The following is a 142,874-nucleotide window of genomic DNA, read 5'->3' as shown; positions in this document are numbered from 1 at the left end:
TGGAAGAAGCCTGGCAGTTTATTACAAAGCTAAACATAGTCTTATATGATCCTGTGATTGCATTCCTAGGTATTTACCCAAATGAGTTAAAAACTTATGTCTACACAAAAACTTGCACACAGATATTTACATCAGCTTTATTTATAACTGCCCAAAACTGGAAGCAACGAAAATGGCCTTCAAATAGTGAGAGTGTATAAATAAGCCATGGTACATCCATATAATGGAATATTAATTGATGATAAAAAGGAATGAGCTATTACAAAATATGGAAGCAACCGAGTCCATCTATAAATGAATAGATAAGATGTGGGGGATATATATAGATAGATAGATGTCTATCTATCTTATCTATCTATCATGAAATATTATTCAGTCATAAAAAAAGAATGAAATCCTGCCATTTGTAAAAACATGGGTAGATCTAGAGGGTATAACGCTAAGTGAAAGAAATCAAAGACAAATATCATATGATTTCACTCGTGTGGAATTTAAGAACAAAGTAAATGATCAAAGATAAAAAGAGACAAACAAAAAATCAGATTTTTTTCAGACTTCTAAATATAGAGAGCAAACTTGTGGTTACCAGAGGGAGGGTGCATGGTAGGTTGGGGGAAATAGGTGAAAGAGATTAAGAGTACACTTATTATGATGAGCACTGAGTAATGTGTAGAATTGTTGAATGACTATATTGTACACCTGAAATTAATATAACACTGTATGTTAACTGTACCAGAATTTTAAAAAAATACAAAAATTAAAAATATGTGATAAAAAAAATGAGCTATCAAGCCATAGAAGACATGGTGGAAACTTTAATGCATATCACTTAGTGAAAGTACCCAATCTGAAAAGGCTACATATTATATGATTTCAACTATAAGGTATTCAGGAAAAGGCAAAATTATAGAGATAATAAAAAGGATCAGTGTTTTCCAGGGGCTTGCGGAGGAATTAGAAAGGGAGGGATGGAAATAGGCTTTTGAGGGCAGTGAAACTGTTCTATATGATACTGTAATGGTGGATATTACATTATGTATTTATCAAAACCCATATTGCTGGGGTGCCTGGGTGGCTCAGTGGTTGAGCATCTGCCTTTGGCTCAGGTCATGATCCCGGGGTCCTGGGATCCAGTCCGGTGTCCGGCTCCCCTCAGGGAGCCTGCTTCTCCCTCTGTCTATGTCTCCGCCTCTCTCTCTGTGTCTCTCATGCATAAATAAATAAAATCTTTTTTAAAAAAAACACCCATATTGCTATATACAACATAATGAACTCTAATGTAAACTATGGACTTTAGTTAATATATCAATACTGGTTCAACTGTAATAAATGTAGTATATTAATGCAAAATATTAATCATAGAGAAATGTTTGGGGAGGGAAGAAAGCGGATAAATAGTCCTCTCTCTACTATCTACCCAGTTTTTTTTTAAGATTTTATTTATTTATTCATGAGAGACAGAGAGAGAGAGAAACAGACACTGGCAGAGGGAGAAGCAGGCTCCATGCAGGGAGCCTGACGTGGGACTCGATTCTGGGTCTCCAGGATCACACCCTGGGCTGAAGGCGGCGCTAAACTGCTGAGCCACCCCAGCTGCCCTATCTACCCAGTTTTATATAAAGTTTAAACTGTTCTAAAAAAGTTAAGTCTGTTAATTAAAATAGAGATAGATGCTTTTTGACATGCTTCTTTTTTTTAAATTGCATTTTGATGCCGACAAAGATGGAGAAGAATGGGCAACCTCACATGCTGCTAAAATGAAACAGAGAGAAAGGGGAGAAGATAGTTGCAACATATATATAAATCAAAAAGAGCTGATGTTTGAAATATATAAAGAATTACTACAAGTCACACACACACAAAGAATTACTACAAATCAATTAGGATAGTTAACCTTTAAAATAAAGGGCAAGATAGGAGTTTCTGACTGGCTCAGTTGGAAGAGCATAAGACTCTTGGTCTTGGGGTCATGAGTTTGAGCCCCACATTGGATGTAGAGATTAGTCAAAAATAAATAAATAAACTCCATAAGATAAAGGGCAAGATAAAAATGGATAAGATGCAAAAAAAAAATAAATAAATAAAATAAAATAAAATAAAAAAAAAACAAAAAAAAATGGGTAAGATGCTTAAGTAGGCACATACAGAAAGAGGAAGTTCATTTGGTTATTAAACATATGAAAAGTTGCTTAACCTCAGTCGTGACGTTACAAATTAAAACTACATGAGAGGGTAGCCCTGGTGGCGCAGCGGTTTAGCGCCGCCTGCAGCCCGGGGTGTGATCCTGGAGACCTGGGATCGAATCCTGCGTTGGGCTTCCTGCGTGGAGCCTGCTTCTCCCTCTGCCTGTGTCTCTGCCTCTCTCTCGCTCTCTCTGAATGAATAAATAAATAAATCTTAAAAAAATATAAAAAAATAAAACTACATGAGATCTTACTACTTACCCACAAAAATGGTTAAAATTCAAGATTGTCATTATCAAGTTTTAGAGGTGTGAAGCAACTGGAACCCTAATTGACTACTACTGTAGGAATGTAAAATGGTACAAGCACTTGGGAAATCCTTTGGACAGTGTCAAGTAAATCTGAACATACATGCATATCTTCCACTACAGGTAGATTGTGAGCATATATGTTCATATGTATAGCAAGATATGCACAAGAATATTCTTTACAGCCAATAAAAACATAACAACCAAAAACTGAAAATAACCCAATGGTATTCAGTAGTAAAATAGATAAGTAAATAGAAAAACTGTGATGTATTCATACAGTGGAATACTATATAGCAAGGAGGAGAAGGAAACTATTGCTACAAGCAACAACCTAGATGAATCTCATAAACATAACACCATAGAAAGAAGCCACGCATGCTGTATTATTCCACTTGAAATTAAGTCAGATTGACCTATCTAGATCTAGCTCATCTAACAGCTATATAACATACCACTGAGTAAAGATGCCATAAAGGTGCAATATAGATATTGTTTAACTATCCATATATGGATAAGCAATTATGATACCTTCAGTGTCTTTTGCTATTTTAAACAATGGTGCAGTGGGATTGATTTCATGTAACTTTCCAAATCAAACATTTTCTTGTGAGACATATAAATCATTTACATATTAGATAAAAATTGATAAATTTATTGTTCTTAGGGACTAGCACATGACATAACGTAATATTTGATTTCAGAATTTTAGCTGATGATCAACAGTACAAGCAACAGCCCGGCAGTAGAAGAGTTTGGCAGTCAGTCTCTAAAGAGGAGACTATTTTGGCTACAGCTAGATTTCCCAGAGGATCAGTTTGGATGGGAAAGTTGAGGTTTTGTTTTTGTTCTTATTTTTCAAGGATTTATTTATTTATTTCAGAGAGAGAGAGAAAGAGAGCATGGGGTGGGGTGGGGCAGAGGGAGAGAGAATCCCAAGCAGACTCCCCACTGAGCATGGAGTGTGACTCAGGGTTTGATCCAAGGACCCTGAGATCATGACCTGAGCTGAAATCAAGAGCTGGATGCTTAAACGCTTGCACCAGCCAGGCGCCTCTATGGAAGTTGAGGTTAAATGGAGAGGATTGGAAACCCTTTGAGAAGTTTAGACTGATATCCCCACAGGCTCCAAGGAGCCATTGAAAATTCTTGATCAGGGGAAATACATCTAGTCATCAGAAATTCACCAAACGCTCATGTTGTGTTAAGCACTGAACTAGGTAGACATTGGACTTACAAAGAAAAAAGACATTGTTCTATTTGCTCATAATATAGTGAGAAAAATAAATGCATCTATGTTCAAAGAAGTATATTTGCTAAGTTTTGTAGAAGTTTATGTAGAGTTTGCCAACAGGAAGAAAAAAATCCTGTTTTGTTGGGGAGAGCCAGGAAGGGGTTCCAGGTGAGTCTGGAGTTTGGCAGGCAGAAGAGTTAACGGATGACATGAAATCAGAAACTCTGAGAGCTCATGCTCAAGAAGTGGCTACTCTGTAGGTGAGGAACAGGGGGCCTCTGGGACAGGGGAGGGAATGAGGTTGACTTTTTGTTCTACACCTTTTAGTACTTTTGATTTTTGCGCATTCATTAGTAAATTGCCCAAAGTCTGACCAAGGTCTGTATAGCTGCCACCTATGTTCTTAGTCATTACACTAGGCTGCCTCCCAATAATGATTCTGAGCCTTGTCCACTTGGAAGAGAGAAGAGAGGTAGAGGAGAGCTGGTGGCATTGACTCTGATGGGTAAAAGAAACAGCTCTTAAACAGAATCCTTAGTTTGAATCCTGGGTCACTAAAGGAGAGTAGTGCCAATGACCAGAATAGGCATCCTGGGAAGGCTTATTGATTTAGGGAGGAAGATGAAGAGTTTGTTTTGGAAAGGGTGAATTGGAAACTTGGCAGAAACATTTAAATAGAGATATCCTATAGATCAATCCCTAAGACCATTTCAGGGAGTCTTCACATTCAAACCAATATCCATAACAGTGCTAAAAAGTTATTTGCTTTTTCCACTGTCATAGTGTACAGAGTACGTAATGTACAGAGACTAAAACATGTGATAATGAGATCAATCTGATGGCTAGTGGTATATATGCTTGTGTAGGCCCATGCTTTAAAATTTTTCTGTTTAATTTCTCATGTGGTAAATATCAATGGCTTAACCCCCACAAAAGCAAAGTTTTTGAGATTCTCAATAATTTTTAAGATGTAAAGTGATCCTGAAACCAAAAAGTTTGAGATCCTCTACCAATCAATGACTTTCAAACTTTTTAACAAGGTCCCACAGAGGGAATCCATTTTATATCATGACCCAAGATCCACCTATATACACAGAAGTATAGTTGCAAGAGTTTCACAAATCAATATTCTGGCTCCCTATTTGGGATATATGTGGTGTTTTCTCTCTCATTTTAAATGTTAAAATGTTGATAACAGCTCACTAAATTGATTTCATGACCTACTAATGAGTAATGACTTACAACTTGAAAAACATTGGTCTGGAGTCTAGATGATTGGCAATCTGGAAGGGAGCTGGAGCATTCAGAGAGGCCATGATCAACAGAACATGGTGTATATTTAATATTTGTTGAGGAAGTGAATGGAGGGAATGACTTATTCTTCAAACTTCCAGTTCTTCAACTATGTAACATTTGCATAAAGCAAATAAATAGGTTGTTGTGAAGATTAAGTAAGAAAAAATGTAGATGAATCTCTTTGTATACTGCAAAATACTACAGAGGTAGGAGGGTTTGCCATTACAAAAAGCTGATGGAAATGTATAAAGATTACTGGCCTTAGAAAGTTTAGGTTTAAATCTCATCTCTATCATGACTAACTCTGTTACTACTACTAATAACTAATATTTATTGAGCCTACTGTGTGACTGATATGGTGCTAAGTTTTAGTAAATGTTTATCTTACTTGATCCTTACCTTGACTTTGTTCTTTAGAAACTGTCTTAGGTTGTACTCATTTACATACAGAGAAAATGAGATTTAGAGAGATTAGATCATTTACAAGTTACTTAGTGTAGAAGACTTTTTCTCTGTGTTTGCTTGTTTGCCTACCTAGTTTCTAAACTCTTTTCTTCTTTGAAGAATACTTCAATTTTCCTTAAGGAACCACCCCATCTACCCACTTAGTCCATGTGGCTCAGGTAAACTGGCTCTATGCCTCTTGGATTCAGGGTCACTTGTATGATGAAGCTGGCCAAGTGACATAATCCTCCAATGTGCCAAAGCAATTGGTTGAGGTATGGTCATTTGACTCAGGTAGGACCAATAAGAGTTAATTCAGGGGCTTTTCCTACAATATCAGCAAGGAGGCATCTCCTTCTTCTGGACTGATGGCTGTGTTCCTCTAACCCTGGAGTTGTAGTAACCAACTCTGAGTGAGAGGTCGGTCTCCTGAGGATGGATCGACACGAAACAGAGTAGAACTGAAATGTGGGGAGAGAAAGGGAGGAAGAGAAAGAGAGAGAGAATTAATGATGCACTTTGAGCTGCTGGATCCAGCTTAAAGACAAACACAGATACCCATGAAGAGTTCAGTTGCAAGAGCCAAAACATTCCTTTTGGTTCTAAAGTCAGTTAATTTAAATTAGTTCCTTAACAGGCACTTATCTCACACTTACTAAGTGCCAGCAACTATTCTGAGCACTTTACAAATATTAACTAGTTTACTCTTCATGACAACCCCATGAAGGGAGGGAATAGAGTCATTTTCATTTTAAAAATGAGAAAACCAAAGCACGGGATAGATAAACAACATGTCTGGTTCTCTCTTGGATGTTTGCCTTTAACACCTGGCCAAGATTTGATCTGAGTCCAGACAGATCCTACACACCTACTCCTTTGCCAGTGTTTTGCAAACTCTCCTCACTTATTTTCCATCTTTGTCACTATTACCATAGTCACAGACCTTCTATACTATTATTCATTGAACAGTTTCCCTTAAGTCCACTTTACATAAAGTCACTTCTTTGATCTGTCCCAACCATAATATCAGTGACATCATAAGCTTGATGCTTTCTAGGAAAAGAAACACGTTAACTATTAACATGTAAAATATTTATCCATGTGTCAACTAAAATCACTGAGTCACCTTATGCCTCCTGCACTGCTCTTCATTTCCCTCACTGATGCATTGTGTCTCTATTTGTAAATAGGGCTCATGCTACGGTATTGTTATTTAAAATAAATGAGGAAATAACGCAGGCATTTCTTTGTTGGTTGTAAATTATGAAACACAGGGCAGGTACCATAGCTCTTAAGAAGACAAACTTCTCAAGGGCAAGGATGAAGATTTGGGGGTTTTTACCTCATTTTATACCAGTCTCTTTCTCTTGCTACATGGCAGTCTTGCTAGGTTGTGTTTATGCCCTCAGATGTGCTCTGCTCAAGCATTCTCTACACGGTTACACTTCTCCCACTGGGGCAGAATGTGTTTTCAACACTGGCCACAGCGACATTTCTTGTCCTGCAGTTATTCTACATCAATAAGGTTTGGGAATTTAATATGCATCCGTAGTAAGACAGATATCTCCTCTGTTTGCCTGGATAATTCTTATTTCTTCTTCAGTTTTCAAATGAAATGCTTCTTCTTCTAAAAGGTCTTCCCTGAGCAAAATTCGAGTAGGTCCCTGGTCATAATCTCCCAGAACATCTTCTACTTCCTCTTTTGTGACACTTACTCCATCTGCCATGATTTTTTTCACTGTCAGCTTTTGCTATACTGTGAGCCCTCTGAATGCTGGGACCATCTGCCTGCAGGATCTCCAGCAGCTAGTCTGATTGATAGCAGCATGCAGGATGCTCTCACTACTTTTTGAGGGAATTAATGGATAAAGAACTGGATGAGACCAATGATAAGTTGCAGCAGCTTCCTGAAAGAGGCTGAGATAAAATTTTCTTTTTTTTAGATTTATGTATTTATTTATTTAGAGAGAGATCATGAGCAGAAGAGGCATTGGGAGACAGAGAATCTCAAACAGACTCTAAAGCCTGATGTGGGGCTTGATCTCAAGACCCTGAGATCATGATCTGAGTCAAAAGCAAGAGGCAGGCATTTAACCTACTGTGCCACCCGGGTACCTCTGAGACAAAGATTTTAAAGGAAAGGCAATGTAGCATGAATGGTACCAGGCTGCGGAAGTATGAGGAATGACAGGCCTTGGAGAGCCTTTCTAACCTAGTTTTGAGAATCAGGAAGAATAGATTACCCTGGGGTGAGATTTGAACCCAGGCTTCCCAGGAAGATCCACAATATAAACACAATATTTTAGATGAATCACACATGTTTATTTTGTCTGGCCACAAAATTCTCCGAATCCTTGCTACTTAAAATGTGCTCTGGGATCAGTAACAATGACATCACCAAGGAGCTTATTAGAAATGCAAGTTCATAGGCTCCACCCCAGACCTATTGAATTAGAAACTGTATTTTAACTAGGTAAATTAGACACCTTATAGTTTAAGAGAGTGTACCTTCGTTGCAGGAGCTGTGGCTTTTGGACTCAGTACCTTGGAAACATTAGAATGTCAGCTCCACGAAGGGAGGATTTTTTCCCTTCTTACTATCTTCTGTATGTCCCAGTGCTTGTGTGTGGTTAAAAACTCAGGGTGGGAGCTGGGAAACTTTATTCATTTAGTCTTACACTCTTCAGTGCTCTCGCAGAAGATGCATCAGATACTGGGAGGACCTCAGCTACCAGCCAATGCTGTCTGTTAGAACTATCCCCAACGATGGAGATGTTGTATATCTGTGCTGTCAAATATGATAGCCCCTATCCACAACTGTCTATTGAGAACTTGAAATGTTGGCTAGTATAACTGAGAATGGAGTTTAAAATTGTAATTCATTTTTTAGGGTAGTTTTTTTCAAAGATTTATTTATTCATGAGAGACATAGAGACAGAGGTAGAGACATAGGCAGAAGGAGAAGCAGGCTCCCTGTGAGAAGCCTGATGTGGGACTTGATCCCAGAAGCCCAGGATCACGACCTGGGCCTAAGGCAGGCACTAAACCGCTGAGCCACCCGGGCTGCCCCCGAGGTCAGTTTTTAAAAAAGATTTATTTTTTTTAGAGAGAGAGAGTGAGTGGCGGAGGGGGAGGGAGAGAAGGAGAGAGAATCTTAAGCAGACTACCTACTGAGCATGGAGCTGGACGTGGGCTCAATTTCACGACCCTGAGATCATGACCTGAGCCAAAATTAGAAGTTGGATGTTCAACAGACTGAGCCACCAGGATGTCCAAAATTGTTGTTAATTTTAATTAATTTAAATTTGAATGGCCACATGGGGCTTGTGGCTACCACATTGACATCACAGGCCTAGACAAATTCTTTATTCAGTGGACAGGAAGACTGAGGCTAAAATAGTTGTCAGTGACTTGAGTAATTTCACACCATGAGTAGATTGGCACCTAGATATGATTTGATGAGCATTGAGGGTGAAGTGTACATAGCTTAAAAAGAGATAGATGTAGGTCTCTGGTAGTGGTTTCAGGCCCAAGAAACTGGGCAACTCAGATAACTTCTCTGGGCCTCACATCCCTTCTATAAAATGAGGCTTTTACTTTATGTTTGCTTGCTCTAAAAATTCCTTCTAATTATCCACATTGAAAGGTTCTAAGGGCACGTGGGTGGTTCAGTCAGTTAAGCATCTGATTTAGACTCAGGTCATAATCTAGGGGTCCTAGGATGGAGCTGCACATTGAGTTCCCCGTTTAGCAGGGAGTCTGCTTCTCTCCCTCTGCCCCTCCTCATGCTCCTGCTCTTTCTCTCACTCTCAAATAATAAAATCTAAAAAAAAAAAGAAAAAGAAAAAAAGAAATAGAAAAGTAGAAAGGTCCTAATTGGATAATTTTTGTGCCTTCCTTGTACAGTGCCACCTAGTGGTGCACTGTAGACCCTGCATCTCCTCCTCTTGGCCAAGGAAGATAGAAACTCCTGCAAGTTGACCACTCCCTTACTGTGCCTAATTTGGCCATGAGATCCCACTCCGGTCTACTCTCCTTGGGCAAGCAGTGCAGTGCTGACACTGCTAGATGTCCCAGGGCATTTCGTGACCACCACGCATTCCCTCCATCCACAGGAACAAACTTTATGACTCTGCTCTTGGTGGAGCAATACTTAACTTACATGTCAAAAGCCTGTCCCTAAATCTGGTCCACGGTGTGGCAACCACCTCCTCTGCCAAGCCCCCAGTTTGATTTTTTTTTCTTTCTCTAGACACAGCCCAATTGATGACCAAGCGAAGAGCCAGTAGGTGGAAATCCATGAGCCTCTTAACATCAATCAGGCAAAGTGCAAGAAAGATTCTCATGGTTCTAACCCACAAGATCATAACAGTTCTGTGAATTTGAAGAAGTTATTTAATTTTTCTGAGTTTCGGTTTGCACAGTGGAGAGAAAAAATATCTATCTCTTGGGTAGTTTTGAGAATTGGAAATAATGCAGAAAGTACTAAGTCATAATAGGTGATCAATAAATAGTAGGTGGTTATAATCACAGTAATAACATACACCTTCTATTTGCTTGGGACTGCTATCTGAACTCTAGGGGATACAGAAGGGTTGTAGAAGATGTGATCCCAGCAGGCTGCCACTGTGGTTGTGAGCAGCAGGCTACCACACAGAAACAAGAACAGATCATTGGAGACAGGGTATAATTAAGTGCAAAATGGTGGGTCATGGCCTGAGAGTGCTGTGGGGGCATAGAGCCAGGGAAGATAATAATCATCCTCATGTCTATGTAACACTTCAGTGTTTACACTGTCCTTTAACATCTATAATTTTACTTATAACAACTGTGAGGTGGATATTAATGTTGTCATCTCCATTTTATAGAGGGAACTGAGGCTCTTGGAGGCAATGGAACATACCCAAGGTCACACTGGGAAGTAGCAAAGGTGGGACTTGAGCTAGGGGCAGCCTGACTCAAATACATCCATTTTTCACTCCCCAGAAAGTTTTCTAGATAATTCTGGACTTAAAATGGGTCTTGAAAGGTGAGAAACATTGGAGAAGCAATGGAGGTTCCTCAAGGAGGGACACCCATTAAAGATGAAGGGGAAGAGGGTATGAAATTGGGTCAGATAACCACTGGGATCACTCTGGGTGGGAAGAAAGCCCCAATTCTATACACTAATGATTCCTAAACCAGCCTGATGGTGCAGAAGAGGTTGGGGAGGGCTTCCTGGAGAAAGTGGCATCTACGCTGAGACCTAAAGATGAGCAGGAGTTGGCCAGAGTTTCCAGGCTAAAGAAATGTGAGTACATTTAGGAAATTGGACGTAGTTCAACCAGGCAAGAGCAGAGAGTGTTAGATGTGAGGTTGTGGCCATATGAGACAGGGCCTCGTAAGCCACATTGAGATCTTAGACTTTATTTGAGGCCACTGAGAAATCAATGAGGTGTTTACCCAGGCGATTTGAGCTTTAGACCAATCACTCTGATTGCAATGTGGAGACTCAATGGCAGGGGCCAAACTGGAGGCAAAGTCTGGTGAGGAGGCTAATGTAGCACTTAGGCAAAAAGGGAGGGCTGCCTGGTGGAGGGAGCATTGCAGGTGATTGGTGATTGATTGGAAACTGGGAGTTGGGGGGAGTCAGGCAGAAAAAAAGGATTTGAGAATGACTTCTGGTTTCTGGTTGGAACAGCTGTGTGGGTGGCTGCGTCTATCTCTGGGTTGGAGAAGAGGGAAAATTTGTCCCTGAAGGGAGACCAGAGGGGAGGGGCTTCCAAGGGCAAGAGGATATAGCAGCTGATGGGGGAATAGAGTCAAGTACTCTTAGTGGAAGGAAGCAGAATTTCCTCTTTTTATTTATCAAATGCATTATGGACCTATTATGTGTCAGACACTAGGAATCCAGCAGTAAACCAAACAGACCAGGTCCTTGTCCTCATGGAGTGGGTAGAGACAGACAAAAAGCAGAGAAATAAGTATGTTAAGGTGCTATGAATGACATAGAGTAAGGGGATGTGGGTGATGGAGGCTGCCATTTGGATGGGGTTGATAAAGGCTTCTCAGACTTTTAGGCAGACATGAATGATGAAGAGAGGGAAAGATATGGGGAGCAGAGGGAAAACCCTTCTGGGAAGAAAGAGCGGCAAGGCTTAGAGGTGAGAGGTTCTTTGTATGCTGCAGCCACTCTAGCCATGGCAGGGGGTGGGGAAGGTCAGAAACTGGTTTTGCTTTCTCCCAGCTCTGCCACTTCCCACCTACATGACCTTGAATGTGTTACTTACCCTCTCTGAGCCTCAGCTTTCTCACCTCTGAAATGGGTATACTAATATAGAGGACTAAATGAAATGATGCACAGTGCCTGGCACAGAACGGATTCCTCACTAACTTTAACCTTTTGTTTTCGTTTTCCATGGCGGGACTAAAATATATGGGAGGGTGAAAACTGGTTTAACCGAGGTGAGAATCTGATAAATTCTAAGACTGAACTTTCATGGCTACGACTGCTGGCGGAAAAGTGTACACCAATATATGTGTCCCTTCATCTCGTTTTTCTCTTCTCTCTATTCCTCCCCCAGCTTCTGACCTGGACTTATTTGTGTTTCTAAGCAAGCCTGTTGAAGACTGATAATGGACCACTCTCCTGATGGCACGGTGTCCTAGGTTCAGTCTTAAAGTCTCTCTTCTGGCTCCGAGTCCCCTGTCCTTACCCACGGACTGGTTTCATTTCACTGTGGGAGGAAGGAGTGAGCAGAGGAGGTGTGGTGGAAAAAATGACTCAACCTTGGGTTTGGTGATTTGTACCATAAAGCTCCACCCTGCTGGGGGGTCCCTGTGCTGGGTGGGAGGCTCCAGCCCTTATCAAGTGTGGCATGTTGAGATTCTAAATGTCGAGCCTCTAAGGACCACTGAACCAGCCCAGGGTGGGCTATGGAGGTGATCGCCTCTGTGCTAATAACTTAGATTCTTGTCAGAACTTGTCCTCTGCAGGCAAACAAGGAAGAGCACATGGAAGGAAGGGGCATCAGGAGGGGAGGGTTGTAGGAGGCCTCAGGAAACTGAACTGCGTGAACTTGGCTGAGTCATTATGTAATTAGCCACACCCTTGCTCAATAGCCTTCAGTGTTTCCCCACTGCCACAGGATAAAGTCCCAAAGAACCCAGCCTACCCCCTCCCATGCTTCCTACTTGATCTCTGCTTGGGATAAGCAAGACCTCCTTTTTTTTTTTCCTGAAGCCTTTCTCCCATTTCATATATACGCATATATGCATATAGACACACATACACAGACATCAAATATAGGATATATAAAAACAAACTTTTCCTTTAGAATAATTTTAAATTTAAAGAAAAGGTAGTCAAGACAGTTTCCATATGCCCCTCACCCAGCTTCCCCTACTATTAACACCTTACATTATTACCCAGGCGCATTTGTCAAAACTAAGAACTCAGCATAGATATATTTCATTAGCTGAACTCCTATATGTATTCAGGATGGGGAGTTAACCTGAAAGATGGTATGCCCCCATCCTTTTGATGTATTCAGATTTCACTAGTTTTCCCACAAATGTCTTTTTTCTGGCCTAAGATCCCATCTAGGACACCACATTGCATTTAGTACTCATGTTCCTTTCGTCTCCTCAGGTCTGGGACAGATCCCTATGACCTGCATAGTCTTCAGGAACACTGATCAGATCTTTTGCAGAATGTCCTTAACTTGGGTTTATCTGATGTTTTCCTCATGGCTAGACAGCATTAGGGGTTTATGGGAAGAATAGCATGGAGGTGAAATGGTCTTCTCTCACACTGTAGCAGGGGCACGTGCTACCTGCGTCACTTATTACTGGTGACGTTAATGTGGATCACTCCGTGATACTCCCCAGGTTTCTTTACTGTGAAGGTACTTCCACCCACTCCCACACCCTACTCTCTCTCCCCCTCTGCTATTTCCATACTCTATTCTTTTTTATTTTTTAAAGATTTTATTTATTTATTCATGAGAGACACAGACAGAGAGGCAGAGACACAGGCAGAGGGAGAAGCAGGCTCCATGCAGGGAGCCCGATGTGGGACTCGATCCCAGGACTCCAGGATCATGCCCTGGGCCAAAGGCAGACGCTCAACCACTGAGCCACCCAGGTGCCCCTCCATACTCTATTCTTAAGCAAGTCACCAAGTCCAGCCCATACTTAAGAGGTAATGAGTGGATTTGTCTCTTCTCCCTTATTCTTTTATTGAATTATTTATTTATATCAATATGGACTCAACTCATATATATTTATTTTATACTTTGGGTTATAATCCAATACTATGTTATTTATTTTGTTACTCCAATTGTCCCAGCTTTGGCCACTGGGCAATCTTTCAGGTTAACTCCTTTGCCATGCCCCCATCCTTTTGAGTATTTTCTTACTTTTTGGCAATATAAGATGCTCTAGGCTCATCTTGCCTATTCTCTGCCCCAGGCTTTCAATGGTCCCCCACTGCCACAGAATCAGCTTCTCCAAATATCCCTGGTTCTTTTTATTGGAGAATTTTTTTAGAACCCAAAATCTGAACATTGGATCCTTGTTTGTTGCTACTGGGGAGTAGACCTTTTTTTTTTTTTTTAATGAAAGTATTACAACAATGTTTTGAAATTGTGAATATACATACACAGAAATGTAATCAAGCAGATAAGTACAGTTTAAAGAATAATTATAAATTGAAGATAATAAAATCTGTTTTTTTTTTTACTATTAATAATGTTCATTCCTTTGTATCTTCCTCCTGAAACCATCTCCTGGCAAGGCCAGGATTGGATGCCCCTCATATGAGCACTCGTAGCACCTGGCATTTATTCCTGTCCTGATTCTGTATTAATGCATTTCCATGGTAAACAAGTTGGAAGATCCAGATCTTTAAGGGTGAGATCACGCCAGCATTTCTACCATCCAGGGGAAAACTTCCTAACTTGCCTGAGTCATCTGAGTATATAATGGGTTCCCTTTAGATCTGTGTTTCATTTGCTAGCCATATGGGGCCAATGAGTACATGAACTGTGGCTGGGTTTGAGATGGGATGATTTAATACAAAAAAAGAATGTAAAGTATCTCATTAACAGCTTTTTATATTGATTACTTGTTAAAAGAATAATACTTTGAATATGTTAAATTAGCTAAAACATTATTAAAATTAATTTCGCCTGTTACTTTTGACTTTTTTTTTTGGTATTTAACAGAAAATTTTAAATTATGTACATGGCCTGCCTTGTATTTCTATCAGACAGGGGTGTCCCCATAACTGGTTGTATTTGAGTACTGATTAAATTTTGGTAGAGTGGTGATGGCATCAGTAGAAGTTTGATTACGTGAAATTTATTTATTGAAGTATAATAACATATAATGTTGTATTAGTTGCAGGTGTAAAATAAAATAATTCAACAATTCTATGAATTATTCATGCCTTTGATCCCCTTTACCTATTTTTCCCTTCTCTCTACACACCTACCTCTGGCAACAATCAATTTGTTCTCTGTAATTAAGAGTCTGGGGTTTTTTGTTTGTTTATATCTTTTTATTCTTTGTTTTGTGTGTTTATTTTGGTTCTTAAATTCCATATATGAGTGAAATTACATAGTATTTGTCTTTCTCTGTTCCCACATCTTCTTTATCCATTCATCTGTGGATGGACACTTGGGTTGTTACCATGTCTTGGCTATTGCAAACACTGCTGCAATGAACATAGACGTGGATCTCTTCTTAAATTTGCGTTTTTGTATTCTTCAGGTAAATATCCACTAGAGGAATTATTGGATTATATGGTGATTCTGTTTTTAATTTTTTTCATTTTATTTATTTATGACAGTCACAGAGAGAGAGAGAGAGAGGCAGAGACACAGGCAGAGGGAGAAGCAGGCTCCATGCACCGGGAGCCCGACGTGGGACTCGATCCCGGGTCTCCAGGATCGCGCCCCGGCCAAAGACAGGCGCCAAACCACCGCGCCACCCAGGGATCCCTCTGTTTTTAATTTTTTGAGGAACTTCTTTTCCGCGGTATTTTCCAGAGTGACTGCACCAATTTACATCCCCACCAACAGCACACAAGAGTTCCTTTTTCTCCACATCCTTGTCAACACTTGTTATTTCTTGTCTTTTTAATTATAGTCATTCCAACAAGTGAAAGGTGTTATGTCATTGTGATTTACATTTCCCTGATGATGAGTGATGTTGAGCATCTTTTCATGTGCCTGTTGACCATCTGTATGTCTTCTTTGGAGAAATGTCTATTCAGTCCTCTGCCCATTTTTAATGGGATTATTTGTGAGGGTTTTTTTTTTTTGGTGTTGGGTTGTATAAGTTCTTTATATATTTTGGATATTAGCCCCTTGTCAGATATATTATTTGCAAATATCTTCTCCCATTCAGTAGGCTGCCTTTTTGTTTTGTTGATGGTTTTCTTCACTCTGCAAAAGCTTTTTATTTTGGTGTAGTCCCAATAGTTTAATTTTGCGTTTATTTCCCTTGCCTAAGGAGACATATGTATCCAGAAAAATGTATCTATAGCTGATGGCAAAGAAATTACTGTCTATGTTTTCTTCTAGGAGTTTCATGGTTTCAGGTCTTACATTTAGGTCCTTAATCCATTTTAAGTTTCTTTTTGTGTATAGCATAAGAAAGTGGTTCAGTTTCATTCTTGTGCATGTAACTGTCCAATTTTCCCAGAACCATTTGTTGAAGAAACTGTCTTTTCCGTATTGTATACTCTTGCCTCCTTTGTCATAGAACTGACCATATAAGTGTAGGTTTATTTCTGGACTCAATACCCTGTGTGTCTATTTTTGTGCCAGTTACAATACTGTTTTGATTACTACAGCTTTATAGTACATGTTGGGATTGTGACACCTCCAGCTTTGTTCTCTCTTGAGGTTGTTTTGGTTATTATTCAGGGTCTTTTGTGGTTCCATACAATTTTTAGTATTATTTGTTCTAGTTCTGTGAAAAATGTTGATATTTTAATAAGGATTGCATTAAATCTGTAGATTACTTTGGGTAGTATGAACATCTTAACAATATTGGTTCTTCCAATTCATGAGCATGGAATACCTTTCCATTTGTTTGTGTCATCTTCAATTTATTTCATCAGGATTACATGATTTTTTTAAAGTTTTACATGTTTATTTTTATGTAATTTCCACACCCAATGTGGAGCTCAGACTCACAATCCCCAGATCAAGAGCCGCATGCTTTTCTGGCTGAGCCAGCCATACTCCCCAGGATCATGTGATTTCTAACATAGATTTTATCCTTGAGAGTTTATGATTCTATACCTTTAGACTTTCTCCTACTATTTGCCTCTACAGTCTTCTATGAAATTGTTCTTACTCCCCAAACATTCCCTTTGGTTGGTTGTTTCTGAGCCTCTCTTTGTCCAGTATGTTCCATCTAGAATGCCTTCTCTCCTATTTCTTTTGTCAGAATCTTACCAAGCCTGGAAAGCAGTTCACGTGCCACCTTATCCATGAAGACTTTCCTGGCCCCTTACAGCCAGAATAAACTTTGAACACTTCCAGAACTACTATTCACCAACCCCACCATACATTCTGTACTTTGGCAGTTTGCTAGCTTCCCTCCCCTACTAGATTGGGAGTGCCTGGAGGGCAGGGGGAAATGGCACAGATACTTCCAATGTCCAGATCCTCAAACTTCGCTTGTGCTCTTTCTGAAGATCCATTTTCTGGAGAACACATGCTTGAGTCCAGGGCTATCTTCTTTCCCATCTTCTCTGCTCAAACTTTACAAAAGCCACTCAACTTAGGGTTTTACCCACAGCACTGTGGAGGTGGGGAGTCTTGCACTTTCAGGGCACCAACCAAAGGTGAAGGATTCTAATGACAGTAATAAGGCAAATCGGGCAGTTGCTAGTTCCTTTCTTTCAATATAGTTGAAGGAGTTTCTAATTTTGTTGTCATTAAAAATAACTCTTCGTGATAGATCACTATGTGATTTTTGGCTTGTAACTCAGAAGGAATTCATTTTTTTAAAATAGATTTCTTTTTTTTTAAAGATTTTATTTATTTACTTGACAGAGAGAGAGCACACAAGCAGGAGGAGCAGCAGAGGGAGGGGGAGGAGGAGGGACAGGTCCCCCACCAAGCAGGGAGCTCAATGTGAGGTTCGATCCATGACCCATGTTGAAGGCAGATGCTCTAATCAACTGAGCCACTCAGGCACCCCGCTCAGAAGGAATTCAAATAATTAGGTGAAATTATTGTAACAAAGCTCCTTCCATTCTCATCTTACTTATGGTAACATGGTTTCTTAGTGATTCTATCTATAGAAATAAAAAAGAGGTATAAAATTGTGGCTGAATCCAGTCTTATTCTAATAATAAGCAATATTTATCCAGAAATATATGAACTCATTGCAAAAAACTTATCTTAATAAGAGATGCATTTCCAATATTATTTTACTCCTGGCTTAATAATTATTTATGTTAAAAAACAAGATTCAACTGAGTAAATTTGACAAACATGAATCAGGTAACATCCCATCTAACAAGTAGAGGTGTGCTTGAGGGAGTTGTACAAAAATGTAAGGTTTTTATGGGAAGGAGGATGAGGCAGGAAAGTTACAAACAAAAGAAAAGAAAGGCAATATCATCTTCCCTTAGGGGGAAAGGCAGGGGTTCTTACAGCAGACTACCTCATCTTCCTTTGGGAGACGGAGAAGGCCTATGCTTGGATTACCTCATTGGTGCTTATCAGAAAATTCTTGATTGACTGATTAGGATTTACATTTCTCAGAGAGGTTGAAGAACGATTGGATTAGGTATTAAACCCTGGTTTAGTAACTTGGCCTGGCCCAACTAATGCCTTTTGGGGCCTGTGGTTTTCTTTTTCTGGTCTTTCTCTTTTTCTTTCTTTCTTTCCTTCTTTCTTTCTTTCTTTCTTTCTTTCTTTCTTTCTTTCTTTCTTTCTCTTCCTTCCTTTCTTCCTCTCTATTTTATTTTTTTTAATTTTATTTTGTGGTTTTCTTTTTAACATTTACCTAAAGATACATGTTATGGGGGCACCTGGCTGGTTCAGTCAGTAGAGCATGCAACTCTTGATCTTGGGTTGTGAGTTCAAGCCCCATGTTGGGTGTAGAGATTACTTAAAAATAAAGTCATAGGGGCACCTGGGTGGCTTAGTCGGTTGAGCTGTCTGCCTTCAGTTCAGGCCATGGTCCCAGAGTCCTGAGATCAAGTCCTGTATCAAGCTGCCTGCTCAGTGGGGAGTCTGCTTTTCCTTCTGCCTCAACCCCAGCTTATGCTCTCTCTCTCTCTCTCAAATGAATAAAATCTTAAAAAAAATAAGAGGGTATCCCCAGTGGCTCAGCGTTTAGCGCCACCTTCAGCCCAGGGCCTGATCCTGGAGACCCGGGATAGAGTCCCAGGTCGGGCTCCCTGTAGGGAGCCTGCTTCTGCCTCTGCCTGTGTCTCTGCCTCTCTTTCTCTGTGTGTCTCTCATGAACAAATAAATAAAATCTTTAAAAATAAATAAATAAATAAATAATAAATAATAAGATCTTTCAAAAAAGATATGTTGCTTTGATCAATTATGTAACAATATATATAATAATAATACTGGTGATATTTAAATTATTTAAATTTCAAAATTTTTTATTTTCAAAATTTTTAAATTGTAAGTTTATATGTAAATTTCTGTTGAAGTATACATTAGGTAATCAATAACAGACTTTCAAGCATAAAATACATCACCCTAGGATAACATTATGTGAAAGGAAGCAAAATGTAACTATACATTCAAGAACAAAAAAAGAAGATGTAGCATTTCTATCTGTGAAAGTAGAGCTTGTTCCAGTATTTTCTTGAAATGAATGATAGTATGTTGATGATGGAACAGTTTTATTTAAAATATTGATATTTAAAATGTGCTAGGGGATCCCTGGGTGGCGCAGCGGTTTGGCGCCTGCCTTTGGCCCAGGGCGCGATCCTGGAGACCCGGGATCGAGTTCCACGTCGGGCTCCCGGTGCATGGAGCCTGCTTCTCCCTCTCCCTGTGTCTCTGCCTCTCTCTCTCTCTCATTCTATGTGACTATCATAAATAAATAAAAATTTAAAAAAAATTAAAAGAAATAAAATAAAATATGCTAGGAAATATATCCTTTGCAACAAATTATACTTATGATGAACATTTTGGTTGTCATTCAAAAAATATGCCACATATTCTGCCTGTGGATCTGCAGATCCATTCTTCACCCTCCTCCTCCCTTCCTTTCCTCTGGTTGGCTCACATGTAATGAAGGATAGTTGGAAGAAAGGCAGGTAGAGACAAGGCCCCCCACCCCCCCCCCATGCTAAGAGGAAACCATCCTTAGAAGGAATTTACACCACCCTGAAAGGAGCCTTCCACCTTTTCCCACGTGATAGATAGATGGCAAAAACCTGATTGGATGACAGGTGCATGGAAGGTTAATCAGATTAGAACAGCTCTCCAACAAGCCCATAAAAACTCCTAGACTTAGAAACTCGGGTAGCTACCCTCTTGGGTCCCTTCCCTCATTGGGGGCTTTGTACTCTATCATTCTATCATTACTATTGCTCAATAAACTTTGCTTTGTTGCCCACCACTCTTCGTCTGGACTACCACTTCATTCTTTGAAGCGGCGTGACCAAGAATAGCAGTTGCTAAAGGGGAAGAAATCCTGCTAACACCTGGAAGGAGGACATCAACCACTCTGTGATTTCTGGCCTTGGCTTTGGTTTGGCCAATGGGGAGTCTTAGCAGGAGACAGAGGGGGATAAAGAAAGTGAGGTCAGGATCTCTATTGCCCTCGTTCCTACCTCTACAGGTCTAGTCAGTCTGGCCTTGTCCCTGGACAGAAAGGTAGTAGTCTTCTCAAACAGAGGAGCTGCCCCTCTAGCTCTCAGATGGTAACTGCCTGGCTGCTGCCCATCTCAGCTTCCTACATGATCCCTTGTGATTTTCTCTACCTTGATCACACCTTCTAAATTACCCCCTTTATATATAGTATAACCATCTTGAATGGTCCTAATTTGAGTGTGCCACTGTTTCCTGTTGGAATCCTCACAAATACAGAAGGGATGCATAGTTTTTCAAAATCCCTTAAGGATTTTATTTTTTTATTATTTTTTAACCTTTATTTATTATTATTATTTTTTATAAATTTTTTATTGGTGTTCAATTTGCCAACATATAGAATAACACCCAGTGGTCATCCCATCAAGTGCCCACCTCAGTGCCAGGCACCCAGTCACCCCCACCCCCCACCCACCTCCCCTTCCACTACCCCTAGTTTGTTTCCCAGAGTTAGGAGTCTTTCATGTTCTGTCTCCCTTTCTGATATTTCCCACTCATTTTTTCTCCTTTCCCCTTTATTCCCTTTCACTACTTTTTATATTCCCGAAATGAATGAGACTATATAATGTTTGTCCTTCTCCGATTGACTTATTTCACTCAGCATAATACCCTCCAGTTCCATCCACGTCGAAGCAAATGGGGGTCCCTTAAGGATTTTAAAAGCAAAAAAAGTCTGAAGACTGCTGATCCAGATGACAGCCTCATCCATTCGTTCCATAAACATGTACTGCATCATGCCTAGTGCTCCACTACAGAGATGAATTACATGAGGTTCCTTTCCTCAAGTAATAATAGAGTGGAACAGAAGATACATAAATAATTAAGCAAAGAGCAACAGAATGGAGTATGATACGTGTTTTAATAAAGATATGGACAATAAGTTGTGGGAGCACTGTGGAGAGAGCAACCAAGTAATTTTACTTGGGATAACTGGGGATAACTTCACAAAGGAGGTTTCATTCATTTTATGGCAGCAAAGGTAAGTAGGAGCTTGCTTGAGAGGGAGAGGGAGAAAGGGCATTTAAGGTAAAGGGGCAACGTGAATAGAGAACCAATGGTTATCAGAGGATCGCTGAGTCATGGCTGAGTTTCCAAAGGTGGTTCAAAAAGCACAAAGAATAAAGGAAATAATATGTAAATATGATTAGGCTAAAATAAAGAAATTAGACACGGCAAAAAGCATTGTAAACAAAGTTAAAATACTAAATGGCTCCCTGGAAGAAGGTAATTGCAATTCATATATAAAGAACACCTAGAAATCAGTAAGAACTAAAGATTAGCAAGCAAGTTGAAACATAGGCAAAGGACAGGAACAGGCAATTCTGCAAGAGGAAGTCTCTAAGGGAGAGAAATGCAGATTAGCACCATTAGATACTGCTTCCAAGTAACAAAGTGGAAAGGGGAAAAATAATAACTCCACAGTGGAGAAACCTGGAAATGCCACATTAACCACGTGCCTAAGGGTAATAACATCACCAGTAATAAGTCACATGGGTAGCACATGCCCAACCCCCCACAAGGACGTGAGAAGAGCACTTCACCTCTGTGCTATTCTTCTCGTAAACCTATTACCTTGTCGAGTCATGAGGAAAACATCAGATAACCAAAATTAAGGACATTCTGCAAAAGATCTGATCAGTGCTCCTGAAGATTATCCAGGTCATAGGGACAGGAAAGATAGAAGCTGTCATGGATCCAAGGAGACTAAGGAGACATGAGGACTAAATGCAACGTAATGTCCTAGATGGGATCTTAGATCAGAAAAAGGACATTAATGAAATCATCTAAATTTAATTAATAATAATAAGCTGGGGCACCTGGCTGGCTCAGTTGATAGAAAATGTGACTCTAGATCTCAGGGTTGTAAGTTTGAGCCCCACATTGGGTTATAAAGATTGCTTTAAAAAAATAAAAAAATAGGGATGCCTGGGTGGCTCAGTGGTTAAGCGCCTGCCTTTGGCTGAGGTCGTGATCCCAGGGTCCTGGGATTGAGTCCCACATCTGGCTTTCTGCAGGGAGCCTGCTTCTCCCTCTGCCTATGTCTCTACCTTTCTCTCTGTGTCTCTCATGAATAAATAAATAAAATCTTTTTTTTAATTAAAAAATAAAAAATAAATACAAAAAAAATAAGCTAATTACTGCTTCTTAATTGGCTTCCTCATTTTGAAAAATCTGTCAAGGTAACATAAAATGTTAATGAAATTGAGTGAGAAGTATATGGGAACTCTCTTGACTATGTTTGCAACTTTTCTGTTGACCTAAGATAGTCCAATAATAAATACTCCAAATAAAATTTTATTTTTAAGAATGTTGAGGGGCTCCTGGGTGGCACATTTGGTTAGGACTCTCACTCTTGGCTTCAGCTCAGGTCCTGATGTCAGGGTTGAGAGATGGAGCCCAGCGTCCGGTTCTATGCTTGGTACAGTCTGCTTGAAATTCCCTCTCCCTCTTCCTCTGCCCCTCCTCTTCATCTGCTCTCTCTCTCTCAAATTAATAAATAAATCTTTAAAAAATGTAGAGACACTATTTTCTACCCATAAAATTAACAAAAACAAGAAGTCTGACTCAAACAAGTATTAAGAAGATATGGGAAAAGTAGCTCTCTCATACTTACAGATAGGAGGGCAAAAGATACCTTAGGAAGGGGCACCTGACTGGCTCAGTTGGTAGAGCATGTGACTCTTGATCTCGGGATCATGAGTTCGAGATTAAAAGAAAAAAAGATACTTTAGGAAAACACTTTAGTCTATTAAAGCAGAGAATGTATAAACTTTAGAATCTGGAAATCATTTTCGAGTATACAGGGAGAAGAATTATTTTTTTTAAGATTTTATTTATTTATTCATTAGAGACACAGAGAGAGGGGGAGAAGGAGAAGCAGGCTCCATGCAGGAAGCCCGATGCAGGACTCGATCCTGGGACTGCGGGATCACGCCCTGAGCCAAAGACAGACGCTCAACCACTGAGCCACTGAGGTGTCCCCAGGGAGAAGAATTCTTAAGTATGTGCATCAAGAGATATGTACAAGGGCAGTTGATATGATAGTCTTCACAATAACACAAAATTAGAGCAACTTGAATGTCCATTAATAGGGAAACACATTTACTTATTTTTAAAAATATTTTATTTATTTATCAGAGAGTGAGATAGAATGAGGGGAGTGGGGAGGTGGGGTCAAGGGGGAGGGAGAAGCAAGCTCACTGGTGAGCAGGTGGCTCAACGTGGGTCTGTTCTTAAGACTCTAGGATCATGACTTGAGCTGAAGGCAGATGCTTAACCAACTGAGCCACCTAAACCCCCCAAGAGAGAAACACATTTAAAAATTGACATATGTTGGCATGCTGGGTGGTGCAGTTGGTTCAGTGTCTGACTCAGGTTGTGATATCGAGCCCCACATTAGGCTCTGCATGCTCTCAGCATGGAGTATGCTTGAGATTCTCACTCCTTCTCTTTCTTCCCCTCTCACTTGTTCTTGTTCTTTCTCTCTCTAAGATAAAGAAATAAATCTTTATAAAAATTGAGGTGCATTAATATGATGAAATATTTACTACAGAGCAGTTCAAAAGAAAGAACAAGATCAATATATATCAACATGGCTAGATGTTAAAAATATAATATCAAGTGGAAAGGTAAAAATGAAGAATGATAAATATGATGCCCTCAATATAAATTTAAAAGACACACAAAAATACCATATATTGTTTATGTTTACATGTATCCTAATTTGTTCACCTAATAGATCTTTCATGAGTGCCTTATTATGTGCCAAGTGCAATTTTCAGTTCTGAGGATACAGCAGTGAAGAATAATAGCTAACAATTATATAGGACTTGCTGTGAGCCAAGGGCTCTGTGATAATAATAATAATAATTAATAATAATAATAGCAAACACTTGTGTAGCATTTACTACATAGCAGGTATAATTCTAAGTACTTTACATACATTAGCTCATTGAATCCTCATAGTAACCTTATGACATAGGTTCTATTATTACTTCCATCTTAGAGTGCAGTACAGTGAGGTGAGCTTGCCTAGGGTCACATGACTAGACTGTGGTAGTGAGGGCATTTGAATCCAGGCAGCTTGGCTCCAAGTCTGTCCAACCAACCATTATGCTCTCTGCCTTGAATCTGTGCTGTCATGGAGCTTGCGTTCTAGGGACGACAAGAAAGGCCATACAAATGTGTAGTATGTGTAGTGTGAAGACAGTGAAAGAGCTGCACGAGAAAAATAACAAGGGGGAAGGAAGAGGGTGAAGGGGATGTGGGAGTCAGGGAAGACCTCATTGAGAGATAACATCTGAGCAAGGAAGTGAAGGAGGAAACCATGCAGATATCTGGGGGTGACTGCATTCCTGGCAGAGGGAATAGCAAAGGTCAAAGACTCTGAGAAGCAGTGAACCTGGAGAATTTGAAAATAAATAGCCAGGAAGCCAGGGTAGTAAAGCAGAGGGAAGAAGGGGAAAAGATGAGGCTAGAGAGATGAGGGTAGAGAGATGAGGCTAGAGATGATGAGGCTAGAGAGATGTGAGGGCTACATTGCATGGGGCCTTAGAAGTCTTAATGAGGATGGTGGAGGGGGTCTAAGCAGTGGGTGGCAGCATCTGACTTAGACTTTCCAGGGCTCCATCTGGCTGCTTTGTTGAGATGAGACTGCTCAGACGCTTTTGTCATACCTGGGCAAGAAATGGCAGTGGAGGTACAAAGAAGTAGTTGGATGCTGGACATATTTTGCAGATCCAATTGGCAGTATTTTCTGAGGATTGGCCTGAAAGAGAGAAAGGAGTCTAGGATGACTCAGGTTTTTGGCATAAATAAGTGGGAAAATGGGGGGAGTGTTTCCTGGATGGTGCAAAAAAGCAGGTCTGAGGATTGGGGGATGGTCTGGAGTTCCCTTTTGGATGTTCTGCATCTGAGGTTTCTGTTGAACAACCGGGTGGACATGTGCAATGTTCAGATGGACGCTGTAGTCTGGGGTTTATAGCAGAGGAGATAAAAAAATCTGTGTAGGGTCTGCAAAGAGATGTTATTTGAAACCATAAGAAAGGGTGAGATCACCAGAGACATGAGTGTAGATAGAAAGTGCTGCAAAGGTGAAAACCAAACCCTGAGGCCTCAACAAGCAGAGGCTGTGCAAGAAGCTGAGGAAAAGGGAGCTGAGACAGGGAGGATTTGGCAACAGGAGACTGAGAAGGAACAGCCAGTGGGGTGGAGGAAGACCAGGGGGAAAAAGGAGAGAGTAGGGTTTCACCAGCTAATTGAAGACATGGGTTCAAGAAGGAGCAAGTGATCAAATGTGTTGAAGGCTCTGATAGGTAAACAAAGATGAGGACTGAGGAATGACTGATTGAGCTACATGGAAGTGTAGGGGGCAGAGGACAACACTCCAAAATATGCTACTTTGGTGTAAGGATTATTTTGAGCTGAAGGCAACTGAGGAGGAGCAGATACAAGGAAGATTCTCTGTCCTCCCCCTCTTTGGATGAAGGGAGGACACAAATTTACAAGGGTGTCCCTGCTCCTTCTCCACCCGAGGAGTCCATATAACAAATTTCACTAATGAGCCTCTCTTTATCATTAGTTTCCTATATATTTGCCTTCCCAACAATTTGCTGCCCCTGGAGACAGGTTCTTTTTCTTTGTCTTGTCACTTCCCTAAAAATGTATTGTTCCTTGGCTAAGATGATATATAAGCCCAAGTTCTCACTCAACTTTTGGGTCACTCATCATGAACTTCTGCTTGCTCTTCCCTTGTTAATCCATCTTTGGCCAATCTCATTTATGGGGCCCCAGCTGGAGAACCTAAGATGGTAGAGGAAGAGACTTTTCCTCTCCAACAGAGGACATTAGTGACATTGACAAGAGGGTTTAGTTATGGGGGTAAAAACCTAACTGGATCAGATTTCAGACGATGGGAGGAGAGATGATGCAGACAGTATAGACAGTTCTCTCAGTTTTTGGCAGTAGCTGGAAGGAGTGCTGAGTGAAGAGATGTGTGTTAAAATGTCAAAATAATACATTACACTCATGATAGAAGCTGCCTGTCGTTGATAGAAGTTGATGTACATTACATCCATGACAGAGGTTGATGTCAATGATGGTTCAAAGAGACTCTTTAAGATTTGATAGAACAGTACATGTATCTGCTAAAAAAAACCCATCAAAGACAAATAATTATATGTTGAAAGCAAATATAAGGAACTGTAATTGTTGACAATTTAGAAGTGAAAATTCTGGTGTTTCTTATGTTATCTTTGTACTTTCAAATTGTCTTATAAATAATTAGGGGGGAAAATAAATAAATAAATAAATAAATAAATAAATAAATAAATAGGAAAGTTGTGGGCCTAAATGCATGAAGTACCTTGTGTGCTATGTGGAGAATGGGGTGTACAGCTGTCTAACCAGAGGATGATCACGACTTAGAAGGTTCTCTCTGAAAGCTTTGTGTGTGCCCCACTTGTGCACAGCCAAGTAGACGTGAGAGTAATAAAAAGTTTCTTTCTTTCTTTCTTTCTTTCTTTCTTTCTTTCTTTCTTTCTTTCTTCTTCTCTTCTTTCTTTCTTTCTTTCTTTCTTTCTTTCTTTCATGAGAGGGCCAGGGGAGGAGTTTAGGGAGAGGAAATGAGGGAATCCCAAGCAGGCTCTACGCCCAGTGAGGAGCCTGACCCAGGACTTGATCTCAGATCCCTGAGATCATGCTCTGAGCCAAAATCAAGAGCCAGATGCCTAATCCACTGAGCCATCCAGTAACCCCAAAGTTTACTTTAATAAATCAGGCCAGTTTCCCTTTTTTTTTTTTTTAAAGATTTATTTATTTATTTATTTATTTATTTATTTATTTATTTATTCATGATAGACATAGAGAGAGAGAGGCAGAGACACAGGAGGAGGGAGAAGCAGGTTCCATGCCGGGAGCCCGATGCAGGACTCGATCCAGGCACTCCAGGATCGTCGTGCTTTGGGCCAAGGGCAGGTGCTAAACCGCTGAGCCACCCAGGGATCCCCAGGCCAGAGTTTTCCTAAGTGAGAACAGGGCCATCTGCTTCAAAACCTCCCAAAGACACTTAATAAAAATCCCAGCCCTGGGCCCTTCCTTTCCAGCCTGGTAAATTTTAACTTCTCCAGCAGAGCCAAGCAATCTGTATCTGGAACATGGAGTGGCAGCAAGTTCAGGGGAAGATGGGAGGCCGTGTTTTTTTTTTTTTTTTAAGATTTTATTTATTTATTCATTCAGAGAGAGAGAGAGAGAGAGAGAGAGGCAGAGACACAGGCAGAGGGAGAAGCAGGCTCCCTGCAGGGAGCCCGATGGGGGACTCCATCCGGAGACTCCAGGGCCACGCCCTGGGCCAAAGGCAGGCACTAAACCGCTGAGCCATCTCAGGGATCCCCCAGAGGCCGTGCTTTATACCTGTAGATAGAAGTACCTATGGGATGTCCAGGCAGTGAGTAGATGTATCAAGTTCAATGATGGGTGTTCATCAAATTCTTCACTGAACTCCAACTGCAGGAAGCACAGGAATTTGCACATAGTAGGTACTAAATATTTATTGAGTGAATTATGATCTTAGCTTAAAATCTTCTTCTTGCTTAATTCCAAATTCTTTTTTTTTAATATTTATTTATTTATTCATTCAGAGAGAGCGAGAGAGAGGCAGAGACACAGGCAGAGGGAGAAGCAGGCTCCATGCAGGAAGCCCGATGTGGGACTCTATCATAGGTCTCCAGGATCACACCCCGGGGCTGCAGGCAGCGCTAAACCACTGCGCCACCGGGGCTGCCCTGAATTCCAAATTCTAACTCCAGACCATCCTCCCAACTCTCTTCTAGTTGCCTAGGGTGTGTGTGTATGTTTCCATGCTGGCTATCAGCCTAGAAAAGTAGGAAAAACTTAGGCATCAGAGTCAGACAGATTTGGATCCACACCTGACCCCCCCTTATTCTCAGGAAACAAGCATTTATCCTCTTGGAGCCTTGCTTTTCTTGTGTGCAAATAATGTCCTGTCATCCATTAATTAATTAATTAATTAATTAATTAATTAGATCTGCCCTCGTGGAGCTTACATCCTATGTGGGAAATGGCAGTAAACAATAAATATAGTAGATAGGTAAATTATACCATATGTGAGGTGAAAAATGCTATGGAAAAAAAAAGGAGAGAATAGGGGCTGGGACTGGGTGGTAGTGGTGGTGGTTGGACAGGGGAAGCATCACTACTAAATAGGGTTATCAGGCAGTAGGCCTTGTGCAGGAGGGAGATTTGTGGGAAGGTTTGAGGGATGTGAGGGCGTGAGCTGAGTGGATATGTAGGGAAGAGTGTTCCAGGAAGAAGGAACAGTAAATGCTTAAGGCCTTGAGGCAGAAGCGTCTAAGAAATAGCAAAGAGTATAGGTGTGGTTGAAATGGAGCAAGTGAAGGGGAGATTGGGAAAGGGGGCAGTGATATTACATAACATAGGAAAGAAAGAAATGAACAGTTGCTGAGTGCTAACTATGTGCCAGGAACTGAGATTGACATACAGTAGCCATTTCCACCTTCAAATAACCTTACAGGTTGCAAGGGCAAGCAGATCTCATTTTGTTGTGCTTCATAGATACTGCATTTGTTACAAATTGAAGGTTTGTGGCAATCTGGCATTGAGCAAGTTTATCCCTCTGTTTTTCTAACAGCTTTTGCTCACTTTGTGTCTCTGTGCCACGTTTTTTTTTTGTATATTTTTTTAATTGGAGTTCAATTTGCCAACATAGAGCATAACACTCAGTGCTCATCTCGTCAAGTGCCCATCACCCAGTCACCCCAACCCCCTGCCCACCTCCCTTTCTACTACCTCTTGTTCGTTTCCCAGAGTTAGGAGTCTCTCATGTTCTATTACCCTCACTGATATTTCCCACTCATTTCCCCTTTATTCCCTTTCACTATTTTTTATATTCCCCAAATGAATGAGACCGTATAATGTTTGTCCTCCGATTGACTTACTTTGCTCAGCATAATACCCTCCAACTCTAGCCACATTGAAGCAAATGGTGGGTATTTGTCATTTCTAATGGCTGAGGAATATTCCATTTTATACATAGACCACAGCTTCTCTATCCATTCATCTTTCGATGGACACTGAGGCTCCAGGCGCAAGCACGGTGTGGGGGAGTAGGGACAGAGGGAGGGGGAAAAGCAGACTCCCTGCTGAGCTGAAACCTAACCAACTGAGCCACCCAGGCACTCCTCTGTGCCACATTTTGATAAATCTCACAATATTTCAAACTTCTTCATTGTTATTTTATTTGTTACAGTGATCTGTGATCTTTGATGTCACTCTTGTGTTTTGTGGTGACATGAACCATACCCATATAGGACAACAAAGATTAAGACCCGAACTCTTTTCAATTCTACAAAGTCTGAGAGAGGAGAGGAAGCTGCAGAAAAAGTCTGAAGCTATGAGAAGTTGGTTCATGAGTTTTAAGGGAATAAGTCATCTCCTTAAAATAAGTGTAAGATGGAGCAGCAAGTTCTGATGTAGAAACTGTAGCAAGCTTTCCAGATCTAACTAAGATAATTGATGAAGGTGGCTCCACTAAACAACAGATTTTCAATGTAGACAAAACAGCCTGTGTTGGAAGAAGATGCCATCTAGGACTTTTTTTTTAGTCTTTTTTTTTTTTTAAAGATTTTATTTACTTATTCATGAGAGACACAGAGAGAGAGAGGCAGAGACACAGGCAGAGGGAGAAGCAGGCTCCACACAGGGAGCCCGACGTGGGACTCGATCCCAGGTCCCCAGGATCAGGCCCTGGGCTGAAGGCGGTGCTAAACGGTTGAGCCACCCGGGCTGCCCCATCTAGGACTTTTACAGCTAGAGAGAAGTCAATGCCTGGCTTTGAAGCTTCAGAAGACAGGCTGACTCTCTTGTTAGAGGGTAATGCAGCTCATGACTTTAAGTTGAAGCCAATGTTCATTTACGATTCTGAAAATCCTAGGGTCCTTAAGAATTACACTCAGTCTACTCTGCCTGTGGTCTACCAGGGGAAGAGCAAAGCCTGGATGTCAGCATATCTGTTTACAACCTAGTTTACTGGATATTTTAAGCCCACTATTGAGACCTATTGCTCAGAAACAAAGATTCCTTTCAAAACATTGCTGTTCATTGACAATGTACCTGGTCAACCATGAGCTCTGATGGAGATGTACATCAAGATTTATGTTGTTTTGTGCCTGCTGATACAATGTTCATTCTATAGCCCATGAGTCTGGGAGCCATTTTGATTTTCAATCTTATTATTTAAGAAATACATTAAAAATTATATTTCATATGGCTATAGCTGCTTTAGATAGTAATTCCTCTGATAGATCTATGAAAAGTACGTTGAAAAGCTTCTGGAAATGATTCATCATTCTAGATGCCATTAAGAACATTCATGATTCATGGGAAGGGGTCCAAATATCAACATTAACAGGAATTTAGAAGAAGTTGATTTCCACCCTTAGGGATGAATATGAGGGGTTCAAGACTTCAGTGAAGGAAGTAGCTGCAGATGTGGTATGAATAGCAAGAGAACTAGAATGAGAAAGGGAGCCTGAATATGGGATTGCCTTGCTTGCTGCAACCTCATGATAAAACTTTAATGGATAAGGAAGTGCTTCTCATAGACGAGTGAAAAAGTGGTTTCTTGAGATGGAACCTACTCCTGGTGGAGATGCTGTAAAGACTGTTGAAATGACAACAAAGGATTTAGAATAGTACATAAACTGAGTTTATAAAGCAATGGCAGAGTCTGAGAGGATTGACTCCAATTTTGAAAGAAGTTCTACCGTGGGTAACATGTTATCAAATAACTTTGTATGTTCCCAAGAAATCGTTCATGAAAGGAAGAGTCATCAATGCAGCAAACTTCATTGTTGTCTTATTTTAAGAAATTGCCCCAGCCATCCAGGCCTTCAGCACCCGCCACCCTCATCAGTCAGCAGCCTTAACATTGAGGTGAGATCTTCTCAGCAAAAAGATTATGACTTGCTGAAAACTCAGATGGTGGTTAACCTTTTTTAGCCATAAAGTTTTTTTTTTGGGGTGGGGTCTTGTCAAATGAGTCTCTTTTTATTTACTTTTTTTAAAAAAGATTTTATTTATTTATTTATTCATGAGAGACACACACAGAGAGAGGCAGAGACACAGGCAGAGGGAGAAGCAGGCTCCATGCAGGGAGCCTGACATGGGACTCAATCCCGGGTCTCCAGGATCAAGTCCTGGGCGGAAGGAAGGCAGGTGCTAAACCGCTGAGCCACCCAGGCTACCCTGTCTCTTTTTTAAAAAATATGTTATTTAACTTACTATTTTTAAAAGTTATCTCTACACCCAAACTGGGGCTCAAACTCATGACCCTGAGATCAAGTGTTGCATGTTCTACTAAGCCAGCCAGGCACCCCAAATGATCCTTTATTGGAATATTTTCCTTTGTAGTTCTTAACTAGCTGAGCATTCCATTGTACCACTATTAATGTTATCTATGATGTCATGAGGGTGGTGGCCATCAACATTGCAACCCACAGATTGGGCCATCCCAGGATCTCTTTAGTGGTTCCAGAGAGTTCTCTGGCTAAAGATCTGTGCTGCATCTGTTAGGTAATGTCAACAATCTCATCAAATGTGATATTTCCACTGTGCTTAATGTTTTTCTTCTTTCTGTCTCTTGACAGTTCTTTGAGGGCTCTAATAATTAGGGCCAAGGCTGAAGATATCTCTTCCATCTGGGACTATCTATTCTGAATGGTCAGTTTCACTGTAATCCTCAGACTCTTCTAATCACTGCTTGCCTTGGTGATGTCATCACCAACATTTTCTGGAGATAGACCCAGAGGGTGGATTGGGCCCAGGGTAGACATGACATTGATCTCCCTAACGGTGCACCACAGGCACATGACTTTGATCTTGTTGGGGTCAAACTTAGGTGGCACGGTGGAGGTGGCTGGTGTCAGATGAACCTGGATTCCAGACCACCAAAGACAGTTGCACCTTCACCTCCTCTGAACTGAAAGCCAAACAAGCCATAAAGTATTTTTTTAAGTTAAGATTTATTTATTTGAGAGCGAGCGAGCACGTGCATAAGCAGGAGGAGGGGCAGAGGGAGAGAAACAGGCTCCCTGCTGAGCTTGGAGCCTAACATGGGGCTCAATCTCATAACCTGAGATCATGACCTAAGTAAAATCAAGAGTCAGATGCTTAACCGACTGAGCCACCCAGGCACCCTGGGTAAAAAAATAAAGTATTTTTAAATAAAGGTGTATGCACAGGGGTACCTGACTGGCTTAGTCAGTAGAGCATGTGACTGTTGGTCTCAGGGTTGTGGGTTCAAGACCTACTTTGGGTATATGAAGAAACTAAGTGAGAAAACAAAATGTAAAATGTGACTTGGTCATGACATACAGCTAGTAAGTGGCCCAGCATATTCTTTCCACACATTATTTGCTACATATATTGATGTCATAGCTATAGCAATTCCATAAAATTCCCATTACTTTTGTTGAAAAGATTCAGTGAGGGGACAGGGAAGCAGACATGGCTGGGGGTGAGGGGGGAGGAGATGCCACCCAAGGTCCAAGCATCTGAGACTGCACTAGATCTGCAGGGGGAAAGATCTGCACAAACATGTCTTCTCTGAGTTGAGAAGGATGGGGCTGGAATGGTTAAAAAATGAGGACTTGCTAAAACAGGGTTAGAAATATCACAGTATATTTAACTGTTTTTAATAAGATCACACTTTTACCCTGAATAATATAATAGTGATATAATTTATCTGAAATTATTAAATTCATAGCACACTCTAGGTGGTGGTGGTATAGTCTCATGATGGAACCAATTTTCAGATATCCCTTCCTTCTAGTCTGTCAATGCGTCTAAGTGACTGAATGTATAACTTCATGCAGTCCTAACACCAAAAGTCTACATTTGAGGCCCTCAGTACATGTAAATAAAGATAATGATATGCATATATATGTGTGGTGTTTGCTGGGTACTGCTCTAAGCTTTCCAGTGATTCCTGTCTACAGCTATGACCTCTTAAATTTTACCAATTCCAATGAACACGTTCAAATCTCAGTTCCACCACTGCTGTGGATTGAATTGTACCCTCCCAAAAGAGGTTGAAGTTCTAATTTCCAGGACCTGTGAACATGGCCTTATTTGGAAATAGATGATTGAAGATGATCAAGTTAAGATAAGATCATTAAGGTGGGCCCCCATCCATCTGACTGGTGATCCTGTAAAAAGGGGAAATTTGGACTGAGAGACAGAGACCCAAGGAGATGACCACATGAAGACTGGTTATGTTGGCATAATCATCCAACCTCAAAGATTGTCAGCCAACCACTGGAAGCTAGGAGAGGCAAAGAATAGATTCTCCCTCAGAGCTCTCAAAAGGACCCAACTCTGCTGACCCCTTCAATTAAGACCTCTAGTCTGCAGAGTATAAGACAAAAATTTCTGTTCTTTTGTTTTTTTAAAGATTTATTTATTTATTCATTCATTCATTCATTCATTCATGAGAAACATAGAGAGAAGTAGAGACAGAGGCAGAGACAGAAGCCGGCTCCGTGCAGGGAGCCAGATGTGGGACTCGATCCCGAGACTCCAGGATCATGCCCTGGGGAGGCGCTCAACTGCTCACCTGCCACCCAGGTGTCCCCAAAATTTCTATTCTTTAAACCACCCAGTTTGTGGTACTTTGTTACAGCAGCTCTAGCAAACTAATATAACTATATACTAGCTAAGGAATTCTCTTGTTTTCTCACCTGCAAAACTGGAATGGTTCTATAGGCTAGCATCTATTCTAAACAGTTTGTGTAGATTATCTCATCTGGTCATCATAGCATCCCTCCGAAATAGGTAGTGTTACCATATGCACTTGACAGATAAGAAAGCTAGGGAACAGAGAAGTTAAGTAACTTGCTCAAGGTCATATAGTAACCAAACACATAAGATAAAATATATCCTTTCCAAGATAGCTGGGAACTCACGATCCCGCAGGTGTCTACGTGAAAGTGCTTGTAAATAGTACAGCATTCTATCCTGTTAGTTAGAATCTCTGGGGATTCAATCCCCAGCCCCCCCCCCCCCCTTTTTTTTTTTTTTTGCCTCTTCTGCTCTTCCTCTTCCTACGCGTACTTCCCTCCCTTGGCGGCAGTGGTCGCTGCGGTGCGCGGGCGCTGACAGGTCCCTCTAGCCCGCGGCGCTGGCTGCTCGTTGGTGCGTATAAATACCAGCGCCGGGCTCAGCGAAGCATCAGTCCGCCGCTGCCGGGGCCGGGCCGGGGCTGGGGCTGTCACTGGAGCTGGACGCGGCGGAACTGAAGCTGGGCCGGGGCGGAGCGCAGCGCCGCGCCAGGGCCGCAAGGAGGGGCGTGTTGCTGCCGGCCCACCGCGAGCCGCCCCCAGCCCGCCCCGAGGCGCCCTCCCGCCAGGCCGCCTGCCTCCGCCTTCCGCCTCCCTCCATTTCCCCGGAATTTCAGCCCAGCGCGCCTGCCTGCACCCCGGCCCTTCTCTGGGTGGGGAAGCTCCCGGCAGCAGCTTTCCGGCTTCACTCCTTCCTCGCAGGCTGGGCTCCCAGCCCCCTCTCTCCTTTCCTGGACTGGCTCCCACTCCCGCCCTCCGGCCCCCCCACCTTCGGTCCCCTTCCTTTACTCAGGCTCCCTGCCCCTTCCCTTAGCTGAGTCCTAGCTCCTCAGTCACTTTGCTCAGCCAAGAATTCCATCTTTCCCTCTTCCTTCCCTGGGGTCCATTCTATCCTGTCTCTTCCTCTGTTCCTAGGGTGCAGTCTCTTTCCCCCCACCTCCTTTCCCGGGCCTGGACCTTTTTGGTCTCCTGTGGTCCTTTCTGGGTCCTTGTCCCCTTTGTCCACTTTGGAGTTCTCCATTGCAAACCCAGCCTCCCTCCACCCCGCAGAGATCTGCTTCCACACAAATACCTCTCTGAAACATGAACTTTTTCTAGAGATTGCCCCCAGTCCGTCTTCCACCTGCTGACCCCTTGCCACCTATGTCCCGGGTCTTACTCTCACTTTGCTAACGGTCAAGGCCTGCTGAGCCAAGGGATCAGCATGCTGCTTCTGTGGTCTGGCATCTGCGGCCGCGCTCCTCCGCGAATCTTCCCTTCGTTGCTGGTGGCGGTAGCCTTGGTGGGGCTGCTACCTGTTCTCAGGAGCCATGGCCTGCAGCCCAGCCCTACTGCCAGCACCATCCGAGGCTCAGAGCCACCACGGGAACGCTCGATTGGGGATGTCACCACTGCCCCACCGGAGCTGGCCCCCGAGAGCCGTCCTGTTAACCATTCTGTCACTGAGCACAGCATGAAGACTCGAAAGGCCTTCCCAGTCCTGGGCATTGACTACACACATGTGCGCACACCCTTTGAGATCTCGCTTTGGATCCTGCTGGCCTGCCTCATGAAGATAGGTAAGTCCAGTTTGCTCCGACACCTCTGCTGCTACCAAACTGGTGGGCTTCTTGCCCCACCCTTACCGCTTGAGACTGCCCAGGAGTGAGGGTCTGGGCCATTCCAGTAATGTAGGCAGCCTCCATCCTGCCATCTTAGTCCTTCTCAAACTTGAGCTCTGTGGTCCGAGTGCTCCCAAGATTGGAGCCAGCTCTGTGCGTGAGAGAAAGCAGGATTAGAACTTGGGATGCTTCTTATACTAGGTACTTTCAGCAAGGGTTCCAGGCCCTGCCGGTCTCTGGCTGGGCCAGACCCTGAGGGGAGCCAGGTACCCAGCTGTGTGTGAGACAGGAGTGTCTTACAGCAAGTGGCACAGCCTGCTCTGTCAACAGCAGCCAGGGCAATTACATGCTTCATGGGAGGGCATTCCAGGATGGAGTTTATATCTACTTGGTCTGTCTGAGGAGTTTAAGTATAGCAGGGGACCTGTGTGCTGGAGACCTAGAAGTGTGGAGGAACGTGAGGGATCCTCATAGTGTCACCTTCCTTTATTCCCAGAATGTTATCTGTCAGCTTTGCCTGCCCAGGCTGGTTGGGAGCCCCTGAGTCAGTTTCCGGCCCAGGAATGCTATCCTTTATACAGCTTATGGGACTGGGGCCCTGGAAGTTTCTAAAGTCTGTTTTGGAGGCAAAGGGGGGAGTGGAGGAGGTTGAAGCTTGGTCTGCCCCCCCCCCCACCTCCACATTGGCACCTGGCTGTGTCTCAAGGTGCTACATGGGCTGGCCAGTCACTCAACCAAGTGGGGAGAGGGACGGGTGGGTGGGCTCAGGATGTTCTGGTCTGAAGAGACTTTGAAGTGTTCTTTTTGGGAGAAGGAACCAAAAAAGTAGTTCCCTCCCCTCCCTGGTCTCCCTCACTGCTAGGCCTGAACACTCTGTTCTGCTGGGTGATTGATGGAGTTCACTGGAGCCTGCATAGCCCAGAAGTCCCTGGAAGTGTGTCCAAGGGGGCTTTGAAAGCTGCCTTTGCTTTTTTAGCTTCAGCTCTCTGCGGAAGGCATGAAGATCTGGGATTCTGCTGGTTTGGGTTTGGAGAGTTTGTGACTCCTGGTAGGAAGCCTCGCAGCTTTTCCAAGGACATGCTAGAGCCAAGAGGAGATGCCAGGCTGGTGTGAGGCAGGTTCTGGGACGTGCTGCAGGAGGACACTCTGTTTTGACAGATCTGGTTGCTGGTGTGGAGCTCTGGTGCTGTGGCAATAGCAGGGTCAGTGTATGGAGCTGGTGGCCCAGCTCCATGCACCTATACCCCAGTGGCAGCCAGCTTCCTGGTAAAAATCAAGGACTGGGCAAGGGGAGCCATGTGTACCGATTCCGACAACAACATGACCTTGAACAAGCTGGGGCCTTTTCCTGCAGGTCTTGCCCAGCTGTGAAACTGGCAAGAATCTCTAAATTTGACCATATCAATTGAGTCATGAAACCTGTGTCTTAATTTTTTTTTAAAGGAAACTAGTGACCATGACGTGTCATTTGCCTGTATGAGACCATAATCACTGTCTATAAATTACCCTTTTCTCTGCAACTCCCTCATCTTCCAGTGATACCTGGCATTGTGTTAGGGCACTGAGCGCTGGGGGCTACACTATACAAGTCTCAGTGCCTTCTCTTGGGACAACAGCATGACCACAGAGATCCTACTCTGGGCAGTAAGGAGTTTGTCCCTGAAGGCCTGGTATCTATTTCTAATGGGGTCAGGCTTGGCCTGCTTTGTTCCCACCAGTACCTGTGCCAAGAGACCCTGAGGAGCTGGAGAACAGAGATGATGCCATGGCAAGGGCATCAATCTAGAAGTTAGGAAACTTGGCTTCTCATCCCACCTTTCTCTGTGACCTTGGGCCTGTCACACCTCCCCACCTGTCAGTTGATCTTTGGCCACTTCCAGGTCTGTCATTTCTGCCATTCCACTGACTCGGGTAACCTGGCAAGTCACTCAGCCTTGGGCCTCAATTCTCTTCATTGTAAAACGAGGAGGCTGGATATGATCTCAGGGCATTTGCAGTTCTAAAAGTCTGTGTCTCTGGCTTGGAAGGGCATTCAGAAAACAGAGGAGCCCTAGCATCTGGCTCTTCTGGGAGAGAGAATTAGGACCAAAAGATCTCAAGGGTCCCCTTTCAGGTGGCCAAGGTGGTTGCTCATTTTGTCCCTTTCTCTTTGCAGAGTAGAACTGAGGTTAGATAAAGGCTTCTCCACTCTGCCACTTAGCCTTTCTGAGCCTCTGCTTCCCCAGATAGAAAATGGGGAAAATAATAGTACCTGTAGTGCTGCCAATGTGACAGTGACCCAAGTTAATACATACAAAGCTGCCTTTGTACCTACAGGAAGCGCTCAGTGAGTGACAGCTGCCCCTTTTGGGATTTTCACCACCAAAGGTAGATGCATCCCTACCTCAGCCTCCTGTATACATACAGTCTTCTCTGAAGCTGAAGGATCACAAATCTCTCAACCCTAGGCTGTCACACGGTGTCCTTCCTTAAGGTTTTAGGGTGTTGGGTGTGTCCTGATTTTGTTCTTCCTCTCACTTCAGCTGCCTCCAGGGCTGGTCCTGGGCGGGGAGGGGAAACAGCACCAACTGACTTAGGGGCCCAGGGTGGGGGTTGAGGCCACGTTCCCTCTGCACTTACAGATACCCAGGAGCCTAGGAGTTCACTTTGGGGTCTTGCCTACTCTCTCAGCACCGCAGTGTGGGTAGGAGTCGTGTGCAAGCCCTCATTCTGTCATGGCTGGCAGCTGCTTCCCTTGCAAGGTACCCCTCCTTAAAGAGCAGAAAGCGCTGTATGCAGTTCACCTTCCTGTCCTAATCAGCGAGCAGGGCCTCGGGTTGCCCCCATCAAGAGAGCTGTGGGAGGGCGGAGTGGGCTACAGTTGAAGTTCTAGAGTAACAAAAGCTTCTGGGTTCTCTTCTGACTGGCTCAGTGGGTGACAGGAGGCCCTTCTCTGGGCCTTTTTGCTCTCTCTGACAGAGATTCTTGCCTTTTCCTTGACGGGGAGGGGCTGGTGGTAAGAGGGGAGTTTAGATCATTGGGAGACCTGTGAACGTGACCCCAAGCCTTAGGTTAGGTACGCTTCCCGCTTCTCCCCCCCTTGTGATGTGTGGGCTCTGTGTGAATTACACTTTGTCCCCAGTTCACCCGACTCCCAGTCTAGTGCTTGTTCCAAGGGAGAGCCTCCCTGTAACCCAGCTCACCATGGCACCCCCTGAGTTTGTTTGCCCATATCCCTGACCTGGAACTCCTGGCAGAGGCCCGAGAACCCATAAAGCAGGTATTCATCTTGTCTCCTGACCAGAGACAAGAAGCCTTCCTTTGTCTTTTCACATCTTATAGCTTTTTTGTTTTGTTTTGTTTTGGTCTTTGCAAGGCATATCCTGCCATTTCCTCCTTAAACAAGTCTGTGAGGGGGGAGGTAGGGTCACTATTGCCCACTTCACATGCATGGATGTCAGCCCCAGCAAGTGGTTTCCTGTAAAACTAAGACTAGAATTCACCTCTCCCACTTCACAAAAGGAGAGAGGAACAACTCTAAAGGTCATGTTGAAATTGTCTCAAGAAGCCCAGACAGCACTCTCTAAAAAGAAAGGGGTGACCTTTTTCTCTTTGGGAAAACAGCTGATGGACTGCAGGACAGTGGGATGGGTGGGAGGGGGAGGGTCAGCTGGGGTCTGGGAGGAAGCCTTCAGGTAGGACATGTGTCTCCAGAAGTGTTAGGGTGCTTGGAGGGCTTCAATTGGTTAAGCTGCTGGACTTCGTTTAGCTGAGCTCCCACGAGGCATGCCTTTCCTCCTCTCATTCCCACTGCGCTCCTCTAGCTCTGGGAAAGCAGACATGGTCAGAAAGTCTGGGCTCTGCTCCTGCCCCTCAGGACCAGTGACCATGGCCAGGTGCCTCATTTCGCTGGACCTGACTTGCCTCAATGGTAAGGTGAAGATGCTAAGATAGCCTTCTAAGACCGGTGTAGAGGGCACACTTGGGAATGCCCAGCACTGTGCCTGGCTGCTGAGACAGCTTCTATGGCCTGTTCAGACTCCACCCTTTTGGGCGGTCTTCCCAGCCCACTCCATCCCACAGCGGTTGCTCTGACTTCTCCCCCTGAACCCGTTTCCCTTATTGTTTATCCACAACTTTGGCATGAGGCCTAGCCTGCCCTGTGACATCTCTTCTGTTGGGTGTGTTTGTGTTTTAATCAGAATTACCATTTACTGAGTATCTACAGAGTAGTGTCAGGCACTTTATAAAAGTGGTCTCATTTAATTCCTACTATAATCATACGAAATAAAGGCTATCTCTGTTTTACAGATGAGGAAACAGCTCATAGAGGTTATCTTCCGTGATGTTGAATTGCTGTTTCTTTTCTGTGTGAGTCTTGGCATAGCCTCCCAGAGGAGTGCAACTATATCTCCTGCCCCTCACAGTCCCATGGGCAGATGCACACGTGACCTTCTGTGGAGTCGATGCCCAGCGTGCTGCACTCGGACTCCCTCTAGGGGTGGGGTAGATGACAGTGGTGGCAGCCCTCTCTCTGTCCTGAGAAAGCGGTTGGGGTTCTGTGCCCAGCTTTGGGCCTATCCCCTGTCCCCATGAGTTGCATATAGGTACAGCTGAATCCTGCAGGGCTTTCCTGGGCTTTCCCTGGTCCTCTGGTAGTGACCCTGCCTGCCATCTCTTTGGTCTGACTAGGCTTCCTTCTTCCTTGGTTAGGCAGGGGAGTGCCAGTGAAAGGGGGGTTAGCCAGCAGGGGGTGGCTAACCTTGTGATTGTGACCTTCTGCCTCTGGGAAGAAAGGGTGTGGGGCTGCTTTTGGTTACCCTCAGGGCCCAGCAAGATCTCCTGAGAGGCAGCCTCTGTGTTGGGAGCAGGTGGCACAAATTTCTTTAGCCCTATAGGCAGGTAGAATTTGGTAGTAATTCTCATTACTACTGTAACTTGTTTCCAAAGCACTTGCATATGTAGTATTTAATCCTGATTGTCTCAGTGGGTTAGCAGGTGGTATTGATGTGCCCATTATACAGCTAAGGGACCTGAGGCCACTTAGCAAGTAAGTGCCAAGGACACAGTCTCTGGACTTGGACTTTTTCTTTTGTTTTAATCTCTGGGCTTCTAACCTAAGACTCCATCCTCTTTCCTGCCTGGCTGACATGCTGGGTCATTATAAAGAGAACGGAGACCAGAGATCCAAAGGGGATTTGATGAGAGTAAGTGACAAGGCACATCCACGTTGGTAACCTCAGTGGTTGTCAGAAAGGACACCAGTTCCCCTAGTAGGAGGGGAGAACTGAAGGAGTAAGGCATCTGGGGTCATCTGGAGCCCAGGCCAGATCAACTCCTAGTTCCTATGAAGAGTATGAGGGCTGAACTCAGCCTCGGGGCCTGTCATTCTCAGAGCCCTGGTCAATGGAACAGCAAACCTTTGAAATAGAGGGCTTTTTCTTAAAGTGTTGTAGGGCCTCCGGGAGGAGATAGGAGAGGCAGAGAAGTGAATTACAACCAAAAACCTGCTGAATGGGCAGGAACAAGGGAGTCAAGAAACCTGAGATCTGGTCTTAATTCTTTGCTGGGCTGTGTGACCTTAGGCAAGGTACAACCTCTCTGAGCTCCTGTTAAGGAATATTTGTAATAATTTTGCATATATTTCTTAATTACATTAGTGGCTGCCTATTAAGCTCCTATTTCAGAAACTATGCCAGGTACTTGCACAGCTAGAAAATATTGGAGTTCGTGCCCAGATCTTTCTGACTCCAGAGCCCATGTTCTTCATTATGCCCCAACTCCCTTTCATTTCAGAAGTCTGATTTTTCCCATAATCATTTTGAAAAGGAAGAGTTTTAAGGTGTTACTATTTCAAGTCTTGCCTGCTCTCTGTGGGTCGTTTCTTGGGTTTAGGGAAAAACCTGTGACACCCCTACCCCCCACCTCTCCATGTCCCACCGTGAATTAAATAGCCCTTTTCTGAGGTTTGGCATTCAGAAACACAGGAGAGGCAGGGAATAGGAGTGGAGGGGCCCTCAGACTCCCTTTGGGAATGTCAGCCTGGCCTGAGCTGGCTGGCCTGCCTCCTTCCATCATCCCCTCACCTGCCCCCTTTCCCTCCGTGGTGAGGAGAGAAGGCTCACTCAGCAAACCCAGGACCTGGGTTATTCCTGAGTCATCCATCGCCTGTGTGGGCCTCATTTTGCAGCACTCACACCCCCTGCAAATGTCTGAGTCAGACATGTCTCCCCAAGGTTGTCTGCACACACCGCCCTGGGCCAAACAATCTCTTTAGATGCCGATAAACAGCAACTGATACTTTTAGGCAGCCCGTGATTATATGTGGGTATTTTTAATCTTATGGGCTAATCTAGTTTTAACTGAAGTAAGTTTTGAGTTGGGTCTGATCAGTGGGCTCTCCCCCCTTCCTTGGGATCATGCTGACTTCACTTTCTTCCCCCTAAAGCTCATCCTATGTGTGGGACCAATTTCAGGGTCTTCTTCGGCCAGACCTGACCCCTGAGTTCTAATACTGACTTGCTGAGAATTTGGAGTTCCCCAAATCACCTCCACAAGTTCTTTTCTGAAAAGATATATTCGTAAGCGGCTTGCAGTGAGGTTCAGGATGAGAAGTCCTGTTCCTCCCCAGTGCCCCCTTCCCAGTCCCTTGTGGGGACACTTACCCCTAAGCCCAGTCTCACCCTTCCACAGAACTCAGCCTGTTGGAGACCAGGCTCTGAAGGCAAGAGGGGTGACATCACAGCTGTGTTTCAGGCAGAGCCCACGAGCTCACCAAAATAATAAACAGCTAACACTTGCATAGCACTTGCCGTGTGCCAGGCAAAGCTCACAAAGGCTATGTCTTTGTCCTGGTCAGCCTGAGAGCAGCTAATTAACTTGTCTCTTCAAGCTGAGATTGGAGAGGCAGGTCGGCGAAGTCAGCCACCAGGCATTTAGCATTGTGGGCCATCAGGCAACCAAGAAAAGTGAAACCCCAGGCCCTGCTCATTAGGAGCCTCCAGTGTGCTTAGGAGAAAATGGTCTGTTTGTGCTGAGGGGATGGCACAAACATCCTGGCAGGCAAAGTTCAGGGAATAAACAATCCCTGAGGGCAGGGGTGAGTAGTGGAGGCCTCTCAGGGGAAGTGGAATTTGAGCTAGTCTTGAAGGATGGAGAGGAATAAGATAGCCATGCAGGACCCAGAGAGTTATTCTCAGCACACGATCCCCACGGGTGTAAGCCCCCTGAGGACAGGGCCTTTGTTTGCTTTCTTCTCTGTGCCTGGCACAGAGGAAGGACTCCTGTATCTCTGGGGAATGAAGGAGTGCATGACTGACTTCCATGTGGAGATGGGGTCCGTGTGAAGCATGGGTCAGGCAGGAAACAAGTTTGACGGCTCAGAGAAGGAGAGGAGGGGTTGGAGAGGCTCCTCACAAGACCGAATGCCAGGCCGGGAGTTTCACTGAACTCAGAAAGTGACACTTAACAGTGCTTTGAGGCGTCAGCCCGCATGTGAGTGGTGCTGCCAAGGCCACCTCCCTCCCTTGCCACTTCCCTGGGCTTGGCTCTAATTGAGAGTCTTTAAGGGCATCCTCTCTGGGCTGGGTGGGGTCTCTCTGGAAAAGTCTGGTTCTGTTTGGTCTGCCCTCCATTTGTGTAAGTAAAAGCAAGATACCAGAGCTTCCTCAGGGAGCTGCCAAGAGGCCTAATTGAATTGAACTTTTCCCGGGAAGATTCTTCAAGCCATCAACTGCACCGTGACTGTGAATGAATGAGACCAGTGTCCATAAACCATGCAAGAAGGCAATCTCACTAATTTATGGTTGTGCCTAGACAGATTGACTTATGGCTTCTCTTTGTTTTTATGTGTGTTGGGAGTGGGCTGGGGCCAGAATCTCCTTTCTGTGGCAGATTTATTTTTAAAATATGAATAAATAAAACATGTTTGTGGTCAAAACAAACAGAAATAAAACTAACAGTCTGGAAGGGTATTAAGGTAAAAAGTAAAAGGTTCCCTCCTTATTTCTCTGATAATCCGACTGTCTTACTCCCCAGAGTTAACTTTCTTGTGCTTCTTTTCATAAATTCTCTATGCATATATGAGTGTGGGAGTATGAGGATAGATTTAGTTTCATAAAACCATTTGTATAAAGGAAAAAGAGTTCTAGGCTGAGACCTGGATCTTAGTCCTAGCTCTGCCTCTTTCTTGCAGATTGACCTATGGTAAGTCATTTTGCCTCCCTGGGCCTTAGTTTTCCTATCTGTCGATTCCAGTTGTTGAAAGAAAGGCCTCTCTGGGAGTTTTCAGTAGGAAAGGCAGTCATCCCAGAGGAGCTCCTGCTCTGGTGAGGCCTGGGCAGAAAGGCCTTTTGGGAGATGGGCCACTGCTGTCATCAGCCCTGGCTTCAGAGTACGGAATTCCCAAGTATAGGATCGTAGTCCTCTCCAACTCCAGCGCAGGGTTATGAGATCAAATGAACAGGTTTGCAGAGAGCCAGCTTGGTTGCTGGAGAAGTAAGACAACATACAAGGTTTGGAGAGTGTGTAGCTCAGGCTGGGATGATGGGGCATTGGATTAGAGGAGGAGACATGATGGAAGGTTTCCTGAAGGAGTGGTCCTGAGGAGTGGGCCAGGTGGAGAAATGAACATCGTTTGGTAAGACTTGCTTTTGGAAGGGATTCTGGCGTAGGTGGGAGAATGGACTGGATGACCTGCTTTTCTTCTAGGATTTAGGTTTCTAAGATACTTCTTTTTATGTATTTATGTATGTGGGCTCTACACCCAGTGTGGGGCTCGAACTCACAAGAGTTGCATGCTCCACTGACTGAACCATCTAGGTGTTCCTAAGAGTCTTTCTGAGTCCATGGTGGAGTTCAGGGGACTTATGGGCCCCCCAAGATAGTCTGCAGACATTGTATGTGTGTGTTTTTATCAGAGAGAGAGTACTAGCCACAGATTTTCCGAGGGATCTCTGTGGCCCCACAAAGTTGAGGAGCTTTGAACTTTTGTGCTGTGAAAATTTGAAGAAAGGTAAAGGACTTTCCTTGGGCAAAGTACTGTACTGAACCCCAGGGCAAGTGGTATTTGCCTGGGAGACTGTAGAACTCATTCTAGGCAAGGGAACTGAACCCAGTCAGAATGAGTAAGCTGTGTCCTGGGAGAAGAGAAAGGAAAGTGACCCTGTAAAGTAGAGAAAAGCTTTTCTGGATTGGGGATCAAAGCAGGTGCAGCAGGCTCCTCCTGCCCTGCCCTACTGTGCTGGCAGGGAAGGTGCTGGGCTCCTTCTACCCCCAGGGTCTGCTAGGTCTCCATGGTGAGTCCAGTTCACACCCTGAAAGGTAATTCAGGCCTCTCCCCATTTTTCCTAAAGTCGGTAGGACCCAGACACACCTCTGAGTTTCTGTTAGGGGAAGCAGCTACCTTTGAGGCAGCAGAGACAAAGGATTGCCTCTGAAGGGGACAAGCTTTGAGGGCACAGTGCTAGGCAGCCGTGATTGGCCTTTGCTATTTCTGGACTGGGACACTTTATCTCCTGCTCTTACCAATTCTGGGAGTGAAAGTAGAGAATATTTTTCTACCTGCAGAATGCTAGAAATAGAAAGAACCTTATGGTAACCTGTGGCCCAGGGGCCCAGAGGGGAGATGAAAATGTTTTGATCCCATCCTCTCATTTTCCAGTTGAGGCCCAGAGCACACAGAAGTTCAATGGCAGAGGGAGGCTTTTCCTGCTCTCTTAACTAATAAGCCAGGGGTCTCTGGACAGTAAGACATGGACCAGTAGGAAGGGCTGTGGTCTTTGGCCTGGATGTTGGTTTCTAAGCATTGGTAACTCTGATGGGTCCTTTAAGCCTAAGAAGGGCAACTTCCTGCTGGAGTATCAATCCAAGAGCTGTTCCTGGCAAGGAAGCCATTTGGCCTTGGCCACACAGCCCCTCCTTGCAGGAAAACCAAGTGCAAGGCTTTGGACTCCATCACAAGCCAGTGTTGAGCCTGGGTTGCTGTGCTTTTTATAGCATCTTTGCCATCAAACCAGGCATCAAGATCTTATCTTTTGGGTCTTGGGCCAGGAATCTGGATGCTGTACCAGGTAGGCAGGATGCCTGCTTGAGGCAGAGCCAGCTCACCTCACTCAGCACAGCCCAAGACTCATGTTACAAGTTGGTGGAGGAGGGGAACAGGAGTCCACCCCACCCTCCCCTGGCCAGCCTGGCTGGCAGACCAAGCAAAGATGCATGAGAACCATGTCTTTTGAGGAATTCAGGGACTGGTCTGAGAAATGCCATATAGATGCAGGACAGTTAGGCAGTAGAAAGTGGGAGTGATTTGAGGTACAGATGGAATTCTCTGAAGGTTTAGAAGAGGCAGAAAGACCTTACCACCTGGGAGGTTAGGAAGGGGGTTTTGTGGAAGTGATAGTTGAACTAACCCTTGAAGAATAAGTAGGATTTAGATGAGATGCTTGAGTGAAATGGGTCTCACTGGGCACAGCCAGAAGCTTCGAGTTGGGGAAGGCCTTGGAATTACAGAAGAGTGTCCTAGACCAATTCCCTTTGGGAACATAGTGGTTAGGAACACAGACTTTGCCCCACCACGGACTTAGGTTCAGATTTCAGCTCTACCACTTTGTGGCACCGTGACTTTGGGCAAGTCCCTTCCCCTCTTTGAGTCTTAGTTTGATCACCTGCAACGCAATGTGGCACCTGGAAGCAACGTTGGAAGGGTTCAGGGGGAGAGCCCTGGGAAGATGGGTGTCACAGAGTTTGGCACATTCCAAACACATGATAAATGGTGGCACTCAGGAATCCCTCTAGGGTCAGGAGGAAGGGAAATACTGGCTTGTTTCCTCTGACTCTCGAATCTCCCAGCAACTGAATAATCACTCAGCAAGGCTTACTGATGCCCCGCTGTGTGTCCAGTGCTGTGCGAAGTGCAGATGTGAGGTGGCTGTGGATCAGTCATATGTATCCTTTTAATGAATACACTCCTAAGGTGGCTAAAGCGCATTACAACTTGCATCAGGAAACTTTCTGGGGAGATGCTGTTCTCCTTTTACGAATGCGGAAACTGAGGTCCCAAGAGGTTAGATGACTTGCCTAGGAGCATATAAGCCTCACTGGCACGGCTGAAGCCAGAGTGAGGGCTTTTCATTCCAAGTTCTCTATTTCTCCTATGTAATAGTCATTTCACCATCCAGCCGTAGTAGCAAGACTTATCACTTGAAACATTTAATGAGCAAAGCACAACTTTGTATGACAACTTGATGCGTAGCTATAAAAGCACTAAATTTTGCAGAACAGATGATGGTTTTTAAAATAGGCCCGGCTATGATGAGGTGCCAGGTGAACTGTGCCAGTATGAAGGACAGAAGGTTCTGCTGCTTTGCAACTCCACCACCCTCGCTGAGCCTCAGTTTCTCCAGTGAAACAGGTAATGTGTGCAAAGTTCCAGGCACATCAAAAACACTCAGAAGTGGAGTGACTACTATGTCTGCAGCACTCAAGGAAGAGGAAACGTGAATGATTGGAAGATGGTTTTTAGGTGTGAGAGCCAGAGGGCACTGAGTAATGCTGACTGTTACCAGGACTGGGGTAGGCATGCAGATGCAGGCTTGAGCTGAGGGGTCTGAGTTTGGTCTCAGCTGGGAGGGGGAGGCACACATTCAACAAACACTGATTCGTGCCTCAGAAATGCTGTGCTGGAGATGGAGAGATGAATAAACATAATCCCAGCCTCACAGGAGAGACTGACACATAAATAGGCACCCGTGACAGGCTGTGAAATGCTGCAGTGGGGCCCCACAGGGCTGTGGGTGCACAGGAAGAGATGGGTGGGAGGTGGAGCAGAGAAGGCTTCCCAGAGTTTTTTTTTTTTTTTTCTTCCCAGAGTTTTGAACTGAGCCTTGAAGGTTAAGCAGGTGTTTGCTCACCTGCAGGGTGGAGCTGGAGAAAGGCACAGAGATGTGAATAATACAGAGCCATAGATAATGCAGAGCCATTGACCTTTTCTGGTAAAACCTTTTGGGGTGTCTTTCAGCCATTTAACCTCAGCCTGAAACATATTCACCCACTTGCTTGGCTGGACTGAGAAGCTGAGCCTCCCCGTGGGCTGTGAGCCCTGGTGCTGGATGTTGCTGTGTGCAGGGGGCAAGGAGGGAGCTGTTGTTTTCTGGGACCCACCAAGTGCCTCGCCTTGTGCTAAGGGCTCTTCACCGTACATTGTTGTCTGAGTGTCACAGCAACCCTGAAGGGTACAAGTCCTGGTGCGCGTGTCTTTACAGCCACCTCAGGGAGTGAAATGGAATAAAAGCATCCAATGATTGCTGTGCCACACCTCCGCCTGGGAGGACTTCAGGGAGAGGGGAGATGTGGCTTGAATGAGGGGAGATCAGAGACCTTTGTGCAGGTGCCTTCACAAGACCTCGCGAAGGGGTGGGGGGCGGATGAGGCAAGGGTTGTAGCATCAGCTGAGGCTTTGAGCTGTGGGTGTGAGTGAGGCACCCTGGCTGGGTGTGGGGGATAGTCTGGCTGGGGGTCAGTGAGAAATAAGATTGGGTAGGTGGGCTAGCCTGGATTCCCAGGCATTGGGAACTCCAGCCAGAGGGCTCCTCAGGCAGTTAGAAAGCATGGCTGCACAGATCCAAGACTTGCCCTTCACTCTATTTCCACTTCTGCTCCCCCTGTCCAAGCCCTGTGCGAGCGTCTGTAATTGGGTGACTCCAGGGGCCTCCTGAACAGGCTCCTGGCTGCACTCCCCTCTGCCTATAATCAGTTCTCCATGGAGCAGCCAGATGAATTGTTCAGAAATGCAAACCAGAACTCAGGATTCCCCTGCTTTAAACCTTCCAAGTGCTTCCTGATGAACCTGGGATAAGAGGAAAATCCAGGAGAGGTGTGCTATACCTCTCACCCTCACTGCCTGTTGTCCTTCCTGTGCCTCGCTCACACCAGCCTGCCTCAGTTTCTCAGGTGCACCTTCCTCTGTAGGGCCTCTGCCTTTGCTCTCCGCCGCTTGGAAGACCGCCCGCCGCAGGCCAGCTCCCTGTCCAGGCCCTGCATCGGAGGTCATCTCAGAGAGGCCACCCTGGCCGCCGAGTCTGGTGTGTAGCAACTCCCTCCTCCCACATCAGACACTATTCTGGGTGCTGAGGACACAGCCAGGAGAAAGACAAGGAGGCTCCTGGTGTCAGGGGGCTCGCATGCCAGTGTGGGGTGTTGGGCAGTGGACACAATGGTGTCAAGCAGTGATAAGTATTCTGAAGAAAATAAATATGAGAGAGATGTGCTCCTTTGGATCCTCAGCGAAGGCCTCTCTAAGGAGGTGGCTTTTGAGCTGAGTAAATGACAAGAAGGAGCTTGCCTTCCAAAGACCAGAGGCCATGGGGAAGGCATGTTTGAGGAACTCGGAGTAGAATGAGAAGGAGGGGGAGGGAAGGAGATGTGGTTTGAGAATGGAGGGGAAGACAGTGTTAAGAGTGGGTTGGGTTGGCCTTGGGTTGGGTTCTAGGTGCTATGTGGTGCCATTGAACGCTTTTGATCAGGGTGATGTGGTCTGATTTGGGAAGGGATGTGCAGAGCAGCCCAGGAGCTGGAGATGGAGAGTTGGCTCTGGCTTTGTGTTGGCCTCAGTGAGCTGAGCAAAGCAGGTCCTGGCCCACGGCCACTCTGCCCAGGTCTAGGAGAGCAACAGGTACGAAGCTTCCATGCAGGCACCTGTGTCCAGACCAGCAGTGGGACAGAAGCTCCAGCCTGGGAGAGCCCTTCCCAGGGAAGGGTGAACAGGGAGCGGGAGCAGAGCAGGAGGGGCATGAGGGCACATGAGGAAGGGAGGGACTGAGAGGATGCCAGGCTCTGCTGGACTCCTGCCTCCTCCTCCCCTGCCCCACCCTAGCGCCCGCAGGCAAGCAGTCACCAGACCTGTCCTGTGCGAGCCTTGGTGTAGCCAAGTGCCAGGCTTCTGACATGTCTGTTCCCTGCTGAATCTGTGGTTCCACATGACCTGGGGGGCTGCCAGACCTAGAAAGACCAAGCTTAGAATCAGAGAATCCAATTTTATTGTTACGAAGGATGCGAGGGACAGAGTGAGGGATCCAGGCTGGAGAAAGAAAAGATAAAGGGGTTGGGGACCAAGAGGCTTAGACTTGCCAGCTCTTGCAGCAGTGGGGGCCCTGGCAGGCAGACCTGGGGGGGGGGCGGTCCTTGACAGTGCTGTGGAGAGCACCCAGCAGTAAGGCTGGCAAATGCTTGGTGAGCAGTCATAGAGCCTAGCCCAACCCCCTCATCTCACAGAGGAGGAAGCAAAAGGCCAGAGAGGAAATGACTTGCCCACAGGCTCCAGTGGACAGTGACAGAGCCAGGGTTAGTCCAGGTCTCCCAAGCCCCTAGTGCAGAGGCCCTCTGTGATGGTGTAAGGGTGTCTTCGTTCCTCCCCACAATTCCCCCTGAAACAGCCCCCTGTTCCCTCTGCAGGTGAGGTGGCTGGCCCTGGGTGTCCGACGTTCTCTTCAGCTGGCCTCCAGGCACCTGCCGTGTGTCAGCACAACTGTGAGGGCAGGGGCTCCCACCCTGGTGGTACTGACAGTTGTGTGTGGGAGACAGACATGTAAACAGCCCCGATACAGGCTGAAGTGACACCAGGAGGTGGCACAGAGCAGCGTGGGCCCTGGTGGCAGACATGGCTTGGTTCTGGCACTGCCACTTAAAATGCAATGGTGACAGAGCCTGAACCTAAATTGGGAAAAATCAGGAAGGCCTCTGGTTCAATGTTGAGGAGTATGGACTCTTTCTTGTAGTGACGGGAAGTGGTGAGGTTTTGGGGTGAGGCATGATCGCAGCTGGCCTGTGTTGAGGATGAAGGTCCTCTTGGCAGGTGGAGAATGGATTAGATGAAGTTTCTCACAGTGTTCTTGGCTCTGGGACTTTTCCGCCTCCTCCCTCCGTAGATAATTATCCTTCCCAAGAAACTGATCAGATGGAAAACTGCGGGAAATGGTTTGGGACAAGGATTGTGTAGGAGTTGGAGGGGGAATGAAAAGGATGTAGCAGGAGGGGGGGATCCATGCCTAGCAGCAGGAGGTGGCTCCCTTGGAAGGAGGAGAGAGGGAGCCTGGGCTAGGAATTTAAAGCAGAGTGGGTGGCTCTGGAGGAGCCAAGTTCCTGAAAGTTCCTCTGCTCCCCTGTTGGGAAGAGGAGGTACGATTGACTGGCAGGGCCAGCTTTTCGGAGGCAATGTAAGGCTTGTGCCCCAGCAGCCTCAGCACCTGGCCAGGTGTCAGAGCCAAGCCCAGGCCCAGCTCTGCTGCTCAGCTGTCCTTCCCCATCTGAAGTTCCATTACTGTGGGCCAGAGCCCATTAAGGCGAGAAGCCGTGTCCAGGGTACCTCTCCTGGCACAGAGCACACCTCCAGTCCTGGCTCCCAGCAGGTCTAAGGCTTTATTATTATTATTTTTTAAAGATTTATTTATTTATTTATTTATGATAGACATAGAGCTAGAGAGGCAGAGACACAGGAGGAGGGAGAAGCAGGCTCCATGCCTGGAGCCTGATGTGGGACTTGACTCGATTCCGGGACTCCAGGATCAGGCCCTGGGCCAAAGGCAGGCCCTAAACCGCTGGGCCACCCAGGGGTCCCCAGGCCCAAAGCTTTAGCTGTGGGGCTGGCCTCTGCTCCCCGTGGCATGTAGTGGGTGAAACAGCAGCTCTGAGTGTGCTGAGCTGGGCTCCTCTCACCATGAGCAGGTGACTGAACCACAGCCACCAGTGATTAGCAGTGAGGAGCAAGCAGAGGCAGGGATGCCTGTGCCGGGGCCCAGATGGTGGAGATTCAAGGCATCCTGTGGTACAGTCAGTACAGTACAGTTAGCAGAGCCTGGTGGCTTAAGATTGTGAGAGTCCAGCAGACCTGGCTTCGAATCCCGGCTGCGCTACTGCCAGCTATGTGACATTAGGCCGAGTACCTGACCTGCGAACATCATTCGTCTGTATGTGATTCTCCCTTGCATGTTTTTTTTCAGCTTGTCTCCCCCTCCCTCTATTTAATTGAGGGATAACATGCAGAAACGCATACAGTAGAGTGCACTAATCTTTTTTTTTTAAGATTTTATTGATTTATTCATGAGAAACACAGGAGAGAGGGAGAGACAGAGACATAGGCAGAGGGAGAAGCAGGCTCCATGCAGGGAGCCCGACGTGGGACTCCATCCTGGGTCACCAGGGTCACGCCCTGGGCCGAAGGCGGTGCTGAACTGCTGAGCCACCCGGGCTGCCCGGAGTGTGCTAATCTTAAAGTGAACAGCTCAGTGATGATTTACAAATGTTTGCAACGAAGTTAACAAAACAAGCAAGAGAGAGGATATCTCTGTGTCCCCCTAAAGTCCCCTCCTGCCCTTTGCAGTCCATACCCCCACATTCCTCTGGGGTAACTGCTGTTCTGACCTCTGTCATCATCAGTTTCTTGTACCTGTTCTTGACCTTAATATAACCGGAGTCAGACAGTGGGTACTGCTTGTATCTGGCTGCTTCTGCACAGCCTACTCAGGAGGTTCCTTTTTGTTGTCACATGCACGAGTGTGTTTTTATTGCTTTGCAGCATTGCCTTGTGTGAAGAAGCCACAGTGGTTCACTTTCCTGCCAATGGTCATCTGAGTTGATTCCCATTTTTTTTAAGATTGTATTTATTTATTTATTCATGAGAGACACAGAGAGAGAAGCAGAGACATAGGCAGAGGGAGAAGCAGGCTCCCTGAGGGGAGTCCAATGTGGGACTTGATCCTAGGACCCTGGGATCATGACCTGAGCCAAAGGCAGATGCTCAACCACTGAGCCACCCAGGCGCCCCTGGTTCCCTTTGACAATTGTGAATAATGCTGCTGTGAACATTCTTATGCTCCATAGGGTTTTGGGAAATTAAATGAAATAATCTATTATAGGAAAGTGTTTCATACTGAGTTTGGACTTAGAGCGGGTGTCCAAAACATTTTTTCCTCCCAGATTGTGGTTGTTATTCATAAAAAGGAACCAAACATTCAAACACTACTGAAGTGTGTAAAGAAAAAATGCAAATCCTGTCCCTTTCACTTACCTGCCCTTTAGAGCTGATCGCTTTGCAATCACTGTTTGCCTGGATTTGACTGTCGTGTGAAGTTTTTTATTTTTTTTAAATTTTTATTTATTTATGATAGTCAGAGAGAGAGAGAGAGGCGCAGAGACATAGGCAGAGGGAGAAGCAGGCTCCATGCACTGGGAGCCCGATGTGGGATTCGATCCCGGGTCTCCAGGATCGCGCCCTGGGCCAAAGGCAGGCGCCAAACCGCTGCGCCACCCAGGGATCCCTTTTTTTTTTTTAATTTTTATTTATTTATCGTGTGAAGTTTTTTTAAAAAATTAAATTAAATTAATTTATTTTTAGGGAGAGGGTGCACATGGTGGGCGGCAGGGCACAGAGGGAGAGAGGAACTTAGTTAAGCAGATTGCGCTGAGTGCGGATCTCAACCACCCTGAGATCATGACCTGAGCCAAAACCAAGAGTTGAACACTTAACCAACTGCACTACCCCAGAGACCCTGGAGTTCTTTTTAATAAAAATAGTTACATAGTAATCATGCTGTTTATACTCTTTTGCAACTTACTCTTTTTTATTACCTCTGACTTTTTAAGAGTTCCCTTATCCGCGGTGAAGGAGCAGCTTTAAGATGAACAGACTGGAATGAGCTCCTGAACCAGTTACCCGGGGCTTTCCACTCTGGCCTGGCAGGGCTGCTTTCAGGCTTCCTCCTGGCTTCTGGAACCTTGGGTGCAAGCCTTGTTCTCTTGTGCCCTGTTTGGGTGTGTTCTTGGGCTTAAATGCCCCGAGCATTGGTTTTCTTCTCTTTAATGCAGGAGAACCCACACCTGCCTCATATGGATGCCACAAGGTCTAAATCTAAATGTGATAACATACAGGAAAGATCAATGTTAGGGTAGGAGATAACATACAGCAAAGTACAAAGTGGAAAGTACGAGGTGGAGAGTGACGCACGTGTGCTGCTTATTATGTAAAATCACAGACTGTCAGAGCTACGGGCCTCTGAGAAGTGAGCCCAGCCTGCCTTCTTGCCTGTGAGGAAACCACGGCCCAGGGAAGGCTGCAGAGCCAGCAAGTGATGGAGCCAGAATCAAATCAAGGGAGACATTGGCCCCGCAGCTTCTAAGCTCCCACCACTCCCCCAGCAGAGGGGGTGCTAACCACCCTCTGGTCCAGGAGGGTGGTGAAGTGGGCAGGTGGGGCAGAGGTGTGGGGGGCTTGGGTAGGGAAGAGATGCTGCCCCAGTCAAGGCTACAGCACTTTCTCCGTCCTAACTGTGCCCCCAAGCTTGAACCTCTGTCCATTCCCTGGCCCCGCAGAGCTCCCTGCCTCTCCCTAAGGAGCCAGCCAGCACCCCTGCTCCCTTCCCCTCCTGCAGGTAACAGCCCGGAGTTGCGTAGTCTCTGAGGCATCTTATAGCATAGTGTTCAGATCACCTGAGCCTTTGCCATCCCAGCTTTATAAGAGGATAGAGAGGGCTCCCCCAAGCCTATGAGCTGACCAATGTAGACTTGAGGTCAGGAATCTGGAAGCAGAACCCTGACCAGCCTGGGCGGGGGCCTGTGCCTCATTTACCCTGCTCCTCCCCAGGAAGAATTGGCATGATAAGATTGGCACAGAACCGGCCCAGGTGGGCTCCACTCCCCCTGTATCTGGCCGCCGCACTGAGTACCAGGCACGCAAAGGCAGAAGTGGCTCCTTGTACTCTGGCTCCCACCTCTTTTGCAGCCACAGCTCTTTATGAAAGCACCCATGGCAGTGATATCAGGTGGCTGGGTAGGGCTGCTGGGAGTGCCCTGTTGGTCCAGGGTGGGGTGTGAGCCCTCGTATTCACTTTCAGGGCAAGGCTGTGCAGTGACACATGTCCTCGTGGCAGTGAATGGTGATGTCACAGAAGTCCTGCACAGAAGGCCACCTCTGCTGGACCTCTTGCTTTGTGTGGCACTCTCTGCCTCGTCATCTTTGGTGGGCCTCACCTGACCTGTGAGGCAAGAGGAGGCATCCTTGTTTTATAAATGAGGACCGCGAGGCTCAGAAAAGTTAATAGCTCACCCAGGGTCACATGCACAAGAAAGTGGTGGAACCCAGTGACCTTAAATCTAGGAAGCCAGAGTGAACGGTCTGTTTAATAGGTTACCTGGCCCTATCACTGCGTGGCTGGGCAAACCCAAGGCCCAGAGTCCAGGCACATGGGGATTGGCACTCAGGGCCAGTATTCTATCCATTTATGGATAATAAGCATAGTTAGTACCATAGCAGGGACCACACTCTGCTCCTTTTGAACATTCTGAGACAGTTTAGTTAGGGTCATCCTTTGGAGAGTTGAGAAAATACTCATCCAGCTTTTTTCTGTGACTCAGATGAGGAACATGATGGAGAAATACCCCGGAGGATGAGTACCCGGCCTCTCTGGAGTCAGCTTCCTGCGCTCGAATCCTGTTTGGCCTTGCCCCCTACCAACTAGGCAGTCTTGGGCAAGTGGCCTAGCCCCTCTGAGCTGCGGGTTCCTTGACTGTGATGTGAGTGTGATAGTGCCTCCCTCACTGGATGGTTTGAGGTTTTGGGACAGTGACTTCTATGGGGCACACCGGTGGTGGGCAAGGCGGCAGGCCGGCAGCCTCTCAGCCTGCCTGGGACCTTGCCCCTGTGTGCTCACCTTGTCACTGATGGGCTCCTAGCCTCCAGCCAGGCCCTCACTGCATAACCACTTGTGGGCTGGACTCCAGAACCTGTCCCCTTGGTGGAGAGCACCCCCAGGAAGCAGTTACAGGTCATGTCCTATTGAGCAGCCGGGTGCTAGCACAGACCTCAGCCTCTGGGGTCAGACAGCCCTGGAATCAGGTTATCAGTTTTGTTGCTGCCTGGCTGGGTGCCACTGGGGCAAATTCTTTAAACTCCATGCCTCAGTTTCTCCTCTGGAAAATGGAAATAATGCCTACCTCATGGGATTGCTGAGGCCAAATGAGTAAACACCTGACTTGGTGACAGTTCTCCCTTCCCATGCTGGCACGTGGCTAGTCCCCCAGAGCAGTGCACACAGGTGTTAAGAAGAGGCCCTTCAGGCCTCACCCAGGCCTGGCAGGTGCCTCCAGGTTTCTGTTCTCTTCACTGGGATACCAGACAGCTCCTGGTCTCTGCTGGCAGAACACACACAGAACCAGGGCATATTGGTGTTACTGGGGATCTCCCCCCCTTTCTCCCGTTCCCCCCCCCTTTTAAAGATTTTTATTTCTTCATGAGAGACACAAGGAAAGAGAGAGGCAGAGACACAGGCAGAGGGAGAAGCAGGCTCCATGCAGGGAGCCCCACGTGGGACTCAATCCTGGGTCTCCAGGATCACACCCTGGGCTGAAGGTGGCGCTAAACCGCTGAGCCACCCAGGCTGCCCGCTGCTGGGGATCTTAGAGGGGACCAGGAGTTTAGAGAGGGTGGGTATCTCACTCCCAAAGTCCCCTGGCAAGCAGATGACAGCCCAAAGCGAACAGGGCCTCCTGTTCCCAGCACAGCAGAACAGAAAGCCAGGGCCCAGAGCTGGAGGAAGCTGGTCTGAAGCTCTGGAGTGGGAAAGACCTAACTGTAGGACCTTGGTTAATGAAGTCTCTTCACCGTTCCCTGCCTCAGTTTCCTCAGCTGCAGAATGATACGTAGGTCAGAGAACTTTTAAGGAATGCACACAGTTAAGGCGTACAACAGGTCACAGTGAGGTGCTTGGTAAAAGGTAGTTGTAAGTAAAGTTAGGAGTAATGAGAGGTGGCACTGCATTCCACGTGAGGACTGGCTTTGGAGTGTGAGTCCTCAGTCTGAATCCTGACTCTGCCAACACCTTGCTCTGTGACCTTGGCCAAGGTCCTTGCCCTCTCTGGGCTTTATTCTTTGCATCTGTGGAATGGAGGGGTTGGGCTGGAATGGTCTCAGAAGGCTGTCTCTTCTAACCGCCTATAGCTTCTTACTGAGCTTCTTCTTGAACCCCAGGAGAGACCTGACCTCCCTTTGCTGTTTCTGTAGCTCTGGGCCCTCCTGGCACCAGGACCAAGGCCTGCAGCCAGCCATGTCCTCATCCTTTCTCTGCAGTGTCCTCTAAAGGGCAGCCTCCACTGAGCATGCTCAGCTCTCCCATCCACTCAGAACATCTCATGGCTCTTGGAGGCCTGAGGTGACAAACTGTTCCAGTGGATAGGGAGAGGAGGCAGGGAGAGGCCCTCCAAGTGTGCCCTCTATGTCTCCCTCCTCAGGATGCTCAGCCAGCTGGGCTGCTCTCAGAAGTGTGTGGGAGCCTTACAGTGCATCTCCTGGAGACGGATGCTTTGGGCACCTGCTTCGGGGAAACTGGCCTCCCACTCTGCCAGCCTGCCTCTGGGGCTTGTTGCTGAGGTTTCAGGGAACCTGCATGTGCATGGCCCAGCTACGTCCACAGTTCCTGTGACCTGTACTCAGGTACCCTAAAAAGCAGTTCTACAGATTTTAAAGGGGACAAGAAATAGGTTCAGTGGGGATCCAGAGATCCAGAGGGCTTGTGCCTCCCCTTAGCCTCCTCTGCCTCTCCCAGCCTCCCCCTGACCTCTCTTTCTGTCTCCCCTTGCCTCAATCTACCTTCCCCCTCTGCCTCCCCTGTGCCTCCTCTCCCCTTCCCTTCAGCACCTCCATAGGCTTCTGCCGCCGGGCTCAACCTGGAACCAACAATGACAGGGACAAGGTAACAAGCCCTGTTTCAGAGGAGCTGCCTCAGAGTGTGGCCCCATCTCCCAACTGTGGCTGCTTCCCTGGCATCTGTGCCCTGATGCCAGCAGGCCCTCTGTGGGCCTGGGGACTAGGGGTACAGAGATGGGACTGTGCCCTTTGCTGAGAGTTTTCTTTGGCAGTTCTTGGCTCCAGATATATAATTTCACTGGATCCTCAGAACAGCCCTTGAAATACAAATGATTATGAGCCCGCTTCTCAGATGGAGAAACTGAGATTCACCTGAGACTCAGAGTATCTGCTGAGGAGACATGGCTTGTAGGTTGCAGAGCCAGGGAACCAGGCCCCTGGTTCTCAAGACCATACTCTCAACCACGGGGCTCCCAGCTGAGTGAGTTTGGGTTGAAACCTCGGACAGATCCCTGAGGCAACTGTATCCTTGCTTGTTTTTCCAGATGTCACCTTTCCCAGCTGTGTCACTGAGGATCTTCCACCCTGCATGTGGGACCACCTCCCCTGGCCCAGGCCCAGTTGCTCTGCCTCAGTCCTCCGGAGCACTTGACTGCTGGGACCTCCTCTCACTAGGCCCTGGCTCCAGAGCGAGCCAGTGAGTGACCTCTGTTCCAGCGGGAGGCCTAGCCCCCCTGGTGGCATGATATTCCTGCTGTGTCCCTGTGGAACCCAAGTCAGGCGGCTGCAGAGTAGGCCGAGCCCCGGGAAAGCAGACATGCTCTGCTGCCTGGGAACACAGAGGCCCCTTGCCATCCCACCCCTCCATCCAAGACCTGTCTTTCTCTTCCTCACAGCCACCTAGTGCCCTGAGCATTGCTTATCGCCATGCTAGAGAGGAAGGAAGTGAGGCTCGGGGCAGGACTGTGATTTGCCGGAGATCACAGAGAAGTTCAGGTTTAGAACTGGGACAGAAGCCAGCTCCTGTGTTGGCAGACCAGGGCTCTTTACACCAGCCCATGCTTCGTGCTGTCTTACACCGCGAAGCTGTCCTGGGCTCAGGGTACTGTGCTCGTTGGCATGCACAGAGATGGTGAGCATGAAGTGCTTTGTCTAATAGCAGAGCTCACTGGTCAGATATCAGAGCTGAAAAGGCCCTCAACATCCTCTGAGGATGGGGAAGGCCCGAGAAAGGCATGGGCTTGTTCAAAGCACCTAGTAAGTTGGTGGCAGGGCCTAGATCGGAACCCAGGTCTCTGCATCAGTCCCCAGCCTGGGTTTGGCTTGGGCTCTTCCTCTCCCCGAATATAGCTTTCTGGTCTCCTGAGGCATTTGGAGGTGGACTGGGGGAGGGGTGGGCAGTCTCCTTGATCCTGCTGGAATCTGCAAGAGGTGGTACAAGTGCCCCTGGAGCTTAGCCTTAACAGCTCTGCAACTGGACTGCTCTTCCCACTCCAGGGTGCCAAGCTGGGGGGGTGGGGTTGTCCAGTACCATCTCCCATTACTTCTTCCCCGAGGTGTTTACTGGCAGGACTTTCACATCATCTAAGACTAGAGCCTTTTGATGACTCTGCGTGAGCACTGGATTGGGAGTCAACAGTCCCAGATTTGTGACCTGGCTCTGCTGCTACCCATGTTATCTTGGGAGAGTGCTTCGAACTTCTGCTTCTTCATCTGTTGTCTACTTCCCAGAGAAATGGCTGCTTTGTGCCCACCTAGGTCATCACTTCCTTTCCAGCCTTCACTGTCACCTGTGCCTGATAAAAACTCAGTATAGCATGCTTGTTCCACACACCTTCTACCACACCTCTCACCTTTCCACATGCCACTGCTGTGCCCCAAAGGCCCCCAGTGCCTCCCTATCTTTAGGTCAGGCCAGTTCAGTTAGTATTCAGTGCACACAAGCTTGCTGCCACATTCTGGACATAAATCAGGCTGGAATCCTGCCCTTGGATAGTCATGCAGGCTCAACAGACAAGTCTCGATCTTTGCCACGTGCCAGGCTCTGTGCTAAGTGCCGGAGGGTGAAAGATGACTAGGACAGAGTCCCTGCCCTTGAGAGCTGTCTGCAGGGGGAGACAACCCATCAACTGCACAGTGTGAGCGGATTCAAGTGTGACACATTTCTGCCCTGGGGAGTATTGAGGGAAAGCTGCTAGAGGAACCGGAGTGGTTCTCCAGTTAATCCACCAAACAAAGCCTCTGGTTTGCTCAGTGCTCTCCTATCTGTGGTCCTACGTGCTCCTCACAACAACCTTGTTAGGTCATTGAGGCAGAAGTTGGTCAGATGAGCGAATACTGATAGTGAGCCTATGTGTGATGGGTACAACTCTAGGTGCTAGGGGTTCAGCAGCAGTCGTGACAGCCTGCCCTCAGGGAGGCAAACTGGGGACCCGTTCATGGGCACGTACAGACTCCAAGTAGTGGTGAGTACAGTAAAGATAAAGCAGGATGAGTGGATAGAGAGGCCCGGGAGGATCTCCTTGAGGAGGTGGCATTTGAGCAGGGACCTGGAAGAAGGAGGGAATCTGTTGGTTCAACTATGTGGTACAGAGTGTTTCAGGCGGAAAGAAGAGTAAATGCAAAGGCCTTGGGATGGAACTGTTCTCCTGTTCAAGGAAAAACAAGGAGGCTGTAGAGCCAGAGGGAGTTTGGAGATGGGGTATAAGAGAGAGGAGTCAGGATGATTCCGGGGTTTGGGACCTGAGCAACTGAATGATGCTGGGACAGTGGGGACCACTGTAGGAGGATCATGTTTGGTGGTAGGGAAATGAGAGTTCAGCTCCTGCGCCCTTGCCACTAAGAGTCCACCCCATGCACACCAGGCTCAGGGTCACCTGTGCCCCACCCTCCCAGAAACGTCCTCATCCTCTCAGGCCCTACTGCAAGCTCAGTCCTCTGAGAGTCATGTTTTCTCATTGCTGTTTCTCCCTTCTGAGAGTTCACCGAAAAGCCCAAGTCGAGGGGCACCTGGTACCTCTTCTTTATCACTGCCCCCAGATGCTGGGAAGCACTGATTGAGCTGGGAGCAGTGGAAGGGACCCCGGAGGCTTCCCTGGGTGCTCTTCTCCCTCTGTCACCCAGCCAGCACCTCTAGAGTCTTGTCTGGTTCTCCCTCCACAGCTTCCACCCTCCCTCCCCCGGAGCAGCTGAAAATGGGACGCTGGGCCTTGCTTTCCGCAGGGCTGTTGTCCTGGAAATGATAGAATTTCTCTTTGTGTTGCTTTGATGATATTGTGAAAAAGTTCAAGTTATATATAATGGATTTAACTCATTGTTAAGCTTCTAAGCTAAGTGACTTTCAACTGAAAGGGACACTAAAGGACAACAGGTATTCAGTAGTCTTGATTTCAGTTTTCTCCTAAATTTGCATTTTACAAACTTGACCATACCCCTAATAAAGGAAAAGAAAAAGAGAAATCCAGCTTTCCCAAGGTCTAAAGTTTTCTGGAAATGGAACCTCTCTCATGGAGTTTCTTGTTTCTCCCCCTGCCTCTGGCGTGGGCAGCCGGCTCGAGCTCCTGCTGTGGCCTGCAGGTCCTGAGGATAGTCTGGTAGGAGAAGGGCTGTGGATGGGGTGGGTGGAGGAGGGCAAATCCTCACCCCTGGGGAGCTGCCCACCTGGGAACCAGGAGAGGAAGGTGGGGGTGGGGGTGGAGTGGGGGGCTTGAATCCTGACTAAGCCCAGGTTCATTTCCAGCTCAAGTATTCCATGCTTCCACTTCCTCTACACTACATGTTGAAATTCGGGGAGCCGAGAAGGGCCTCTCTTGCAAGGGGCATGTTTCAACTTTACTGATGCCAGTGGCCCCATGGGGTCGGGTGAAGGTACGGAAGTGGAAGCAGAGGCCCTATGATTTCCCCGTCAGCCACAGGGGCAGGACTGTCTGGGGCTCTTAAGCGAGGATTTCAGTATGAGAAACCAGCCTTCATCCTAATGCCGTCATGGAGGGGACTGTTCAGTATACTGTGGCCCAGGCAGGGCCATGGCCATGGTGAAGTTGCTCCACAGAGGAGGGGCCTGGGAGACAGTGGGAGCTGAGGTCATCTTGGGTCTGAGACACTGCTCTGGAGCCCTGGCTCTGTGACCTTGGGGCGTGGAAGCAGTCATCCCGCTGATATTCTCTTTACTTACCTTAAAATGGGGGTTAATAATAGTACGTACTGCATTAAGGTTGTTGAGAAATTTAAATGAGATGCCTCAGCAAAGTGTTGGGCGCAGTCTCTGCCCCATAAAAGCAGTTCTAGCTCAGTATGTAGAATATGCCATTTATACCAAATTTTAAAACTATAGATACAGAATAGTTTAGAATTTTGTATACCGAACTGTTCACAGTGTAAGAGGGTAAGAGGGTGTCTTGTATAGCAGGTAAAGGGAAAGGAGGAGAGCCACTGGGAGATTATCCTCCTTCTGCTTACTGTACTTAGATCCTGTTGCAAAAAAGTTTTAAATGAGCTTGGGTTCTGTTTAAAAATCATCAAAGCAATGTATTTCCATTAAAGAAAAAAATCAAAAGAAACCAGTATGTAGAACATGTACCTGCCAGGGATCCAGACTGGCCACAAGTCTTGGGAGCCTGAGGTTCTACCCACCCCCCTGAGCTGTCATCCTTACTGGCTGCTTGGGAACCCCTGGCTGGCCAGGTGCTGTTGTTGCCTCCTGGAGCTCTGTATCTTGTCAACACACACGGATTGTTTACTGCCAGTCCCTAGTCCCTGTCCCTCCACCCCCCCTGCTTCGAGTGACTCATCCTCCACCTCACTACATAGGGACTCTCAATCCAGAGCCTTTCCTGTGGGGGGTGGGGAGAATCTGCTGGAGGGAAGTTTATCCGACAAATGTTTATTGGGTGCTTAGGTGACTGGGGAGGCTGGGCTGGGTACCAAGAAGTGCCACCCCAGTGGGGTGAGGTGGGGTAGGGGTTGTTGATGTGTGTCCTTGAAACCCAGGGAAAAGACTAGTGGGAACAGGAGTAGAACCTGGCTCAAGGCTGAGTCAGGGGTATTGGGGGCCAGACATGAAGGTCTGCGGCCTACGGCACCAGCTGGGGCCCCTGATTCAGTTCCTTGCATGGCCTGTCTCATCCTGCTGTGCACTGGTGTCTCCCTCCTTGTACAGCCTCGTTCCTATGTGGGCTAGAATTTCAGGGCCCTCAGTAAACCACTGAGATCCCCTCTCCACTCATTTGCTCACACTCTTCCCCCTACAAGCTGTAGCTCACGAGGCCCAGGTTCAGCCTCACATCCTTTAGGAAGCTTCCACCATTCCCTGAACATCACCCTGTGGGCCCCAGGGCCGTGTGCTGGGATGCCAAGCTGACTAGAACACTAGCTACGGAGCTCCTGGCTCCACAATTAGGAGGAGCACCTGACTAAGCCGGGGCAGCTCAGGAAAGCCTTCTCAGAGGAGGTGACACCACCATGGTCCAGGAAATTAGGTTTTGAGAGGTGAATAGAGGTGAAAAATAATTTCCCTCTGTGTGTACAGAGTTGGGATGTGAGGATTTCTGGCAAGTGGAGTTCAGGTGTTGGGGATGGTAGGTTAAGTGCTGGGGGTTAACCCTAAGCTTGGCTAGCTCCCCGACCCTGGAAACCTGACCACAGCACCTGCTTCTGGAGCACCTCTCCTGTGAGGTCTCTGAGAGGGCCTGCCTATTGCTGTGTCACTCTACCTATTGCTTTCAAGTCTTCTTGGCCACCAGGTCCCCTCCAGTTCATGTGGCATTTCTGTCCTTCCTTCTTCATCAATCATCTCTGATGTTAATCTGCTACTTGACAAAATGCATGTTGTTTCTGTGTCCAACCCCTTGATTCTCACTTGTCTACGTGAGGAAACTGAGGCTTGTCTGTGGGGGTAATGATTTGCCCAGAGCATCATGGTTACTGGCGGGCAGAGCTGGGCCTCGAATCTGGGTGTCGGCCTCCTGGCCCAGTCTTCTTTCCTCCACGCCTCAGGCAGCCTAATACATGCTGTTTGTGTTCTCAGAGAGTTTTTTTAGCTAATTTCCTACCCACACTCGATGTTCCCGGAGGGTGGAACCCTGTCTCCCTGAGATGTGGAGCGAAGCAAGCAAGAAATAGAGGTGCCATGTGGAAGACAAGAGGGGGAGGCAAGGAGAGATTGACTCCCCCGCTATGGGGAATGATTCCTGCCCGAGTACTTGGAACAGACTTATTTATGGCTCCATCCACAGCGGAGGCATACTGCAAACTTGAATGCTCTTCCCATTGATCCCGACGGGCTTTGTTTTCATTGGCACAACACAACACAGAGCCAGCAATCCAGAGACCTGGGTTCTACTTTTGCCTCTGCCACTTGCCAGCTAGGTAGCCTTGGGCAAGTCACTTCACTTCTCTGCACCTCCATCTCTTCATCTATCAAATGAGAGTCTGGGTTAAAAATAGGAAATGAGAGGAGATCCGTGCAAGCTCCAGCGCAGCCCCTAGTGTCAGAACCTCGGAGGGTCTAGCATGTATGTTTTTCCTCTCTGTGCTGGAGAGTGTACCTTCAAGTGAGTCATGATCAAATACAGTATCCCTGAGTGGGCACTGTTGGGTTATGCGTTTAAAAATTGTCATTCATTGGGTGACTCCTGTAGGCCAGAAGCTAATCAATGATTATCTCAGTGATACTTATACAGCTACCCTGGGGGTGGCATTATCACCCCAGTTACAGAATAGGGACTAAGATTGAAAGACACAGGCAACATGTATCATGTAACATCTCACTTGCTCTTCACAATAACACTCATATGTGAATATTAGCAAAGACTTGGTGAAGTCAGCCTGCCTTCCTATTTCTCTTTTGTTTTCCTTGTCTTTCATTTATTCATTACCCTTACATCTGTTTGCTCTGTGCAGGATACTTGTCCTGGGCTCTTTTTTTTTTTTTAATTTTATTTATTTACTCATGAGAGACACAGAGAGGCAGAGACACAGGCAGAGGGAGAAGCAGGCTCCATGAAGGGAGCCCGATGCAGGACTCAATCCCGGGTCTCCAGAATCACACCTGAAGGCAGGCGCTAAACCGCTGAGCCACCCAGGCTACCCTGTCCTGGGCTCTTAAGAGGATTCAGACCCTAGAATGGCTCTCCTCCTGCTTTTCTCCCTTGCTCTCTGGCAAACTTCTACTGATCCCTCAAAGCCCAATCCAAATGGTCCCTGCCCTGGGAGTATCACCTACTCTTGAAACTTTAGCCATATCCACCTCCTTCCCCTAAAAGTCAGTTTTATCTTAATTCACAAATGGTTAATGCCTACTATATTACTGGAAGCTGGAGACCTGGATGGCTCTAGACAATTTCCACCTTTAGGTAGCTTAATGCCCAGTGATGGACAGATTTACACCAGTAGATCTTGATAATGCAGAGTGATTCATGTTATACTTTGGTTTTGAAGAAATTAAAATAATACTAGCAGTCACCACTTTTTGTTAACATTGAGTGCCAGCGTTGTTTGGCATGCTTTGCCCTGATTACTTCCTCTTGTACCCCAGACACACTCTGAAATAGGCTTTTACACAGATAGGGAAACTGAGAATAGAAGATGAAACATAAATGTCCAGGGCTGCCCAGCTAGGAACCCTGATTGGAATCCAGGGAGGGGGGCTGGTGCCACATATCTTTGTCTCTGCTGGTCTGGCTGTCAGCCTGCTGGGATACTGGCTCAGGGTGTGTCCTTTTACCTTGACCCTCATAGCTAACGTTGATGGTGGAAAGAACCAGACTAAAGAAGAATCAGAGCTCTTCCTACCCTCACGGAGCCTCCAGTCCCAGTCCCAGCGGAGATCAGAGCTGAATACAGACCAGGCCGACAGAGGCTGAGCCTTCTGATAACTCCCACCTCCTGCCTTAGAAATTTAGCAGATAAGACTGAGCACTTCTGACTGATTTAACTTGGGAGAGCTTCCTGGAGGGGGCAGACCTAAAAGATAGGAAGGATTTCCCAAGGTGTTTACTAAGCCACTAGAGTGGAAGGGGAGCAGTAGTGAGATTTCCCTGGAGGAGAGCTCATGGAAAGAATACATCTCTGGCTTTCTCAGGGCCACTTTGGGCCTCATTGGTCCTGGGCATTGACACTCCCCTTAGAAACAAAATAAGAATAAAACCAGAGATGATGTGATGAGTGGCTAAGAACACAAGCTCTCTCAGAGCACACTGCGGTAAACTGTAGAGTGCCAGGTTTTCCTAGGGACGTATTACCTTTCAGGACTGTAGTTGAGACTGGTTGCTGGGGCAGTTGAAGAGGGAGTTAGAGAAATGGAATCATGTGCAACCAGGAATCGCTTGGGACCTGGCCGAGTTGCAGCCCCAGAGCAGTCCTCTGGCCTGGAACTAGGGCGGCAGAGCCCCTTGCACACTCCTGGGTCTCTGGTGACTGGCACAGATGGGCCAAGGAGGCCCCTCTTCCTGGCACTCCCCTCTGACCACCGGGGACAGATGGTGGGAAGCAGGATCAGGGGTGTCCCATCACCCTGGCAACCAAGGGTGACGTAGACCAGCTTTGCCTGTTGCTCCACTGCACCAGTCTCAGCAGCTGGGGACTGTCCCAGGAGAGGTAAATAAAACACGCTCGTGGTGGAGGGCAGAGAAGCTGTGGGGTGCCAGGAGCCCCTCACGAATTTGAAGTTTGGTCAAATGTCTCAGTGTGCCTCTGTATGTGTATAAGCGTGTGTGTGTGTGTGTGTGTGTGTGTGTGTGTGTGTGTGTGTTATCCAAGAGAGGTAGAGTGTGGATGAGTGTAAGAGGAAGTGAGTGTGTGTAAGAGTGGGTGAGTGTGAGCAGTGTGTATTAGAGAGTAATACAATGTGTAAAAGGTAGTGTGGAAGAGTATGAGAGCACACGTGAGAATGGTGTGTGAAAATGTGTATGGGTGAGTGTGTAAGAGAGTTTATGAGAGTGTAAGAGAGCCGGAGTGTGGGGGAGTGTGTCCCTCAGTCCTGGGACCTATACTGGACGCGGAAATGCTCACCTCCCATGGCGGGAACCACGTGAGTGGGTTCGCCCTGTGACTGGGAGCTGTGGAATTCCACACCTTCCCCGGCCCTTGCTCTGGGAGGACTGGACGCCCTCACGGGAGGCCGTGTGGTTTGAGAGATCGCTGGTCGTGGAGCTTCCTGTGTTCTCACTGTGGAATGGTCATGTGACAGTGACAGGTCACTGGTGGTCTTTGAGTCTCCGTTTCCCTGACCAAGGAGCAGAGGGTTTAGATGATGTCCAGGGTCTGGTCCAGCTCTCCCAGCGCTGGATCTGACTCTAACTGCCTCTGCCCCACCCTAGATTCCATCCTGGTGACATCACTACTGCCACAAATTTGGGCCCTGGAAGTTTTGCCTTATTTCTTGGCATCTTGGGGTCTCACTTTCATGCTGGGATTTTGTCAGGGGACTGGATGCTCCAACTGTGCCCCCTTTCACCACACCTGGTGTCAGCAAACTTCCTGCGTTTTAAGGAGACTCTCAGGGCTGCAGGGTGGGGACAGCTGGTGGAGTTAGGGCCTTGAAAGAGGCCAGAACAGGCTCTCAGCGGCCCCCCCTTCCCTACACCGCTGCACCCTCCCCCCCCCCGGAAGCTACTTTTCACTAATGTCCTGCCTACCTGAAGTATGAAGCCAAGAGTGGATTGCAGACCTTCCCCTTAAGCCTGGGCCCATCCCTTCCCTGCCCTTGCCCGTCAGAGCCTGCTCACCAAAAGGCAGGGCCAACACAGGAAGACCCGGGGGGACGTGCTCTGGGAACATGGCTCCAGCTGGGAACTACTCTGGGAGCCAACTTCTGTAGAAGAAAGTACACCGCACCCAAGTCAGGAGGCCCAGGACCTAGAGGTCCTCAGTGGCCTGGGCCTGTCCTGCCTCCTCTGAGCTCCAGGCTTTTCTCTGTCGAATAGGAATGCCAGCTGTCTCTTAACTTAGTGAGGGAGGCCTGATGGCCCGAAGGTCCTGAGACTGGGAAAAGCGTGGCCATTCCCATGAGCTGGTCATGAGGTTCTGACTCTGAGTCACCTCAGCGTCCCCAGTGCACGGCACCAGCCTGGCTCAGAGAAAATAGCCATGTTTGAGTAAAAGATTGAGTAGCTTTCTGTGCTACAGATATTCTAAGCTAGAGTAGAACTCCTGCCTTAGACTTTGGGAAGCCACTGAATCTTGCCAAGCCCCAGCTTTCTTTTCTGCAAAATGGGGACAGCACATACCCCACAGGGCTATTTTGAGGACTAGAGAGATGCTGTGTGCCAGGCTCCCAGCACGGTGCCTGGCTCACCATGCACCCTGAGGAATAATGAGTGTTCTTTGTGTTACTACTCCTGGCTTCTTTCACAGGCCACCTTACCCTGTCCCTCTGGTACTTGTCTCTGGGTCTGCAATGCATGGCATGGCACTTCCGGAGGCCAGTCAAGTATTATAGATTGAACTGATGGCAAAGTGCCGCCCCAACTGATGGTGGGGAGGCATTTTTAAAGCTTAATATGCTAGATGGAGGTGGAGACTGTCATCTACCTGCCCTGGGCTTCTCTTCAGACTGTGCCTTCTCCTAAGGCACTTGTTGGTGCTCACTTCTAGGGCAGGTGCTTAATTCCAGGCTTGGGTGTCAAGGTCAGCTGGCTAGACCTGGAGCTTGACTCCTGGTCTTGAGAAGCTGCTTCCCGCTGGCTGCAGGAGCTCTGCTCCTCTCAACCCCGATGCCATCCTATCTCCCCTCCAGGGCAATGCATGTCTCCAGGTGTGGTACCATCGTCCTGTCTTCACTGCTCCTTCCTGGGTTGTCTGACCTCGAGGGGTGCCAGGCAGAGAGAGGAATCTGGGTAGCGACTGTGGTTTGAAGGTCTAAGGAGAGGCACCAGAGGAGGACTCCTGCCCTAACATGAGCAGACAGGGGTGCTCCAGGAAGCACACAGAAACATGCAGTGTCAGTCACACACAGTAGGGATAGAGGTACAAGAATAGTGTTCTGGAGAGATAGCTAGGCAAAGATCTGCCATCAAAAGAGGATGTGGCTCATTTGGGGGAAATGCCCCTTCCAGTGCACCAGCCACTGAACACTGGGGGTTACTGGTAGACACTGTAAAGACTGGGGGATTTTTCAGCAAGAGGTGAGTTTGGTCAAGTCTGTTTTAAAGCCAGGAGAAAGTGCATGGTGGCTTTGGGATTCTCTCCTGGCCTAGGATGGAGACATGTTTTTTTCCCAACATGTTGTGAGTGTCTCTTGGGAGCTCGGCACTGTGCCAATGTTCTGGGCCTTGCCAGTGTTTCGAGTGTTGAGTCTTGACTTGTAGCTATACTGGCACTACCCAGATCAGTAGAGAGTGGGAGGGACTTTGGGCATGGGGAGGGATGTTTCTGCTTCTTCCCAAGGCTCTCAGGGGTAATGAGAGCCAAAGCCTGGCCAGATGGGTTATCAGAAATTATGTGAGTAATGGCCTAACCCTGTGCATTTTCAGATCAGTAGGTACTTGCTGAATACCTACTATGCCCCTAGCCCTGGGGATCTCATTCTAGACAGACAGGGTACCTGCCTGCACAGAGCTTATAGGCTAGGGAGGTTGAGGAGGAGAGCAAGAGCTTTCACCCTGAGCAAAGTATCATACTTTCTTAACCAAGCTGACCCTGGGGTTTTAGTACCCAACACGCAGTTGGGTGGCTGGGTCTTCTCCACCTACCTCCCCACCCAAAACCAAATCAAAACCTGGGAGCTTGGGGCCAAACCTGGCACTGACCTCTCATCGGGGAGATTTGTGCTATTTCCTAGTTCTAGATTGGGAGCCCCAGGGGCCACTGCTGCTGGTTCGGGGAGAGGGACATGTTCATGCCTTGATGAGGAGGAGAGCAGGGTTTGACCTAAAGAGTTGAGGAATTTGACAGGAGCTGGCAGGGTGGGAGGCCAGACCTGGCTTCTGTCCTAGTTCTGCGACTGATTTGCTGTGTGCCCTTGAGCAAGTCCCTTCCTCTATCTGAGCCTCAGCTGCTCCATCTTTAAAGTAGATAGGGTTAGGCTAGAAACAGGATGGCAGATAGGTTTTATCTCACATGGAAAATTGATTGATCTCTGTTTGGCTTCTTGAGCAGCTCTCTGGACTCAGCAGGAGAGCACATGAGTCTAGGATTGGAGGTGTAGGTAATGCCCTTAGATACCTGGGGCCTCAGTAAGCAATGTATCATTCTGCATTCTGGAGGCATACAGAGCCACTTCTTTCTACTATTTTATGACAGAGACAAAGATAACATCTGCATATCCTAGAAAAAAACATTTTAAGAGCATCATCACTTAGGTATTACCACTGGTATTACCACTTCCATATCATGGGTGAGGAGGCCAATGTTAAAAAACATTTTAAGAGCATCATCACTTAGGTATTACCAGCTGGTATTACCACTTCCATATCATGGGTGAGGAGGCCAAGGCTCAGGGAGTTAACAGAGCAGCCCTCTGAGGCCAAGCCTGCACTGCTGTCACCAGCCCCATCCCCAGCCTCATGTCCTGGCTCGCCGCAAGCCCATGGCCTCCCGTTCTCTCGCCCTCCGCAGGTTTCCACGTGATCCCCACTATCTCAAGCATCGTCCCGGAAAGCTGCCTGCTAATCGTAGTGGGGCTGCTAGTGGGGGGCCTGATCAAGGGCGTGGGCGAGACGCCCCCCTTCCTGCAATCAGACGTCTTCTTCCTTTTCCTGCTGCCGCCCATCATCCTGGACGCTGGCTACTTCCTGCCACTGCGGCAGTTCACTGAGAACCTGGGCACCATCCTGATCTTCGCCGTGGTGGGCACGCTGTGGAATGCCTTCTTCCTGGGTGGCCTCATGTACGCCGTGTGCCTGGTGGGTGGTGAGCAGATCAACAACATCGGCCTCCTGGACAACCTGCTCTTTGGCAGCATCATCTCCGCCGTGGATCCAGTGGCCGTGCTGGCCGTCTTCGAGGAGATCCACATCAATGAGCTGCTGCACATCCTTGTCTTTGGGGAGTCCCTGCTCAATGACGCCGTCACTGTGGTGAGGAGCAGTGGCCACACCCACGTGCACCCAGGGCTCAGACCCGAATCCAGGTCCAGAGCGAATCCCATATCCACCTGCTAATCATAGTAGCGAAACAGCAAATGTCCATTCCTGCTTGCTGTGTGCCAGGCATCGTGCTGAGCACTCAACGTGGATTATCTCATTTAATCCTCATGATGACCTTAGGAGGTGCTTCTTATTCCCACTTTATGGAGGAGGCAGCAGGCCCCGAAGTCAGATACCTTGCTAACATGTGATAGGACCAAGGTTAGAAGCCAGGGACTTCAGGGCCTGAGCTCCTGGCCTTCCCAGGCCATGTGTTCTGTCCCTGACTTAGACTGTGATGTGAACTTGGTTAAATTATGTATCATCTTTAGACTTCAGTTTACCCTTTATAGGCCATTTAGTCTATGAGGGCCAGTTCAGCCATCATGTTGGCTGCGCCCTACGTTACAGTTCAGTTTGTGTAGAGTTCAGGGGCAGCCGTGGTGGAAAGGGACCCTGCCCTCAGAATGTCCAGAAACGGTGCCTATCTGGCTCAATCTGTTAGAGCCTATGACTCTCCATCTCTGGGTCATGAGTTCTAGCCCCATGTTGGGCATAGAGCCTACTTTAAAAAGCTAAAATAAAATTTATTATAAAAACAAAAACACAAACCTTCAGAAAGTGATAAATAAATGGATTGGCCTGAGCTTGGCCACTTGCTTATTTGACCTTACGCAAGTGACTGTACCTCTCTGGGCCTCACCTTTGTTAGCAGCAAAGTAGCCGAGTAGGTAGTACTTTCCTCTTATGGTCTAGCAAGGACAGGAACTCCTAACGCGGTCCACACATGGCCATACTGTACATACTTACACATGCCCTTCCTCCCAGCTAGCTTCCTCAGGAAACAGATATGTGTATGTGCACACTCACATCATGTTGTGAAAATACCACCATTCTCCTCCTAGCTGGACTGCTCAGAGAGCAGCTGTACACACAGGAAAACACAAGGACACGTATGCATGCCAGTGCATACTCACACATGCATTCCCTCTTTACCTGCCCCCAGTCCCTCAGGAAGCCACACTTCAGAGAAGAGACAGTGGTGGTCGGCTTGTCCTCTTCCTCCCCTGTTGCCTTCAGTAGGTCCTTGTGGGGCAACACAGCAGTCTGGTCTAAGCAGGCAGGCCTCGGTGCTGGTCCTTCTAGCACCAGCTCCTGCCTTACTTTCTCTATCTGTAACAAGGATTGCAGTACCCAGCCTGTCATTCTCCCTGGGTTCTTACAGGAGTCACACCAGTGGGTACCAAAGACCAAACCCTCTCCAGTTGGATCTGAGTGTTGGGTTCAGGTTGGCACTCCTGGGAAACAGTGGTGTGCGGTTATATCAAGTGGATACCTCAGTCTGACCAATTTGGGCTGCTGGCCACACCTCCCCAGGTGGTGGGAGTGCTGGTGTTAATTGCTCCTGCTCACTTCCTGTCTGAGCACTTCCTGTCTGAATATGTATTGCCTCATCTAACCCAAACAGAAACACCATGAAGTTGGCACTGTAATTATCCCCAGTTTTTCCAAGTGAGGAAACAGCTACTAACAGGGAACTCATCCAGGGGTATGTTAGCTGGGCCTCAGACCTACACAGTGGGAGTCCAGAATGCACACACTTGCCACTATGCTGCGCTGCCTCTGTAGTCCCATTGATAGTGCAACCTGGTGGAAAAGGAGGAGCTTGCCCTCTCTACCTGCCCTGTTGACCCAGATGGTAGACCCTCAGAACCCATGAATCTCCTCAGGCCAGGAGTGAGTTTAGGTGGCCTAGAGCTGAGAACACACCTGTTGTCCACTGCTGGAGCCCTGCCCCAGCTCCCAGGCAGCACTGGGGTCAGGCCAGTGCTTGGCATCTCCCCTTCTTGCTTGGCCCAAGTCAGGCCCTTTCTAGAGTTCTGGGCATGAGTACGAGCAAGTGCCCTATTTCCCAACATTAAAGCAGAAGGAGCCCCTGGGCTGCATGGTCTTGGGTCTTTGCTCCGGAGCAGGTCACCCCTGCCCATGTCTCCTTGCCTGTAAGTAGCAGGGGCTTTGGAGAGTTCCTTCTCAGCAATTCTCAGGCCCTCTTCCCTCTCTCAGCGGCCCCAGGCCTGGAAACTGCCCAACTGTTTTCTTGGCAGAGCTGGCTAGGGGTAGGTCCAGTAGCCAAGGAGCCAGCCCCTAAGTAGAGGCAGAGCCTCAAAGTTGCCCCTCTCCAGGAGAGCCTACCCACTGCTGTCAGGGAACAAGTTCTGAGCCTGGTTTTGCCGCTGGGGGCTCCACCACTCTGAGCTTCCGTGTAGGAAAGGAACCAGGCATCCTTGGGTCGCCTGCCTCATGAGGCTGTTGTGTGTTTAGCAGGATAGCCATTGTCCAAGGGCTTTCTAGTATGTGACCTGCCACGTAAATGTCTGACGATAGCATTACAGTGACTGTTTACTTCCTGGTCTAGGAGATGGAGAAACATTAGAAAACCTATAGTTGCATAGCATCTGAACTTGGCTATGCAGGGTGACCACCTGGAGAGCTTATTGAATAGAGACTTCTGGACCCCACCTCCAGAGAATCCAAGTGGGGTATGGCCTGGCTGTGTATATTTTCAGAAATTTTCAGAAGTTAAGAAGTCCTGTTCTAGTTCATTGTCTGAACTTTCACTGCTTTGTGCTGAAGGAAAGACTGAATGAAATCCAGACAGGGACACAATCTGCCCAAGGTCAAACAGTGTGAGAGGCCACTTAGTAGCACCAATAGTAGCTACCACTGTGTTGGCATAGCTCTCAGCACTATGCCTTTATGAACTAGTTTCATCCTCCCCATAGTCCTATAAGTTTGGTATTATTAACCCATTGTATGGCTAGGAAAACTGAGGCACAGGGAGATTGAGTCATTTGCCCCTTGTATACAGCTAGGGAGCAGCAGAGCCACAATTCCAACCCAGATAGTTTGGCTTCAGAGTTAGTGCTCTTAATCAGCATGGCATGCTGAGGGCCTGAAGCAAGGCCCTTTAGCCCCTAGGCTGGTGGTTTTGACCACCTGCTTGGCACTAGGGTTTCTCTGCTATCATGTGACCTCCTCTTGTAGCCATGGTTGGTGGAGGACATGCACTCACCCTAGGTGGACCTCAGGGAGCTGGACAGCCAGGGTCCTGCCCTCCTGCCAACCAGCCTACACACCCTCCCCAGGTCCTGTATCACCTCTTTGAGGAGTTTGCCAACTATGACCGAGTGGGCATCGTGGACATCGTCCTTGGCTTCCTGAGCTTCTTCGTAGTGTCCCTGGGTGGGGTGTTTGTAGGCGTGGTCTACGGAGTCATCGCAGCCTTCACCTCCCGATTCACCGCCCACATCCGCGTCATCGAGCCACTCTTCGTCTTCCTCTACAGCTACATGGCCTACCTGTCAGCTGAGCTCTTCCACCTGTCGGGCATCATGGCGTGAGTCTGGGTGCAGCACTGGGAAGGCTGCCAACTTGGATTCCCCAGGCTTGCAGGGTCACAAGGGAGTTCTCCAGGGCCCAGCCTCTGGCTCTGGGATGAGACTCATGGACCAGGCTCCAGGTCCCGGGACTGCCCCTGGAAGCACTGAGTTTAAAGTTCTGGAAGGCCTCAGCCCTGATAATTCTTCCCTTCATTTGCCTCAAAGGGAGTTCCTTGGTTGCAGCTGGGCACAGGCTCTCACATTCACTGTGCCCTTCCTTCTGTAGCCGCAGCAAGGAGGCTTGGGGCTTCCATTGCAGCGAGGAATCCTAAAGGTCCAGAGGCCTCAGCTGGGTCTTAAAGTTCAGGGAATGTGGAGAGGCAGTGAGGTGCAAAGATTTGCCCAGTAGGGGAATACATTGGAAATGCAGAGGCCAGGCTGGATTGGGGGATTTGGGGTGACCGTGAGGAGGCCGGGCCAGCAGAAGCAGAGCCCAGGTATGGACGCCAGGCGAGGACGTGGGCAGCTGCTTGGAACAGAACTCCTTATGGGGACGCCTGTGCATTAGAGACACCATGCTCCAGGGGAATAAACCAAGGCCATGGACATGTGTAACTGACTCCTGTTAGGCAGAGAGGCAGCATGGCTCTGAGGGGGAAGAGGCACAGGCTTTAGAGTTGGGCAGACCTTAGTCCGCATCTTAGCTCTGCCACTCGCTGGCAGGGTGACAGTGGACAGGCAGTGATCTCTGTCTCAGATCCCTCATCTAAAAAAATGCAAGGGCAGCCCGGGTGGCTCAGCAGTTTAGCGCCGCCTTCAGCCCGGGCGTGATCCTGGAGACTTGGGATCGAGTCCCACGTTGGGCTCCCTGCATGGAGCGTGCTTCTCCCTCTGCCTGTGTCTCTGCCTCTCTCTCTGTCTCTCATGAATAAATAAATACAATCTTAAAAAAAAAAAATGTGCCCATGTCTGGAGGGTTGAGTGAGAAGACTGAGGCCAAATAGACCAGTAAGGCCCGTGGCGGGTTCTGACCCATCAGGGGGCTTGGCACGCGGGCACCTGTCCGCCTCCCTGCAGTGGAGGGGCTCTGGGAAGGTGCAGCCCCACTGAACCCCAAACTCTGCTCTCTCCTGACCCCAGACTAATCGCCTCAGGAGTGGTGATGCGCCCCTACGTGGAAGCCAACATCTCCCACAAGTCTCATACGACCATCAAGTACTTCCTGAAGATGTGGAGCAGCGTCAGTGAGACCCTCATTTTCATCTTCCTCGGCGTCTCCACCGTGGCCGGCTCCCACCACTGGAACTGGACCTTTGTCATCAGCACCCTGCTCTTCTGCCTCATCGCCCGAGTGCTGGGTGAGGTCCCGGGCTGGAGCCGGGTAGAGGTGTGTGCGTGCGTGTGCGTGCGCGCACGTGTGGGGTGGAGGGCAGGCCAGGCCGGGGGAGGGCCGGCGGCTGGTCTGAGGGGCCCCAGGTGGCTGCCGGCTGCTCGGGCTTCCCTGCCCCCTCAGCAGTGCTGAGACTGCCAGGCGTTGCTGAGTCCGTGATCTCTGGGAAGACGGCCACAGTGGGTGAGAAAGGAGGGGCCTCGGGGACCCTGTGCCACAGAGCCCGGGAAGTTCTCAATGTTCTCTGCATTGCCTCATGGCATGGATGACTTGAGCACTTGCAAACCTGTCAGTGCTACCGGCCCTGGGGCACACACAGGGATCAGGCCTTGGGAGCTTGGATTCTGCTTATAATTTCTAGACACCCCTCACCTCATGACTCTGTCGCTTCCCCCTCTGGATCTCACTCATCTCCTCCAAGAGTAAATCTATGTCCCTGAGCCAGACTGGCTATCGCATCTACTTGGTATGCTGTTTTTTAAACCCCTTTAGTCCTAGGTATCATCCTCTAGAGATTCTGGTTCTGTGGGTTGAGGTCAAATCCAGGTCTCTGCATTAAAAAACTTTTTATTATGGAAAATTTGAAGCACACAGAAAAGTAGATCCCACAAACCCATCATGATTAATAGATACCAACTTGTGGCCAGTCTTGTTTCAACTCTCCTGCCATCTCCCTTCTGACTTCCAGCCACTGGAGGCCTCTGTGATGCCTCTAAAGCACATCCAGGTTGGGAGACCCCCTTAAGGATCCACCCAGCTCGTGGCTGAGGGACCCAGGAAATGAGTGCACTGGATGGGTATACTAGCCAAGGCTTCCTCCAGGCAGAGCAGGTGCAGAAGCCAGGAGGGGCTGGGGACAGCATGACACTCTTCTTGCCCTTCCCTGGCAGGTGTGCTGGGCCTGACCTGGTTCATCAACAAGTTCCGAATCGTGAAGCTGACCCCCAAGGACCAGTTCATCATCGCTTACGGGGGTCTTCGAGGGGCCATAGCCTTCTCCCTGGGCTACCTCCTGGACAAGAAGCACTTCCCCATGTGTGACCTGTTCCTCACTGCCATCATCACTGTCATCTTCTTCACCGTCTTTGTGCAGGTGCTGGCCAGGGCGGAGCGGCCCTGCCTGGGGACCCTGACTCTGCAGGTGGAAAGAGGAGGCGCACAACCTGAGACAGAGCCATGGGCTCTGGTCCACCGATAACTTTCTACACAATCTTGGGCAAGCCGCTCCTCCTTTCTGGGCCTCAGTTTCCTTAATTGTGAAGGGAGAATTGTGATAATGAGCGACCAGTCAGAATGCTGCCTAACTTAGGAATCCAGACAGTGTTGAGAGAAGGTGCAGTCAGCAGGCTTGTGGTGCTCATTATAGGGCTTTAGGGAAATGACCTAATGTCTTAGGATCTCCATTTCTGTGCCTATAAAATGGGAATAATAGCACAACACGGGGAGCTATAAAGATTGCTGAACTGGGAGGTAGGAGATCTGGAGTCAGCCCAAGCTCTGCTGCTCTCCTGTGACCCTGGGAAAGACCCTCCTCCTGTTTCTGGGTCTTGGTTCCCCATCTATGAAGTGAGGGCAGATGATCCCAGAGTCCCTCCAGCCTGCTGGCCAGTGATTTCTGTGCATTTAATGACCCTGGCTTAGCTGAGAGTTCCCCCACCCCCTTCAGAATCCCCAGAAAAACCCAGCCTGGATGGTGTAAATTGCTCCACCGTACCTGACCTCTGACTTTGGGCAAGTGAGAAACAGTCTGTCCAGGCCTCCATTTCTCTGTCCCTTCTGTCTTTCCTAGACATAAATCTTGGCAAAGCTTTCGTGGGAAACAGCATTGCCTTCTCAGGAGAAAACCATGTGGAGACATCTTCCTGGGGCTAGACTCACCTTCTGTCCCTTACAAGGATAGGGCTCTTTTGCCCTCTTGCCCTGTTTCCATCGTCAAAAACATTTTATCACCTTGACTTTGCAGTTGTGTATGCTAATGGCTAGCCAGGTCCATTTTCGATGAAGTCAGCATTGAGGGAGGGGTGCCCCTGCCTGGGTTTGAATCCAGCTTTACCACTACTTCTGTAAGACCTCAGGAAATTATTTAACCTCTCACTTGTAAGATGGGGACAATGGAAGAACCTACCTCTCAGGGTCAGTGTGGGTATTCAAGAGCTAGTACCTAGTAAATCACAACTAATTCTGGCACGTGGTATTCGTGCAATTAAATTAGCTTGCTGTGGCTGTTACCAGCTGGTCAACTGCAGTCCTGTGAGGGAGGTAGAACAGAAGTGGTTTTCCCTATCAGCCAGATCTAACTTCTCTGGGTTACAAAGCGCATTTGAGGTAGAGCCCACATTTGAACCCAGGCCTTCTGACCCCCTCACCCGGACTGGATGGCTGATGTGTAAGTCATTCAGCTGGGTGGGCTATGTCTTCAGGAAGAAGTGGGCCTTAAGGACCTGCCTTTGTACAAGGGCTGACATGAAGGTTGGGGGAGTGGGGACCTCAGAGCAGAAAGCATCCCAGCTTCAGGGGCTCTGGGAGGTGGTGGGGGAGGCACCTGGAGTGCCTGACGCCCACCTGTCCTCCAGGGCATGACCATTCGGCCCCTGGTAGACCTGTTGGCTGTGAAGAAAAAGCAAGAAACGAAGCGCTCTATCAACGAGGAGATCCACACACAGGTACTGGAGACTGGGCCTTGGCTGCTGGTTGCAGGAGAAGGCTCAGGGAGCTGGGCAGCAGCTAGGCCTCATGTCCGTTGCTTCACTTGGCCCCTCCGCCCTTATCCCAGTGCTGGGTGATCCTTCAGCCCCTTGAGGTCACCAGATCGTGCCATAGGCACATGTAGTGTGGGCAACCAGGAGCCCACTCTAGGAGGGGGTGTCATGCCATTTCTACCTCTAGTAGGAACCTAACCCAGGCATTGGGCACAAGTGGATTCAGGGAAGGGGGCTCAGCCAGGCCCCCTGTCGGGGTTTGAGGTGCTACAGTTTCAGAATGAGTGAGATGTTGGTGCCACCTGCTGGCTGCTCCTGGAACTACAAGGCTGGGCTGAGCAGAGCTGCACCAGGGTGGAAGGTGTTGGGGGGGCCTGTCAGAAATCTTGGTAGGGAAGGAACCTTCCCAGTAGTGAGGCTTGACCTGGCCCTGGGCCCATTTCAGTTCCTGGACCACCTTCTGACAGGCATCGAGGACATCTGTGGCCATTACGGCCACCACCACTGGAAGGACAAGTAGGTGGCAGGCCTGGTGGGCTGGTGGGTGGGGAGGGGCAGATGCGGGTCTCCCTGGGCCTGGGTGTCTCCCCACCCTGAGGAGCTGCCTACACGCATCTTCTCCCTCCTCCCACCAGGCTCAACCGGTTTAACAAGAAATATGTGAAGAAGTGTCTGATAGCAGGGGAGCGCTCCAAGGAACCCCAGCTCATCGCCTTCTACCACAAGATGGAGATGAAGCAGGCAATTGAGCTGGTGGAGAGCGGTGGCATGGGCAAGATCCCTTCTGCTGTCTCCACTGTCTCCATGCAGTGAGTGCTGATGGCCAACGCTGGCAGCTTCCATACCCCCACACCGACCCAGTCCACACCAACCTGGCAGGCCACCAGCGGACCGGGGGGAGGGGCAGTGGCAGGCCTCTCTGTTGTCCCAGCAAGGTGGCTGAGAGAGCTGCAGGGCCACAGATGACCACCCACACATGCCATCCCTGGGATGACTTCCTGACCCAGGACAGCAGGCTCCAGGATCACAGGAGTTTTCTGGGGGACCTAACCTGTGGCCTGTTTTGCAGGAACATCCACCCCAAGTCTCTGCCTGCTGAGCGCATCCTGCCGGCACTGTCCAAGGACAAGGAGGAGGAGATCCGCAAAATCCTGAGGAACAACTTACAGAAGACGAGGCAGCGGGTGAGGGGCAGCTCCCTGCCTGGTGCCCTAGAGGAAAGGAGCCCCTCTGCTCCAGCCCTGCCCCACACAGGTGCAGAGCCTCCCTGGCCCCGTCAGGCCCAGCTTCCGGGGCCTGACAGCTGTTCCTCCCACAGCTGCGATCCTACAACAGACACACACTGGTGGCAGATCCCTACGAGGAGGCCTGGAACCAGATGCTGCTCCGCAGACAGAAGGCCCGGCAGCTAGAGCAGAAGGTGTGTCTGGGACTGGAGCTGGCTCCTGCCTTTCCCTGGGAGTCTGGGTTCTTCTTTTTCCTATAGCCCTACCATCAAGTCCCTTTGCAGAGAGAGCCACTGCAGTTTCTTTGGACTTCTCTACTTGTTTTGAAGACTGAGCTCCGGGGCAGGTTCCAGAAGCTGCCTCCTCCTCCACCTCCTCCCCACTCAGGGCAAAGAGGCCAGTGCCCATTTGCTGCATCCTTAGGCATCTGAGTCTATCCGTGTGCTTAACCTCTTATTTTCTGGTAAAAACAAAACAAAACACTAAGGCCAAGAAAGAAGGGAGCTTCCCCAAATAACAATGCAAGGAAGGCTTACATGCATTCATGTTCGTTTACTCAGGAACATTTTTTTGAGTGGTACCTAAATGCTGAGCAGCAGAGTAGCCTCTGTGGATCCAGCAGTGAATCAACCCAGTCCCTCCCTTGCAGAGCTTCTCATGCAGCAGCCCAGGCAGGACAGGAAGTGCAAGGGCCCTGAGCACTCTGAACAGGGCAGTAGTCGGGTAAGCTTAGGAACAGAGCCAGGCTGAAGGGAGTATGGGCAGAGGGAGGCCCAGGCTGTGTGCATAAGGTCCCAGTCACAGAACAAGGCCCGTTGTAGAAACTGAGTTAACGGTGTCAGGCTTTGGGCTTTATTCCAAGGACATGAAGAGTCACGAAGGGATTTGAGACTGGGATGACATGGGAAGGGGTAGAGGGTGGCCTGGATTAGTTGGGAGGGGGTGGGGAGGGAAGTGGGAGGTGGGATGGAAAGGAGTGGATACATTCAAGGGACATTTAGGAGGTGGAGCTAGCCAGATTTGGTCACCAGTTTGAGGTGGGGCTGCGGTAAGAGGAAAGAGGGGTCATTCTCTCACCTTCTGATTGGGATGTAGGGAGTGGTGATTGCAATAGGGAGTGCCGAGGATGGAACACGGTCTTAAGAGGTGATCAGAATCTGAGCTGTTTCAACATACTGCGCTGAGATACCTGGGGGCCAGTTGGGGGCCAGATGTCTATTCCTGAGCTGCTTTACGGGTCTGGACCTCTGGGGTGACTGTGGGCTGGAGAAGAGACTGGGGCAGTGTCACTGTGGGAGATGACAGGACAGTTGAAGGCTGCTCCGGAGACTGCATAGCTTGACAGAGGCTGGGCTGAGCCTTCAGGAACCCCTGAAGCTCCAGCATGGCCTCATCACCGGCACCAGGGAGACAGACCAAGAACCTAATGAGGAACTGCCAAGGAGGGAGCAGGCACCCGAACATGCCAACAGAGGGTATGGCCACCAGCTTCAGGTGCCATCCCCAGGGCTGCCCATGCTCACCCCCCGCTGCCCTTTTCTCTTGCCAGATCAACAACTACCTGACGGTGCCAGCCCACAAGCTGGACTCACCCACCATGTCAAGGGCCCGCATTGGCTCAGGTAAGACAGGCCACAGGGTGCCAGGAGAGGGGCCTCAAGGCTGGGCAGTCCGTGCCACTGTCTCCTGAGGATGAGACTCCCAACAGGATTGGGCCTCAGAGAGTCGTTGGGGGGAGGACAGGCTTCTCCCTCTGACCTCCTCCCAAGCCCTGAGCTCCTTCTATATCGGTTGGAGTTGGGAGTCCCCTCAAGAGGGCAGAGGAATGGCCTGCTGTCCTCCCCAGGGACAGAGGTGCTCCCTCGGGCTTACAGAGAGGACTGTGAGGGGGTTTGGTGCCAGGCAGGGAGGCCTGCAGGGTCTTGGCATATCCAATATGTGGGGCCTGGCCCTAGGCAGCTGGTACCTTAGGAAGAGCTCTAATTCTTGGTCTGGGGAGGGTCCTCTGTGGAGGCCCTGTTCTGAAGAGAGGAACACAGCCTGACCTTTGGAACTTCAGTGTGAGGGGAAAAACTGTCTGGTAAGGGCTCATACAGCCCATGTGGAGTAATCTGAAACATGGCAGCATTGCCACACTCACTAGAAGGTTCTGTGGGAGCTGCTGGCACATGCCACAGTGGGGCAAGTGCTGGGCAGGGGCAGAAGCCAGCTTGTGCCTCACTCTTCGTCCCCAGACCCGCTGGCCTATGAGCCGAAGGCCGACTTGCCTGTTATCACCATCGACCCAGCCTCCCCGCAGTCGCCTGAGTCCGTGGACCTGGTGAATGAGGAGCTGAAGGGCAAAGTCTTGGGGCTGAACCGAGATCCCGCCAGGGTGGTGGAAGAGGACGAGGAGGATGATGGGGGCATTGTGATGCGGACCAAGGAGCCCTCTTCCCCAGGCACCGATGATGTCTTCACCCCTGGGCCAAATGACAGCCCCAGCTCCCAGAGGATACAGCGCTGCCTCAGTGACCCAGGTCCCCACCCTGAGCCTGGGGAGGGAGAGCCTTTCATCCCCAAGGGGCAGTAGCACTGGGGTCAGTGGGCAGTGCCCATCCCACCACAGACTCTCCCACCAGAGCAGGGGCTGCTGGGGGAACTGGGGGCTCCCTTCATCCTTCCTGACCTGGATTGGCCCTGCCCCTCCCCGGACCGCATGGCAGCTGGGCCCACAGCCCCCACCACAGCACGGCTTCCCCCTGCCTCCTGGGAAGCACCCTCCCTCCCACCAGAACTGCCTTCCCAATCCATTTGGCAGAACTGTTGGGCTGTGAGGCAGACCTGCCCCTTCCCGATTCAGGCTCTCTCCCAAACCCCGGCCGAGAGCCTCTGAGATTCCCAGCCCTCGGAGGCCTGCCGCCTACTCCATCATCCTCCTCATTCAAACCAATCTTAGTTCCTAACCAAAGAGCCTCTGGCTCAGCCTTGGTCCTGCCTGGAAAGGGAAGGAATCAAGACCTCTCTTGGCCTCGGCCAGACCCTACATTAACAGCAGAAAGACTGGGGACCGGGTGTCTGTCTGGGGTAGGGATTGGTGACACATGGCAGGCCCACCCTCCCTCCTGCCATCTCTGTCCCCCTGGCCAGCCCCCCTGACCTGTCTTTACTCAGAGCTGCAGGCTGAGGGCATCTCTGAGCTTCTCTGACTGGAGCTGGGGCACTTTGGACAGTGATATGACTTAGTTTTCCAAACTGTCCCAAGTAAGGACCCCTGGACCCACCAGGGGCTACTGTCAGAGGCTCCAGAAAGTGCTGCCTTTTTATCTGTTTTGTTTGTTCACACTCCATGTATGATTCAATTTGCACAGAGGGCATTCCTGTTTTTAAAACATTTTAAAAACCCCTGGTTTAACAGAGCTCTGGCCCTCCTACTCCAGAGAATTACTCCTCCTCATCTGTGCCTGTCTGCCCAACACTCCCCCAAATTGGTCCTCTCCCTCCTGGGCTCTTAACCGTGGCCCCAAAGCTATGATTTTAGAAGTGACCTCTCCCACTCCAATTCATGATTCTCTCTAACTCATTGTTGCTGGGCCTCCTGGCCCCTTCTGTGCTCTTGGGCCTGACCCTCGGTTCCTGCTGGCCTGTTCTTTCTCTCACCCCCCTCCACCCCCTTGGTCCCTGGACCTCTTATGTGCACCGCACCCAGCTTGCTGTGAAGCCCAGTCCTTAGGGGAGAAGGCTTCCCTGAGGATCACCCACCCCACCAGGGCTGGTGGGTGGGCAGAGTCCTGGGCCCCCAGAGGCCTTTGCTCACAGGCACACACTCCCACCCCACTGCCACCATGGCCAGGCCCAGCCCTATTGGTGTCTGTCCTTCCCCAGGATTGTGCAATAGTCAGAGTGTCCCTCTTCCCAGCGGACTGGGCAGTGGGTGCTCATCTTTCCCCCTTCTCTCCATGCAAGTGCTGTTTTGGGCAGGAGTCACCGTGCAAGGGTGACATTGACAACCATGTTCAAAGCCACCACAGCTGCTGCTGCTCTGCTGCCTGTACAGAAGAAACGGAATCTTTTTCATATTCTAATAAATCTGTGTGAGTTTTTATAGAGTTGAGGGCTGCTTCCTAGGGACCAGGACTTTGGGAAGGAGGGTGGTCTGGAGGCCTGAAGGACTTAGTTCAATGGCTGGCACAGAGAAATATTTAATCCATGTCAGTTGCTGGCCTGGTTATGACTGTGTCAGGCACTGGAGGTAGAGCAGTGAGCAAAGCAGGACGCCCGGGGCCCTTGAGTACCTTCAGCCTCCTGGGGAGGGAGCAGCAGCAATCAAACGTGGACACACCAGGAAAAACCCAATGTTTGTGAATGAAGGGGTGGGGGGCAGGGAGGACTGTCCTAGGTCATCTTAGGAAAGGACTAGAGAATGAGCTGAGGTTAACCAGCTGAAGAATGTTTCAGAGTTCCTGAATATTCTCATTGGGAGCTGCACTTGGAAAGACCTGAGATCTGAGGAAAGGCCCGTTTGGCTGGGTCAGAGTGGCAAGAACGGAGGTAAAGCCAGGACCTTGCAGTCCTCGGTTAGATTTTGGTTTATCCTAAGGGCAATGGGAAGGTTCTGTCACCTGTGAAGTGAGGATAGTGACTGTGGATCAAAGTGCCCAGGTGTGTCGGGGTCAGCACAATGCGGGTGTCCAGTGGGCTCTGTTCAGTGGAGGTCGGATCCTGAGGTGCATTTCCAGGAACTGACCACCAGAGGGCAGTGGGGCCTTGGCACACACCCCAGGCACCCCTGGAACCCTGGGCTCCTGGAAAAGGCATTTTGTTTGCTCAGCCTGGGAGTCTGGAGTGGTCAGTACCAAAAGGACTGTAGGGAAGAACCATAGCATCCATTCCTGTATCAGTCTCGATGTCCTAACAAGAAACCAATGGTAGACTCAAAGGGATGTTGAAGAGCCTTCAACTACAGGATTCTTTACAGAGGTGTGGGCAGGGTTAAGGGAACCTACCAGGAATGAGGCCGGCCTAAGGGGCTCACACTACAGTGAAGCTGTTTTAACCCCTAGCCCTGAACAAGGGGAGGGAGCCATTACTATGGGACGGGGGGTGCCCTGCTGGAGCCATAGCCATAGGAAGTAGAGTATCGTCCCTGCCAGGCAGGGAGGCGGTATAAATACTCTGTCTTTGATCCTGCTGGTGCCTCCCCTTGGCCAAACTCATCCAAAAGCCAGAAGGGAAGGCTCCTGAGTGACTTTACTGAGTTCCATCCCCAAAGGTCAGCCTTGCAGTAAATGGAGCAAGAGGAGAGTGGATTTAGGGGACATAGATCTGAACAGAGCCCTTCCTTTTGCCCCTCCATCACCCACCCATCCTGCAGATGAAAAACTCATGTCCCTATTGCTTAATGATTACAGAATTTCTGCTTGGGGTGATGAGAAGTTTTGGAAGTCGTTTGTGGTGCTGGTTGCTCAACATTGTGAAGGTACAAAGTGCCACTGATCATTCACTTTAAAATGGCTCATTTTATGTTATGTGAGTTTCACCTCAATCTTTTAAAAATGGAAGGAAAGCTCATCCCCAACAGGAAAAATGGTCTCATCAGCCACCACCTCCTTGTCATACTTACCATATTCTTGTCTTCCTTCAGTCATACCCTTTAACTTAAAATGTTAGTCATCCCCAGGGCTCTTTCAGTAAGATGGAGCATAGGGTGCAAAATTACAACACCAGAACCCACCATAGCATCCCTTTCTGCAGCTGGTCACAAGGCTTCATTTAGCACTCAATGGCACCCTCCTTCCACCACCCCCTTCAATGTCCCTCCTAACCAGCTGCCAGTTCTCTGGCTGGTTGAGTTCTTTACCTGGTGGGATGTCCTAAGCCTTTACTCCTGTGCAATTCAGGTTCTTCTTGGCCTAAGATTTGTTGGGTTGCCGAATTTCCCATTGATGGCCATTACTGGATGTGGGAGATCCAAGAGGCACCCAGTAAATCCTCTGGATTCCAGATATAGCCTTCCTGCCCATCCCCCATGTTCCTTCTGGTTATCTAGATTGATCACACTTTCTGGTGCAGTTGACCCCCCTCTCTGCCTTTGGTTGAGTAACAGACAGGACTCAAAATGACCCAAGGGAAGACTCCTTCCAATCTAAAGGAACCGCATAAATGTTCCCTGGAAGAAGTATTCCTCCTTTGGGCACCAAAGACCTACTGAACACAAAGTTGAGGGGATGGGGAGCCAAACTTCCTCCAGTAAGTTATTTGGGATAATACTGAGAGGAGCCACTCCCATCACTACCCCTTGGTCCCTGCTCTGCATTCTGGCTACGAGAGGTGGACCCAGTTATTGGCCACTGATTTAAAGGACATACTGCATACTACCTGTCAACCTCACCTTACACAGTGGTATCTCCCAGCTGTAACACTATCCTATCCATTCAACTGTTTCTTAGTGACAGGGCACATTGTAAGTCCAGTGCATTAAGACCATTGCTTTATGCCTCTCACCATAAAATGAAGTTAGGCAACATGTGAGGTAGCAGAGTGATGAATAAGGCCTTCTAGAGAGTCCAGAGATGATGGTCCTGGCTGAAGCCTTGCAGGCAGGGAAGGGAAGTTCATTTCAGAAATAAATATTTATTACCATGAGCTAATAAGTAACTGTTCCCTTCATAAAAGAAGGAGTTAGTGTAATCAACCTGCCAATGGATAGCTAGATGGTCCCCTTAGAACAGAGGTTCTCAAAAAAAAAAAAAAAAAACAAAACAGAGGTTCTCAAAGTTTTGGTCTCAGAAATCCTTTACATTCTTAAAAATTACTGAAATATTATACTCTAAAATTATAAAGGTTTTTGTGGGGCTTATATTTATTTTGCTGGACTAGAAATTAAGCTTTAAAATATTCATTTAAAATAAATCTAAATAAAATAAAATAAATCTATTACATGTTAATACAAATATAAAGTTTTGCATGAAAATTAACTTTCACAACAAAAACTGTGAGAGCAGCATTACTTAACATTTTTGCAAACTTCTTAAAGAGATTTGGCTTAATACAAGACAGATTGTCAAATCTGCTTCAGCATTTAGTCTGTTGTACCTATGTGAGCCCTCGGGAAAATTCCACTATAAACTCGTGAAAGAATGACAATGAAATAGGCAAAGAATGCTTTAGTATTAATAGGAAAGAAGTCCTGAAAGAATTTTGGAGAACCCTCACGAGTTCCTAATTTATACTTTGAGAACCATTGCCCTGGGGAATGGTGCCACATAGGAAACTCAGCTTGGTGGTTGCTGCTGGAAGCCAGGGTGCTCAGCAGCGGTACTGCCCATCAGATTAGGTGAGGGAAAGGTGTTGAGCCTGTGTGTATTAGTTTTCTATGGCTGCTATAATAAATTACCACAAATTTAGCAGCTTCAGGCACAAATTTATTATCTTATGTTCTGGAGGTCAGAAGCTTGACATAAGTCTTACTGGGCTAAAACCACGATGTCAGCAAGATTGCATTCCTTTCTGAAGTACCTAGAGGAGAATCTATTTTTCTTACTTCTGGAGGCTGCCTGCATTCCTTAGCACATGTCCTTCCATCTTCAAGCCTGTCCATGGCCAGTCCTTTCCCACACCACCGTGACTTTCACATTCAAAGACCCTTGTGATTATATTGGCCCCTCCAGATAATGCAGGATACTCTTCCCTAGTTTAACAGTTAACTGATTAGCAACCTTAATTCTACTACCTAAATTCACCTTTGCCATATAAAATACATTCACCGATCCCAAGAATTAGGACATCTTTGGGAGGTTATTATGCTTAACTATAGCCCCCATCCCTGCCACCATGGCCACTTTGTATGTGGGCCCATTGAGTAAGAACCCAGGTAGCTGGGAAAAGAAGTTGGCATCTACAGAATGGGTCTCATCCACTTGATTATTGGCAGCCGTCTTCGTAATGGATGCTCTCTCAGGGCATTTGTGTGGGTTAGAAATAGCTTCCCCACCTGTGCCCATTTCAAGAAGTCCATCCATATATTTCTCCCTTAGACCTCACCACCAATCTCCCAACCTTGTCATTTTCAGGTTTCTGACCAGTCAGCAAACTTCTTCGCCACTGCTCATGAATCAGTGTAGGTCTGCACCTCAGGCCATCTTCTGTGCAGAATGGACAGTCGATAGAACCAGAAGTTCTACCCTGATACTCTGAGAGGTTATCCCTTCATCGCTGTCTTTTAGAGACACCCTGAGTGTTGCTTTAATGCAGCAGTTGTCCACTTGTGGCTGGTGCTTACATACCAAGCAGACTCATTTGGAAATCATGTCTCTGTTTTTTCCTCCATGCAAACTGGTCATAGCAGCTTCCCCAACCTGAGGGAGAAGCAGTGAAGCCATAAGAGGAGTTATCATGGGAATTTGAGCCACTTGCTCATGCAATTTCCCTGTGCCTTCTGGACTTGCTCAGACCTGATCTCATATATACCATCTAATAATAGAATGCTACCATGCATGTCCAGTGTTTTGATTAGCTAGATCAGATAATATCCATTTCTGGTGGCATGAGTCACTTGGTGTCCACAGTCAGGCATTTCAGCCTCCACCATGTCCAGTTGTGAGCCAGGAGCTGTTTTTAAGCGGAGACTGGTTATTGGCAGAAGTGAACACAAATTAATCCAAAACCCTAAAGGTCTGTAACAGTCTTCCAACTTTCCTGTTGGAGCTTATCTATACAGCATCTATATAGCATCTATACAGCACCTAAACAAGCCTTACTCGAAAGTTGGTAGTCTTACAGTTTCTCAGTAAATGGGTAGAACAGCACAGCCAGATGGAATATATGTTGCCTCGAAAATCCAGAGTCCTGGGATCCCTGGGTGGCGCAGCGGTTTGGCGCCTGCCTTTGGCCCAGGGTGCGATCCTGGAGACCCGGGATCGAATCCCACGTCGGGCTCCCGGTGCATGGAGCCTGCTTCTCCCTCTGCCTGTGTGTCTCTGCCTCTCTCTCTCTCTCTGTATGACTATCGTAAATAAATAAGAAAAAAAAAAAAGAAAATCCAGAGTCCCATGAAACATTTTGCCTCTTTCTTTGCAGTGGGCAGTATAAGATCCAGTGACTTGTCTTGTTTTACAGTAGATATCCTGACATGCCCCAGATCACCTGATACCCTAGAAAATTCACTGACATGACGTGCCTCTGAATTTTTGTGAGATTTATCTCCCTTCCCTTGGCATATATATGTTCTACCAAGAATCTAAAGTGCTCCCAATTTCCTGCTCACTAGGCCCAGTTACCAAAATCTAATTAATATAATGAGCCAGCATAGTGTTGTGAACAATATCAAGATGATTCTTGTCACTTCAGACTATATTATCTGCAAAATAAACAAAGCTCTGCGGGGGTGGAGGGAAAAATGTGCTGCTGTCTCTGCTATACAAAGGCAGATGACTTCTGACTACCTTTATTTAGTGGAATAGAAAAGAAAGCATTTGGGGTCAAAGGTGTACACCAGACCAGGAGATGTGTTGATTTGTTCCAGTAAAGATCTCATGTGTAGAACCACAGCAATTGGCATCATACCTAATCTGTAGTCATTCCCCAGACCCAGCTGGTTTTTGCACCAGCGAGATGAGGTAAACAGTCTTGATAGGAATGACAGTCTCTGCATATTTTAGATCTTTAATGGTGTTACTAATTTCTGAAATTCCCTTAGGAAAACAGCATTGCTGGCTACTTTAATGGTGGTGACGTCGCTCTTCAGGGGCTTCCATTTGGCTTTTCCACACCTCCATTTGGCACCTCCGCACTTCCCAGTCAGGAAATTAGTGGGAGGACTCTTCCAATTAATTTTCAGACACAGGGTCTATGGGCCCTTGGATCCTATGGGGCTAAGAACAGATTGAAAGCCTTGAAGTCATGACTTAATGCAAGAGAGGAAATTCAGAAAGCCTCCAGGGTGATTCTGAAGGAATCTCTGCTTTCTGGTAGTGACAGCACAGATGTAGCAGAGAACCAAGCCCAGGCCCTGTCAAAACCCCAGGGTTGCAGAGCCAGTGAGATGGGCAACCCCACCAAGTATCTTATGCTGAGGGAAGAGCACTGGTTCAGAAGGAATAGGACTCTCGGGCATGGGATGGGATATTTGGGTAGAATTTTGAACCCCCAACATACCCTGAATCTTCCCTGTTGGTGAGGGCGGAATGCCCTGCCTTCGTTCTGAGGAAACCAGCCTTTCCTGGCATAAAAGTAATTCAGTGACTTCACTTGGAAAGTTGCCTCACAAGGGATGCTGATTTTCCTCAGAATGCACCCCATAGCCTCTCATTGCCTCCAGGCAAATACTGAGAAATTTTTTCCCTAGTGTAGCCCAGTTTAAGGCTTTCAATCTGTTTTTTTCTTTGTGTATGTTTCCTAGGGCAATCAGATGTAGAGTCAGAAGGCCACTCCAGTCTGTAATCACTACTGTCACCATGGTGACTAAGTGCCAGAGATACTTGATCTCCCAACATCTTCCCCGTCCATCTCTTGCCACCACTGGCCCTGAAGTCAGTGGCTATGATGCCGCCACATGCCTCAATTACCATTGTCCATTACCCCCTGTCAAGGAGGCTGTTCGAGCACTAATCAAGATGTGTGGGCAGCCCAATTTCAGATGTCAGCATCGCATCCAAGGATCTATTTCCCAGGGCTATTCTGATATCAATTCTCGTAGCCATCGGGGCCCTGGATCGAAACAGATGGCATATTTAAAGGGTAATTGAAAAGGGTTTGAGGAAGGGACTTTTACAAAGTGGTGGGCAGAGTTAAAGGAACCAAGAAAGGCTGGTGCAGCAGTCTAGCAGCAGCAAGAAGCTTTTACCACTCGGAACTAGGGAAGGTTCCAGAACCTGGTGAAAGCTGCAGCCTTGGAGAAGGTCGGCCTCCACTGATCAGTGCAGAATGAAGAAAGGTGAAGAGTGAGCCTGTACTGACAGATGGAGAACATGATGCCCCATTTTACAAAGATACCAAGTCTTAGCTGCCACCATGCAATTCAGCAGGTAGGCCCAGAGTGTGGAGGCATACGTGCGTGTGTTTGTGGGGTGATAAGAGGGAAGCACCAGCACCCCTGTCCTGGAAGCACCAGCAGGCTGGTGGGACAGACACCCACCCTCAGCTTCATTTCCTCATCTGTGACAGAGTCTTCCTAATTTCTACCCACATCATAAGCTCAATGAAAGGATCGGGTGAGAGCCAGGCAAGCAATTTTCCATCAAGGAATATTTTTTGAGGACCTACTACATGCTGCACCGTGTGCTCAGGAGAAGGATGGAGATTAGAGGGGGGCACTTGTGGAGAGTTGAAACCTCCCCCTCACCCCATCTTAGTTCCCAGGGTGTCCCAGAGAGAGACTTCAGGAAGGATGACCACAAGAACTGAACCCAGGAGCAGGAATCCCTGGACTCCAGGAAGGTGGAAAGCCTGGGGGCTTCTGAGAGAAACGGGCAGACTTGGCCATGCATTTTTGGGGCTGTTTCTCCTTTCATGTCTCAGAGAAGCCCCTGATATGACCCTCATTGGGAAAGGGGGCAGCGGGGGTCAGAGGCGGCTCTCAAATGAGGTGTCAGGTGGTCAGAGAAGACTGTTCGAATGTGGTCTATGTCTGCTGGATTGGGCCTTGCAGCCCACAGGACATCAACCAGACTCTATCCCTTTTGCCCAGCCTGTTCCCCTGGTTCTACTCTGCTGTAGCATCTGAATTTGAGCACCAACGGTGTGATGTTAGCTAGGTGTTAGTTCAGCTCTAGGAGTGGACAGCTACTCTGATGGAATCCACCCTGGGAGAGGTGAGGGTGGAGGTTATCGGCCCCATTTAGCCAGCAGGGCATTTCTCTCATCCTGGCCACCACAGGGCTTCAGCTTCTTTTATTTCCCATCAACCCCAGAGGCTGGGCCAGCAAGCACACTGATATTAGAAATGGATCTCACTGGTGAAAACAGTGTTGTCAAGATATGGGGACTGGCTGGAATATTTTAGAACACTCTGCTGACCTTGCCTGGACAGCATGTGAAAATCCAGCTACCAGGGTGGCCTGGCTGGCTCAGACGGTGAAGTGTGTGACCCTTGATCTCAGGGTTGTGAGTTCAAGCTCCACATTGGGGGTCGAGATTACTAAAAATATTCTCTTTAATCTTAAAAAAGAAAATCCAGCTACCAACAGTGGTTGCTGTGAGTCTGGGGGTTGACTGAAAGGGAGCAAGGGGGCATTTCTGGGGTGAGAGAAATATTCCTTATCTTGATCAGAGTGTTGTCACTTAGAATGTATGCATATTACTATGGATGAATTTTATGCCCATGTTTTAAAAGTGATATTTAAAAATCTAGCCACGGGCCCTGCAGTTCACATCCTGCATAATTAATCCTCACAGCACCCAGTGTTCTGCTGCTGCTTGGGAGGGCTCTGGGAGCCTGGCTGGTTAGCTGTCAGCCCAGTCGTGCAGCTGGAATAGGGGACCGTTCTCCACAAGCTCACCATTCATGCAAAGGTGAAACAGACTGTGGTTCAGTGGAGCAGACAGCTAATAAACATGGACACATGTCAGTATATTTATGCTCAGTGCACTGAAGGAGACCAAGAGAATAATAGGAGGGAGCCCTTTCAGATTCGGGGGACCCTGAAGGCCTCTCCGAGGAGGTACTGTGTTGACTGCAGCTAAAGGGAAAGAAGGCACCAGCTATGATGCGTAGTAAGGAGAATATTCAGTCAGAGAGATGGGCAGGACTATGACCCAAGAGGCTTTTTGTGGCTGGAGAAGCACAGAAGCACAGGAGTGCAGGCAGGAATTCCATGTCAAGTGCACTGGAGACATATTCCCGTGGTTCAGTCAGTAGAACTACATTATCTGATGTATGTTTCGAAAGCATGACTTTGGGCCATGTGAAGAACTGATTGAAGAAGCTCTGGAATGGATGGAGAAAGTAAGGAGACCAGATCAGTGTCCCAGATCAAGGTGACAATGGCTGGGACTGGGTTGCAGACAAGGCTGGAGTAGGCGAGTGTAATTGAGAGGTAGAATGACAGACCCTGATGGGCTGCATAGAAGAAGCGAGAGAGAGGCAGGAATCAAGGAAGACTCCAGCATCCAGGCTCCAGTGGCTGGGTGGGGGTGCAGCTGTTCACTCAGAGGGAGAACCTGTCTGGGAAGCCAGAAATCCAGAGTTCCTTTAGCACGGGTTGAGTTGGAGATACTGGTGGGAGAGCTGAGCAGACCTATCAAGCAAGTCTTCACAGAAGTGATCTGGAGCTCGGGAGAGGACTGGGCCAGAGAGAAAATGGTGTGAGTCTTACAGTGTCTTCATGGCACTAAAAGCCACAGAACTAGGGAGAGCAGGTAAACAGAAAAGCCAAGGGTCCAGCCAGGGGCCTGAGGAACCACTAGTGTTTCAAGTGTGGGTGGAAGAGGAGCAAACTGTGCAACACCAAAGAGGATTGTCCAGAGACTTGGAAGAAGGGTCAGGAACTGTGTTAGCAAAAGGAGAGTATCTCAAGGAGGAGAAAATGGCCAGTAGCGTTGAATGCAGCTAGGAGGATGGGTCTGATGATAATAGAAAAGTGCTCATCGGGCAGGGGAACCTGTGATACATCACCACTGGGATTCAAGCAGCCAGATCCAGAGAGGGGAGATTTCTGGAACAGTGACCACGTTGCTTTGAAAAGTAAGCGGCAAGACCAAAACCTAAAAAAGTAAGAGGATTACTGTAGCTTAAATGAAATGTAAGGACTTTATCAACCAAATACAATGAATGGCTCTCGTTTTGATCTTGGCTCAAACTAACCCACTACAAAAGAGATTTATGGAGCAATCAGGGAAATGTGAGGACTGGTATTAGGTAACATTAAGGAATTGTTATTTTCTTCTTGACAATGCTATGTGCTCATATTTTAAAAGTCATTGTTGAGGCGCCTGGGTGGCTCAGTTGGTTACGCCTCTGACTCTTGATTTTGGCTCAGGTCGTGATTCTCAGGGTTGTGATCCAAGGATCATGAGATTGAGCCCCATGTGGGGCTCCACACGGGGCTTGGAACCTGGGTGGGATTCTCTCCCTCTGCCCCTCCCCACTTTCTATAAATAAATAAATAAATAAATAAATAAATAAATAAATAAATAAATAAAATTAAAGTCATTGTCTTAGGGGCACCCAGCTAGGTCAGTACATGGAGCATGCAAGCCTTGATCTCGAGGTTGTGAGTCCATGCCCCACATCAGGTGTAGAGATAACTTAAAAACGAAATCTTTTTTAAAAAGTCATTATCTCAGAAATCCATCCTGAGGTACTGATTTATTTATTAATGATATAAATAATTTGGATTTGCTTTAAAATAATCATAAGAATAGTGAAGAGAGAAGTGGTAGGGCAGAGATGGAACATTAGCCACCCACTGGTATCTCTTGGAGTGAGCGCTTGAGTTCATGGACATCCACTGTATTGTGCTATTTTTCTTATGTTTGAAATTTTCCATAATAAAAAAAGTAAAAGAAAAAATTCAAAAGAAAAGTGCCTATTGGATTTGGCAAGATGGACACCAGTAACTTGACAAGGATATCTCAATAAATGGATTAGAGTGGGTTGGGGAGTAGATGGGACACATCAAGTCTAGACTGCACTTTTAAGTTTGCTGTGTTAGGGAGAGGGGATTGAGGCAATAACTGCAGGAGGTAGAGTCAAGGGATGCTGTGATAGGAAGAAGTCTAAGAAGGTCTCCAAGATTCCTGCCTCCTGGTGTTCATGCCTTGTATAATTCCCTCCCCTTGAGTGTGGGAAGAAACTATCATAGGCCATCACACCTGTGATTAGGTTACATTATATGGCAAGGGTGAAGGATTCTGCAGTTATAATTAAAGTCTCCAATCGGTTGACTTGGGAGTTAATCATTAGGTAGATTACCTGGGTGGGCCTGACCTAATCAGGTGAGCCCTTAAAAGAAGAAGATTCCACTCCTGGCCTTGAAGAAGCCAACTGCCATGTCGTGAAGAAGGCCCCATGGCAGAGAATAGCCGGTGGCCTCTAGGAGCTGAGAATGGCTTTCAGTTGACAGAAGAAAGTGGCCATCTCAGCCCTACGACTCTAAGGAGCTGAATTTTACCACCAACCAGTGAGCCTGGAAGAGGAGCCCGAGCCGCAGGAGAAGTCACGGCCTTGCCCAACACTTTGTTTTCAGCCTGGTGAGACCCTGGGCAGAAAGCCCAGCGAAAACATGCTGGACTTCTGACCCACAGAAACTGTGGCACAATCTGCTCTTCTAAGTCGCTGAGTTCGTGGATGTGTGTTAGGTGGAACAGAAGACCAATACCGAGGTTTGTTTTGTTTCATTGGGGAAGATGGGAGTATATTAGAGATGGTCGTAAGATGTTGGGAAATGACCCAGTAGGGAAGGAAACACTTTGAGAAAGTAAAAAGGGGTAAAGATTCAAACACCCCGGTGCAGCTTGTCCAGAGCGTGCACAAGTAGTTGGGGTTGCAGACTTAGGGGAGGATGAAACCGTGTCAGGGTGAGAGAGGGCTTTAATTGTCTGAGTAAGGAGTGAGGCAAGGTCGCCAAATGAGACTATATCAGGGAGAGGACGTAGGGAATCTGAGGAATGAGGAAAAGGAATGCAATAATCATCTTGAGAGAGTGGAGAAGAAGGAAATCATTCTTATTAGGAAAACAGTAGAATTTTCCATGTTGAGTCCATTGGATGTTTGAGAACAGGAAACCGGTCAGCCTACTTGTGTGATTTTTTCAGTGATCTTCAGATACTTGAGTACAGGTACCAGGATGGCTTTTGCCAAGTAAGCAAGGTGAAGCGAAAGAGAGGTTAAGGAGTTTATATTTGCAGGGACATGATTGTAACAAAAAAACAAACAAACAAACAAACATAGAATCTAGAAGAGATCCAAAGAGAAGTAAATCTTGAAGTTGGTGGAAACGGATGTTCATGGCCTGGACACCTCCATGTGGCACAAGCAGATGAAGTGGGTGTATGTTAAGGGCTAACCTGCTATAAGAAAGCCCCCAGTACGCAGACTTAATGGGATTTTTTTTCACGCAACAATCCTGAGATAAGTGGTCCAGATTGTGGGGGTTGTTCAGTGACCAGGTCCCTTCCATCTTGTTGCTCTGACATCCCCCATGGTGTTGTCTTTATCTTCATCGTCAAAGCAGCGTCTGTGTTCAGCCCCGCGGGAGGAAAACAGACACGAATGAGAATACAGCTGAAATTTTAAGGTGTGTTCAGAGACTCCACACATCATTTCTGTTCACATCCATTGACAGTAGCCCATGATAAAGCCTTCTACCCAGCCACAAGGGAGCTGGGGAAATGCAGCTGCTACCTGGGCAGCTAGGTAACTGAACTAAATGCCAAGGAAAGAGAGAATGGGTTTCCAGGACATCCAGCAGTCTGCCACAGCGGGTATTTTAGAAAACAAGCATAGTAATTGTCATATGTAAAATTATAATTTAATGATTCCCCCATTTGAACATTACCTATTATACCTAATTTGTATGTACTATAATTAGCTTACCAACTTAACATTTTAGTACTTAAGTCTTTGTAAGTGAAATTTCTGGCAAGCATCTTCCTAAAAACATCTTCCTGAAAAGAGCTGACAAGCTTATAATGAATAACCAGGCAAAATCTAAGTGAAGTGAGAGATGTGAGCCAAGCTCTGGAGGTCATTTGCCAGCCAGATACATAGGGACTTTGGGCTTATTTGGTCTCACAAAAACCAGGACCTAACCAAAAATGAGAATCTTAGACCCCAAAGGGTCACAGTCTCCGTGCCAGAGAGAACCAGAAGAAACTACTCCTATACCCCCAGGGGACTGCAAGGAAATTGCCACCATGTCACAAAGAGCAAGAGAGAAAAAGCCCATCCAGAGAAGTTGCATCCTAAAGCTGTCCATGTCCATGCATGCCAAATTCACATCACCTACTGTGGTCTACAAATATTCTGACTGTAAATTTAGTTTAAAGTGATCCTGGGCTTCCAATGCCCCTGGCACCTGCTAGGAGCAGATACAAATGCCCTCTGAAGGAATGCGCCATCATCCAAAGCCTCAAGAATTTTAACAAATTATGTTTTTATTTTTTATTTTATTTTTTATTTTTTTATTTTTGGCTCAAATTATGTTTTTAAAAATGTGAACTGCTGGGGTGCCTGGGTGGCTCAGTCAGTTAAGTATCTGACTTCTGCTCAGGTCATGATCTCGGGGTCCTGGGATTGAACACCCCCTACCCCACCACTGCCCCATCAGGCTTCCTGCTCAGCAGGGAATCTGCTTCTCCCTCTCCCTATCCCCTCCCGTCTCCTGCTCACTCTCTGTCTCCCCCTCCCTCTCTCTCAAATAAATAAATAAATAAATAAATAAATAAATAAATAAAATCTTTTTTTAAAATGTGAACGGTTAACCACACAAGGGAACAAGCTACTGCGAGTGACCATAAAGGAAGAGACAGATACCTTTAATTATATAAAAATTGAGAAACTCTATAAAGAGACTAAAAAGCCAGGAGGGAGCACCTGGGTGGCTCAGTAGTTGAGCATATGCCTTTGGTCAGGTTGTGATCCTGGGGTCCTGGGATGAGTCCCATATCAATCTCCTCACAGGAGCCTGCTTCTCCCTCTGCCAATGTCTCTGCCTCTCTCTGCATCTCTCATTGAATAAACAAATAAAATTTTTTTATTTTTTTAAAGATTTTATTTATTTATTTATTTATTTATTTATTTATTTATTTATTTATTTATTATGATAGACAGAGAGAGAGAGAGAGAGAGAGAGAGAGAGAGAGGCAGAGACACAGGCAGCGGGAGAAGCAGGCTCCATGCAGGAAGCCCGATGAGGGACTCGATCCCCGGGACCCCAGGATCATGCCCTGGGCTGAAGGCAGGCGCTAAGCCACTGAGCCACCCAGGGATCCCCAAATAAAATCTTTTTAAAAAGAATAAAAAGACAAGCCATGGAGTGGAGTAATACTTGAACATATATAACAGCTAATGGAGTCCTATCTGGAATATATAGAGAACTCCAGAAATCAACCAGAAAAACACTCAATAGAAAAATGGGCAATGAAATTCAATACACACTTCACACAAAAAAAGGAAAATCCAAATGGCCAATAAATATGTGGAAAAGTCCTTAAATCCATGCAAAAATCATGGAAGTGCAAAAACTGTAATGAAATATCATTATATACAAGTCTGTTGGGTAAAATTCAAAAGCCTGGCAAGACCAAGAGTGACAAGGATGTGGTACAAAAGGAACTCTTGGACAGTTGGTGAGTATTAGCCTCACTACTTTGGGGAATGTTTGGCATTTTCCAGTACAGTGGTATAAATATTCATACCCTGTGACCCCAACACTGCTACTGGAAAAATGCCCTAAGAAGTGCATGTGCTATGTCCCAGGACACAAGCACAAAAATGTTCAGAGAAAAATTATTTATGTAGCCCCAAAATTGAAAACAATCAGAATGCCTATCAATAGTAAAGTGGATAAATAAATTTTATGATCCCACCATGGAATACTAAATAGCAATGAAAATAAACTACAATCTCACAACAACATAGATTAATGTTATAAATCCAATGCCCAACAAAAGAAGCAAAACACAAAAGAAATGCAGGGAATTATTCCATCTATACAAAGATCAAAAAAAGAAAAAAAATCCAAACAGCATCATATATGGATGGGTAAACTATAAAGAACATTAAAACTATAACCCTAGGGGAGGAGGGCGGGGGGTGGGGGTGAATGGGTGACGGGCACTGAGGGGGGGCACTTGACGGGATGAGCACTGGGTGTTATTCTGTATGTTGGTAAATTGAACACCAATAAAAATTAATTTATTAAAAAAAAACTATAACCCTAGACGGAGATTACCATAAAAATGCAAGAACGATTACCCCTAAGGGGAATGTAGGGGGGTGTGATTAAAAAGAAGTGCATGTGGATGCTAGTGGTGCTGGCAATATTCAATTTCTTGACTTGGGTGGTGTTTACATGGATGTTTGCTTTATAACTATATGTTATACCATGCATTTCGATTTTGTGCACCTTTCTGTACATGAGTTTTACAATCAAATTTTTAAACAGAAAGAAGATATTATGACCAACTTTAAGCCAATATATTTGAAAATTTAGGGAATATGAACTAACTTCTAGAAATTTCCAGAAAACTTTCCAAAACTGAATCCAAAAAACAATATCTGAATAGTTCCATAGCTAGTAATCTATTGCTTTGTAACAATTATGACAGGCTTAGCAACTTAAGTTTATATACAAATCACACCAGACCCAAAGTTGGACATACCACTATGAACCACTTCTAAAAAATGTTGTGCTGAGGGAGAAACCCAGACGAAACTTTCTCTAGGGCCAGGGATCCCTGTCCTTCCCTCCAGGAAGAGAGCTGGCACCAGGGACCGAAGAGAGAGGGAGTAGAGGCTGGAAGGACTTCAGGTCACAGGTTACGCTAGGAGGGGCTGGGCCGGTCTGGCAAGGCTGCCTCTGATGGTCCCAATCCAGCCCTTACCACCCTCCACAGGACCCACCAACAGGCTTCTGAGTCCTGTTGGTCCTCTGAGGGCAGTGTTCCTTCCTGGCTCTACCTAATTCATGTTCCTTTTGCCCATAGCCAGCACGGCAGCCAGAAGATCCATTCATGACTCACCCAAGTAGGATGAAAATCCTCCACTTACTTTACCACTGGGTCTGAAGGAAAGTAGGACCCCAGATGGTCCCACTCCACCTTAGGTTCTCTCCAGATCCCTCCCTACCTCTGTTTAATAGTGAGCTCATCCCCTTTTCATAGTCAAGGTCAACCCCCTAGCCAACACCAAAACCCACTTTATGATCCTTTTCTCAGTGGCCGGTGATGGTCTCAGCTTCCACTTCAGAGGAATCACGTTTGCATCTCTCTCTTTCTCTCTTTTTAAAGATTTATTTATTGGAGAGTGTGTGCACGAGCAGGGAGAGGAGAGGGAGAGGGAGAGAGAAATCCCCAAGCCGACTCCCGCTGAGCTCAGAGCCCGAGGCACTACCCACCACTGATCCCAGGACCCTGAGATCATGACCTGAGCTGTAACCGAGAGCCTGTCGCTTAACTGACTGAACCACCCAGGTGCCCCTACTTTGCATCTCTTGATAGACCCAGTTCTCCTCCTGTGCACTAAGTATGGACCACTCCAATGTCCCCCATCTGGGTCCCAGCCCCACATATTTGACTCCCAGGAGAGCTAGCATGCGTTGTGACTAGCTCAGCACACACTCCACAACCTGCAGACCGGCAGGCCCCATGAGGTGCCGTCTCTCAGCTCATATCATAACGTAGCATGCCGTAGGGCCTTCCACCATGCTTCAGGGCCACCTAGTCCCGGGCAATGGGCTCAAGGAAAGCCCACTGACTCCCTTGGGCACTGGCCTATTGGTGCATGTCTTCGGTGTTCACAGAAACATGAACTTCTTAGTGGGAGACAAGTGGTATTAGATGATGCCTACCAGGGGCATTCAGTAAGTTTACGAACGGAAGTACAGAGAGAGCAGAGAGAGGGTAGGATAGCAAACCTGATCCCAAAATAAGGATCTGTTGCCAAGTGGACAAATTGCTGTCCCTCCATTGCCTGGGTTCTTGACCAACTGTGGCTTGTGGGAGACTCAGAACTCAGGACGTTGCTCTGTAGCAGTTTGTCCCCCTCTTGGGAAGCAGATGGAATTAACAAACTGTGACTTTAAGCAAGTTATAGCAGAAGATAAATTATACATATTGCATCAAGGGGAAAGAGAACATGTGATGTTTGCAAAATTCTTACGGGAATTTGTCCTTGTCCTGGAAAAAAAAAATGCTGGCTTGCTGTTTAACATTTCTATTAGAAAGTTGAAGCTCTTCGTGCCTCAAATAAGGCAAGAAAGTCATGCTGGGATGTCACCTCTGAAACTGCCTCAAATGAGTAGGAGTTACGACCCAGCTCAGCCCAGTTCTGTCCCCAGGGGATAATAGAATGTTGCTTAGCGTTATCTCGGATCAGAATAATGGGGCAGGAAAGAGCCTGCGAAGGGTCTGTATCTCTAGTCCTAAAATGTGAGTCTCGTTGCAATTAGAAGTATCAAAGCTTGGGCCCAGCTGAGGTTGAGAGATCTTGAATTCTGTCCAAGTCCTAAAAACAGAGATGGGAAGATGGGATTAAGAGCTTCCTTTCGAGGGGAGTTCTGTGGAGGAGTCACTTGGGACAACCACTCCCGCCATCTGGGCCCGTTCTGACAGTCTAACCACATCGTGCCTCGTTGGCACCGATCCTCCAACGTCTCTCCTTCTGGGGTCCTGTCCCCCCCGGGCAACACCGCCTGCCGCCACCGGAGCTGACCTGGAGCCTGACCTCAGGCCGCTTCCCCTTCCACCCCCCGGACAACACATGCAGTACTGGGAGTTCTGGAAGGGCTTCCTGTCACTGGCGCCGCCGGAAACGGGCAGCAGTGCCACAGCGATCGATTCCTGGCTGGGGCTGGTTGCTTGCAGAACCATCTGTTAACAGGCTGTGGAGAGAGCTCAGAATTGTCTGAGAAATGACCTCGAAGGCTCATCCTGGGTTGCCTGGCAACGAGCAAGCCGGGACTGATGGCTCCCTGTCCCCGAAGGAGGGGCTGTGCCCGAACTCTACCTCCCACGGGGAGAGGGTGAGGTGGGCACAGGCGCCCCCGGGCCCCCCAGCCCTTCATTCCCCCCACTCCAGCACCTCCAAGGTCATTCTCACACTGGCCTTTGGAGAGGGAGGACGTGGCCGCGGTCCAGGGTCCCTCTGCCCCGGGGCGCCTCCAGCCCCCGACAGGGCCCCGCCTGCTGGCGCTGGGCACCGCTCACCTCCTTGCTGCAGGTGGCCCCGGGGCGCTTGGCGTGGCCAGGGCTCAGCGGGCAATCCTTGGGCAAGTGGTCGCGGGGCCTGTGGCTGCGGGGCAAGGGAAGGGAGGGTGGCCTCGAGCCTGAGAAGGGACTGTGGGGACCTATGCACCTGCTCCGCGGCTCGCCCCCCTCCAGGACACGCCCCGGCCCAGCTCCCCACATGCGCCTCCTCCCCTTGACGACAGATGCTGCTGGGCGCACCTGACTTTGTGGCAAGGTCGGCAGCTCTCAGCGCTCTCATCACACGGTCCCTCTCATCACACGGTCCCCAGGTGCCTGTGTCAGGCTTTCAGTCTCCCCCGGGGCCCGACAGCTTATGAAAGGCCTGAGCTGTTTCTCAAAAGGAGAATTGTGGCTTGCAGAAGAGGGCACAGCTTTGTGCTGAAACCCCAGCTCCTGAGCTGAGATTTGCCTCCCGGGGCTTGTCCCTGGCTCCATGAGAGCAGCTCAATATGCCATTGACACTCGGGGCTTCAGAGATCTCTCCGGCTTGGGAGCAACCGCCCCAGGTAAGAGCAGGGCCGAGGAGGCAGCAGGGCCCCCACACCATCCGAGACCTGAGGGGACACAGCTGCCTCCCTGGAGAGGCCTACCCAGCATCTGCTTCTGGGGGATGGATGCGGATTACCTGAAGGCCCAAGGCTGGACCCTTGACTCCTCCCCTCCCACCCCCTCCTCCCCTTCTATAAATCCATTGTGTTGGGTCCCTGGGTTCCACCTGCCTGTAGTTCCACCCAAAGGATCAGAACGGCCCCCTGATTTTCTTAAGGCTTGGGAGAAGAGGGAGAATGACAGGCTGTGTTCCCACGTGAGGGTACACCGGAACCCTCTGGGTGAGAGGCTTGCTTAAAATAGAATTGCCCAGGCCCCAACTCGAGAGAGTCTTTTTTTTTTTTAAGATTTTATTTATTTATGAGAGATGCAAAGAGAGAGGCAGAGACACAAGCAGGCTCCCTGCAGGGAACCCAATCCCAGGACTCCAGGATCACACCCTGAGCCAAAGGCAAACACTCAACCCCTGAGCCACCCAGGTATCCCAAGAGAGTCTAAATCAGCAGAGCTAAAGTGGGACTCTGAAATACTCTTCTAACCAAGCTCCTCACCCTATGACCCTGATTCAGGTAGTTTTCCGTCTATTCCAGTGGAGTGCCTCAGGCAAGCTTGGCTCCAAATCCAAGTTCTATTCCTGTATGAGTTTGGAATCATTTCAGTTTTGAGCGATGGATATCCAAAATAACAGAGGTCTTGGGGAACCTGGCTGCTGTGACTTTTGACCTTGGGGTTTCAAGTTCGAGCCCCACGTTGGGTGTAGACTTTACTTTAAAAAAATTTTAATAAAATCTTAAAAAAAAACAAAAAAAGAAATAACAGGGGTCTAAACAAGACAGAAGTTTACTTCTGTCCTGTGAATGTCTGGAAATGTAGTCCAGGCTGGTATGGTGGTGCCACAATCATTCAGGACCTAGACTTTTGCTCCAAAATCTTCCACATTCAGCTATTGTCTCATGGTCCAAAATGGCTGCTCTAGCTCCAGCCCTCATGCCTATGTTTTGTCTAGCAGGAGAGAGGGAAGGAAGGAGGAAGGCACAATCCCTCCACTTAAAGGGTGATTCGTGAAAGTTGCCAGTACCACTTCTACTTACATTCCACTGGTATAAGGCTAAGTGTGCTAGAAGGGAGGAGAGAAAATGTAGATATTTGAGTGTTGGTAAGTGGTGATTTAAGGCACAGAAAGAGCATCCAAAGGAGCCGAAGCAGGAGAAGGTGGTAGAAGAGAAAGATAAAATCAACTAACATCAATTGTTTATGCCCAATGCCTGTCACTATTCTAAGCATTTTACGTAAAACCATGAATTTAATTCTTCCAATAATCCTGTGAGGGAGACCCGGCTCTTCCTTGTGTGTCACACAGCCACCGCCAAACCACACGGATTGAGAGATTAGCCTCGCCTGCTGACTCCCTGAGGGACTCTGAGCAATTTCTGTGCAGGCAAAAGGGTGTAGGAGAACCATATGTACTTAGTCAAGACCAGACACAATTTACAACACCCCCCTCCCAAGACCTGGGTACATTGCCTCCCAAACCTTGAGAAGTCAGACCTCTGCCCCCCGGAAAGAAAGTGTACGTGCCATCCTGATGCCTATAAGCCCGGTGTCAGCCGGGGTGCCCCATAAGACTAAAGTTCCACTCAACCCCCATCTTGTGCTCTGTGGACATGCTAGGGGTTTCTAGTTCTGGCTTCTTCTTTCTGCTGAAGCATTTTGTCTGTGGGCATTTGTCCCACAGAGACCAGGGAAAGAGTCTGGGGAGCCTGTGCCCAACTGCCTCCAGCTCCTCCCCAGCCACCTGGAGAATTTTATGAGCAAAGTGTTTCTGTGACTTTTTTTTTTTTTTAAGGCAAATCAGAGCTGTCACCCTGCTAGACAATTGCTAAGCCCAATTGCTGGGCTCCAACACCTCCAGAGAAATTTGCTGTGGGCACAGTGCTGGACACACAAAGAGATGCCCAGTAGAAGTTTGTTAAAAAATCATCATCATCATCATCATCATCATCTGAATAAGCATTCACCATGTCCCAGGCACTATGCTAAGAGCTTTACTAATATTATGCCTTTTGTGGCAGACAACCGCCAAGATGTTAATTTTACCAAAGAAAGAACTGAGACTCACAGATGTATTTGCCAAAGGTCTCACACCTGGTATGTGGCAGAGCTGGGATTCGAAGCCACAAATTTTTCATCATAATGCTCAGATGTCTACAGCTTCAAATAGCCACCCCTCCCTACCCACACGTACCATGAAAGTCCCAGGAGCCTGGGGTCGAGGCTGCTGGTTCTGTGGACAGACCCCTGCCAGAAGAGTGAGTTCTGTGTGGGCTCTCAAGGATTCGACCAACTGTGGGATATTCCTGGCCATCACCTCGCCCAGCTCTGCAACCCCCACCAGAGTGATCCTGCCCGGCACAGAGTGCAGGCCATGTTCACTGTGGAGGGAGGGAGGGAGGGAGGGAAGGCCAGGCCTTTCATCCACAGGACACTTGGAAACAATTTCTAGAAAACCAGCATAATACAGAGTTGAGCGGCTGGACTCCAGCCTGACACTCCTCTGCTTCGTGACCTTGGCCAAGCTAGTGAGGATTAAATGAGTTAATACATGTCACATAAAGCCCTGAGAAAGGGGCCAGCACACTCTCAATAGTCTCCCAGGGTCCAGCCATCATTATGACTATTACGGCTAAAACTGTACCAGTGGAAGCCAAACCAGCCGGGAAGGCCTGAGTTCTGGCCCCTCATCCCATCTTTTTTATACATAATAAAATTGGCTTTTTTAAAAAAAGATTTTATTTGTTTATTCATGAGAGACAGAGAGAGAGAGAGGCAGAGACACAGGCAGAGGGAGAAGCAGGCTCCATGCAGGGAGCCCAATGTAGGACTCGATCCTGGGTCTCCAGGATCACACCCTGGGCTGAAGGCAGCGCTAAACCACTGGGCCACCCAGGGATCCCCTAAAATTGGCTTTTAAATAAGAAGTGATACATTATCAGGGCCACCTGGGTGGCTCAGCGGTTTAGTGCCTGCCTTCAGCCCAGGGTGTGATCCTGGAGACCCAGGATCGAGTCCTACATTGGGCTCCCTGCATGGAGCCTGCTTCTCCCTCTGCCTGTGTCTCTGCCTCTCTCTCTGTCTCTCATGAATAAACAAACAAAAATCTTAAAAGAAAAAAAAAAAGAAGCGATACATTGTCAACTGGTAAAAAGTATAAAAATTCAGATGAAAAAAAAATCACCTATAATTCCACTCTCTGAAGACCATCTTTCCATTCTTCTATTTAATGAGTATCATGGCGATGTGGTGCTGTTTGTTTTCTTCCCCAGAGGGTGACTGGGATCTGTGGTCCTCCCAGCCCAGCAGCATCTGAGTCACCCTGGTCCCAGTCACCTGAGCCTCTGGCTCTCCTCACGGTGGGGGGGGGGGGGTGATGTCTCAGAGGCAAGGGAAAGAGTCTGGAGCCTGTGCCCAAGTGCCTCTGGCTCCTCCCAGCCACCTGGAGAATTTTATGAGCAAAGTGTTTTTGTGACTTTTTTTTTAAGGCAAATCAGAGCTGCCACCCTGCTTATGATCTTTCAACAGCTTCCTGTTGCGCTTAGCAAAAGGCCAAGATCTCCAATGCCCGGACCTGATGCCTTAGTCTGAATCTTGAATCCAAGTGATTTAAGCCTCTCTGTGCCTCTGTTTCCTCATCTATAAAATGGGCACAACGGAGTCTATGTCCTTGATCCATTATGAAGTGAAATGTGCTATGTGCTTAGAACAGCACCTGGCGTACAGAAAGCCCTTGCTAAATGGTGGCACCTGTTACTATTATAATTTTCTCCTTTCTTCTCTTTGCCCTCTACCCAAGGACTCCACACGCCGACAGCCTGACTGTGGAGACCCCACTTTTAAGCCCTCTGCTACATGGTCTCTGACAGCAACCAAAAGTGAAAGGACAGAGCAAGCCTTTCTCCTCAGATGCCTTTCTTGTTTTATGAGGGATAGGGGTTTTTCCAGAACCCCCTTCGGTCTCATCAAGCAGAACTGGGTCCCACACCTGCCCATTAAAGACTAACAGGCAGAGAGGAATGGGAACCCCGGCTTACAGAACACCTGAACCAATCGGGCTTCTGTCAGCTTTGACAGGTGCTTCTCAGATTCCAGGTGCCTCAGAATCAGCCACAGGGTTTGTTAAAACTGATTTCTGGGCCCCATCCCCCAGGCTTGATTAGGTAGGCCTGAGGGGGGGTCAGGGGTTTGCATTCTCCCCAGCGTCCAGGTGCTGCTGGCCCGGGACCACACTTGGAGAATCGTGGCACAGAGAAGGATCAGTGTCTGGGCCCCAGGGTGTAACCCGAATCCGGCTGCGGTCTTGGCCCCTGGAGACTGAGGCAGGTGCGTGCAAACCCTGTGGCCGTGGCTATGGAGATTTCTGCGGGTCCTCAGGGCTGATGCTCTCATGGCCACTGTCCTGCTCCTGCTGATTTCTTGCAGCTGTTGCCTTTATTTCTACTGTGGAATTGACCCAAATGAGGGACAAGGGATGAGAATATTTTCCCCTGTTCCCAGAGCAATCGTGACTACAGGCTATAGTGTGACTTTTACTAAAGACACGGTGCACAGTGGAAAGTAGCCCAAGAAACATTCTGTTCTTAAAAGCCCTGCGGCCACCTGACCCTGGGACTCACAAGTTCTCACCGGTCCTTCATTCCACTCGTGACCCAGCCAGCTCCTCTTCTGTTCTCCCTCCTTAGGCTCCCCTCCCTCCCTCGTAGCTGATCCCCCTCCTGGGGCAATCAGCACCCTGCAGCTCCCTCCACCCCCCTTCCCCTCTGTCAGGCCTGTGGCCACACCCACAACCCCCACATCCGCACAGAGGGCCCAGGGCAGGAGAGTCCCTGGGTCTGGGTCCATCCCTGGGAGTTTGGGTAAGGGTGCATGGGGGCTAGGGTGAGACTCTGCCTCCTTGTGAGCCGGAGTGGGCACTGGGCTTCCCTTCTGAGCTATCCTAGCTCTGAGATGATTCTAGAAACATCAGTGGGGATGCTGGGACTTCTGCAAAAGTATGGCAGGGGATCCCCCACTCTTTAGCTCTCAAAACCACTCACAACAGCTCCCAAAAGGAATCTTTGAAGTTTTTGAACCTCAGAGGCAGAGAACCTGCTAGTAGGGGAGAGGAACCCATGAAGACATCCAGAGGCACCAGTTTGAAGGACGTTTTAGAAGACTCTAGAAGGACAGTCAGTGTTCTTCTAATGTATCTTGGTCTTACCTCCCCAGGTTCTGCAAAAGTGGCTGTGTCTTTCACTGTGAACTTTAAGGGTGTTCAGGCAGGACCTGACATGGGGAGGACTCTCTTGGCTGTCATCTTATTCTGAAATTGGAATTTCCGATGCACCTGGAAGAGTCCAGAAGGGGACCATTGTTATTTATAACCACAGCTTCCTTCTCAAGAGAGTAAATCCTGCTTCATTAAATAAAGGGCCCCTTTGTTCTGAAGCCTCTTACTGGTCTGGTCAGGCAGAGAGTGCTGGTAGCCAGTTGGGGGGAGAAGGCAGGGTGGGAGGCCCAACTGACCACACTGATCAGAGGCCCCTGGAGCACCATGGTGGCCAGAGCCATGAAGGAGGCCAGGTGGAGGACGAGGGGCTGGCAGTGGAAGGGTGGGGGTTGGGTTGAGGGGTGAGGGGTGAGGGAGGAATGCCCGGTGGCCACAGCTTTTTAAGAACAGGAATGTCCCAGTGCCACTTCCAGTCTGGGCTGAGCAACGCTACCATTTCCTCAAACTGACACATCGTCAGTGAAATTCTGCTCACAGAGCAGCCTGGTATTCACGGTTTCTTGAGAGAAGAAATGGGCTGCATCCTATGTTTGAGTCAATTCCAGGGCAGAAATAAAGGGAACAGCTGCTAGAATTCAGCAGAAGCAGGAAGCCAGAGCCACACAATTGAAGCCTGAGACTTTGCAGAAGTGGAGGGTGAGGGATGGCGTCTGAGCCAACTTTATTTCAAGCTGGGAGCCTCCAGCTAAGCCTCGCTTCTTCCCGGGGGGAGGGGGGGCAGTCATCTGCCCCCTGCTTCCTCCCTAAAAGAAGCCCGTTTTGTTCAGGTGTGAGGGCGGTGTGCCCACCTCCAGGGGATGGGGACTGTGTGTGTGTCCCCACTCCTCTCTGCTGTGTGACTGGGTCTGGTAAGTAGGTGACCCTGTTCTGGCCAATGAGACAGAAGGGGAAGTGGTTTGGGGGCTTCTGGGAAGGGTTTCCCTCTCTGATTAAAGCAGAGGGTGCCCTTTTAAGGCAAACACTGCCCCAGCTTTCCTTTCCTGGGCTGCTGTCTGTGACAGAGCAGCCCCCCGTTGATAAAAGTGGGGGCTCAGAGTCAGGGTAAAAGCATGGCTCTGCCTCTAATTAGCTGTGTGGTCCTAAATGAGTTACTCTATCTTCTCCTTAATGTTCCTCATCTGCAAAATGACAATCATGGTGGCACCTTCCTCATAGGGATGTTGTGAAGATCAGGTGAGCAAGTACACCTAAAATGTCTATATAGTTCAGACACATGGTGAGCACTCGGTGCATGAGAGCTATTACTACTATTTTTGTTATCTGTGGATATGATGCTTAGAGCTGCTGCACCATCTTTCAGCCATGGAAGAGGGACCTTGACACGGAAGATGGGAGGACAGAAAGAAGAAAGGAGTATTCATTCAAAATGGCTGACTTCAAGCCTTTTTTTCTTTTTAATTTTATTTATTTATTCATGAGAGACACACAGAGAGAAAGAGAGAGAGAGAGAGTCAGAGACACAGGCAGAGGGAGAAGCAGGCTCCATGCAGGGAGCCTGATGTGGAACTCGATCCCGGGATTCCAGGATCACACCCTGGGCCGAAGGCAGAGGCCCAACCGCCGAGCCACCCAGGCGTCCCAACTTTCTTTTTTTTTTTTTTAAGATTTATTTATTCATGAGAGACACAGAGAAAGAGGTAGAGACATAGGCAAAGGGAGAAGCAGACTCCCTGTGAGGAGCCCGATGCAAGACTCCATCCCGGGACCCCAGGATCATGACCTGAGCCTAAGGCAGATGCTCAGTCACTGAGCCACCCAAGTGCCCCAAGATTTCTTAAGATAAAACATTCCAAACTCTTTGGGCAACTATTAGTTGAGTGTTGCTTGCAGCCTAAAGTATCCTAGCCAATCCATACATAAAAGCTTGATGCCCATTATTGATTTAGAATGAGAAATAAAACCACTTGGCCTGAGAGACTCTCATATTTATTAATGAGAATATTCACCCCCGAGGCAGACCACGGCATGGACTGCTAGTTATTCTCAAATATTTCTCCTTTCTTTAATAAGAACTGCCATGTTTTAACTTAGTACATGCTACTTGGCTAGAAACTACATTTCCCAGGCTCCTTTGCAACTAGGGGAGGCCATATGCCTAAGTTCTAACCAAAAAAATATGAATAAAAGTGATGTGTGCCACTTTGAGGTTTTGCCTTTTAAAGGATCGTGCATGCCCTCTCTCATTCTTATCTCTTCTTGCTGGTGGGAAGATAGCAAGAGCTGGAGCAGTCACCTTGGATCCAGAAATGCAAGAGGCATCCTGAAGGTGGACAGAGTTGCCCCTTGCCCTCTCACCCCCAGGCTGGAATCACCTACTTCTGACCTCTTACATGCAAGAAAAAGAAACAATCTTGTTTAAGCCACTGTATTTTTGGATTGCTTCACTAGAGCAGATCTATATGAGGCTCCAGAATAGCAACTAGAAACAGTAGCACAGAAACACTGTTCTGAGACTATTACTGTGATTCTCTGTATCAGTTCGCTGTTGCTGCATAACAAACCACTCAATATTTAGGACTTAAAACAATGATTTATTATTTCTCATTATTCTCTAGGCTGGTGCATTCTTCTGCTTTTTCCAGGCTTGCTTGTGCAGCTGCATTCAGTTGGAGCAATGGACGAGGGCTGGATTCAGCTGGGACACTGGGGATGGCTAGACTCCCTCTCTATGGGGTCTTTCATCATCAAGGAAGATATAGTCCAGGCTGGGTTTCCTCATGTGGTGGTTCCATGAGCATTCTGAGAAAAAGCCCCAAAGCACAAGCACTCATTAGGCCCCTGTTTGTGTCTTGCTTGCTGATCCTTCACTGGCCAAAGCAAGTCACATGCCAAACCCAGCATCCGTGTGGGAGGGGCCTACACAAGGGTGTAGCTACCAGGAGGCTTGATTCATTGGGCCATTTGGGTAACAATCAACCTCACCCTATTATGCCCCATGAATTTTGGAAGCTCATTACGGGTAATTAGAAATCCTAGTACGGTGCTCATTAGGCCCATCTGCACAGAGACTAATAACCCCCTAGGAACTGGGACAATTAAAATTCATTCCTTTATTTGGTTATTCATTACCTACCTCCAAAAAAGATTTTCAGGTTGTTTATGTAAATGCGAAAGATTTTTAAATGCTAAAATAAAATTTAAAATGAATATTGAGGAGAATCAGCACAAAAGGAGAATGAAGGTAGGAAAAACAGAAAAGATGGCATCAGAAGTAGGGTCAGAATAAGAAGCATGTGTCCCGGGGGCCCATGCTGCTGCTAAGAGAGGGACAGGAGGGTCACTGGAGAGTGTCTGACAAGATCCAGGAGATGGCCAGGGAATGGGGATCAGGGGACCTGCGATGAAGTTACCTCCCAAGCGATCCAAGGTGGTGCTTCTTACCCTTTGCCGTGCATTAGGATCGCCTGTGGAGTGGGCTTAAATACAGATTCTGAGGCCCAGTCCCTAGAACCTGGATTTTTAACAAGTTTCCCTGGTGATTCTGAAGTAAGTGGTCTTTGAACCACATTTTGAAGTGACTTTAAAGCCTATAAGCTGGTGCCAGCTTCTAGGCAGGATATTCAGAGGGGAAGAATAAGCAAGAGGAAAGCCTCTTGAATAAGTGAATGGCTATCAGAGTCACAGGAAGATTCTTGAAAGGGCAGTGGGATACTATGTGATATTGGAGCTTTCTAATATCTCAGATACTTTATTTGTGCACAGAACAAACCTCTGCCTTGAGCAGGTATCTCCTAGTGGGTCTTGGCCTTCCGCAATTTTGCCCGCCTCAGGACCTGTCCCTGTGAAAACCCCCATGGCAGGGATTCCATCCTTTCCCCGCCACTGCTGATTGGACAGGGATGGGCACCTGACTCAAACTAAATTAGTTTCTCTGCCAGGAAACTGGACACAGGTAAGGGTCTTTGATACTGCGTCCATTGATGGCTGTGTTCTGCCACGACAGCCCACAGAACCGTGCTGTTAAGGGGCAGGATTGCCTGGCCCCTACCTTTCCTGGATCCTGGCTCTTTGGCTTCCCTCCATTTTGTGACACAGTCTAGCATCCTTCTACTAAATTCCACCTCTGGCTGAGTCAGCTTCTATCCCTGGCTTCCAAAAGGACCTTACCTACTAAAGGCTCACAGGGTGAGATGGGATCAGAGCTAGTGTATCTGAGGTGGTCCCTATGATTCCAAACTGGGCTGTCCCTAAGAAACAGGCCTGTCTGGTCAGTTTCCTGAAGAAACCACAAGGCACCAAAGGCATGTGTTGAAAGAGCTGTGGAGGCCTGGGAAAGATGAGAACTCGCTTCTGAGATGCGGACAGTAGATCAGCGAGGGACATGGAGGAAGCCAATAGAAGGTTGGCGGGGCCCACACTGGGCATCACCCTCATCCCTCTTTAGACAGAGCCCACCATGGGATGAAAGAGATGCTTAAGATCACTTAAATAGATCTGGGAGAAAGGGAAACTTCGGTGAATATGGTTCTGATTTCCGAAAATGTGTCAAAGGCTGGTATGGTAGCCACAATAGCCCCTAGCATCCCCGCCCCTGGTGGTCAGGTCCTGGGTAATCTCCTCCCACGTTAAGTAGGGCTGACCTGGGTGACCAGTAGGATATGGCAGGAGAGACAGCATGTGATTCTTGAAGCTGTCATAACAGACACCACAGCTTCACCCTTCTCTCCTGGGTCACTTACTCTGGGGAAGCCAGCCACCATGTTGTGAGGACACACAAGCAGCTCCACAGAGAGGACCGTGAGGAACTGAGGTCACCTGCCAACCATGCGAGAGAGCCACCTTCTAGCCAAGCCTCAAGTGACTGCAGTCCCAACAGACATCTTGACCCCAACCTCATGAGAGATTCTGAGTCAGAACCTCCAGCTGAGCTGCTCTGGGATTTCTGGTCCACGGGAGCTGTGAGAGAAGAAATGTTTATTTATTGTTTTCAGCTGCTAAGTTTGGCGGTCCTCTGAGATCTACCAATAGATAACTAATAACTGAGAATGAGAATGTGTGGGCACAGAAGCTTTCCAGAAAGCAGTCACAAAGGGCACTACAGGGCAACTGTGTGTGTGACCCAAACTGGCTTCACTGGGACCTCAGGCACTAACTTCTAGGTCAGGGAGAAGAGGAAGGGACGCTCCTTTGGCAATCCAGGAAAGGAGCCCAAACTATTGGAAACGGCTGCTAATGCCCATGTCCTTTTAGGGTATGTCCTGTTTCATCATCATTATGGACAAAATAAGTTTACAATTCCTCTGACCTAGAACATACCAGGATTGCTGAGCATCCCTCCTAAGGCTAGTGAGAGGTCCACCTTTTCTTCTCCTGAGGTGAGTCCAAAGGACCCCAAAATGTCTACCAGCCCAACAGAGGCCATCCCAGTTAATTTTGCTTGGTGGCGGAAGAAACCAGAAAATCTGGTTTGGACCACTGAGGGGGCCCATTTTCACCTGCACAGCCTTCCCCAAACCAGAAGTTCCAAGAGTTTCTCAGAACACGTCTGAGGAGATGAACTATTGCCTTCACAAAACTCCCAGGGATCTGTCTGAAGCAACGACTCAGGGATGTCCTGATTTGTTAGAGCAAAGAAGTCCAGACCATTGATCCAAGCTGCCCTCTGGAATGCTGAGTCAGGCTGCATGCTGCCCTGGAAGGGAAGGGAGACTCAAGGTTGTGCTAACAGCGTGGGGACTTCTCGGGGCCTGTCTGGGCTTGCCACTTCCCTCAGGGAGAGGTAGGCCCCTGAGGGTTTCATGAGTCTTCCTCCCTTTCCTGCCTTCTCAGTCTCCTCCTGCTTCCCCTGCTCATCTCTACTTCATGCCCACTGTTTCTCACTGTCTGCAGGCCCAGGGTGCTCAGGCACACACACAGGATCCACTCCCAAGTAGTCTCACTCTTTCCCTCAAGAATTTTCTTTCAGGAAACTCCTGAAGGACCTGTCAACAGCATTTGGTGACCACTGTCCTGCTGATGTCATGGTCATGGGGTGGGGGCCAGTACCCTGACTCACTCCCCACCCATGGTGGGGGAAGGTTTTTTCCACAATCCTGGACCCAGAATCCAGGGAAGAGCCAAGGAGCTAGGGTAGGACCATTCTGGAAACTGCTGCCCCGTCCCCAGTGGAACAGATGCGCCTTCTGGTGGTCTACATGGCAGCCCCACCCCCGCTCTTATGCCCCAGCACGTACCTCATTCACCCCCCATGGCCATCAGGACCCTGCCTGCCTATCTCCACCCGGGACTGGCTGCCTCTCTACCAAAGCAAGGGCCTCAGCTGAAGGGGCAAGTGAGGTCGCTCCAGAGTTCTTGTCTGCTGAGTTGAGTTCCTTGTCTCAACTGAGTTTATAGTTATTCCCAGTCCATTCTGCAGAAGTTTTAAGAGCCACCAGAAGGGCTGGGGAGGTTCCTTTCATGCCGCAGGCCTCTGTGAGTGTAAGTATAGGAAGGCCAGGGAAATGGTGAGGTCTGGGGTGGCATCTCAGCCATCCTCGAGCCCTGAGGGATGCAGGCCTGGCCGGCCCACACAGCCGGAACGGCTCCAGAGGAGGAGGAGTCCACTCTCTCAGTGGAAAATGGGAATAATAAGATCTTAAAAGGAGATTATAGAAGTAAAGCCTTGCATTCAACCTCTAATGAGGTCAATTTTCCGGGGGGCGGGGGGATGAACACCCTGGTAGGCAGGGCAGGAGTGGGGTGGAGTGAGATTTCAGAATTTCAGGTGGCTCCAAATCCTGGCAGCAAAGCCAGACAAGCAAAGACAAGGACTGATTCTTTGATACTTGTGAGTTTCTGTCTGGAGAAGGAGAACCTCGGGAACCTGACTTGTGGGCCTGGGCACGTTTGTCAAATGAAAAAAAAAAAAAAAACTGAATCAGTGAATGACTAAACCAACAACTCTAGGTGGGAAGGGCCCTCTGAAATTCTGAAATCGTGAAACCTGACTGCTGGAGACCAGGAATGGCGGAACATTGGGAGCTGCCCCCCTGTTCCCAGCCCCAGAACCCACTATGTTCCTGGCGAATTTGCCTCGACGCCACCTGCTGGTGGGCACTGAGCAGGGCCAGCTCCCCCCGGACTGGGAAGTCCGTCTCCTGGGAGCCAAAAGGGAACCCCAGAAGGCTGAGACCAGACGACCCAGATGACCTGCCTCCTCTGGAACACCTGCTACCTAATTTATCCCGATCCTTCTGGGGTCAGTCAAGAAAACATATCAAAGCCTTGGAAAAAGGCCTGAGCGATTCCTGGGTGTCCTTTCAGAGGAGGTCTGGGTGTCAGCTACGTGTCCTCTGGATGATCATCTGATTCTTTAGGGTTGTGTGCTATTGATTATTTGATTGACTTTATAACTCTGTAGGGATAGAGGCGATTTGTAGAAAACAGATAATCGTGGAAATGATTCCTGCCCAAGAGCAAGCAAATGAGTCCTGTTCATAACACAAAGAAGTTTTGTCCAGTAGAGAATGTAAATGCCTGAAGTGGAATCCTCATCTGAGCTGTGTTAACATTTTGCTGGTTCCTTGTCAATTAATGAGCTAAAGGAAATCTTGGACATGCATTCACTTGTTTTTATTTTATGAGGGTCATGATTTTACCTTTTTGAAAATGATATTTCCCAGACCCTCGGTCCCCAAGGAATCTACAAAGTCTCTCACACCTTCCATCCCTCCTGCCCATCCCCCATCTGTTCAGGTGGCACCAGCAACAGCAGCCTCTGGGTCACTGCTGTGCCCAGCACAGACTTGGGGGACAAGCTGCCCTTGTGTGCTTCTCTGCCAGCATCTCCCTCCAGACTCCCAGCTCCCAAGGGTAGGGGCCAGGTCTGATTCTCGCTGGATCTGCAGAGCTCAGTAGATGCTGTGGAATGAATTTAGGAATATACTCACTTTGGGCCACACCTCGCTGGTGGCAAAGGAGCCTGGTGCTTGGGAAGGGCAACGCATTCGTGTGGCCTAGCGCTTCTGAGCCTCGGTTCCTGCGTGTGTGAAACGAGGCTGTTTCCTACGTGCTGATGAGAAGGAGGTCTTTGGTAACTGTTGCATGTTTTCCTTTTCCCTCTTTCAGTTTCTACTGCCCCCTCCCCCCACTCCCACCCCCCCCCCCCCAGGATACGATGAACAGAAACAGGGTCATTTCCTCTGGCTCTCCATCCTACAAGGCCCCCAAGGAAGTGTTCAGTTAAGTACCCCTGCCTGGTTCGTGAATGAGAAGGGGAAGAAGTGATGGCTTGAGGACCCAGGGTACCCTCATTGGGTAGACAAGAACCAGGACTTACTCAACAGAAGCCTTGGACTCCAGTGCTGGGGGCCTGAGGGGCAACGGAGGGCTGGACCCCCGAACACGGACAGGAACCCCAAGAAGAAAACTGAAGGAAGAGAATGGTGGGAAGGGGCTGGATTTCAAGTAGCTGAAATTCCAACCCCAGCCCATCTTACAACACAGAATGCACCTGCTTCTCTGGCCCCTACTTCCCTAAACAGCTTCATCTGCTGAGAAATCAAGATTCCTGAATAACTGGTGTTTGGGCACCATCTCGTGGCCATTCCTGAAACTGCCCATCCAGGCGGAGCAGAGCCCCGACGTCCAAGAGCAAGGGGAGCCAGGCCAACACTCCTCCCATTTTCCTGGCTTCCATCCTCTTCACCCTCATCTTCACCCTTTCATTTATTGAGCACTGAAGATATTCCAGGCTGAGTGTTCAGCCCCTTTCAAGCCTGTAGCACATTTAGTTCTTGGAACAATCTTAAAAGGCAGGGAACACTTAGTACCATTATATAGATGAAGAAACTGAGGCACAGAGAAGTGAAGGAGTTTTCCTAAGGCTGTGCAGCTAAGGAGGTGGACCAGAAGAGCTCCTCTCTACACAGGAGAGGGGTGGTGAGGCCCTTGATCCTGCCGCTTAACAAGTTGATTTGAGGCCCTTTAGTTCAAATTCAAATGTTTTTGGTGCCAACTCTCTGCCAGACCCTACACTGGGCGCCAGGATCTCCAGTAATCCTCTCAGTCCCCGTTAATCCCTTCCAGGGCATTCTTCACTGCTTGTAGGGCCTGATTTCCTTCTTGAGCATCCAGCTCCCACCTAGACTGTGGGCTTCCTGCGAGCAGGGACCTATAGTCTGTTCTCTTAGCTGCTGCGTCTCCAGAGCTCAGAATTGATCTCAGAACACAGAATAGCTGCTCCATAAACCTTTGTGAACAACCTAACAAATCAGTGAATGAGGGGATCCCTGGGTGGCTCAGCGGTTTGGCGCCTGCCTTTGGCCCGGGCGCGATCCTGAAGTCCCGGGATCGAGTCCCGCATCGGGCTCCTGGCATGGAGCCTGCTTCTCCCTCCTCCTGTGTCTCTGCCTCTCTCTCTCTGTCTGTCTATCATGAATAAATAAATAAATAAATAAATAAATAAATAAATAAATAAATAAATAAATAAATAAATCTTTAAAAAAAACAAATCAGTGAATGAATACAAGATTTATTTAAAAAAAATAAAACAGGGACACCTAGGTGATTCAGGCATTGAGCGTCTGGTTGGGTGTCTGCCTTTGGCTCAGGTTGCGATCCCTGGTCCTGGGATCGAGTCTCACATCAGGCTCCCCGGAGGGAGCCTGCTTCTCCCTCTGCTTATGACTTGGCCTCTGAGTCTCCCATGAATAAATAAATAATCTTAAAAAAAACCCTAAATTAAAACAAAAGAAAACCCACAAACTAGCCCCCTACTCTCAAGGCACCGACAGTCTAGTGAGGAAGGCAGATTGATAAAGGGCAGATGTGGTTCCTAAACCGCTCCCCTCACACACATCTGCCTTCCCTCAAGGCTTTCCCAAAGGGAAGCACAGAGTTTCCAGATTGCAGAGGAGGCTCCTCACCTTGCCCTGCCCTGAGGCCCTAAAGCAACCACGCAGAGATGAGACCTATAAGGGCAGGAAGGGGAAAATGTGGAGGCTGCCTCAGGAGCAAGGTCCGGGATGGGAGAAGCTGCATGGCCTTCACCGCAGACTCAGCCTCCAGCAGGAATGCCAAGGGAAGAAGAGAGGTCTGCCGGGAATTCATCCAGGGAACCACTGCAAACAAATCCCTCCTTTGATTCCACCACAAAATGGGAATGAGATGGGCCACCTGGGTGGCTCAGTGGTTGAGTGTCTTTGGCTCAGGGTGTAATCCCGAGGTCCTGGGATCAAGTCCTGTATCGGGCTCCCCATGGGGAGCCTGCTTCTCCCTCTGCCTCTGTCTCTGCCTCTCTCTGTGTCTCATGAATAAATAAATAAAATCTTTTTTAAAAATGGGAATGAGATGAGGGTAAACTGAGACACAGGGTCTGGCACATGGAAATTAACCTTGGGCATCCCCAGATGGTTGCCCCATCACCCCAGATGCACTTCTGGGGCATGGCCTCAGGGGGCTAGTCGCTGGCCACACCCCCTGTCCTGGAGGCCACCAAGGAAGTAGCCTGAGACTCCCAACTGGAGAGGGCCCGGCACCACCTGGTTTAAATCAGCACCTCAGAGGGACATCTGGGTGGCTCAGCGGTTAGGCGTCTGTCTTTGGCTCAGGTTGTGATTCTAGGGTCCTGGGATCGAGTCCTGAATCAGGCTCCCCCTGCTTTTCCCTCTGCCTATGTCTCTGCCTCTCTGTGTGTGTCTCTCATGAATAAGTAAACAAAAATCTTAAAAAAAAATAAATCAGTGCCTCAGAGATAGCAGCACCAGGAGATCTCTGGGTCCAAGCAGCCAACCCCACAAGACAGTAGATCCACCCTATAATGAGTGCATGGGCACCAGATTAGGGACCAGGGTGGACACCAGTTGAGGGACTGCCCTCGCAGAGAAGGCACTAGAGAGATATCCTTGGTGGAACCAATAATTCATTCTTATTTACTAAGTACCTTCTATGTGCCAGCTGGTGGAAGCCGTGGTGGTGCAGCGAACAGTAAGCCAATGTGTGCGTGTGGCATGGAAAATTTCTTCGAGGGAGAAAAACAAAGACAGGAACAGCGACTGTGGGAATGGCTTGCAATTTTAAATAGGGTGGTGCAGGAGAGCCTCCAGGGAAGAGACGTTCAAATAGAGACCAAAGGGATGTCTGAGTGGCTCAGTTGTTGAGCATCTGCTTTTAGCCCAGGGTGTGATCCTGGAGTCCCGGGATCGAGTCCAACATCGGGCTCCCTGCATGGAGCCTGCTTCTCCCTCTGCCTGTGTCTCTGCCTCTCTCTCTGTGTGTGTCTCTCATGAGTAAATAAAAAAAATATTAAAAAAAATAATAGAGACCAGAAGATGTGCTGTGAGAGTAAGCCACAAGGAATAGGGAATAGGGCCCTGGGCAGAGGGGAAAGCAAGTGCAAATGCCCTGGGGCAACCTTGGGCCTGCTGCGGTTCAAGGAACAGTAAAGAAGCCAGAGAGGGGGCTGAGTGGGGAGAGGTGGGGCCGACAGAGTAGGGCCTTATAAGCCACTGAGATGCCCAAAGGAGGATGTAACGCGTAGCGACGGAGGTACACCATGGGAGAGAAGCACAGAGCCGCTCATTAGGCAACTCTAAACTTGTGTCTCATTACCCAGCCACACCTCCCGCAGTGCGCTATGAATTAATATTTTCTATAAATCCTGTAATTATCCTGTGAATCGCACAATTATATTGCATTGTATTTTGTGTGTTAAAAGCATTCATTTGTTAAATGTAAACATTTAAAATATACCATGTATTATGCAGCTCTTTTTACTTTTTTTATTTAATCAACTGGAAGCCTTAAATTAGAAGCAGAGGGGGCTTTTCTTGACCTCCAAGAGCTCCCAGGAGGCAGGCCTAGTGCCACACTCACCCACACCCTCACCTACACACACTCATACTCACTCGCCCGCTGTGCGCAGCCACAGAGCTGGGAAAGGGCCCTGCTCATCGGCCCCTCTTGGTGGCCTCGGACGGGACCCTGCAGTGGCTTCCACTCCCTCGGTGCCAGCTCGCCCAGCCCTTGTCTGACAGAAAGCGTCCCCATCCTCACGGACCTTCACTACAAAACAGGCAGGGGTTAGTGTGTCCATTTTACAGATGGATAAACAGAGGCTCTGAGAGGCGCCTGAGGACAGAGCAGAGTCTGGAGGAGGTCAGATGTGGATGGGGGAGGCTGAGAAGTTTAAAGGTGAGGAGAGGAGCAGAAGGGTGCCATGGCTAACCCTCTGGTGGACCCGACCTCAGACAGACCTGGGTTTGAATCCCAGCCCCACCATTTATTTACCTTGGATAAATTCCTTAAACTCCCTGAGCCTCGGTTTCCAAATCTTTACAATGGGACTAATGGTAGTCCTCACCTCATGATTTTGTTGCACAGACTCAGGGATGGATGGAAAGGCTGTTATTACTGTTATTTAAGTGCTGGGGTGTAGAGGTGGGGTGGGTCGGGGGAGGCCGCTCAGCTTACACCGACCCCCACCCCAGCCACAGCCATGGGCTGGTGGCCTCCTGCTGTGTTGCCCCCTCAGCCTGTGGACAGAACAGTTACTGTTCCACCTTCATGACCCAAACTTTCCCATCACTCCTGCTCTCTAGCTTGCTAAGTGCTTTCAGCCATTCATTCAACATTTACCGGGTGCCTCCTGCGAAAACCGGCCCAGGCTGGGGGCTGGGTATCTCCTGGTGAAGGCGCTTCCTGGCACCCAGAGAGCTGACACCAGGTAGTTCATCACACAAATGAATGTCTAGGTAGCAAGTGGATTAAGGGCTTGGGGAGAACAATACAGGGGTCAGGAGAGAGAATCACAAGGGATTCAGTCGCCACAAAGCCGCCCAGCAGTGGCCAAGGATGACTCTAACTCCCAGGGCCTCGGTGGAGACCCCAAATCTCAGGACAGGGCAGGCAGCTGCCCCAGGGCACCAATGAGGTGGGGTGAAGGAACAGGGGGGCCCAAGCTGGCCCAGGGGAAGGAGAAGTCTCCCAGAGGAGCCTCCTGGGGCGAGGCCTGGGGGAGCGAGCCTGTGGGGAGGCCTACGTTCTCTTCACATCTGCTCCACATCTCCTGAGGGGGGTGGGGGGCTGGCTTAGGCCCCCGGGGTCTGAAGAGCAGAGTATACCGGCCCCTCCTCTGGGCATCAGCCTGGGCAACTGTGTACTCTTTGGGCAGAGCTGCTCCAAGCGTGGGCTCCAGGGGCTGTGAGCAGGAGCAGGATTGCTCCCCAGGGGAGGCTGGCCAGGCTGGCTTAGTGGGGTGCCCACCCTGCAGGCAGCACAGGCTGTAGGCTGTGCTGGGCTCTGAGGCGTGTCTGTTGAGCTACTGTTTGGTAAATGGCCCCAGAGCCACCCACCTGCTTGTGGGCTCTGTTTTGCCACTTGCAACCCCCTTGCGTAACTCCTATCTCTTTGATCCTCATCAAAACCCTGGCGGGAGAGAAAAGGCACTGGGCACGGAGCCGAAAGATCAGGGTTCAAGTCCTAGCAAATGCCATATCTCCATCATTCAGTCATTCAACAAACACTCACGAAGCATCTACAGTGTACTGGAGTCTAGGCTAAGTGCAGTGAGCAAAACAGAGCAAAGTCCCTGCTGTCTTGGACGAAAAAGATAGAAAGTAACCAAGTAGTCACATAAAAACCAGGGGTTCAAAGCGCAGGTGTCATCCTGTGACGTCTCCGTCATGTCAGGCAACCCACAGGGGCGTCCGTCCATCAGCTCTCCGCCTGCTCCATCCCGTATCCACCCCCCGTCGCCCGGCCCCTGCCGGGCCAGCACCATCCCTGCTCAGGACAGCTGCCCTCTCCTGCGAACAAGGCCTCCGGCTTCCCTTCTGCAGAAAGTTCTCCACCAGCCAGGCAGTGCCGACAGCCTCCTAACCGCCGCCCTTGAGCCTCCCATCAGCTTCCCACTCGGAATAAAATCCAAACTCTTTCCTCGGCCTCACAAGCCCCACGTGACCAGTGTCCTCTCACCTCTCCTGCCTTGTCGCCTGTCGCTCTGGCCCTTGTTCTTTCCATTCTGGGTCTACTGGCTTCCTTGTCCCTCAAATTCTTTGGCCTCGGGGCCCCTTGCACTTGCTGTTCCCCCTGTCTGGAATGTTCCACACCCAGACTTTTCTGTGGCTTCTTCTCACCTCATACAGCTCTCAGAACAGATGGCATCTTCCCTCCTTCTACCCTTTGTCCTTCGCTTTCTTCCAGAGCACCGCCTTGTATTATGTGTGTCATGTATGTGCTATGGCCCGTCTCCTCATTTAGCGCAGGCCTGGTACATAGGAGGTACTGGACAAAAGAGTGAAGACAGTTACAAAATGGAATAAGGGCTTGGAATGAAAAGTATGAGGGACTAGGAGGCCTCACCTAATTGGTGGCAGGGTGTCAGAAATGGCCCCTCGGGGAGCTGGGGCAGCCCTTCAGGGTTAATCCAAACTGAGGCAGGGAGGGCAGGCCTTTGAACCTCCCTGTTGACCAGTCACGGGCTATCCCTGGAGAAAGCACCTTGTCCCAGGGTCCTGAGCAGAAATCTGAAGTGCGGAACAGAGCACTCAGAGCAGAGGGAAGAGTTTGTACGAAAGCCAAGAGGCCAAGGTCCCAGTCCCGCCATGGCGGTGGCTGGCAGGAGAGTGAGGGGAGCTGGTGGGAGGTGAGTCTGGCCACTGGCATCAGGAGCCCTTTGTCCTAGAAGCAGGTAGCCTGGGGGAGCTTGATGCCACGGAGTTTCCTGGAGACTCTCCGGCTGCCCTGCACAGGAGAGGCAGGAAAGGAGAGGGAACCAAGTGGGAATCTTTGGTGATTCCGACTCGAACGGACACCAGGCCTCAGGTGGTGGCTCTGGAGATGGAGAGAAGGAGGCAGGAAGTCCAGCCCGTGGGGAGCCTCACCCATGGCTGGATGGCTGTCTCGGGGGCCACCTCATCTGGGTTCAGGATCCTTGAAGTAGACATGGAGACAAGATGTTTATGCTGGAGGCCTACTGAGGGCTGCTTGCAGGCACGACTCCTGTAAGAAAGTGAGGAGAACAGCAGATGGTGGCCTCTGTGCAGCCACAACAGAGGCCCCGGCCTGTCCCAAGAGGAGCTCGGGAGCTGGGAGGGCCCTTCAGAGTTGGCCCAGACTGAGAGAAAGAAGCCAGGCCTTGAGCCTCCCCAGTGACCTGAGCACAGGCTGCCCCCAGGGAGGGGACATAACCTTGTATCAGGCGGCTTCTGGGGGAATGAGTGCGTCAGTCCCGAAGGGGGTCTGGGTGGTGCCCCTGGCCTCCATGAGCAGCTCTTCATACGACCCCCTAGAGGGGCTCTTCTGACCCCAGCTTAACTGTGGAAAATTTAGACCTCTTACAAAACTCTTCCCTGTTCCCCATATTTGTGGGAACTTCAGGGGTGGTTCGTATATGTCCAGAACCCACCTCACCCAGCCCCAACTGTGGGTGCTACTCAGCCCGGTATGCAGTAAGCACTCATTAAGTGATAGACCACCAGACCATTATGTGGAGGGAGGAGAAAGGGGCAAGTCTAGGGGGACTCCCAACTTTCTTTCTGGTTTGGGCCCCTGGCCGACTGGAGGCCAAACTGGGGAGAGAAGGTGTGGTGGGTTTAGGACATGATGAGGCCATAACATGACTGGGATGCCCAAGCCCTGGGGTCCAGTGCCAGCTCCCCGGGGAGTCCCACCAACACAGGTAAGAGGGAGAGGAGACCAGGCAGTCACAGGCAGTAGAGGAGCCGGGACAGGATGGAGTCTCAGAACCCAGGGGTCTGTGATGCTGTCAGGTACAGAGAAGACGGAGAAGGGAGGCTTGTCGTCGGGAACACAGCTGGCCTGGGTGAGGCCTGTGGGAGCCTGGGAGGGGGGCTTGGTCAGGGGCCTGGAGCTCAGTGAGGCATAAGACGTCCCTGGTGCACTTAGGGGAAGAGGTGGGGGAAACAAGGCCCTATGGAGAGCCGCTAACAAGGAGGCCTCCCCCAGAGCTCTGCCCCCTCTCAAGCACCCAGAAGCTCCCAATTCCACTCTCTCAGTGGCCAAGGTCAATACCCCTCCCTCCTCTATCACCTCTTCTGAGGCCCCCCTGACAAGCATCCAGCTAAAGACATTTCCCCCAAGGAACTGTTGCCCTCAACCCGAACTCCAGTCAGACAACAGGAAGGACTTCCTGGCTGGGAGGGATGGGAGGTCCCGGACAAGGTGAAGGGAGGCATTTGTCCCAGGATGAGGCTTCGGATGCAGTGACTTCTGGAGGCCCCTTTCTAATTGCTCGACAAAAAGAGCAGAGGGTTCTCCAACCTGGACTAGAAGGGGAGGAGGAAAGGGAACTTTTTAGAACAGCAGCGGGGAAGCACTTGTGAACAAAGAGCATCAGCGTCAAGGGCTCAGACTTGAGCAGGATTCCTTGTGTAAAATCCCAGCTTGTCGCCAACCAGCTGTGTAACCTTGAGTAAGCCACTCAACCTGTCTCTCTGTGCCTTGGTTTCATCTGTAAAATGGGAGCAAAAGTAGTACCTATCTCTTAGGGCTTCTTTTAAAGGTTTTATTTATTTATTTATTTATTTATTTATTTATTTATTTATTTATTTATTTATTTATTTTAAAGATTTTATTTATTTATTTATGAGAGATGCAAAGAGAGAGAGTCAGAGACACAGGCAGAGGAAAAAGACATGGGACTCGATCCGGGGTCTCCGGGATCATACCCTCGACTGAAGGCGGTGCTAAACCACCAAGCCACCAGGGCTGCCCAGGTTTTATTTATTTATTTAAGAGAGAGAGCACAAGCAGGGGAGGGGCAGAGAGAGAGGGAGAAGGAGACTCCCCTCTGAGCAGGAGCCCACATGGGGCTCAGTCCTAGGACCCTGGGATCATGACCTGAGCCAAAGGCAGCCACTTAACTGAGCCACCCAGGACCCCCTCTCTTAGGGCTCTTATGAAGTTTGAATTAATAAACTGGAAGGGCACCTGGCTAGCTCAGTTGGTAGATCATGAGACTTGATCTCAGGGTTGTGAGTTCAAACCCCACACTGGGCATGAAGCCTACTTAAAAAATAAATAAACTGAAATTTGTAAGGTGCTCAGAACAGTGCCTGGAACAAAGTGAGCACTGTATAAATATTTTACAAATGAAAGATGTTGGCGACTTCCATTTCTGAGCCTCCTGGGCGCTGGGCACTCTACCAGTTTCTTTATTTATATTACCTCTACTCCCCATATTCTTCTATAGGATAGTCCTTTTTTTTTTAAGATTATTTGTTTATTTGAGAGAGAAATAGAGAGAGCATTAGTGGAGAGGGGAGGCAGAGGAAGAGGGAGAAGCAGACTCCCCGCTGAGCAGAGAGCCCACACGGGGCTTGATCCCAAGACCCCAGGATCATGACCTGAACTGAAGGAAGACCCTTAACTGACTGAGCCACCCAGGTGCCCCTCTATAAGATAATTCTTATAATTCTCATTTCACAGCTGAAGAAACTGAGCCCCAGAAAGGTGAAATCACTCGCCTAAATTGACCTAGGGTGATTCTACTCTTTTTTTTTTTTTTTGTAAGATTTTTAGCAACCTCTCCACCCAACACGGGGCTTGAATCCACACCCCTGAGGTCAAGAGTCACAAGCTCCACTGACTGAGCCAGCCAGGCCCCCCTCTAGCAGCACTCTTAGCTTCTGCGCTGTCGCTTTTCTCTACCGCACAGGCAGGGGAATGGAGGAAATGGTCCCCCGGAGGCCTGTCCTGGACACTCCCAGCCACAGACCCCTCCAGTTATAAACCAACCTCAGCCTCCTCAGAGCCCAAGAGGATTTCCTAGTTCTGCAGGGTAACTACTGGCTCAGAGCAGCAACCATCTCATTAGGCAATTACCTCTGTGAACACTAAGGCCAGGAAGTGACCTCACTGGTCACCCAACGACACCGCCCTGCCGCTGGGGAGGGAGGTAATGAGGGTAATCGCCGCAGTGGTGACAGTGACACTAATGGTGACGTTGTCAAGTGATGGAAAAGCCAATGGCTATGTCAGATCTTGATGTTGGTGGAGGGGGCGAGGGGGCCGGTAATTGACTTGATGGCGTTTAAGGTGGTGCCTAATGGTGGTGGCGGACCCTAGCGTGGATTCGGAACGTTAAGAGAGGCACGAGCCTGTGTTTTCTCATTTGTAAAAGAGGAACAATAATAGAACAGTGCGTGGCACATGACAAGTGCTATGGAAGAGTTAGCTGTCATTGCTGGTGTTTGAGGGTGGAGGCGGCGGCGGGCGGTGTGGGGGGGTTGTTTGTATGTGGTTTTTATTTCCTGCCACTTCTAGGCTGTTCCTGCCGGCCGGCGATACCACAGTAACACGAGGGTTTTCTGCAGCAATATTCTGCTGCTGGGTCTCCAGCATTCCGGAACGGACACAAAGCCCGAGAGCTGGGTCAGATGAAGGGCAGGGAGCAAGGAAGTGATAGTATTGGACAGACCGGGCCCCATTGCAAGACACTCGGATATGACGGTCACCATCAGACACCACATTGACCACTGCAACCAAAGGCTGCCTTCTGAGCAAATTCTCAGCCCTCCTGGCTTTGCATCAGCTGACATTCAAAGTCCTGGGCTGGAACATCCACTTGGCTGAGCCCAGGTTATATGCCCCTATCGTACCTGCCTGGGGTGCAGGGAGGGGTCTGCGGTCCCTTTCAGCTTCAGTAGTGGGTGAGGGGGTCTCACACAGTGGGGCCTTCCCCCTAATGGCAAGGGGGTGCGGAGGCAGGGCAGCCAAAAAACAATGAACGTCCACTCGGTGAGGAAGCCTGGTGGTTATGATGGGATAAAGAAGCTGAGAGGAGACACTGCCTTCTTTATTAAAACCGAACCGAAAAGGAAGGTGACTGGACCTTTCAACCCTGGCCAGACCCAAAGCCCCTTGAGATTACCCACCAACTTCTACTGCCACCACCGCAGGTGCTTCTGTGGGACACTGGTCCATCTTTTATACTCTGGCCAAGTGCAGATGGGACACTTTGCCCCTTCCTTTTACAGTCCGGTTTAGAGCAGAAACCAGGCGTAGACATCCAAGCAAGATGTTACCAATGACCCAAGGAGAACAGAAAGGAAAGAAACATGGTCATCTATTCATTGATTCCACATCCATTTATTTGGCACCAACCAGGTACCCATACAGCAGGGAATGAAGTCCCTACTCTAAGGGGCTTACAATCTAGGGGGGAAGACAGTCAAAGTAGTAACACTTAAGTAGATGAGGCCACTATGGGGCCTGAAACACAAGAAGGATGAAACAGAGAAGAACCAGGGAGCTGTTCAGAGGGAGAGGCGAGGGGAGGCCTCCTCAAGCTGCGGCTGGACAGATGAGCACCAGATGTGCAGAGATCTGGGGCAGTTGTGAGCTCCAACACCCTGAGGCAGGAACAAGCTTCCAGAACAGAATCGGGGCCAGTGTAGCTGAAGTGTATAAGAAGCCAGATAGGGGGATCCCTGGGTGGCTCAGCAGTTTGGCGCCTGCCTTTGGCCCAGGGCATGATCCTGGAGTCCCGGGATCGAGTTCCGCATCGGGCTCCTGGCATGGGGCCTGCTTCTCCCTCTGCCTCTGTGTGTGTGTGTGTGTGTGTGTGTATCATAAATAAATAAATAAATAAATAAATAAATAAATAAATAAATAAATAATAAATAAGTAAATAAATAAATAAAAAGAAGAAGAAGAAGAAGCCAGATAGGAGGAGGAAATGAGGTAAAGGTCAGCTGGATAAAGAGCTGGCATTTATTCCAGTCAGTGGGAAGCCACTGAGAGCTGGTTTTGTTTTTTAAGGTTTATTTATTTATTTTGGGGGTGGGCAGAGGGAGAAAATCTTCAAGCAGACTCCCCACAAAGTGCAGAACCCCGGTAGATATCATAGCCCGTGAGATCATGACCTGAGCTGAAACCAAGGATTGGACACTTTTTTTAAAAAAACTTTTTTTTAATTGATTTATGATAGTCACACACACAGAGAGAGAGAGGCAGAGACACAGGCAGAGGGAGAAGCAGGCTCCATGCACCGGGAGCCCGACGTGGGATTCGATCCCGGGTCTCCAGGATCGCGCCCTGGGCCAAAGGCAGGCGCCAAACCGCTGTGCCACCCAGGGATCCCAAGGATTGGACACTTAACTGACTGAGCCACCCAGGTGCTCCAGGGCTGTTCATTCTTTCTTTCTTTCTTTCTTTCTTTCTTTCTTTCTTTCTTTCTTTCTTTCTTTCCTTTTTCTTTCTCTCTCTCTCTCTCTCTCTCTCTCTCTCTCTCTCTCCTCTTTCTTATAAGAAAAAGGAGATTTGTCCTCAAGCATGAATCAGGAAGAAAGAGCAGATGGGCACAGTCCAGGTAGGTATATAGATTTAGTAGTGGTAAGGTGAGGGTTTCCCTCTTATGCTGGGCTCCTGTTTCCTCAGTGACATAGATGCTAGGTCATCACTGTGCAGGAGGAGGAGGACAGTGGCAAGACATGTGTCCATTAGGCCACATCAGGTTTCCAGGGTCCCAGGTAGAGTCAATATCCAGCCCTTAAGGAAGCCAGGGTCTAGTCAGTCCTCAAGCTCCCCAGGCACCTCTTAGCAGCTTCCCCAGGGAGATGATGGAGGCACTTCCTCGGTTGGCCCTTCCTCTGTCACTGAGAAGAGGCCACTGGTAGCAACTGAAGCCTCAATCATCACAAGCACAATGTCAACAACAGCCGCTGTCACCTTCACAAGGACAGGATAGGGACCCCTGACCCTGTGAGTTAACAGGACCCTGTAAGTCAGCTCCTGGGACCTGTGAAAGGCACAGGCCTGGGACAGAGCCAGAGATAAACTAGAACTGGCTCCTACTGGCTCGTGAGAGCCAATTCTTCCCAATTCTGCATGTAGTATCATCACATGGGTACTGAAATCAAGCACAGAGGAGGACTTTTAACAGCCAGTTCACCAGCATACCTCTGGACAGAGCCTGGAGGATAGTGAGAGACACTGACCCCACCACTTGCCATGTAAACTCCAGATCCTGGAGCAGAATCAGTGGGAGGAGGCAGCCAACCATGTCCATAGAGTCTAGAGGGAGCCTGTTTGGTGGGGGGATTTGGGTGGAGATGGGAGGTCACCTGCCCCCAAGATACATCTGAGAGGGGACCAGAGAGACCCTGGGCATTAGCTCTGGGACAGCACCTTCACCAGAGCCTCTGCTTGGGCTCAGGAGCCTAAAGGCCTATGGACTCCCAGCTAAGGCTACTTGACTCACTGTCCTAGAGTTGGGATCCTAGGCTGGGTCTGTCCCTGAAAGGCTGCTTCTCCCTGTTCCCTGATCTCAGGATGAGCCCCGACGCTGGTCACAAACTGGGCCTGAGCCCGGTGACAAAGATCCCCACCCAGGCCCGGACAGAGCCCCACCCTGGTTCTAGGTTGAGCTCTGATGGGCCGCAGAAAACAACTCTCACCTCCATCTGCACACAGGCCTAGAATCATGGGCCCTGAGCCCAAAGAGGAGTAGACCTGATGAGGGGGTGGCTCAGCACCGTTCACCTCTGCAGTCCTCTGCTTGGGGAAGCAACCTGTGAAAAACAAAACAAAATTAAAACTCACCACCAGCTCCTCCTTGCTTTAGTGACACATCTTTGTCTTAGGAAATAAGGCCTGAAGGCAAAACACATTTTCTAAGGCCTAACCCTTCCCCACCTGCCAGGCAGGCTCCCTCTGATTTAGAGGATTCTTGCCCTAAACTGTCCCTCCCCACTGTCCCCAGAACAAAGGGTTCTCTGTTGCCAGCTGTGAAAGTCCCAGGAACTTCATCCGAGAGCCTAGGGGGTGGAGGCCAGGATCCTATCTGGCTTATGGACTCCAGCAAGATTCTTTCCCTCCCCAGATCTGTTTTCCCATCAGTACAGTGAGAGATTTCGCCCGCTAGCTCTAATACACAAAGTTAATCAACTTGACAGAAATTTAGGGGCCCATGTTCAAACATTTGAAGGGTGGTAATTTCTTGATAATTCAGACCCAGGAGACCCAGGAGACCCAGGAAACCTTTCCTAAAATGTGTACGGGATACTGGGTCCAAGTCCTGGCATATCCTTTTAACTGGTACCTCATGCTAGTGACTTGGCTTCTCTGGGCCTCAGTTTTCTCATCTGTCAACTGGCAATAATACCAAGTTTGTGAGGATTAAATGAGAGGGTGGCAAGAAAAGTGCTTTGTAAATTGTAGAGTACGGTGCTCCCAGGAGAGAGGAGCATTTATTATCGTTGTTCGTACAGGTTAATGTTCTGCCTTCCAGCAGAGCCCAGAAAGTGGATCAATCTGGCCTAGCTCTCAGGTGGGAGACCTCTTCAAAGTCTCTCCAGGACCTACTACTTCACCCCTGCCCAGAACCAGCTTGAGCCCAGCAGAAGCCTTCTACCTGGCCTCCCCACCTCAGGATTGGACAAATCTTCCTCACTGGCCCCCATGGATCGTAGGCCTTAGAGCCGGACCAGCCTTGGGGATCCTCAGATCCCATTGCTTTATAGCGGCCCAGATAGAAGAGAGGCTGCCCAGGAGGCCCACAGCGTGCTAGTGGCAAAGTGGGGCTCAAACCCAGGCCTCTCCTTCCTACAAGACTCTTTCCTCTAATCCTGGCCCCCCCAAAAAACAGTGTCCCCTGGAATCTTGACGGCATCAATGGTCCTGCAGGTGCCCCGAGTCAGCAGGCCCTGGCCAGGCAAAGGAGTCTGAGAGACGGCCTGTCCAGAGCATCCCTCCAGAGCCTTCACACTCTGCTGGTCTCTTGCCTCCTCCAGAAAGCCCTCCGTGACTGGCACTCAGAAAGCTGAAAGTGAGTTTCCTCCCACCCCGTTCCTTTGACAGAAAACTGGGCTTCAAGAGGAACAGAGCCTGCCTGCCAGCCCCTACGTGGAGTTTCCTCCGGGTAGGAAACAGCTAGATGCGTCTGGGCTCCCCAGGGCAGGCGCCTCCCCAAACTGAGGGCGAAGGGAGTAGGAGAAGAGGAGCAGCAAGGGATCAGCGCCCTGGGATTCGGGGATCCCAGCTGCGGCAGGGAAGGGGCGGGACTGGCAGGACGGGGGACACGGAAGCTCCGCCCCCTCGAACGTCAATTCCCGCCCCCCCCACCCCCGCGGCCCATTCCCCGGGGCGGCCTCCTCCCGTGGGAACTGCTGTCTCGGCAGCGGGCGCCAGGCCACGGGGCTGCCGGGAATGAGGCTGGGCAGGGGCGGGGCGGCCCGGACGCGGCTGCCCCCCGCTGGGCCCGGGAGGGGGCGGCTCGGGCGGAGGCCCACAGGGAGGGCAGCTGCGTGGGATCCTTCTGGGTCCCTCTCCTGCCCGGGAGCAGCGGCCCGGACGCCACCTGGGAGCTGGTTAGCGACGCAGACTCTCAGGGCCTTCCCCAGACCTGCTGATTCAGAATCTGCATTCTAATAAGATCGCCAGGTGACTCCCAGGCACATTCCAATTTGAGAAGTCCTGTTCTAACAGGAGTCTGGCTGCAGATGTACAGGTTAAAGAAAAGACACCTGCAAACTTCTAGTTATCAAATAAATAGGTCACATAAGGGAGGTAATGTGCAGCATGGTGGCTGGAATTAAGAATATTGTATCTTTAAGAGTTGCTGAGCGTAGATCTTAAAAATTCTCACAAGAGAAAAAAAGTGTGACTCTGTTTGGTGAGGTTAACTAAACTTGCTGTGGCGATCATTTTGCAATATACACAAATATCGAATCGTTATGTTGTACACCTGGTGTTTATATGTTACATGTTGATTATATCTCAATTTTAAAAATTAAATCGTGAGGGGTGCCTGGGTGGTTCAGTCGGTTAAGGGTCTGCCTTCAGCCAAGTTATGACCCTGGAGTCCTGGGATGGACCCCAGGTTGGGTTCCCTGCTCCGTGGGGAGCCTGCTTCTCCCTCTGCCACCCACCCTGCTCCTTTTTTCTGTCTCTCTCAAATAAATAAAGTCTTTTAAAAAGTTAAATCTTGGGGAAAAAAAGACAGAGATTGCCTTCCTTTTATTTCTTTTTATGTTTCAGAGAGGGCATTATCTTGGTTTTTTTTTTCCATATTAGAATGTATAAGTAGGATATATCACCTATGAATTGTATTCCATTACAGGAAAGAGGTACTGCAGAATAGTTGTTATAAAAAGGAGCATGGGGTCTGCTGGGGCTGGGAACCCACTGATGAGAACTCATTCCTGTTTGTCAGCAACATCAGTCCTGACAAGACAGAAATGGGAACAAGGAGCCCTTGAACCTGAGAAGCTCCTCCTCTAGCAGAGGAGATGAGACAGACTCATATCACTCTTTTCCTGAGTCTGTTTCCTTACCCATGAAATGGGCATAATTAATCATCAGTCATTGTCACTACTCACAGACTCCAATGAACTTGGGGACAGGGAGGGACTCTGTGAGCAGCCTGGAACCTGAGGGAAGAGAAGTCTCAAGGTGCCGTGCTCGCACCTCTGCCTTCTGGTGCCTCTTCCTGTCCTTCAGGATCCAGCCCCCGGTCTTCCTGGTTCTCCTCTAGAGCCTCGTCCTCATCTATGGTCTCACCCTTCTTCCTTCCTCCTTGACCCCCCCCCCAAAAAAAAAAACACCTGTCCAAACCTTGCTCCCATTTAGCAAATTAGCACTGTTTCTGGGAGGAGCAATCATTCATTGAGTGCTGACTACATGCCAGCCACCACTCACACACCGGTTTTGGGTTTTTTTTTTTTTGTTTTGTTTGTTTTGTTTTCACGCTGGGTCTTTTATGCCCAAGTTATAATTCAAGTTTTTGACTCCCACTAGAGCAGGCTTCCTCGGCTGGAAAACGGGAACCAACTTTCAGTGACCTTGGGGAAGACCCACAGCTCTGGCTGTGGCCATGATGCACCACACCCTGCAAGATCTGCTTCTAGAAGAGTGCTCCTTCCTCCTTTCCTCAAGCACCCCTTCACTCATTCCATGAAGATTTATTGAGTGCTGAATAACTCGCAACACAGTTCCAGGAGCTGAAGTAAACAGAAAACTAAAACAAGCAAACTCTCTGCCCTCCTGGAGCTTCTGTTCCAACAGGGAAAAGAGTAATAAACAAACAAACAAACAAATAAATAAAATAAGTAAAAATGCAGCATGATGTGCAGATGGTGTTGGGGGCGGTGGAAACCCTAAAGCAGAGAAGAGGACAGCTGGGGTGGGAGGTGGCCATGCTCCTTGGTTAGTGAACGAGGCTGCAGTGAGAAAAGGAACCTGGAGGAACAGGGGAGAAGCCAGGTGGCTCTCCAGAGTGAGTCTGCACAGGTGCTAGAGCAATCAGAAAGGCCCTGAGGTGGGACAGAAACATATAGGAGCCCAGTGCACCCACAACAGAGGAATGAGAGGAGAGGAGGAGACGAGGTTGAGGGTGTCCTGTAGAGCCTTGTGATTGGAGGGACTTTGGCTTTCTTCCAAGTGAGATGGAGGCATTAAAATGGCATGCTCTGGGACTCGTGGGAAGCTCAGTCAGTTAAGCATCTGACTCACAATTTCAGCTCAAGTCGTGATCTCAGGGTTATGGGGTCCGACCCCACATGGCACTCCATTCTGGAGTCTGCTTCTCCCTCTCCCTCTGCTCCTACCGCCACCCCTCTGCTCCCCTGCGCTCACATGCTCTCTCTCTCTAAAATAAATAAATGAGTTAGACCTTTGGGGAAAATTTTTTTAAAAAATAAAAGGATCACTCAGGCTGCGGGGTTGAAAACAGACTTTGGGAGACCAATGCATAGTAGAAGGGCGTAGGGAGGCTAACCCAGCAGAAGGGCGATGGCCATGAGGACGCGGAAAGTTGCGGCCAGGATGAGATGGGCTGGAATTCTGTCTGTATTCTGAAGGTGAAGCCAACTGGACTTGCTGACACACTTGATGTGGGATGTGAGAAAAAAAGGAGTTAAAAAAAAGGGGGGGTTTCAGGGCAGCCCAGGTGGCTCAGCAGTTTAGCGCCGCCTTCAGCCCAGGGCCTGATCCTGGAGACCCGGGATCCAGTCCCACGTCAGGCTCCCTGCATGGAGCCTGCTTCTCCCTCTGCCTGTGTCTCTGCTTCTCTCTCTGTGTGTGTGTCTCTCATGAATAAATAAATAAAATCTTTTTTTAAAAAGGGGGGAGGTGTTTCAGATTTTCAGCCCAAGAACTGGTAATCGCCATGTGCTGCAAGAGGAGCAGTTCAGCTCAAGAATTTGTCTCTGGATGTGTGAAGTTTGAAAAGATGATAAACATACAAGTACAGACGGTAAAGGGTACAGGGTTTCTTTTAGGAGTAATTAAAATGTTCTAAAATTGAGTGGTACTGGTTGAACAACTGTGAGTGCACAAAAATCCACTAAGTTGTATACATTACATGGGTGAAGTGCTTGCTATGCAAATTGTATCTCAATGAAGCTATTACTAAAAGACATTGATGATTGGACTTAGCAATGTGAGGGTCACAGGTGACCTTGGCCAAGCATTTTCGGTGCCGTGGTGGGGACAAAGCCTAACTCAAGTGTGTTCAAGACAGAACAGAATAACTGCAAACACAGACATTTCAAAGTTTGCTATATAGAGAAATATATATAGAGAAGACAGCAAACACAGACATTTTCAAAGTTTGCTATATAGAGAAATAGGGAGATTTTTGTTTCTGGGGCTTTGGTTTTTGTTTTATGTTGTTTAGATGCAAAGAATTATGTTTTAATAGTAATGATCCAGTAGAGAAGGGGAAGTCGCCAGAGTGAAGTCCTTGAGCAGGTGAGAGGCAGGTGGTCTGGTGTAGAAGCAGAGGGGTAGCTGCAGGGAGGAGCAAGCAGGGTTCCCCCTGAGGCAGCAGGAGGGAAGCTAAAAATGAGGCACAGACCCAATGATTGGGTAGGCATTGAGAGTCTCTGGAAATTCTCTTTTGATTGCTTCTATTTTCTCAGGAAAATGTAGGAAGCAAAGTCCTCCACTGAGAGGGGGTGAGGGAGGAGCTGTCCACGAGGGAGGTGAGGAGGAGAGGCATGAAATTGTCTCTAGGGGGATCCCTGGGTGGCGCAGCGGTTTGGCGCCTGCCTTTGGCCCAGGGCGCGATCCTGGAGACCCGGGATCGAATCCCACGTCGGGCTCCCGGTACATGGAGCCTGCTTCTCCCTCTGCCTGTGTCTCTGCCTCCTCTCTCTCTCTCTCTCTCTCTCTCTCTCTCTCTGACTATCATAAATAAAAAATAAAAAAAAAGAAATTGTCTCTAGGGAGAAGGAGAGGTATGGAATTGTTTCTAGGACCACAGGGGAACGAAAACACCAGGTCACATGGTAGGCCTGCCAGCTGGTGCTAAGGGCCCCCTAGAGAGGATGGAGGCCATGACCAGATGAGTGCGACCTGTCAGCAGGGCCGTGTGTCTTTCTCCAGCTTCAGTCAACTGTAGGGTACAAACCCATAGCTGGATTAACCAGGGTGTGGTTTTGCCAGATGAGTGCAGTTTAACATGGAGCAAGGGGGGTGAGGGTGTATGCAAGGAAGTAATTATAATGATGGTCCATGGGATCAAAGCTGGTTAAGGAGGCAAGAAACAGTGGGGGGAAAGGTGGGAGGATCAATAGATTGAAGGGTCTAGGGAGTCAGGACCCAGTGCAGCCAGGGTTCTAGAGGTAGTGAGCAAGAAAGACAGGAGGTGGTGTTAGGAGGATGGGACACTTGCTATTGAAAGTTTACGGGGCACTGGCAAGGTCGAGAAAAGTACCTCGGCCGTGAGAGGCTGAGGCACGGTGGAGGACAAGAACTGTAGATGAGAGGACAGGTGATTCTGTCCCAGAGGGGAGGACCATCTCTGTGCAACGGAACAAACCAAGCCATCCTCAGAGCAGGGCCCTGGGTAGGGCATGGGCCTTGGGCTCAGCCAGACCTGGGTGTGAAGCCCGTCCTTCCAGTTGTGGGGCCCTGCACAGATTAACTGGTTTCTCTGAGCCTTAATTTCCTCTCACATAAAGTGAGAGAGCACTCCTCTGTCAAAATTTGTGTGTTCTGGGAGTGCCTGTGTGGCTCAGCCGGTTAAACATCTAACTCTTGATATCAGCTCAAATCATGATCTCAGGGTTGTGAGATCAAGCCCCAGGTCAGCTCTGTGCTCAGCATGGGAGTCTGCTGGAGATTCTCTCTCTCCTCTGACCTTCCCCCTGCCCACACTCGCTCTCTCTCTAAATAAAGAAATAAAATCTTAAAAAGTAAAAAAGATTGTGTTCTGAAAATTGAATAGGAAACTACGGAAGTTGCCTCGTGTGGTTCCAGGCACAGAGTGCTCAGTCATGTGGGCAGATCCCAGAATGCTCTTGTCTGCGGTCCCAGAGCAGAGGAGGGACCAGTGTGGAGGCCAGCACTCCCCGCAGGACCCCTTCTCCTTCCCATCACTTCAAATCACAGGTGAGTGGAAAAACCTGACTCCTACTTTGCTGCCATTTTACAGAATAGGAAACTGAGGCCCAGAAAGGGAAAGTGACTTACCTATGTCACTACAAATCAGTTATCACAGAGAGTACGTTTCCCCCTAAAATCAGAGTCAGGATTGGGATGGGAAGTATGTATGGGAGGGAAAAGGCTCATATATAACATTTGAAAGCCAGATGAACTCTTCGGAAGGTACCCCAGTCATTGAGTCCCTCCGTTCACTAGGACAATTTTTTGACAGACAGAGCACAAACGGGAAGTGGCAGAGGGAGAGGGAGAAGCAGGTTCCTTGTGGAGCAGAGAGCCCAACGTGGGGCTCGATCCCAGGACCCTGGGATCATAACCTGAGCCAAAGGCAGACGCTTAACCGACTGAGCCGCCCAGGTGCTCTCACTAGGACATTTATAAGTTGGTCTTGGTGAAGGTGAAAACCCTCCGGAGTATACACCTGCTCTCTCGCCTTCCCTCTCCTCTTCCTACATTCCCAGATCACCCACACTCTCAGGGCAGTGATGTTCAGGTACTATGATCCAGCAAAGATTGGACCGATTAGCTTTGGAATAGAAGTGTCAACAGAAGGGTGATTCACAGCGCATGAATTTGCTAATTGCTCTTCCTAGCCCAGGCAGCAGGAAGGTGACAGGAAAAGAGATCTCTAAGTTTCCTTTCTTAGAGAACTTGATTCAAGCCTGCAGAGTGGGCACAGCACCAGGCCAGCCCCCAGGGGCGCCTACCCCTGTGTAGTTCCAGCCCTAGCCAGTCTCCCTGGGCAAATTCCCTCTGGCTTCCTGGACCCCAGTTTACTTATATATAAAGTGGGAAGAGAGTGAACAAAAGGATTGTCAAAAACCTCCTCCCCATTCCCCCCAGCTCAGGGCTTCAGGGTTGTAGGGATGTGTGGCTGGCACCTTCTCTGCTGCCCTGGCTATCTGGGGACAAGCACAGGGAGATAGGTAGAAGCGGATTCAGCAGCTGCAGTAGAAATGTAACCTCCTTGGGCAGAATCTGTGATCACAACAACAAAGGACATCAGTCTCTTCAGTTCTCTCTCTCTCTCCCGTACCCTGTTTTATTTTCTTCTTAGCACTCTCTAAAATGTCTTATTTATTTCTTTACTTAAGTATTATCTTTCTATACCAGAATGTCAGTTCTAGGGCAGGGACCTTGCCTATCACATCACAGGGCCTAGCCCAGCACCTACTGGGTGCTTAGTATATATGTGTTGGTTGATGAATGAATGAATGGATACATCTTGAGGGTGGTACCAAGGCTGTGCCAAGCACAATACTGTGATCCGTGCCAACTCTTCCACAAGGAGCAATTGGAAAATAGGGCTCTGGAGTCAGGAGACTTGGATTCAAGTCCCACCCTGCCAATTAGTGGTTGTATGACCACGTCACTTGACTTAAGCATTGGTTTCTTCATCTGTAAATTGAGGATAATGATCCCACATCTTGAGGCGTATTTTTAGAAATTAGAGGTCGTGTATGTAAAGTGACTTGGTACCTAGTAGGTCCTCGGTAAATGTTAGTTTCCTTTCTTTTACTTCCCCTGCTGGGGCATGGGGGTGGTAGGGCAAGGGTTTGGAGACTCTTGGCTCAGCAAAAGAGGCTTCTCATGTACGTTTTCTCTTTCAAAAGAACGTAAAACAAAATAGCAAGCAACTTCAGTGAGAACAGCACCTGAGACTTGCCCATAGTCATACAGCCGAGCTGGGGAGCAAGCAGCAGGTCCCCTTCCCCGGGGGCCAAAGGAAGCCCCCGATCCCAGACGGAATGGAGGGAGGGGCCATAGGCAGGATCTTGCTGGGGCTGGCCTTCAGAAAGAGGACGTGATTGCTCTAGTCTGAGGGTCAGGGTTCTACGTCCAGATCTGTCGGAGACAAGCTGGTGACCCTGGAATGTGGTTTACCGTGTGTAGGTCCCGGTTTCCTCTTCTGTACATTGGGAATCTCACTCCTCACTCCGCCTGCCTTACAGAACGGGACAGTGTTAGAAGAATGATATTTAATCTAAAAGAGGGGATCCCTGGGTGGCTCAGCGGTTTAGCGCCTGCCTTTGGCCCAGGGCGTGATCCTGGAGTCCCGGGATCGAGTCCCACGTCGGGATCCTTGCATGGAGCCTGCTTCTCCCTCTGCCTGTGTCTCTGCCTCTCTCTCTCTGTGTATCTCTTGTGAATAAATAAGTAAAATCTTTAAAAATAATAAAAAATAATAAATAAAGATGGATAAAAAATAATAATAATCTAAAAGAAAATATTGTAGTGATACATCAAGCAGACTCAATTTCTGAAATTCTGCCCCAGGTACACATATTTAAAATCAGAAGAGGGATCCCTTGGGGCTTGCCTTTGGCCCAGGGCGCGATCCTGGAGACCCGGGATCGAATCCCACGTCGGGCTCCCGGTGCATGGAACCTGCTTCTCCCTCTGCCTATGTCTCTGCCTCTCTGTGTGTGTGTGTGACTATCATAAATAAAAATTTAAAAAAAATTAAAATCAGAAGAAAAAGTGAATTCAAAAGTAACACTGAGCCGCATCCCTCTAGACTCTGTAAAGTGGGAAAGAAAAACATGTAAACATATCATTTCAATAGAACATTGGAAAACGTTTTCGCCAACTATGAATAATCAAATCAAAAATTTTAAAATATTTATTGAACATCTTCTCTGGGACAGAAAAGGAAACTGGCTCAGAGCGGTGAGTGACTTGCCTGGGGGCACACAGGACCTGATAAGGCTGAGAAAAAGCTGGCAGGAAAGACTTCCACCAGCTGCTCAGGAAACCCCCACCAGAAGGGGTTGCCGAGGAGCCCAGGACGCTGGGTCAGGAAAACCAGCTCCCTATTTCCAGCTGCCCTCGATCCTCCAGCCCTTTAAAGGCCCTGCGTCTGCACAAATGTAACGGAAAGAGCATGCGCCGCAGATTCTAGAGCCCAGGTTCGGGCCCCGACTCGTCTGCTGTGTAACCTGAGGGAGTCACGCCCCCTCTCTGAACAGGTCTGCCCTCCCCTCAGTAGGAACGTAGACGCAGGCCAGGCTGTGGTGGGCAAGGGCCAATCAGGAGCGCGTTAAATAGCCTCGACCTCGGCAGACAGTTTGTTATCTTTCCCGCCACACTGAAAGCGGGAGGAGCGCCGTGTGGAGCTGAACGAGCAGCGTGGTCTCTCTGGGCTTCTGGAAAGAACAGGTGACCAGGACCAGGCCAGGCGATTTCTAAATTCCTTCCAGCGCCAGAAAGAACCCTGGAACTTCTTCGTGGCCCAATTCCGCTACGAACTCCCCAGGTCACCTCCCTCCCTCCTGCCCCTGGAGGGCGCCGTCCCTTTAAGTCTAGGTCGGCCGCAGCCCGGGCCAATCACGCAGAACCGAAGTTCTTTAAGGACCAAAGGAGGGAATTCAGCCGGAGCAGGAGGGCGGGGCAGGGGCGTGCCATCCAGCCAATCGGAATCTCCCTGGCCACTAGTGACTCACGTGCAAAGCTCCGCTGACCAATGGCAGGGCCGCCGGGAGGCGGGGCGCTCCCGCTGTGTGACAGCTGTCTGGACCAATGGGCATGTCGCCCGCGGCCTATAAGAGTCCGCTGGGCCCCTGGCTACGGGCTCTAGGGTCGGTTGGTCGTCGCCGTCGGAGGTGTGCCCCGAGTTTGCCTCGCCGTCGCTGCCACCCGGCCCCTGCAGCCACGCCCCTCGCCTTGGCCCAGGCGCTCTCCCCGCCCGTCTCCCCTTGGTCACCCCCCCCACCCCCGGTTTCTGCCGTCGGGGCCCCGGGGCTGGGCTAATGATGCCGTCGGAGAGTGGAGCTGAGAGCCGGGACCAGGCAGCCGCGCAGGTGGGGACGGCTGCGGCCTCGGCGGTGGCCACGGCCGCCCCGGCAGGCGGCGGCCCCGACCCGGAGGCCTCCTCGGCCTCCCTCGGACGGCACCTGAGTGGGCTGGGCTGGCCACAGGTGAAGCGACTGGACGCGCTCCTGAGCGAACCCATTCCCATTCACGGGCGCGGCAACTTCCCCACTCTGAGCGTGCAGCCCCGGCAGATTGTGCAGGTGAGAGGGCCCTGGGCGCGGGCTATCCTATCTCCGACCTGAGGTTCTCGTGCCGGGAGGCACCCAGAGTCTGTCCTGTTCTCTGGACTGCTAGGGAAAATGAGGCTTAGAGAGGGACAGGGATTGTAACGATCTCCCCGAGCATGGATAGCAGAACATGCGCCCTCCCCACTTAGCTTTCCCTTCCCCCGCCTCTGGAGAGCCCGATTCCTCTGGAACCATTCACCCTGGCCCTAGCTAGGAAATGGGAGGAGAGTGGGGAGGGACTTGGCTGTGCTGGGGGTGGGGTGGGTGGCGGCGGCGGCGAGAGAACAGCCCTGCCTGCTAAGAAATAAGATACCAGGGAGCCCTGGATGGGTAGGTGTGCGTGCTTGGGTTAAAATAGTTGTTGGGTGTTTTTTTTTTTTTTTTCATCTCCAAATCTTCATAGTTGGGCTTCACCCACCCACACACACACCCATTCCCTCTCTCAAGGTCCTAGGGGCAGACTTTGTCCTGTGCTCCCACAGCCCTTGGCTCAAGAGCTCCGTAGCTAAGTGGAAAAGCCAAGAAATTCCTTTTTTTTTTTTTTTTTTTTTTTAGATTTTATTTATTCATGAGAGACACAGAGAAAGAGGCAGAGACATAGGCAGAGGGAGAAGCAGGTTCCATGCAGGGAGCCCGATGCGGGACTCGATTCCGGGCCTCCCGGATCATGCCCTGAGCCAAAGGCAGACGCTCAACCACTGAGCCACCCAGGCTTCCCAAAAGCCAAGAAATTCCAATAAGGACTCCCTCTCAGCTCGAGTTGTGGCAGGAGGGGATTAACTAAGCACCAAGCCAGATCTGGTGCCTGCCTGCTGGAGGTGTCCAGTTTAGGTGGTTCTCTCCTTCCCCAAAATTGGAAATGAAGGCTGGCCCTAGTGCCTCCTGAAGAGCAGGAAAAGAGAATTCTGATAGCCCTCTCCCCTTTTTTGGACTCCTTTTCCCATTTACCTAACTTTTAGCACCCCTAAAATTGCTCTTTGATCTGTATAACCTAGGTGCTGTCATACTCTGAAATGCCATAATATGGTAATTGTATCCATTTTCTGGCTGGGGAAGCTGAGGTTCCAAAAGGGGCAGAGAGCTGCCTAAGATTACCTAAAGAGGTGAAAATCAAACCTAAAGAATCATGGGTCTTCCTGGGAGCCACCTGCTGGCAGGTTCAGTGTTTCCTACCCCATCCCTAGTTCCTTCTAAGGCTCAACTTCTAAGTCTTAGGAAAGTCTTCTGATAGAAACCAGAAAATCCAGCCACAATTCCTGTGTATTCCTGCCAGTAGATGGACTTTCTTTCTTGGGAGTTGTCCACAGAAGTGAAGCAGGCCATTCCCCTGCCTCCTACCATCTCAGCCTCCATTGAGGAGGAAGGGTGCCTGCTAGGGGATTACCTCGCCCTCCCTCCCAGGGAATGGGAGGGGGTGGGGGCAGATTCCCCAGGGCTGACTCACCTGCAGCCCCAGTGGTGCTCACTGAGGCATTCCTCAGTAGCTGCCCTGCTGTCATGGGGTAATTAGGAAACCAGTTGAAGCTTTTCTCCCCAGGACACTCAGGTCAACCTTGGGGCCCCAGCTGCTGTATCTCCAGGATGCTGTCCCAGACACAGGGGAAGGAGGAGTCCAGTGTGGAAACTCCCCTCTGCAGGGACAAAGGGTGCTCTGGAGAGGAAGTCCCTGCCAAACTGCCTTTACTGGTGTCCACTCTGTGTCAAGCCCTATTCAGGACACCAGAGCTACAGATGTGCCTGGGACCCCACCTCTCTGCCCTCAAGGTCCTCCCTTGAGAACAGTGTTCTCCTGGACTACGGTCAAAGATGTCCCAGAGCAGGGAGCTGCTGGCTGTGGTGGGGAGAGGCAGGGGAGGCTTCAGAGCTGGCCTGGGAGGTTGGACATCTGGCTTCAGGGCCTGGACTATTCTCCGTTCCCTTTGCTGGGCCCAGTGTCCCCATCTGGTCAACACTGATGAGTTGACTACTCTGGCACACCCTTTCAGGTTCCAAGATCCAAACAGAACAGGTACCTTCATCTGGCCTATACACTTGCACCCACAGGGAAGAAAGTCCATCTGCGGGTGGAAATCTACAGCTGGCAGCTTCACAAACTGTGTTGTGTGTGTGTGTGGTGGGGCAGAGGTGGTCCTGGCTGTGCCTGGGGCATGGACAGTGGTGCTTGGTGTATATGGGGATGAGGGTCATCATGCTGGCTATGTGTGGAGGTGGGGGTGCTGGTGATAAAGGGAGGGATGTTAGGTATGTGTAGTGGGGGAGACTGGTTGTCCATGATTCAAGAATTAGAACCTTTCTCCCTCTGTCTCCCCACAAGACCTAACCTACAGCAGCAATCTGAGCAGCTAGAGATGCTATTCTTGCATATACCTGAGCTAGAGGGATTCATTCTCCTGTATAGGAGTCATCGTGTTGGACCCCCCCCCCCCCCGCCCCCTACAGCTCTGGGATGCCTGGTTCTAATTGAGCTCAGCCACACTTCTTGGCTGTGTGACCTTGGATAAGTCCTTTGCCCTCTATGGGCCCAGGGAATTGAATTAGACATTCAGATCTCTCTAGCTGCAGCCAGAGGGCCTGCATCAGACAGCTCCAGATTTGAGTTTTGTAAGCCTGCTGGTGGACAGCACCTATAGCCCCCTGCAGGTTTTGGCAATGACCCAGGAACAGAGTTTCTGGGGAGGCCCTTGGCACAGGGGAAAGGAGGGTGCAGCCATGGCCCTCTCCATGGCTAGAAAGTCTGATTCAGGAGGCTCCAAGCTGCCCTGCAGTCTTTGGGAGTGGTGGCGGTATCTGGGGTCCGCCTGCCAAGCTGGCTGTAGTCACACCTGGGAGGGAGACACCAGCTGCAGGCTGGCTGACACAGCCGGCCCCATGGCCTGACGTAGGCGATTTAACGAGGATACTGCTACCTACTCACCAGGCCAGATGCCATGCCCTGGGGTGAGCATCAGCCTGGGAGCAGGAGCTGGCATTGAGTAAGGCTCAGTCAGCTCTACTGGGACCCGGGGAGGGGGCTGGTCTGCTCTCTTTGGCCTGCATGGGCGCAGCTGCCAGCTGCCCTCGAGTGTGGGTTACAAGTCCCACAGGCCGGACTGTGGCAACTGGCCCCTGACCTCCAGCTTCTCCAGCCTGTCTGGCCAAGGCATCTCCCTTTCCTAACTGCCTTGCCTCTGGGCTGCAGTGACTGGAGGGTCACCTCTTTGAAATTTTGAAAGTGAGGGAGGATTAGAACCCTAGTTTCTGGTCTCTACTCCTTCTAAACCCTGGGATGGCAATGTGATGGAAGGAGAGTCTGCCCCACCTGGATTTGAAGGCACCTCTACATGATCTTGGGCAGATGACTATGCTCCTGTGAGTCTTGGTTTCCCCATCTATAACTCGGAGATCATAAAGAGCTGTCCCCAATAGGGGCACCGGCTGGCTCAGTCAGTGGAGCATGTAACTCTTGATCTCAGGGTTGTGAGTTTGAGCCCCATGTGGGGTGTAGGCATTACTTAAAAAGAAAATCTTTAAAACGAGGTATTAAAAAAAAAAAGTTCTATCCCCCATAGATTGTGGTGAGAAGGTCCAGGTATTCAATAGGTGGCTAACTGGTA

The 142,874-nt window shown here is 48.7% G+C and overlaps 2 protein-coding genes and 1 pseudogene across 2 annotated transcripts in view; 2 read left to right on the top strand and 1 right to left on the bottom strand.

Annotated features, from left to right (window-relative positions):
* Positions 1-31,765: 31,765 nt before the first annotated feature.
* Positions 31,766-34,789, bottom strand: LOC129513613 (60S ribosomal protein L12-like; annotated as a pseudogene).
* SLC9A1 (solute carrier family 9 member A1) lies at positions 34,600-83,243 on the top strand. The gene is made up of 12 exons (XM_055332009.1): positions 34,600-35,747; positions 69,952-70,412; positions 73,607-73,857; positions 74,981-75,198; positions 76,121-76,323; positions 77,804-77,893; positions 78,375-78,445; positions 78,565-78,738; positions 78,999-79,113; positions 79,248-79,349; positions 80,705-80,777; positions 81,390-83,243. The coding sequence occupies exons 1-12, from the start codon at positions 35,393-35,395 to the stop codon at positions 81,725-81,727; spliced, it is 2,451 nt and encodes an 816-aa protein (XP_055187984.1). The 5' UTR covers positions 34,600-35,392; the 3' UTR covers positions 81,728-83,243.
* A 55,573-nt stretch (positions 83,244-138,816) lies between these two features.
* TENT5B (terminal nucleotidyltransferase 5B) overlaps positions 138,817-142,874 on the top strand; it is a 7,388-nt gene continuing 3,330 nt past the window's right edge. The window contains exon 1 of the mRNA XM_055331985.1: positions 138,817-139,254. Coding sequence (XP_055187960.1) covers positions 138,991-139,254 — 264 coding nt within the window. The 5' untranslated portion in view covers positions 138,817-138,990. The remainder of the gene's footprint in view (positions 139,255-142,874) is intronic.

This window comes from Nyctereutes procyonoides, unplaced genomic scaffold (genome assembly GCF_905146905.1).
Source record: "Nyctereutes procyonoides isolate TBG_1078 unplaced genomic scaffold, NYPRO_anot_genome, whole genome shotgun sequence".
Classification (NCBI taxonomy): domain Eukaryota; kingdom Metazoa; phylum Chordata; class Mammalia; order Carnivora; family Canidae; genus Nyctereutes; species Nyctereutes procyonoides.
Note: the sequence above shows the minus strand (reverse complement) of the source record. Positions and strands in the feature narration are given on the sequence as shown.

Coding starts and splice junctions, on each gene's coding strand:
- SLC9A1 (XM_055332009.1), top strand. CDS start 35,393: ATGCTGCTTCTGTGGTCTGGCATCTGCGGCCGCGCTCCTCCGCGAATC. Junction 35,748..69,951: donor GGCCTGCCTCATGAAGATAG/GTAAGTCCAGTT, acceptor CGCCCTCCGCAG/GTTTCCACGTGATCCCCACT. Junction 76,324..77,803: donor TCTTCACCGTCTTTGTGCAG/GTGCTGGCCAGG, acceptor CCTGTCCTCCAG/GGCATGACCATTCGGCCCCT.